This window comes from Xenopus tropicalis, chromosome 8 (genome assembly GCF_000004195.4).
Source record: "Xenopus tropicalis strain Nigerian chromosome 8, UCB_Xtro_10.0, whole genome shotgun sequence".
Lineage (NCBI taxonomy): Eukaryota > Metazoa > Chordata > Amphibia > Anura > Pipidae > Xenopus > Xenopus tropicalis.
This window is the reverse complement of record NC_030684.2, coordinates 127357899-127502077: the sequence shown is the minus strand read 5'-3', so window position 1 is coordinate 127502077 and position 144179 is coordinate 127357899. Positions and strand designations below refer to the sequence as shown.

The 144179-nt window shown below is 41.9% G+C and overlaps 1 protein-coding gene across 1 annotated transcript; it reads left to right on the top strand.

The window, feature by feature from the left end:
- The first annotated feature begins 26024 nt into the window (after positions 1-26024).
- adamtsl4 (ADAMTS like 4) lies at positions 26025-137883 on the top strand. The gene is made up of 17 exons (XM_002935457.5): positions 26025-26414; positions 54098-54164; positions 71755-72509; positions 74510-75857; positions 78025-78127; positions 113222-113358; positions 124402-124606; positions 125315-125487; positions 131206-131314; positions 132394-132633; positions 132885-133014; positions 133716-133920; positions 134110-134283; positions 135235-135408; positions 136119-136298; positions 136972-137116; positions 137240-137883. The coding sequence occupies exons 2-17, from the start codon at positions 54099-54101 to the stop codon at positions 137377-137379; spliced, it is 4284 nt and encodes a 1427-aa protein (XP_002935503.2). The 5' UTR covers positions 26025-26414; position 54098; the 3' UTR covers positions 137380-137883.
- The last annotated feature ends 6296 nt before the right edge of the window (positions 137884-144179 follow it).

The window sequence follows — 144179 nt, the reverse complement described above, 5'->3', positions numbered from 1 at the left end:
TATTGATACAAGAAACTTCCCAAATGGTTCGGTATCCATTCTCTTCTTCTTTATGCTTTTGGGGTTGTGGTCAGGTCGGGTCCTTTCTACATATCTGGTGGCAGTGCCTGACTAGATTGTGTTGTGATTACTAGTGTCACAGACAGGGCCGCCATCAGGGGGGCACAGGGGGTACAATTGTCCCGGGCCCGGATGATTTTAACTTTAAAAGGGGGCCCGGCCGTGCTAAAGTTTTCTTAGTCGTTCGGGCCCCCTTTAATCAATTCCGGGCCCTGTCATTGGTGGCCAGCGGGTAATCCTATTGGCTGCGCCCCGTGCGTACATGTACGTCAGTACGCACGGGGCGCAACCTTATAAAAGGGCCTGTCTTCTGTCGGCTCTCAGAAGCGCTGCGGTGTCATCCAGGAAGGACCTTGCCGGAAGGAGTCAGAAGCCATCGCGAAGGAGCCGCTGCCGCATAAGACGCCGGAGGTGCTGAACAAGACGCTGGCTACCAATGTACTGGGGGAAGGGGGGCACAGCTGGCTAAAAATGTACTGGGGGAAGGGGGGCACTGTTGGCTACCAATGTACTAGTGGGGCACTGCTGGCTACCAATGTACTAGGGGGGCCCTGCTGGCTACCAATGTATTAGGGGGGCCTGCTGGCTACCAATGTATTAGGGGGGGCCTGCTGGCTACCAATGTCTGATGTCTGTGAGTCCTTTGTACTGGTGGGAGGGGGGCCCAGAAATTTTATGGTGAGGCGCCCCGTGATTTCTGATGGCGGCCCTGGTCACAGACATTATACTGCATCATAGAGTGAAGGTTCACAATTATATGTTCAATTGAGGAAATCCCAATTAAAGTTTCTTAGCCCAAATGTTTGCACAACATACCCCCCTTGTTCCACGGAAGTCAATTTTTGTTATTGTTTTAGCTAACTTTTCCCTTTTATCTGCATTTTGCCGGATGTTGATGTGTAATGCTTGAACTAAGGTTAACTTCTCTGTCAGATGCTTTGTTTAATCCTTTTCTTTTGTAATTATTGCAAAACAAAAAAAAAAAAAGGAAAAGAGAGGGAGAATAGGGGTAAACAGGGCAGATAGAGGGGACGATCAGGGTTGGGGGTGGGCTGGGCCAATCATGGTTGGAGGCAGGCTGGGTTTATCAGAGATGGGGGTGGGCTGGGCTAATCATGGTTGGAGGCAGGCTGGGTTTATCAGAGATGGGGGTGGGCTGGGCCAATCATGGTTGGGGGCAGGCTGGGTTTATCAGAGATGGGGGTGGGCTGGGCCAATCATGGTTGGGGGCAGGCTGGGTTTATCAGAGATGGGGGTGGGCTGGGCCAATCATGGTTGGAGGCAGGCTGGGTTTATCAGAGTTGGGGGTGGGCTGGGCCAATCATGGTTGGAGGCAGGCTGGGTTTATCAGAGTTGGGGGTGGGCTGGGCCAATCATGGTTGGAGGCAGGCTGGGTTTATCAGAGTTGGGGGTGGGCTGGGCCACTGGGGTTGGGGGCAGGTTGGGTCACTCAGAGTTGGGGGTGGGCTGGGCCAATCATGGTTGGAGGCAGGCTGGGTTTATCAGAGTTGGGGGTGGGCCAATCATGGTTGGAGGCAGGCTGGGTTTATCAGAGTTGGGGGTGGGCTGGGCCAATCATGGTTGGAGGCAGGCTGGGTTTATCAGAGTTGGGGGTGGGCCAATCATGGTTGGAGGCAGGCTGGGTTTATCAGAGTTGGGGTTGGGCTGGGCCAATCATGGTTGGAGGCAGGCTGGGTTTATCAGAGTTGGGGGTGGGCCAATCATAGTTGGAGGCAGGCTGGGTTTATCAGAGTTGGGGGTGGGCTGGGCCACTGGGGTTGGGGGCAGGTTGGGTCACTCAGAGTTGGGGCGGCGGTCAGCATTTTTGTGTTGGGGGAATGTTTATACACACTGACCCTTTGCAGGGCTCCAATGGCCCAATAGGTTTAATCGACCTAAAGCTGGCAATACACGTACCAATAAAATCGTACAAAACTTTTCAGACCGTGTGTGAGCTTTGAATTATCGTCCTGATAATTTTCCTACCATGACCATCGGTCATTCGTTTAGTCGATCGGATAAGCTAGAAAATTTCAGTCGGCTAACAAAAAACATACGAAAACACAGTGGATCGCTGTATTCAATAAATAACCCCTAGAGTTTCCTATAATTTGCTATGAGAAGAGGTAACAGGTGAATTGGGGCACTTTGACCTCCACTGTTCTTCATAAGACCATAGTGACCCTACACCATTCCCCCCACGTGCCATAATGTAGCTTAATGATTTGTTGACCCAAGAAATGTAGAAGAGATAAACGGGCAGACAAAGCATATAATTATAGTGTACAATTACCATTCCTTATCTCCCCAGAGCTTAGGTGCTTTAGATAAGGACCCACTCACCCACGATGCCTGTACAGCAAGAAACCTATGATTGGAGGAGGTAGCGAAAAATATATTTAGTTATGAAAGTTGAAAATAAGAATCTATGGGGGTTATGCAATAAAAAACACTTAGTTTGTCAAGGACCAGTAACTGGTCACCTGTTTAAATGCAAACATCTTATTGGTTGCTATGGGTTACTGTTTCTAGGCAAAGTAGTGCCTTTTATTACATATCATTAATATATCTTGTATTAATATAAATCAGGGTGTCAACAACAATCTCAATAACTAAATACCTGGCATCATTTTCTGTAGGAAGGCAGTGAATCCAGGATCTAAAGAAGTGTAAAAGTGTGGGAGAAATATTGAGAACACTAGCTTGGACGACATGGGGAAAGAACACTTTGGTCTATGGGCACGAAAACTGCAGTTAGAGCCAGACCAAAGAGCTTTGACACCCAAGGCAGGAGTGCAAATCTGTGGCCCACACAACCCACTGGGTCCCACAGCGCTATTATCCAGTGACGGAAGACAGAGGCGTAAGTACTGGGAAGGAAGGATTTGACTGCTCCATGGGGCCCTTCTGTAGGTCATCAGCACAGCGCAGAGATACGCCATGGTAAGTGGCAGGTAAAAGGGTCTCGGGGGACAAGCTTTGGCACCAAGGCAAGTATGGAGAGCTGTGCTCTCCCAGGGTCCCACCATGCCATAAACCTAATATCTAATAAAAGTAGTGTAAGTACTGTAGAGGCAAGTGGTGTTGATACACCAGGGCCCACTCCCAATGGGGGCTGACGTGCCAAGTTAAGGTGGACAAGAGGAAGGGCAGTACTGGAGAAAGAAACACATGATTTCTTGTGTACACATGTTCTTCGGTATCAGACTCTCTCCTTTAGGGCTCCTTCAGGTTTGGGGCATGAGTCTGTGCAGATCTCTTCTCTCTCTCCCCCTCCCTTTTTTTGCTCCCCCTTCCATAAGAATTCATAAGAATTCACTCCCCCTTCCCATCAGAATGTGTGATCTGAGCTACCAACGGCTAGAGCTGCAGCAGGAAGCTAGGGAGATGGAGCTAAAATGGCAGCTACTATCTTAAACAAACAGAGGAAGCTTCCAGGGCTTATTACTCAGGTATGGTAAAGCTTTCTGCAGAATAAATATAGCGTTCTAGGTGGCACTAATGTGGCCTTTCCTTCTCCTTTAAAGTGCTTCTTCCAAGGGGATTGTACTGCATTATTGACCTTCAACATAATGTCTGACTGCAGAATCTGTCCTACAAAGGTTCTTAGTTTTTGTCACAGCTACAAAATTGCAAATGAAGAATCTGTGAAGTAAATAAGCCTTCAGGATTTTGTCAACAGCGCCAGAAATAATCTGAAACACATGCTCCATGGCCCAAGCAGTGGAGTCCCAGGAGAATGAGCCAAACACATTTGATCCCTGACTATTTTATGAATGGGTAAGAATAACTGCAGTGGTAGTAACATGGGATCATGTGATAAGGCCGCTTAACATGACACGTTCCAGGGCCTTTTATTTTTGCTTGTTTGCAATATGCCCCACTGCTTGCCGTAGTAGTGTATGCGGCTCTTCATGCCAATGTATCTGGATGAACTTAGGGACATAAATAGGCTGACCTTTCTGCTTTTGGATGACCCAGCGGCACTCCTTAAACAACATATTTTCCAATTGTTATTTACACAGTGTGAAGGGGCATCCTATAAAAGGCACGGAGGAAAGAATAGCAATGTCAAGGGACTCAAGACCAATATAACTGACTTGTCTACCTGGCAGAGGCGCCAAGATGTTGCCCTGGTATTGTCCTGGTTGCCCTAAAAAGAGACCCCATCTATCATCTTTACCACCAATAATGGTCCCCATACAGGTACAGAAGATCATTAAATAAGTTGCTAAACAGAGGTAATACAGGTATGGGACTTGTTATCCAGAGTGTTTTGGATCTGGGTTTTTCCGGATAAGGGGTCTTTCTGTCTAAAGTCTATTTAAAAGTCATTTAAACAATAATTAAACCCAATAGGCTTGTTTTGCCTCCAATAAGGATTAATTATATCTTAGTTGGGATCAAGTACAGGTACTGTTTTATTATTACAGAGAAAAGGGAATCATTTAACCATTAAATAAACCCAATAGAGCTGTTCTGCCCCCAATAAGGGGTAATTATATCTTAGTTGGGATCAAGTACAGGTACTGTTTTATTATTACAGAGAAAAGGGAATCATTTAACCATTAAATAAACCCAATAGGACTGTTCTGCCCCCAATAAGGGGTAATTATATCTTAGTTGGGATCAAGTACAGGTACTGTTTTATTATTACAGAGAAAAGGGAATCATTTAACCATTAAATAAACCCAATAGGGCTGTTCTTCCCCAATAAGGGGTAATTATATCTTAGTTGGGATCAAGTACAGGTACTGTTTTATTATTACAGTGAAAAGGGAATCATTTAACCATGAAATAAACCCAATAGGGCTGTTCTGCCCCCAATAAGGGGTAATTATATCTTAGTTGGGATCAAGTACAGGTACTGTTTTATTATTACAGTGAAAAGGGAATCATTTTACCATGAAATAAACCCAATAGGGCTGTTCTGCCCCAATAAGGGGTGATTATATCTTAGTTGGGATCAAGGTTCTGTTTTATTATTAGAGAAAAGGAAATCGTTTTTAAAAATTAGAATTATTTGCTTATAATGGAGTCTATGGTAGATGGCCTTTCCGTAATTTGGAGCTTTCTGGATAACAGGTTTCCAAATAACGGATCCCATACCTGTAATACCAATGGCAATAATAGTCGAGCTAGACCAAGCAGAACAGACAGTACTCCACTAGTAACTTGAGAAGGAAGTTGATAGTATAATAAAGGCTGCCCATGATTATCACAGGGTTGTAGCCAATCACACAGGAGTTGATGAGCCGTCTTTTTAGAACGTTTGGCCACACACATGGATGGTATGTTGAAATATCCCCTTCTTCTGAGCACTTGAAGATGTCACTTATGTCACATGAATCAACCTAGACGTGTTCCATTGTTGGAATGCATACATGCTAGTGTAAAACAATCTTGAGTTACAAGGATCACCTTGTAAATGGGCTTTGATCTAATGTTCTAAACTGAAATGTGTGTTATAAAAACAAATGTGCCATGGCCTGCTGCCTTTCACATTTATATGGTCACAAAACTCTTAAGTGACTTTTAATATCCGTATAATTTACAGCAGGGGGTACATTATCCCTTATAATACACGAGGGATACTCAGACTTCACACTACAACTCAGCCTTGTGCCTTTATATGGTCACAGAACCCCTCAGTGACTTCTAATATCCTTATCATTTACAGTAGGGGGTACATTATCCCTTATAATACACGAGGGATACTCAGACTTCACACTACAACTCAGCCTTGTGCCTTGTGCCTTTATATGGTCACAGAACCCCTCAGTGACTTCTAATATCCTTATCATTTACAGTAGGGGGTACATTATCCCTTATAATACATGAGTGATACTCAGAGTTCCCTGTATAACTCAGCCTGCAGCCTTGTGCCTTTATATGGGCACAGAACCCCTCAGTGACTTCTAATATCCTTATCATTTACAGTAGGGGGTACATAAGTTCTACTTCTATGTACCATATATAAATTCCATTACTTTTACAACTTATGAAAACAACACATTGCATTGCATTTAGGGGGCCCTTATATTATGGATTAATTCCAGGGGGAAGATTTGGGCTAAAACAAGCGCTGATCAATCACACAGAATCCTGTTACTGACAGGGACCGACAGGAGTTAATATTTCAAAGGCAGAGAGGGTCAAGCCATTTCTTTCTCTCAGCAGACAGATATTTATATATGTGCTGAGTTAGGGAGTATTAATACGCTCACCCATAGACCACCTTGCGCCACTGTCAGGTCCCTAAATATAATTAATGATTTACGGGAAAATCTACTTTTTAAATGGGGGAAATTAGCTGTAATACTGTATGAACTGTAATGTCAACCCTAGCAAACTGCACTTTATAATTAACTCTATCACACCTGCAACTGGGATGTTACAAGGCTGTAATATAGACTTGGGTAGACCAAACCAGTGTTGGAGGAATTGAGGGGGGGGGGCAGATGGGAATGGGTGCTGGGAGTAGTACTGGGTGTAGTGGGTGGGCGCCACTGATATAAAGCATTCCAGATGCCATTGCCATTTTACCTTCTTGTATTTGCTATTCTACATTCTTTAATACCGTACACGTGGGTCTTTTGTAACCTCAACCTGCCTCCCAGGAGTGAAATGGTTAATTTGTATTAAACCTTGGGTTGCCCCTAATACTCCCCCCTTTCCCATGATCTGTAAGAGGGGGCTGGCTGGTTATTTGTTTAACCCCTCATGCTCCCGGAGAGGATTGGGGGAATAATAACGGGCAGTAATTGCTTGCAGACAGCTCTGGGGAAGCGTGTATCAGAGTGCAGCTCTGTCTGGGCGGAAACATGAGCAAGTGTTAAGCCCCCCACTGGGTCTACATTATATTAAGGATATTTAAACAATCAGAGCCAAAGCCCAGCTGTTTCATATGATGCTTGAGTAACCCCGCCAGACATCTCATTGGCTTAAAGAGTTGTTCACCTTTAATATGTTATAGAATGGCTAATTCTAAGCAACTTTTCAGTTGGTCTTTATTTTTATAGATTATGAATTATTTGCCTCCTTATTCTGCCACTTTCCAGCGTTCAAATGGGGGTAACTGACCCCGGCAGCTAAAAAACGATTGCTCTGTGAGCCTATAATTTTATTGTTACTGTTGCTTCTATTGCTTACCTTTCTATTCAGTCCCTCGCCTGTTCATATTCCAGTCTCTCATTTAAATCAATGCCTGGTTGCTAGGGTAATTTTTACCTTACAACAGACAATAGCAACCAGATAGCTACTGTAATTCCAACCTGGAGAGCTGCTACATAAAAAGCTAAATAATTAAAAAAAACACAAATAATAAAAAATGAAGACTACTTACAAATTGTCTCAGAATATCACTGTCTACATACTAAAAGTTAATTTGAAGGGAAACAACCCCTTTAGTACCCTGCAAATATGCAATCAGGCAACACAATACATGCAGTTCCTTAATACAAAACTAGGGGTGCCGCCTCTCTCAACTATTTTTTGCTGCTCAGTGATCTCATGGGGGCGGGAAATGGGCAGGTCTATGATATTAGGGGTGTGGAAATGGGCGGACTAGGAAAATGAAAGCCTTTGGAGCCTTTTATAGGTGGGGGAAGATAGGCAATTACCAGTGATGAGTGAATTTTGGCAGATATGGATTTTTCCGCATTTCGCCATTGCCGAATTGTTTCACGAAACTTCTGCAAAAATTTTTTTGTGAAAATTTGCAAAAAAAGGCACGGTTGTGTCAAAATAGATGCGGCCGTGTTAAAAAAAAGGTGCTGTTGCATCAAAAAAGTTGCACGCTAGTGACCCATGAGTCGGGCGGGTTGGGCCAACCTTGGCACATCACTTGTGGGTCATGGGCGGGTTCAGGTTGAGCTCTTCCGCTCGCCCCCTCCCTGTCCACAAACTGCAGGCTGTCTCTTCTGTATGTCTAGGCACGTACCCGCTTCACCCGCCCCTTTTGTGACTTCATTGTGGGGCGAGCGCGGGTCTATAAATACAGGGGAGAAGACAGGCCAGTTGGATTTGGGTTGGGAGCAGGCAGGTTAGGGCAGGGTGCGGGTCATTGCAGGTTCGGATCACTACTGCGCATGTCAAAAAAGACAAATGTTTTTTCGCCAAAGTGACACGGGACAGGCTCAGTCATTAGTATCAATGACATATTTACTGTAAATGTGTGAATCTGACCCCGGTGGCAACCCTATACCAAATGCTTGGAAACAGGGCACTCCCTTTTCCCACAGTGACTTATTTAAACAAACAGCACTGTCCCTAATGATAACTAAGCTGCATAAATCCCCGCCGATGGCAAATCCCATGTTTCAGTAGCTGTTTGGCCCGGTGCGACACATTACAGACAGATCCCTAATCCGGAAACCTCCAGATCCCAAGCATTCCAGCCAATAGATCCCATACTTGTACTCAGAAATACAAATTAAAGTTACACGGTCACATATTATATTTTTAAGGCTTTTATCCTGCTTTAGGGTTTGTTTGTTTTTTTTAACCCAAAAAGAGGATTCAGGGATATTCTATTTCATCTCCGGATTTCCGAAGCAAATATAATTTCCTGCAGTTGTGATTGATTTATGGTCTGGGCTTGGAGTCCTGAGCCAGCGTGAGATTTACATAGTCTTTATGTGAATGGATATTGCACTGGCCAATGTAATGAATAGTGAGGTGCAGAATGCAGAGATGCCCGGTGCCACAAGTGCTGAGAGAATGAGCACTAGGGGGAGTGATGTTGTGCCCCCCAGTGCTCCCGCGCTTGTCACAGGGGTGTAAGTAAGTGACCAGGCACCTCCTGGATACTTTATTATATTACAGTATAAATTGCACCGAAATCTGTCAACCCAAAACCATAACATACTTTGCATTCTTTGCTCATAGATTAGAATTAGATTGTAAGCTCTAAGGGGCAAGGACCTCCTTCCTACTGTGTCTTATAGCACAAGGCACTTTATCTTATTTATACTTATTTATTACTATGCTTGTTACTTATTTACTGTATATAAATATATATCCATAGCATGTGCAGAGAGATACTATAAAAGTATGCCGGCATAGGTATTTCCCTGTACTAAGCCCAATTCAGTTGGAAAAGTCCCTACTTTTTCTTAGAATCTGTTTAGAGATACCATGAAACTGCTAGACTAGGTATTTCCCTGTACTAAGCAATATGTGAAGGACACAGACCCCAAAGTTTGCTCATTTCCTTTACAGAGAGATACCATACACTATGGCAGCATAGGGATTCCCCTGTACTAAGCACAATTCAGCAGGAACAGCCCCCTAAGTTTGCTCATAGCCTGTACAGAGAGATACCATAAAACTATGGCAGCATAGGGATTCCCCTGTACTAAGCACAATTCAGCAGGAACACCCCTTATGTTTGCTCATAGCCTATACAGAGGGAAAACAAAAACTATTCCTTTATTGGTATTGTTCAGTATTGAGCAAAATTTAGACGTAACAACATTTTAAAATAGTTTTTAGCCTGTAGAGACAGATACCCTAACACTACATCAGTATAAGTATTCTCCTGTACTAAGCACAGTTCAGCAAAAACTACCCTATGTCAGCACAGATATTCCAAGTACTACTCACAATTCTGCAGAATTTAATGAAGTATAATAACAGTTAAGTAGTATTTGAATCCCATTCTACATTACTTGGCTCTTTTTGAATACAGGGAACAAAATGACACAATTGGTCCTTATGGTACAAACTAATCATTTCTGTCCTTATATTTTCGCACATATAGCTTGTGAATTCCACAGCCACGCAACTGTATCTCTGATCCCAATATCAAATTCAGTCCTGGTGTAACCAGAGATGCCCTGAGAATCCTGCCACCTAGGGAGAATAAAGAGATGCTGAGAGAATTGCCTTCTCCACCCCAGGCCAAGTAGACATGCCCTAAGCAGATTGACTAGGGCAGGCACGGGCGAGAAACTCCTTGTTTTCAGCTAGTAATGTCAACATTCAGCTCAATTTCCTTTCAGCTTGTGTTTATGCTGCGGCCAAACCATCAGACTTGTCACCTTAGATTTGGCTGATCCATGCACATTTATTTGGGTTTTTGTGGGTATGAACTATCTGAAGAGCCAAGACATTACTCTGGCCACTGGGTGCTTTCTCCCATCTGTACACATGCTCTGAACTAGCTGGCAAGGTCAACTGACATTGTATTCAAGCTATTTCTTGTAACATCACAGAAATGAACCATAATACAACTGTGGTACCGGCTGCTTCAAAGAGAAAATAAAGCATAGACCAAGTTCATCAAAGTCATAGAGCCATCATAGCCACATTGGGAACAGTGTCATAGAAAAGATCTCCTAGGGCTCACACAGAACCTGGAACCCTGGGCTCAGATATACATAGTGCCAATGGTATAGATTTTTATATAAGACAATAATATAGGCTGATGGTTATTGGCCCTCTAGGAGATCCTCTGGGCCAAACCCACTCTATAGACCTCAGCAAGTTGTAAGCCAACAGACCAGCAAGATTTATTTATTAATGGATTAATTTATGATTTTAATAAATTAACCAGCGTGTAGGACATGAAAAAAAATCATAAATGGATTTAATTCTCATAACTGTATAATTGTAATTATACATATTTTTACTTCTACTTATTTACTAATGAGGTGTTCTGGGCAAAGCATAAAAATACAGTGCAATTTTCCATGCTTTTTAACCATAATGCAATACTTTTTATCCAGAGTTCTTGCGTAATTTGGGATACAAATGGGGCTGAATGCAAAATTTACACCTGCTTGGGCTTATCAGAGCATCCACCAACAATAACAGTGCTTGTGTGAAATTTAATTGGCACCTAATACATAAAGGAATTACCCCTGTATAAGGCAGGTGTAAAGTACAGGGGTTCCCTTGCACCACAGTGAGCGGCACCTTGCACAAAGCAGGTATAACAGGCATATCAGTGGATATTACATTACATTACATTAACATTTATTTATAAAGCGCCAACATATTCCGCAGCGCTGTACAATAAGTGGGTTACATACATTGGACATACAGAGTAACATATAAAGCAATCAATAACCGATACAAGAGGGGAAGAGGGCCCTGCCCAAATAGTGTAAGTACTACATAGCAATAGAACAAGAGCAATCCATTTTCAGTTGCTTGACACCTTAATATCATCTTCAAGTGGTATCCCCATTGTCATCTCTTTAGTCTAACTTCTGGGCATTCTTTAGATCTTTCTAAAAGGTCAATTTATTTTGGATTTTAAAAGCAATGCAAGTTTTCTATGGTATTTCCTTATGAGTAAGGCAAAGGTGCTGCCATATTTAAAAGATGCTTGATTTAGAAGTTATTGCCCGGTAAACCCCAGCAACTATTCCACCATTATTCACAATTTGTCCACAGGGGGCAATATTACATTAAAATAGCAGTGATATATATATACATAGACTATAGTAGTATGCTTCTACTGAACATTTATAGAATTAGGGAAAAGAATAAAGTTCAAGTAATACAGTAACTATATTTTACAGGATAATCCTGACTCTTCTCTCCCCCCACCAGGACCTATTCTATGTCTGCAGCAGGACTATTCCTCCTCCCTGTTTGAGAAAGGATAAAGAGTATAAATAGAGGGAAAGAAAGGGAAAGACAGAGTGGGAGAGAAGAGAATGGGAAGAACAATGGTAAGAAGACATAGGGGATTAGTAGGTCTTTCCAATGGGAATCCATTTAGATTAGAAGAAAGAAGGTTCCATCTTAATTTTCGGAAAGGGTTTGTTACAGTGAGAGCTGTGAAGTTGTGGGATTCCCTCCCTGAACCAGTTGTGCTGGCTGATACATTATATAGCTTTAAGAAGGGGCTGGATGGATTCTTAGCAAGTGGGGGAATACAGGGGTAGGGGGAATAGTTCTCAGTACAAGTGAGGGAATACAGGGTTATGGGAGATAGCTCTCAGTACAAGTGAGGGAATACAGGGGTAGGGGAGATAGCTCTCAGTACAAGTGAGGGAATACAGGGGTAGGGGGGATAGCTCTCAGTACAAGTGAGGGAATACAGGGGTAGGGGGGATAGCTCTCAGTACAAGTGAAGGAATACAGGGGTAGGGGGGATAGCTCTCAGTACAAGTGAGGGAATACAGGGGTAGGGGGGATAGCTCTCAGTACAAGTGAGGGAATACAGGGGTAGGGGAGATAGCTCTCAGTACAAGTGAGGGAATACAGGGGTAGGGGAGATAGCTCTCAGTACAAGTGAGGGAATACAGGGTTATGGGGGATAGCTCTCAGTACAAGTGAGGGAATACAGGGTTATGGGGGATAGCTCTCAGTACAAGTGAGGGAATACAGGGGTAGGGGAGATAGCTCTCAGTACAAGTGAGGGAATACAGGGGTAGAGGGGATAGCTCTCAGTACAAGTGAGGGAATACAGGGGTAGGGGAGATAGCTCTCAGTACAAGTGAGGGAATACAGGGTTATGGGGGATAGCTCTCAGTACAAGTGAGGGAATACAGGGTTATGGGAGATAGCTCTCAGTACAAGTGAGGGAATACAGGGGTAGGGGCGACAGCTCTTAGTACAAGTTGATCCAGGGACTGGGCCGATTGCCATCTTGAAGTCAGGAAGAAACTATTTCCCCTCTGAAGCAAATTAGAGAGGCTTCAGATGGGGTTTTTGCTTTCCCCTGGATCAACTAGCAGTTAGGCAGGTTGTAGATAGACATAAAAGGTTGAACTTGATGGATGTGTGCCTTTGTTCAGCTTAACTTACTATGTTACTATGATTTGAGAAGCCAATTACAGAAAAGATCAAGAGAACAAGACAAGAAGGGATGTAATAACACAGTCTTTTGGAGAGGAAAGATGATGACTGAAGGAAGAGTGGTGTGAAATATTTTGCAGATTGCCCCACTGGCAGAGTTTGACAAACTCAAGAGGGCAGGACAGGAATCCCTAACTTTTTTTAACCTGTGAGCCACATTAAAAGGTAAAAAGGGTTGGGGAGCAATATAAGTATAAAAAAAGTTCCTGGGGTGCCAAATAAGGGCTGTGATTGGCAGATTTGGTAGCCCCTATATTGACTGGCAGCCTACAGGAGGCTCTGTTTGGCAGTACACCTGGTTTTTATGCAACCAAAACTTGCCTCCAAGCCAGGAATTTAGAAATAAGCACCTGCATTGAGGCCACTGGGAGCAACATCCAAGGGGTTGGTGAGCAACATGTTCCTCCTGAGCCACTGGTTGGGGATCACTGCCCTAGAGTTTCCATGGAAGCAAAAAGGCACCACTAACCAGAGTAACTAAAGGGGCCCAAGCTCGTGCCCAGGCCCCACTACCCACATTCTTTTTCCCAAGCTCCCACTCCCTTTCCAGTGCATACTGCAAGTGACCCATGACGAAAAAAATTGCAGGACACCTGCAACAGTTGCATCATGTGTCCCCCTCTGGCCTCCCTATAGAAGAAGCCGGCCCTGTTTCTCTGTAGTAAATGGTAAAAACAATGGAAATTTAGCTTTTCTAGTGTAGTAAGTGCAATTTGTATTCTCTGCACCAGTGATGTATCCCCAGATAATGCACAGAAAAGGTTAGGGATTTGGGAAGGCTGCCTTTGGGCATCAAACTCACTCCTGGTTATAAACTTACAGGGATTTGACCACATGGTCGACTTTATAATGCAATAAAGAACATACACAGAAAACTGCCCCAGAAAACTGTGGGATGCCTGTAGGGATGTAAGTATAGCCTAATCATAACAGTGCGGTGTGTTCCGTCATCAGCTATTTCCTTTCTTCTTCATCTTAAAATTAAATTTTTTTGAAGATTAGTGTCAGCAGAGCAGTGCGTGGGACTTCTCATTTGTCATTATCCGAGATACCATCAGCACCGGCTCTCACAGTAGGTGATTCATGTCTGGGGAGACTGTGTGGCACCCTGCTGCGCTGATAAGGGGACAGATGCACCAGCGGCATTATTGGGCATGAACCTGCTGTGTAATACTTATGTACTCCATAATGCATATATACTCTGTCATGTTATACTGCTGTCTACTCTACTATCTAACACTTTTGTGTACTATATAATTTAACAATGCTGTGTGCTCTATTGTGTAATACTATTGTATTCTTTATAGAGTAAATCTTGTGAATTCTATCATGTAATATGCTTGAGAATTCTATCACGGTGCTACTAGTCCATTCATACTATTTTTTGAACCTACACATCCTTCTGTAGGATTTCGAAATAAAAGTAAGGAAATGCTGTAGCCATATGCCAAAAGCTTTTGTGGTTAGATGGAAGTAGTATTGAATGTTCTGGCATCAGTGCAAAGCTTATATTTGGAACAAACCCAACCATAGCACAGGAACTACAGAAACCCGATGGCAGTGAGAAGCATGGTGGCATCACGTTTTATATTAGCACAATGTTTTTTGTTGGCAGGGCATTGGGCATTAAATAGAGTGTTAAATAAAGACAAATGGGCATGCCAATGATATTCTGACTATACTGGGCACTGTATGCATATATAAAAGGACTTTTTTGGTCACGGAGGCTTTTAGGGCTTATGCATTTGGCCCCGGACCTATAAGGAAAGGATAAAATACTTCAATACTATAAAATGAATATATTGCTTGAGGTTTTCAGTATAGATACTACGGAATGTTCAAGCTGCAGCCCTTCCTGCTGTTATACAACTCCCATTATCCAGAGAAAGAAGAAAAGCAGCACCCTTTTCCAGTGATGGACACAAAGGGGCACATTTACTAATCCACGTACGTATGAAAAGAGTCCGAATGCGTTTTTTCGTAATGATCGGTATTTTGCAATTTTTTCATAAATTTTTCGTAGCGTTACGACTTGCGCGAATTGTTGCGACTTTTTCGTAGCCGTCGCGCCGAGTACGAAAGTTTCTAATTCATTCAAGCTTCAGTATCGTGAATTTCCTTGTGCCAGGTTGGAGCTGCAGAGTGCCATTGAGCCCTATGGGAGACTTTCCTTGGGCCGGGTTGGAGCTGCAGAGTGCCATTGAGCCCTATGGGAGGCTTTCCTTGGGCCGGGTTGGAGCTGCAGAGTGCCATTGAGCCCTATGGGAGGCTTTCCTTGGGCCGGGTTGGAGCTGCAGAGTGCCATTGAGCCCTATGGGAGACTTTCCTTGGGCCGGGTTGGAGCTGCAGAGTGCCATTGAGCCCTATGGGAGACTTTCCTTGGGCCGGGTTGGAGCTGCAGAGTGCCATTGAGCCCTATGGGAGACTTTCCTTGGGCCGGGTTGGAGCTGCAGAGTGCCATTGAGCCCTATGGGAGACTTTCCTTGGGCCGGGTTGGAGCTGCAGAGTGCCATTGAGCCCTATGGGAGACTTTCCTTGGGCCGGGTTGGAGCTGCAGAGTGCCATTGAGCCCTATGGGAGACTTTCCTTGGGCCGGGTTGGAGCTGCAGAGTGCCATTGAGCCCTATGGGAGACTTTCCTTGGGCCGGGTTGGAGCTGCAGAGTGCCATTGAGCCCTATGGGAGACTTTCCTTGGGTCGGGTTGGAGCTGCAGAGTGCCATTGAGTCCTATGGGAGGCTTCCAAAATCATGCAAAGTCTGAAAGTTTTGCCCGCCGTTTACGAGCGCTCAATACGAAAAAGTTGCGACAATATACAAGCAAATTGTAACGGCTACGAAAAAGTCGCAACAATTCGTGCAAGTCGTAACGGCTACGAAAAAGTCGCGACAATTTACGAAAAAGTCATAACGGGGACGAAAAAAATCGCAAAATATACGAAAAAGTCGCTAAATGTTTGTTTCCAATCCGAATTTTTCCCATTTGGATTCGTGGATTAGTATATGTGCCCCAAAATGTTAACACTACAGTACTATGTGTATTTATGGGTCATTAGAGATGTAAATAATTGGAGGCTTTTACTGTTGGTGGGGGGGTTGCTAAAAAATATACAGGGCCAACGCAAATTCTTAATATATATTTATGGAGTAGGGTTACCTAGCAGTAGTGATGTGCAAGCGGGTCAGAAGCCCACAGGTTGACCCTCAGGTCAGTGGGTTCAGTCCAGTAGTGATGCCTTAGCACGCCTACATCGGGAGGGAGCTCCCACCTCACAAACTTATGTCACACTCTTTATGCCCCAACAAGGCCACCAACACCAGATTACGGGCTATATTAAGCACTAGTAGTCTCTCTACTTGCAGGATTTGTGCTAAAGTCACTTATTTTGTTTGTGCTGGAATCAGTTATTTGAGTGAGCTCTAATACACCTGCTAGGAAAGGGACCCCCCATCATTTAAAAGATAGATTAGACTTACCTGTCGATCAAAATCAGGTTGCTGAGATAGAGAGAGAGAAAGAGCAAGGACTAACTTGATCGTTTCAGAAATGGTACTGCTTTAATATTAAATGAGGCAAACACTGCTTGTCTTAGCTGATACATTCTTTATAACCTTCAACAGATAAATACCATGCAGTGCTTACCAAATGCGGTCTTCGTTGTGTACCAGAAATGCTTTTGAAAAGGCAAAGGAGTCAGATTTTGACTGGGTCAAAAAACTGTTTTTTTTCTCCTTTTGCTGCGATAATGTATTTGAGCCAATGGTCTTTCAATATAACTGACTCCGACACAAAGCTTCACGTAGAGAGACGGATTGGGATAGTGAAGAATAATTTGATTATTTCAAAAATAGTTTAGCATTTTTAATGAATTATATTTACAAAGTTTCTGATTTCCATGAGGTGAAACCTATATTAAATCTTAATTTCAAAATGTAGCCTTTTAAATAATATTTTATTATCAAAAAGCTATCTTCTACCTAGATTAAAAAAAAGGACATTTTTTTTGTTGCTTCGCTGTTGCACAAGGTATCCAGCCTAGTATGACCAAGCCAAAAAAAAATGTAATATTTAGAAAACTATTTTCCATTTATAAATAGCGGGGAGTTTTTATAGCTCATTCTTGTTAGATTTGGACATGCACTTGAGACTATAATTGTTTATAGAGCCGAGATACACTATACCCTCGGTTATAATTAGAAGTGGCTCTTCTGCTATTTTGCCTTAAAAAGTCATAGTAACAAAACACATTCACATTACCCTTGCTAAAGCTAAAGCCCAACATAGTCTAAAAGTAAAATAATTAAAGCTGTGACCTTCTAGATAAGTGGTCTTTGGACGTAGTTGGTTCAGGACCCCTCTTTGAGCCCCAACATTGTGCTAGGGCACCGCTTAGCTCATATCAAGGTTACAGACATGAAGTTTTGCTTTATCAGTCATTTAGCCATAGATCCAAAAATCTCTTGGACCTCAAATAGGTGTTCACCCAAAATCTAAATTACCTTCACGATTGGCCACCAGGTGTATCTGTGCTAGAAATTAGGAATTCTACCATAATATAACCCTAAGTGGCTTTAAGACTGGATGCAGCCCCTACTCTGAGTCCCCCTTGGGGAAGGGGCAGTCCCATAGTTTGGGAAACACTGTCCTAGGTAAATTAGAGTTAATTAGATTGATTGCCATCCAAATAACTGAACTTTGCTTGTGATTTAGGTCTGGGACTTTAATAACATGGTAACTTATAAAGAACTAACCTGGGGAGTCCATTTGGTGACAGCAAGTAGTTGTCTAAGAGGGTTATGTAATAAAAGGCATTCATTTTGCCCAGGAACAGTAACCAGTAGCAACCAATCAGCAGGTAGAATTTACTGGTCACCAGGTTGAAAGCAAATAATTTATTGGTTGCTATAGGTTACCGCTTTAGGGCAAACTTAGTGCCATTTATTAATTATGGGTGTTAAAATGTTGTCTTATTGCTATTGTGCCAGCATTCAGTTATTTGTTTGTTCTTTTACTAATAAGGTTGTTAAGAGACAGCTATATTTGGAGGTGGAAATAGGCCAAAAAGCTTGAAGATCAATGGCGGCCTTCAACATTTCTCTGATTCAAGGTGGACCCCATGAGTTCTAAAGGTTTTTTTTAACTTTTCTACATTGGAATGGTTCTGTTTACTTGTTTCATAAAGTACCATGTGATGGGTTATGGCCAACATTGAACATGCACAAAATTGGGGAACGTGTACAGACAAGAGAAGTTTGTCATTGGAAATGGAGGCCAAGAATCAGTGCTCTGAGGGTAAGAATTTGGATAAAGACAGTCCCACTGTGTTATAAATTAAATATGAATGATCTGCTTGGTTAATCCATGCTATCAATTTGGCTTCATATTGGAATAACCACCATGCCTGCACATTAATGGTATTTGGGCCAGCCTGAAGCCTGAGGGGCACGTAGGAATGGACCAACTCCTGTAGTGGGATGTGGGTTGGTGGTAGGCCTAACTCTAAGAGCCTTCTCCACTGGCGCTGTCACCGCCACTGTCAAGGTGACATCACTCCTGCCCTGTCCCAACAACCCTGGTGGCATTTTTGGAATGCTCCACCCATCCTTAAACACTTGGTCATTTGTAGGTTTAAAAATAATGGAAAAAAGTCTGACCAGTTTTGGGCTGGATTGAGAGGGGACATGGTAAGGAAGGGTTGGGCAGGTTTGGTCAATATGCCAATCTAAGCATCACTATTGCACATAATATTGTTTGGTACGGCCAATCCCTTTTACAGCTGCTCTTAGATCTGATGGACAGATCTAATGAATTCTAATCATAGAGAGGTCAACCAACATTAGAACGAGCATAAAGAGCTATGAATGGAAACGTTTCCATAATGCAGTGGGAAAATCTATGCGTTTCAGCGCTGTCTGTTAAAAAAAGAGAGGGTCTCCGGATTGAATTGAACTTTGTTTCAGAGGCTGTCATAGATGAAAGTAACTTGTTTTGATTTGTATGATTAAAAAAAATCCACAAAAAACTCCAAAAAGGAATTATACATTGGTCATACACTTTTGGGGACACTGTCTTATTGCTGGGGTAGGGAAATTAGATTGTCAGCTAGAGTAGATAAAATGCCTGTCTGCAAAGAGACAAAATAGGAAGGGGGATAATGCAAAAACCACAAAAATTCAGTTGTTATAGTTCTTCATAAATGTAAAAAACAAATGTTTAGATGAAATTCTCTTTTCTCTGTGGATACAGAGGGGTAGGCCCTGGTTCCTTTCTGACACTGACGGGGCCAAACGTGGGTACTTCTGCCTGTGTTTGTGGTGCGGTCGGAGCTAATGGATCGAGTTCCAGTTTCAGCCACTTCAGAAGTTCCCAATTTCCTCAGTGAAGGTGTAAGGGCCTCACTCACAAAAACCTCATTCACATCTAGAAGGAGCAGGAGGGGGGGTTGCTGAGGGCTGGAGAGTGAAGGGGGGGATTCCGCAGACTTCGTAATGAAAGCAAAAGGGTCAGCAGCAGGGATCCAAATGAAAAACATTTTGTTTTGCTTGTTTGTTGCTCTTTTATTGTTTGTCCCTGTAGGAGAGAGGCAGCCAGGGGCCCAATTCAGCCAGGGGTGGCTGCAGTCCAATAATTTCAGTTGGCAGCGATGACAGAAGATGTGGCAGTTGCGTGGAATGAGCCAAGGCAAATTGCATTGTTGGCTTACTTTATCGTCAACTGAAATTTTTATGTATTACCTTAGGCATTCCAGAGTCTTCATTCTGCGAGACAGGAAAGCATTGTGCCAAATCTGCGCACTGCAACGCAGAACTTCTACATATTGTATGTATTACAGATTCAAGGGAAAACCCTCTACAGTTATGTAAAATAAGGCACTATAGTACTGCAGTGGTCTTTAGCTTGGGTCTCTCTAGCTTTTGCTGAACTACGAATGCCAAAATAGAAGCCATCAGGCTAATGTTGAGCTCACAATGGGGATAGTGCTCTCTGCAGAAGATGGATATGTTGTATTTATTCCAGCCCATACCTTATATTCACTACACATTAAGACACTGGTCATCAGCTTGTGTCATTCTACCTGTTCGTGCGAAGACACATGAGACAATTAGTCGCTGTAACTTTAAAAAACTCGGTTGCAGTGACCGCTGCCATAGGTTAATATACAAATTGCCGCAACCAACTGCGTCCCGCTTGCTGAGTGCCGATAAGTTGCCTTGAGTCGAGTCGCTCGAGTCGCAGTGTCTAATCGCCCCCTGTGTCTTTGCCCTTACTGATCCCAATGGTGATACTGTATATGCAGAATGTATTATACAAACTGCATACTTGAGAATATACTAAGGGGCCCATTTACCAAAGTATGGGTATAATTACAAAATTTTTTTATTTTTTCTAAGTTTTTGAACTGTGTGTATTTTCTTCGATATTTTTGTTAATTTGCGCCACAATTAGTTTGACAAAATCGTATTTGTTGCAACGAGTACGAAAGATTCAGAAATTCATTCAAGCTTTGGTATCGTGACTTTCTTTTGGCCAGGTTGGAGCTGCAGAGTGCCATTGTGCATTTCAGAGTGCATTTCAGATCATGCATTGAAGTGTCAAAGTCAGAAAGGGTTTTGCGACGTTTATGATCGTTAGGATACGAACATTTTGTGACTATCTGATCGCCATTTGCAAACGATCGTTTCAATACGAAAATTTCGGAACTTTCGGATTGTAAGTATGAAATTGTCGTATTCAAACTAAAAGAATTTTCGTGACATTTGTGATCATCAGAAATGATTGGATTTCGTGATTTGGATTCGTACATTAGTGAATCGGCCCCTTGATCTGTTAATGGACTAGAACTCTCAGCAACCAAATAGAAACCAATGACAGCCATAAAGCCAGTTGGCTTACCTATTAAAAAAGATTTTCCACTTCTAAATTAACTTTTGGCATGATGTGGAGCAATGATCCCCAACCAATGGCTCGGGAGCAATATGTAGCTTATTTTTGAATTTCTGCCTTGGAGGCAAGTGTTGGCTGCATAAAACCCAGTGTAATTGGCAAACAGAGCCTTCCATTGGCTGCCAGTCCACATAGGGGCTACCAAATAGCCAATTACAGCCCTTATTTGCACCCCAAAGAACTTTTTTCATGCTTGTGTTGCTCCCCAACACTTTTTCCATTTGAATGTGGCTCACAGGTATAACAGGTTGGGGATCCCTGATGTAGAGAGTGCTACTCTGAGAAAATTTGCAGTTGGTCTTAATTTTTTATTATTTGCAGTTTTTGAATTATTTTGCTTTTTGTTCAGCAGCTCTCTAATTTGGGTCAGAAGATATCTGGTTAGTAGGTTCCAATATCATCTAGCAATCACACAGTTATCTGGCAAATAATTCAAAAACTGCAAATAATAAATAATGAAAATCAATTTAAAAACTGCTAATAATTGACAATTCTATATAATACCAAAAGTCAAACTAAAGGAGAACCACCCCTTTAATGGACACTTGCAGCAGTATCCTGGCCCTTAGGATTGGGCATTGCCCAAGAACTAATGCTGAAGAGGACGAGGGCAGCACCACTGGATTTAAATAGAGTTTGTAACCTAAATACCATCACTATGACTTCTTTTTTAGGTTTCCTATCCTAGTCATTGTGGACTTGCCTGGCCACTGCAGCTGGGAAGCTGTTCCATGAATCCACCACGCTTTATCCACTGCTTTTTATTATTGCACTGACTTTCCCATCACCTCCCTGCATCAGATCACAGAGCTGTGTTCTGGTTTTCATCTTCTTCTGGTTTCAGGCTGCTTGAAACCTGAAACTTTAATTATAGTTGGATGTATTTATGTATCATTTTGATTGGTGAAATGCTTTACGTGCTTCTGTGGTTAGGATCCCCCTACCATCCCGTGCATGGCTGAGCTGCATTACGGCCCAAATCAGCGCATAAATGAAATTGGATGTATTGAGTATATACATAACATAAGATGTAGGCTATGCCAAATCCATGCCTGTAGCATATACGAGTTTATGCAGGAACGCATCCAGGATTAGCTTGATGGCCTAGTGTTGACAGAATAAACCATGGGGTTGCTGCAATAGGGCAAGCCTTCCTCTCGTTTCAGCAGAACCCTGTGTTTGGAACCAAGACCATATTTAGTGGTGAACAGTGCACTTTCAGCCAGGCAGCAAGGTGAGAATTTGTTTTAGACCGCACTTAACCAGCGGCCAGTAATTTAACTTGCATGTCCAGATGCAGTACCTGTTTCATTTATAGTACATAAATATGTGGCCAACTTCATAAATAACACCCTTGAACATACTGTAAAATAAATACAGTGCCAGCTCCATGTATAATACCCCAGAACATATTGTAGGATAAATACAGTGCCAGCTCCATGTATAATACCCCAGAACTTATTGTAGGATAAATACAGTGCCAGCTCCATGTATAATACCCCAGAACATATTGTAGGATAAATACAGTGCCAGCTCCATGTATAATACCCCAGAACTTATTGTAGGATAAATACAGTGCCAGCTCCATGTATAATACCCCAGAACATATTGTAGGATAAATACAGTGCCAGCTCCATGTATAATACCCCAGAACATATTGTAGGATAAATACAGTGCCAGCTCCATGTATAATACCCCATAACTTATTGTAGAATAAATACAGTGCCAGCTCCATGTATAATACCCCAGAACTTATTGTAGAATAAATACAGTGCCAGCTCCATGTATAATACCCCAGAACATATTGTAGGATAAATACAGTGCCAGCTCCATGTATAATACCCCATAACTTATTGTAGAATAAATACAGTGCCAGCTCCATGTATAATACCCCAGAACTTATTGTAGAATAAATACAGTGCCAGTTCCATGTATAATACCCCAGAACTTATTGTAAGATAGATACAGTGCCAGCTCCATGTATAATACCCCAGAACTTATTGTAGAATAAATACAGTGCCAGCTCCATGTATAATACCCCAGAACTTATTGTAGGATAAATACAGTGCCAGCTCCATGTATAATACCCCAGAACTTATTGTAGGATAAATACAGTGCCAGCTCCATGTATAATACCCCAGAACTTATTGTAGGATAAATACTGTGCCAGCTCCATGTATAATACCCCAGAACTTATTGTAGGATAAATACAGTGCCAGCTCCATGTATAATACCCCAGAACTTATTGTAGGATAAATACAGTGCCAGCTCCATGTATAATACCCCAGAACTTATTGTAGAATAAATACAGTGCCAGCTCCATGTATAATACCCCAGAACTTATTGTAGGATAAATACAGTGCCAGCTCCATGTATAATACCCCAGAACTTATTGTAGGATAAATACAGTGCCAGCTCCATGTATAATACCCCAGAACTTATTGTAGGATAAATACAGTGCCAGTTCCATGTATAATACCCCAGAACTTATTGTAGGATAAATACAGTGCCAGTTCCATGTATAATACCCCAGAACTTATTGTAGGATAAATACAGTGCCAGTTCCATGTATAATATCCCCAGAACTTATTGTAGGATAAATACAGTGCCAGCTCCATGTATAATACCCCAGAACTTATTGTAGGATAAATACAGTGCCAGTTCCATGTATAATACCCCAGAACTTATTGTAGGATAAATACAGTGCCAGTTCCATGTATAATACCCCAGAACTTATTGTAGAATAAATACAGTGCCAGCTCCATGTATAATACCCCAGAACTTATTGTAGGATAAAACAGTGCCAGTTCCATGTATAATATCCCCAGAACTTATTGTAGAATAAATACAGTGCCAGCTCCATGTATAATACCCCAGAACTTATTGTAGGATAGATACAGTGCCAGTTCCATGTATAATACCCCAGAACTTATTGTAGGATAAATACAGTGCCAGTTCCATGTATAATATCCCCAGAACTTATTGTAGGATAAATACAGTGCCAGTTCCATGTATAATACCCCAGAACTTATTGCAGGATAAATACAGTTCCAGTTCCATGTATAATACCCCAGAACTTATTGTAGGATAAATACAGTGCCAGCTCCATGTATAATACCCCAGAACTTATTGTAGGATAAATACAGTGCCAGCTCCATGTATAATACCCCAGAACTTATTGTAGGATAAATACAGTGCCAGTTCCATGTATAATACCCAATAACTTATTGTAGGATAAATACAGTGCCAGTTCCATGTATAATATCCCCAGAACTTATTGTAGGATAAATACAGTGCCAGTTCCATGTATAATACCCCAGAACTTATTGTAGAATAAATACAGTGCCAGTTCCATGTATAATACCCCAGAACTTATTGTAGGATAAATACAGTGCCAGTTCCATGTATAATACCCCAGAACTTATTGTAGAATAAATACAGTGCCAGCTCCATGTATAATACCCCAGAACTTATTGTAGGATAAATACTGCGCCGGCTCCATGTATAATACCCCAGAACTTATTGCAGGATAAATACAGTTCCAGTTCCATGTATAATATCCCCAGAACTTATTGTAGAATAAATACAGTGCCAGCTCCATGTATAATACCCCAGAACTTATTGTAGGATAAATACAGTGCCAGCTCCATGTATAATACCCCAGAACTTATTGTAGGATAAAACAGTGCCAGTTCCATGTATAATACCCCAGAACTTATTGTAGGATAAATACAGTGCCAGCTCCATGTATAATACCCCAGAACTTATTGTAGAATAAATACAGTGCCAGTTCCATGTATAATACCCCAGAACTTATTGTAGGATAAAACAGTGCCAGCTCCATGTATAATACCCCAGAACTTATTGTAGGATAAATACAGTGCCAGCTCCATGTATAATACCCCAGAACTTATTGTAGAATAAATACAGTGCCAGTTCCATGTATAATACCCCAGAACTTATTGTAGGATAAATACAGTGCCAGCTCCATGTATAATACCCCAGAACTTATTGTAGGATAAATATAGTGCCAGTTCCATGTATAATACCCAAGAAGTTATTGTAGGATAAATACAGTGCCAGTTCCATGTATAATATCCCCAGAACTTATTGTAGGATAAATACAGTGCCAGTTCCATGTATAATACCCCAGAACTTATTGTAGGATAAATACAGTGCCAGTTCTATGTATAATACACCAGAACTTATTGTAGGATAAATACAGTTCCAGTTCCATGTATAATACCCCAGAACTTATTGTAGGATAAATACAGTGCCAGTTCCATGTATAATACGCCAGAACATATTGTAGGATAAATACAGTGCCAGCTCCATGTATAATACCCCAGAACTTATTGTAGAATAAATACAGTGCCAGCTCCATGTATAATACCCCAGAACTTATTGTAGGATAAATACAGTGCCAGCTCCATGTATAATACCCCAGAACTTATTGTAGGATAAATACAGTGCCAGTTCCATGTATAATATCCCCAGAACTTATTGTAGAATAAATACAGTGCCAGTTCCATGTATAATACCCCAGAACTTATTGTAGGATAAATACAGTGCCAGCTCCATGTATAATACCCCAGAACTTATTGTAGGATAAATACAGTGCCAGTTCCATGTATAATACCCCAGAACACATGGCAGAATAAATACAGTACCAGCTCCATTAATAATAGCCCCCAAAAATGCAGTGGTGATTTCATGTTTAATACCCATGAATACCTTAGGATAAATGCATTGTCAGTTATATTTATAATATTTGCCAGGACGCATGGCAGGATAAAAAGTGGCATTCCATAAATAATATTCTGTCCTGTGTATGTAAGAAATTAATTGGTATTGGTTTAGGAAGGCCTTCATTAAAACCCTCCTTTGGCAATATTTGCCCCAAAGAGCTTACAATCTAATTACAGATATAACTAAACAAGGAAGAGAACATTCTTTCTCTAGTGATAATCTGTTTATGAGTCAGAGCAGCTACAGAACCATGCAGAACTAATCAGAGTTAACCCTTTCCCTGCCAGAATGGGGATGAGAGATCAGAACCTTTTGTAGCAGCCTACAGAGAGCTCAGTATGTGCCTGGGCTGTCATAGTAAAGTTTTACAAGAGGGGGTGTGTGTGTGTGAAGGCTGAGGGGGTGGGGGCAGCCCTGGGAAGTGTAGCCCTATGAAGTGCCTGAGTTAGGGGGAAGGAGGCGGATTCCTGGGACCTTAAGCACAAGAGCCCACCATGCAGCAGGCAGAGAGAGCAAGGCGAGCAGGGCAGCTCCTACATTCCCCAGTGGAGCCAATGTGATCGGGAGAGCAGGAGGCGCTGGGCTGACTCACTGCATTGCCATAAAGCTCTGCTGGATCTGTAAGGGACTTCCTTGGAACTGATAGGGGATTTACTATCTGTGCGCAGCCAGTGCCCCTACCGGAGCATTAACCTTGTGTCATCTCCAGCATGAGTTACCCCGGGGGCACAAACTGGATGTCTCAGGTTTAGCCTATCCTTGCGTGTAACCAACTCTGCTGGGAGGCTGTTCCCTGTTCGTTCTCAGGCTGGGAAGGGAGTCAGCGGAGCTCCCCATTTTAATGAAGGTGAGCTGAGGGCTTATGTGCGCTTAGCGCTGCGCTGTATGTGGATGTTGGAATGTAATGATACCTACTGACGCTAAACTTTATTTAGGTCAGGGATCAGGAGTGTATAAGAGCAGCTAAGTGCAAAAAGTGATGCCTGTTGTTACTGCAATACAAGGTCACAGAACTGATGTCACAATTTCCCTTGTAATAAAAAAGTTCTTGTACAGGTATGGGACCTGTTGCCCAGAATGCTCCGGACCTGGGGTTTTCCAGATAAGGGATCTTTCCATAATTTGGATCTCCATAACTTAAGTCTGCTAAAAATAAGCTAAACATTAAATAAACCCAATAGGGCTGTTCTGCCCCCAATAAGGGGTAATTATATCTTAGTTGGGATCAAGTACAGGTACTGTTTTATTATTACAGAGAAAAGGGAATCATTTAACCATTAAATAAACCCAATAGGGCTGTTCTGCCCCCAATAAGGGGTAATTATATCTTAGTTGGGATCAAGTATAAGTTACTGTTTTATTATAACAGAGAAAAAGGAAATCATTTTTAAAAATTAGAATTATTTGCTTATAACGGAGTCTATGGGAGATGGCCTTTCCGTAATTCAGAACTTTCTGGATAAGGGGTTTCTGGATAAGGGATCCCATACCTGTACCTGCAAAAAAGGGCTGGCTCCTTAGTATACTAAGATCTTGGCACAAGAGATATATATACATATAATATAATAATAATAATGAATACTATTATATGTATATATAATAATATACTTCAATTGATGATGATGATGATGGATAGCAATTATTATGATTATTATTTATAATTAGGAATTCCTAGACAAAATGATCTCCAGTTCATAAACTGACCAGGTTTAATATCAATTTTGTAAAACTGTCTTCTGCCTCATGGGTAATGAGTCCAAATTGTGATAGTAGGATAACTGTGTATCTGGAATGCTTGGGAGCTTGTCCAGATAAAGGGTCTTTCTGTTATCTGGAGCACCATGAATAAACACTAAAAGGAACCCAATTCAATCAATTCAGAAAGAGAGGCAAGCAATCCCTTATCCACTGTGCATTCTGCCTTCAATTTATATGTTAAAGTTGCCTGGTTAAGCATTTCCTCGTTTTCATTCATTGAGATAATCACCATTGAAGTATTTAGTCGCACTAGGAGTAACTGGAGCCGGCGTCACAGATAATTAAGCAGCTATTAGTACCATTAAAGTGTAGTGAAAGTACATATCATGAATGAATAATGCACTTACTTTTAATACATGGTTTAATTAATACAAGGTAATATAAACTCTTTGTAGATAGATTGCATGTGTTTATTGGTCATTTTGCAGTTAGCTAACCGTTGGCTCTTATTGAAACACAGCCTCCCTTTCTTACATTAATGTCGGTTGTGGGGTGGCAGCCTTCCTTTGCTTTCACATGATAAGTTACCCTTTTTTGTAGAAAGATTAGAGAGTTTGCCTCCTTTTTTGTTGAAGGGCGGCCTCCCTTTTTTGTCGTAGAGCTGCCTCCCTTATTTGTTGAAGGGCAGCCTCCCTTGCTTTCTAGCCTCTTGCAGTTGTGGAAATAAGCATCTTTTCTGACTGATATTGTTTCACATTTGTGGAAGGAAAATCACCTTGTTTCTAGGCAGCCTTTTTTCTTTTTGGTAGACAGCTTCCTTCACCTGCTGAAGGCAGCACATCCTTCCTTGTTGCTTTGTAATTGTAATGAAACCTCACTCAACTGTGCCTCACTCAATTAGAATCTGTTGCACTCAAGTAGACAGCCTCCCTCAGTTTTAGAAAGCCTCCTTTGATAACTGACATTATTTTGAATGTTCTAAAGCAGGGATCCCCAACCTTTTATACCGGTGAGCCACATTTAAATGGAAAAAGTGTGGGGGAGCAACACAAGCATAAAAATGGTTCCTGATGGTGCCCATAAGAGCAATAATTGTCTATTTAATTGCCCCTATGTGGACTGTCAGTCTACAGGTGGCTCTGTTTGGCAATATATTGGGTTTTTATGCAACCAAAACTTGCCTCCAAGCCAGGAATTAAAAAATAAGCACCTGCTTTGAGGCCACTGGGAGCAACATCCAAGGGGTGGGGAGCAACATGTTGCTCACGAGCCACTGGTTGGGGATCACTGTTCTAAAGCATCCTTAACAAGTGGAAAAAGCACTAAAAGAAAGACAAAAGGTCTAATGGAGTTAAGAGCCTTTGACTTTTGTTGAAAAGGTGGTGAGCTTCAATTCTTAAATAATGCAGCCTCCTTTTATTTCTGGTACATAGCCTTATTGAAATGGGGAAAGACAGACTTTATGTAGATAGTCTTCTTCAGCCGTGGGATGGCAGCTTCCCTTAGTCTGCAGTAGAATACTTTGCTGAATTGTGGAAGTGCAGCCTCCCTTGATTTCTTATAAATAGACTCATTTGTTAATAGACAACGTTCTTTGTTTTCATGCAGATGGTCTCATTATTAGAAAGGCCACTGTCACTGCTTACTGGGAGAAAGCCTCATATGTGTTTGAATGATTTCCATTAGAGCCCAAAATGTAACTTATTCATGGAAACTGGAATGGTATGGCTTGCTTCCAGTAGATAAAATCATTTCACTCATATGTGGAGAAACAACCTACTTTACCTCAGTTCATGTAACTAAGATGTCTCTATTTTTACAGTACATATCCAAACTTGTGGAGAGATGCTTTTTGGGATGGGCCTACCACAGTTGTTGAGGGGTTCCTAGATAGCCTTGTTCAAATTGGAGAGTTGATCTCCCTTGGTTTCTCCTAAATAGTCTTGCTCAGATGTAAAGAGGTGACCTCACTTGCTTTCTGCTAGAAAACCTCATTCATATGTGGGAGAGATGGCCTCTCTTGCTTTAGCATCAATATTCTTATACAGATGTGGAGAGGTGACCTCCCTTGCGTTCTCCTAGATTGACTTATTTAGGTGCAGAGAGGTGACCTCTCCTGTTTTCTCCTAGATTAATTAGTTATACTATATATATATAGCATCATTCACATGTGGAGACATGACCTCCTTTACTTTTTCCTAGATTGCCTCATTTGGATGTGGAAAGGTGATATTCCCTTGCTTTATTGTACATAGCCTCATTCAGATGTAGAGAGGTGATCTCTCTTGCTTTCTCTTAGATTACCTCATTGGGATGTGGAAAAGTTAACTCCCTTGCTTTATCCTACATAGCCTCATGCATATTGTGGAGAGGCGACCTCCCTTGCCTTTTTCTAGATAGCCTCATTTAGAGGTGGTGAGTTGACCTCCCTTGCTTTGAGGTGGTAGCCTCAATTATATATTGAAAGGCAGACTTTCATTATTATAGGGGAAGCCAAGCTAAGTTAAAGATTTGCAACTTTTTTTGAAAAAAATGCTTTTTTGCCATGAATGACTGATTCTATCACAATATGGAGCAGTAGCAACCTCACTTTCTTAATAAACAGCAGCCTCCTACCCAGCAAATGGCATACTCCTCTGTTTGGAGGGATGACCCTCCAGCTGAAACACAACCTCTGTCAGTAGGTGAAATGCAACCTCTTGATCTTTCTGGGAAAATATCTTTCTTTTTTGGCCACCCTGTATTTCAGCAATTACTGTAGTTTTGGTTGCTCTGCTAATTACCACCCCCACCCCATACAATCAGGAGTAATTTTCCTTGGCTGCTATAACTCACGCTAGGATTTGGCCTTAGTTTGGAAGCAAAAACATTGTTTCTGCATAAGGTGCAAGAGTACAGCTGTAGCACTTGTGCATCTGTTGGAATTCCTCAGCAGATCCCAGAACACCAAACAAGCACTAGCTGTCACCTTTCATTTGCCCAGAACTGTTTTTGGGTTCCACAATCGCTAGAAATCACACAAAAGTATTCAGTGGTACTGAGGCTTTGTGGTGTATCCACCATTGAAACCACATAAATAATTGCGGCTGGCACGGGATATGTGGTTATGAGGAGAATGACTCATTAACTGGGTATTCATAGCATTGGCACTGTGTATTGCATGGTAACAGTTTGTGTGTGGTTACATTGTATTAGTAGTCATCTCTAGGACAAACAGCTTATTTTTGGTTGTGCAATGATGACTGTGGAATATGTCGGAGCTATATAAAGGATAGTAATAATAATAATGATTATAAATCGGGGCAGGCGTGTCAAAGCCACAGCTCTCTATACTTATAATCTGCAATTATCAGCACTCTCCACCTTACTCCATTCATATGGGGATTCTGGGAGTTGTAGATTGCAGTATCTCTGCAACCACGAGGGCGACACCTGTATTATGTGATTTGTGGTGTATGGGTGAAAATGGAAAATGACTGGTAATGTTGTCAGATTGTGATGGAAAATGAAGGTATGTACACAACTCTCCGTACACTGATGTGACCTGTGCTCTCTATCACGTATGTGCAGAATGATATCTGTGCTGTTTTTAGCAAGCTGGGAGTGTTATTTCCCTTCCCGGCCCTGCAGTCCTCCCAAAACTGGAGGAAAGTTTAATCTGGAGTCGTAACCCACAGTGACCATTAAAAATGTATAAAATTAAACATGGCTATGCATGCCTAAATTTGCTCATTTGGTTAGGCCAAAGTGAAAACATCATCCACAAATGGATCTTTGTGTGTAGATGGGGTATCAGCAAATGGAGAAATAGGAGCAGTCATTGATATAAGTAGCTCTTGTGTATTATACTCACTTTGTGAACTTGCATATTACATTTATGTTGAAACTTCCCATGTGCTAATTACACCTATGGGTGTTTTTCCGATTTGTGTAGGATAATGAGCTGTAGCCTCCAGGCAGTATCGATGGCATGTCAGTAATCTGTGCGAGGGGCTTGCAGTGAGTTATTTATTTCCTGAAGCCTCAGGTATCAGCAAGAATCTCTCAGAGGCAAGAGTAGTGTCTGCTGAATTCCTGACATCTCTGAAGTAAGGGCTGTGTGGATTCTCCATGTTGGCTTCAGGCAATTCTTGCTTTGGTGCAGGAGAGGCCGCTAACAACTTTGAATATTGTTTGTTCAAACTGCATTGGTGCGAGTGCTAGCGGAATGAGGTGTGCAAGCCGCGTAGGCATGTATGTGAAAAATTGCCACAAAGGCTCTATATTTGGGGAGCACATATCTAGGGTGCTGGTAACATCTTTATAAAGTAAACTCTTTTGATATATGTGCTTTAAGCTGTTGTTGGAGTGCAACTCACTGCTGTCATTTGTGTCCAGTGGCGTAACAATATAGGATCATGGACCTCTATTGTTGCATGGCCCCCTTCCTTCCACCTGCTCTTTCGTGTCCCCAAGCCTGCTTGCATATAAATCCATGCAGCCTGCCCACTCTTATATAGGAGAATGGGCAGGAGCAGGCTGGGGGATGAAAGAAAGCAAATGGAGGGAAGGGGGCCAGGGGCTGGTAGAATTTGCTACTCTGTGATGGGCCCCTCCAAAGATTTTTTTGCAGGGAGGCCAGGCCCAGAGTAGTTACACCACTGCCTGTGTCTGCTGTCTCAGTCTTGCTCTGCTACCTACTATCTATGCTTGGGGCTGTGAGAAACTGCGCCCCAGGTCCTGGCCTTTCAACTGCATAGAGGCCCAAACAAACCCCCATTAACTCAGTAAACAGTGACTGTCTGTGGCTTCTTACAGCAGCCCCTCTGGCATTTGCCAGAACCCACAGGTTGCCAGTCTAGGCCTGTTGCCCCCTTCCTTGCTTCTTTAAAGATAGCTCTGCGTCACTGAGCACACTTGGTGGGAGTGGCTTTGCATTACCACATATATTGAGACATAAAAGGAAAAGCCATCCTGTCACTGCAACCACTTCCCTGGTTATCACAACAGCCCATCTGTATGTAAGCGTCCTAACGTTTAAAACACCTTGGCATGTGCCTTGTGGGTGGTCTGCAACTCACTAGCAGGTGTATTGGTGCAAATAGTGAGTGCTCTATACTGTCATAAGCTACAGAATGCTTTTCATTCATAACATATTCATCTGTGGTGAATATGTACTAAAGTACCCCGGAATCTCTCTTGTGCTCCCATTACATGGCCTTCAGCTTGAAAATGGTTAAATGTAGAGGCCTGTGTAGTGTAGTGGAGAACTAACATGGATTTTTCTCACATTGGCTAAAGATGATGGTGTTATTGACATGCTAATCACCAAAGGGACTACCCAGTGCCTCAGTCACACAGGGGTGATGAAGTAAACACCAGGGAGGTCTGGTCACAGTGAGCATATGTAGAGCACACTTCATTACCCCACATGTCACGGGCAACAGAATATAAACTTGACATGCTTAGGTGAACACCGTATGTGCAGCGCTTATCTGGAGGTCACTCTTTCAACATATATTATTTGGCTCCCCACGGCTACCCCCCAAGGCTCTGCTTTGATGTACAGTGAGGGGAAGCAGAGGATTATCCTGCCATTAGAACAATGGCCGGCGACTTACCTCCCCAAAATGCCTATCTACCCGCAATTCTTCTCTGTTTATAACATTGACATTAGGCTTCATTTTTACAGGCCAAGCTGGTACATTACTGGCTAGGTGGCAACCCTACTTATCATGGGACCCTCATGCATCCAAGATCAGACATCATGTTAATTTGTGACCTCCAGCAGTCACTGATTTCAACTCCCTGCAACCCTGAACAGCACAGGTTGGATATGCCTTTATTGAAAATGTTGAGCTCCACACTGGTCTGGGGGAAATGTACATATTGTGCCCCCATGCAGGAAGTAGCTTGTCCTTGTTTTAATGGGGCCGAGGGGAATTTACCCTTTCCTGGCTTCCTAATTAAGATATGGAAGTGAGCCGCAAGGATGAAATTGCGTTTCACACTCTCCTGACAGACAGCCCTTATTATTAACACGTTCAACTTGCATCAAACTGTGTAAATGTTTGCCTTGTGCCAATAAATGTCACCACATAACACTTACATGCGAAAGCCACTGCACGGCTGTGGATGTTGGAGTTTAGAGGCAGTATCACTTGAATCCATTTTTCAACATAAATTTCACTTAGAACAGGAAGTTGTACCTGACCTGCAATTGTAAGGCTATAGTGCCAACAGTCTATTTTGAGTGGGGTTTTTGGTACAAGGGCATTATTGGGGCTTTGGTTGCCTGTTAAATTGAATTTGCCAACATTTCCTAAACCAGTGTAACAGGTTTGATAAATGTTTAAAATGGTGTCAAATTGTTAAATCTGCCCGGCCGTCTGAAGTTTATTCAGCATGCAGAGTGATAGGTAGAATCACAGATGACTAGGTGGCCTGCTATTGTTGTGTGAAGGTTTTACATTTCCCTATTATGTTACATATCCCTGTCTCCTATATACTCTAGCTTATCCTGTATCAACACCATTTCTGCATGCCCTGACTGCCAGAAAATTCCGGTGCTCCCTGGTGACCCGCTAACCTTTCTTCCTGGCAAGGTGACAGATGATTCATGAAGTAGCTGCTTTGAATTCTTTCCTGGCCTTTATAAACTAAAGCTTTGTTTTATTCAGTCTGTCAGTTAATAGAGGTACCACAAGTGGCCTTTTTATAGTGATGACCCTGTTTTTTAATCTGATTAACTTGATTCAGATGTTATTTACCTAACAAAGCATGTGTTTCTTTCAGTTCACATGGAAACATCTTGAAAAATGTTATTGTTTTGCTTTACTTCTATATATGTCTCCTCCTTTGTTTACGTCATCTTTATTAGTATTTTATTATTAACATTCATTTATAAAGTGCCAACATATTCTGCAGCGCTGTACAATAAGTGGGTTTCATACATTGGGCATACAGAGTAACATATAAAGCAATCAATAACCGATACAAGAGGTGAAGAGAGCCCTGCCCAAAAGAGCTTACAATCTACAAGGAGAAAGGGTTGAGACACAAGGTGTGGGAATGGACAAGACCAGAGGTTTAAGAGGTGGGGCACAGGTTATTGCAGCACACTGATGTTATGTTAAACTAGATTAGGGTAAGCTTCTCAAAATAAATGTGTTTTTAGAGATCTCTTGAAGGCTGAGAGATTGGGAGAAAGTCTGACAGATTGTGGGAGCGAATTCCAGAGAAGGGGGGCAGCCAAAGCAAAGTCTTGAATGCGAGCGTGTAAGGAGGGAATGAGAGAGGAGTTGAGGAGCAGGTCAATAAAGGAGTCATCTGTGGTGTTTCTAAGATGGCTGCCAGAACTGTCCAACTGTGTCATCACCTTGACAACACTCATTCTCACATTCAGGCTGCGTTTCTTATGGTATATGATGACTACTTTAGAATTTATACTGATAAAAAAATGATTATATTTGATAAAGGGGGTGGGTTGCAATGTAAAAGGGTGGATCTCGATGTTAAGATGGCGGGGCCATGATGTAAATGGACAGGTCATTGACAAAATAGTGCAGAGCAATGACACAGGAAAGCACTGAGGGCTTATTACAAAAAAAGGTAAAATTGGGAAGAATGGGCTGGCCTTGGGCTCAGTTGCTTACAGATTTACCAGCAACTACTGGTAAACTTCTAAAAAATGGTAATGTCGTCCCCGGCCATGGCAGGCTTTTTATCAGTTGGGCCGGTAAAGTTTGGTCCGGGTGTCAACCCTAAAATGTGATGCATACATGCTCGGTTACATCAGTTTCTTCTACTTCTACTCACGATATGGCTAGAACATATATTGTTTCCTGTCAGGTGATCAGTGAGTGACACACAGGACATCACAAAATGGCTGCTCAAAGTAAAAGGTGTAAAAGTTCAATATTTACTGATAGGTATATGCCAGTTTAATAAGATTTTGTTACATAAGCATTCACTGCTTACTGTTCTTTGCAGTTAGTCAGCTTGTGAGAAGTCTCTTAACTAAGCTGGTTTGTTTATCTCTTTGTAATATGTGGCTGTTTAGTGATCATGAGGCCATCAGTTACTTCAAAGGGAAAGATCAATAAAGCATTCTCTTTGATTGTACAGCACTTAGCAGCAATTGTGTTTTACATCTACTAAGTGATTTATTACTCTGCTGGTGCAAACGCCCCCCATAATAAAGGTCACATTTCCAAACAATGCTACCTTTTTATAAAGAAATTAAGGGCACCTTTAAAAATGACCAAACAAAAAGTCCAAAACATTGATATTCTCATTAATGTGCATTATAGAATTGCTACTAATTACATGTTTCGGTAACCCATTTCACGTAGTAAAGAAGAATGATGTTCATGTGATGCTTTTATTGGCTAACTCAGATAGACACATGTTTTAGTGCGTTTTGCCAAAGGCACCTAGTACCTGTTATGATCAGTCATTCTAAATACCTGCCTGTATGTTGCAAATCTTGTATGCGTTTGACATATTATATACTGTTGAGGCACCTCTAGTCAGTTTGTATGTTTCTGTGAATCTTTAAGTGAACATAAGTTGACATGAAATTCTTTTTTATATTAAAGGGGAACTCCACCCAAACACCCAAACTTCAGCTTTTTTGAAAAGTAAACATAAGTAAACATTTCAAACAACTTTGTAATATACATCAATAAAAAATATGCAGCCTTTTCATGATTTTTAATGTAATAATATGGTTTGGAACAGTTCCCTAAGCCCCACCCCCTGTTCCCCTGCTGATCTGGCTGGCTACTTTGAGACTCAAATAAAATGTAACACTAGTCGCCTGTCCTCAGCCTGCTTTCAGCGTGCATCCTCCCAATCCCACAATTCCCTGCACTTTTGATGTTAATAAGGAAAAGAACATCACAGTGCAATGCATTGTGGGTTATGTGGTTCCTGCATGCTGTCGGTAAGCTGTGTAACACCATTGTTTTAGTCCCTCCTCCCCTACCACAATTTCAAATGATGCAGAAAGGGAAGAACCATTTGCAGCTGGATTTCAGCATATAAAAAGGGTATTTATTCATACTTAGATTACAGTGATAGGTATATTAGGGGTTTCTATGTGTTGTGGTGCTCTTTAACAAGGTTTGATTGAGAAGCCAAAGTGCCACTTTAGTTTAGCATTAGGTTTTCATTCAGTGAAAGCTGAGGGTTAAAGGTATAATGGACTCCTTAGGACTTGGTTGGTTGGTTGGTTGGAAAAATAACAAAGTTGACAAGCTGTTTGGGTAGTCTAAACACTGGGCATTATTTTTACTGGCCAGGCTGGTAAAAAACAAGCCTGGTGGCAACCTTTTTTTGTGGACATCTATTTTCCACAGCTTCTGACTGCAGACTGAAGTTGAGATATGGTGGAAATACCCCTAGTGCCCAGTGTTTTTATTTTTTAGTACATTATTTTCTAAATGACCAGTTATCTCCAAGTTGACTGCAGAATTAGCTTATGTAATGCTAAAAGGTTGGAGTCCAATGCAAATAATTCAGTTTGCTGACTCATTGGTTAACTGGATTTATTTACCAAAGCCTTACATAAACAATTAAATATATTGAAAGATGTATAGCCATTAAAGCCTTGTTCTAACAAATCGGATGAAAGATGGTCTACAACTGTTTACCAATAGAGCAGTGTCCATTCCCAAAGGTACAAAGTTGGATGCTGTTCCTCCTTGTATCAGTGCCAAGCATTTCTACTCTTTGGAAATAGTTATGTGAAAGGTCATGGGAAGTCCCAATACAACATTAGCAATGAGTAAGCTACTCACATTTTGGGCAGGGATGTATTCATTTCACCAAGGGCGTAGGGCTGGAGTGAACAAATACAGCTGTACTGTAGAACAATTTGCTGAGTAGCTTTAACAGGGTAGGGTAGAATAAGGGTTTTCATCTATGGCCGACTACATAACAAGTTAGAAAGAGCGTTTATCCTGGGCCCCTTCACCTTAGATGGGTCTCCTTGTCCTGAAAAGCTTTTTAGTAAAAGTACATAGAACTTGTGTAATAATTTCTAGCTTTTCTTTTCATGAAAATAGGAATTGTTAACCTCCAAGCCTTCAGCCCAGTGGTTTCTCCTAAAGATCTCCAAATTCAAGACTTCATACTTGATACTCATTTCCCACATTCTATTACTTTGTTAAATTTGGATATTAATTAGTTTGGTAAAAGGATATATAAACCCTACATTTTGTTACCATGTATATAAGTTGGACACATCTTCTCCACCCAGACTACACCATTTGTACTGCATACTGTATATCTCCTTTGTTCGCCAGCACCATCACATTTTCCTAAAACAAATAGCATTATCATTTGGCAGCAAATTTCACACATCTTCAGTGACATTTACATCTTGTATGCAGTAAATGTATGCAGTAATGAGTGCAGGCTTACACGGCAGAACTTACCTTGATTGAGCACTGTAGTGATTAAGCTGAGCTCAGGAGAGGAGGTTAGGAGAAAAAAACATGTTTCTTCACCACAGCTAGAGCAGTCTTTCTATGGAAACCAGCAGTGCTATCTCTTCATTGGCTACTAGACTGGAGGGTGTGTTTGGTAACCTGACTTGAGAAGAACTGTGCATGCCCAGTTAGCCAAGAGCCAAAGGCAATTCCTAAGGGAGGTGGCTTCTTTCAAAAACATGCTAGCCTGGAGGGCTGATTTTTGAATATGTTAGTAACATCTTCTGGTCATCAAAACATCCCCCATTAGGCTCGAGAAAGCATGTTTTTAGAGATTTCAGTACTGCACACACACTGTTGTAGAATTGGCCCAGGGGACATTTGGGAGATGTACTTCTAATTAATTATCAGCTACCCCAGACTGGTGCTCCTCTTCTTCAAAAAGTGCACTAGGTTACTGTTTACGGAGTGCCATGCCACTATTTTCTTTCACAAAAAGATGGCACTCAGCAGCCAGAACCCTGGGTTGGTGGATTTTTTTTTTAAAGAAGAAGACCAACCTGGGGTCGCAATAAGAGACTAGAATCACTAGAACTTGGTACTTCCCAATAATGTTACCTTTCATTTACCTTTAAAAGGGAAAAACAAACACAAACACAATAACAGAATGATTATTATTACATTATAATACATTATTATGTGATATAAGCTTTGTGGGGGTCATGCTTTCCTGCACCTTTATAGTTTTGGGGATTTTTTTAGTTTTCTTTTAAAGCCTTACAAATAAACACAGTGCTGTATGGTTGCTATAATGTAGCATAAAAGGATTATGATTGGATATTGTTATAATTGTGAAGTTCCATTGAGGGAGAGGAGAGAGAGTTCACTGTTTCTACTTGTTTGCACTTGTGTACTCTTTTTAGGAAACCTCATTTCTTTTGCTTTTATGGGATGGTTTTCCATTTATGGACAAAGATTAAAAGGGAAAAAGAAGTTATGAGTCTAGCATACTCCTCTAGCTATCTTAGGATTGTTACTCTTGGCGTGGAACCTTAGAAAGGTTAAAAATGTGACTGTTTAAAGGCCCTTGCAGCTCACAGAATGAGGTAATAAATAAAGGCCAAATGTATAGAAAGGCCACAGAAGGTTCTAGGCTCATGCCAAAATTGTGGACAGAGGGAAATATTGCAGAATACTTATATTTTATTAACATGAGGGGAGGAAGGATGATCGAGGAGTCCCTAATGGCTATGTAATTTTGTTTTTTTTCTAGCTGAACGCTAATGAGTTGCGCTTGGGACCCAGGGGCCAGGGGCAGCCTTCTGCAAACTCAGTAGTTACCCCCCTGCATTAGTGCTATAATAAGGCATAGCAATGTCTTCATTTGTACAGTTATTCTAAGCTCACATTAAAACACTATATGGAAAACACTGAAGGGACACAGGGCTTTCTAGCTGTAGGTGTGTCAAGCCTAATAGCCCATAGCCCCCTTATTGTGTTATAGTCTCCTTTTTTAAGAAGTTAGCTGGTGGTGGCACCCAAATGTGGCCATACATATAGTAGGGACAACTCAGCCTGCATCTCCAGTGAGGGAAACACTGTTTTGGTGATAGGGTTATTTAAAACACTGAGTACTGGTTACCAGTTTGCTGCCAGTTTTCTCTTTCGCAAAATTGTGATCACCCTCTTCTGCCAGCTCAGCACTGTTTGCTAACATCTCACACTTGCCATTTTATTTGGCATTTTTTCATTTGTAACATCTAGACAAACAGCTGGAGTGGGAAGTATGTGACAGGTTGGGTGAAGCCCAAAAATTGTTGAAGATGTGTGGGCACATTGCCTAGAATGACTGCGCTAACACCCAGAAATGGCCATAAAATCGCTAGGATTCTGAGAAGGCTGTCCCCACTTGACTCCAGATGCTCTGCTGACCTTACCTGCCCCAGAAGATGCATGGACTGCCAGGGTGCAGGTTGTGGTTTCTTTAGAGTAATAGGCTGAGTGAGTCACAGGAGGGGAGACGCTTGGATGTAGCCCCTGTGATTTAAGATAACAGATTTATTTAGGTAATGGGATACCACAATACATTAATAGTATTAAAAATGCAGTTGTTACCCATAAGGCATTTTGGATTTGACGCCACTGGATTGTATACCTTGATAGAAGTAATATTTATGCTGCATTTATTCCCCTGGTAGTAGAGATATATTATTTTTAACACCAAGCATTCTTGACTGCATCTGTGCCTACACGGAAGCTGCCATGTGGCTTGCATTTAGTATGACAGTTAGGAATGCTATTGTCGTTATATTGGGTTGGGTTGATCTGATCATTTGGGCCTTGGGCCAGAAATCAGATCACAGTGACGGGGATGAGGATTGTATCAACAAGACAATGTGGTCCTCACCCTGATTGGAATTTTAAACCTGTCCGATAAACATCTGGTCAGATATCAGTCAGATATGCCCATAGGAGGGTCCCATACATGAGCTGATAAGCTGCTGACTCAGTTAAATGACTAATTAAACGTGTGTATAATATAGTGGATAGTACCCCTATTGTAATTTATAAAGATATTAGAAGTCACCTTAGTGTTATGTGACCTGTGAATGGTAAGGAAGAGGCTTGTAAAATACTCAAAGCCCATAATTTATTAACAATCCAATATTAATAACAAGGGTTTATCTCAAAATCAGCTACGAGGGGTTCTCATGTTTTCTTTTCAGGCCTAACTGAACTTCTTTCCCTGTCTCTAGGCCACCCCCACCTTCCTGTCTGACTTATCCCCTTCCACAACTTTATTATCAATTCTTGGGGTTGGGGACAGAAGGAAAAATGGAGATTAGTGTGCAATGTCTCTTTAAGTAGTAAAAGGACCTGTTCTGGCATCATGACAAACTGTTTATAAGGATATCATTTACAGTTTGCGGTTTATTACTTGACTCTGTGGCCTGGCTCTGAGATGCAGTTATTAGCATTGCTGTGTAGCCAACACTGGGGCCCTGGGTTTGAACTGTATATTATTCTTTTCTCTGTATGGTTTCCTATCTATACATTGATTTTTTCCTCTCCAAAAACATAGAGGCGGGTATATTGGCTCCTGATTAAACTGACCATAGTGAGTATACATGGTAAGGATTGTATCTTCCAATGGGGGTGATTAGTTAGTTTCCACCCTAAACTTTATTCACACTCATCTAGGAGGCTTTCATGTCAAAATAGACTAAGATTAGACTATGAAATTTCTCTTGAAATGTATTTTAGAAATGCACTCTTACTGCAGTGAACTATTTGGGAAGTCCAACCACACATGGATCAGTTACCGCATCCATGCTTAGACCATTACAAATAAGATTAGAATGGCTTGAATGTAGCAACTCTAATCAACGTGAATTCCATGTCCTGCGGTGCATATGAGCTTGACTAATCCTGGTCGCTCATACCCAGGAATTCGGCAGATTGGCAGGAAATGCTGAGTATCATTTGGAAGCAAATCAGGCGAAACGTTTGTGAATCGCCACCTGGATGCTGTGTGGGGGATTTTCATTTAAAGGCCTTCCGAGATACAGGCCTCCTATGCAAAATGGCGTGTCCGCTTGTCGTTATCCATGCCGTTACTACTTAAAGGGATTCTGTCATGATTTTTATGGAGTACTTTTTATTTCTAAATTACACTGTTACATAGCAAATAATTCACTCTGCCATTTAAAATGTTATTCTTGAACCAAAAAATGTGCCATGTCAGTGCATTGTGCCTGAGTCTGAGCTTTCAGAAGGAGCCAGCGCTACACATTAGAACTGCTTTCAGCTAACCTATTGTTTCTCCTACTCCCATGTAACTGGAGGAGTCCCAAGCCGGACTTGGATTTCTTACTATTGAGTGCTATTCTGATACCTACTGGGAGCTGCTATCTTGCTCCCTTCCCATTGTTCTGCTGATCGGCTGCTGGGAGGGGGGGATATCACTCCAACTTGCAGCGCAGCAATAAAGTTTCACTGAAGTTTATCAGAGCAGAGGTCACATGGCTGTGGCACCCTGGGAAATGAAGAATATGGCTAGCCCCATGTGAAATTTCAAAATTAAATATAAAAAAAGTCTGTTTGCGTTTTTGAAAAACAGATTACAATGCAGGATTCTCATGGAGAAGCTCTATTAACTGATGGGGTTTGAAAAAAAAAAAAACATGACAGTATTCTTTAAAATGGCAATTTTCTATTTACTACTAAAAAAGTATACTTTTTTAAACATCGTATATTTAGATTTATGCAATATATTTTTTATTAGAGATCTACATAGTTCAGGGGTAAAGTTTTCCTTTAAAGTGCATCTCAGCTGGAAAACATGCAGACCTCCCTTTTATAAAGAGACTTGTGAAGTCATTTGGGGATTAGATTAATAAAAGTTTATATATTAACGACGTGATGGCATTTATCCTAGTGAAGCTGTGTTGGCCGTGCCAGGCATTCATTAATAGAAAGGCATGTGAATGCCGGCTTACTGTGATGCCATGGTGTCACCCCCTCGCCGCCTCTATCACTTTTATCCTGGGGAAATAGCAGAAAGCTAAGCAGCACACAGGGGCTATTCTCCCGGACACTGGCAGGCTGTTAGGCTATTGTTTGCGCAGATTGGTATTAGGTATACAGCAGGCGTGCCAAACACTGGAGAAAAATAATACGGCATTGGCATGGCCTTTCTTAATAAAATGCCTGAAACACATTTGCGCATACCTCCGCCTGCTCCCCAAAGGACTCAGTGAAACCCAAGATCGTCATTTGTTGCTTCCACTTAAGAGGACATGGAATCCATTAAGCACAAATTGCTATGACATGGAGCAGTTTGTTTAAATACGGATAGTGGTAGGATATTTTATGTGCTTGGGCTCAACCTATGTACGATTGCAGGGCTGTCTTGTAGCTTATGGACAATTCACGACTGGAGGGAGGCTGGCAGATCAGATCCCTGAATGCCATGTGAAACTGAAATAAAAAAGCAAGACTTCTGTCTCAAAGAAAACTCAATTTTAAAAACATTACAGTTGAGATTTAGTTCAGTGTTCGGCCAAAACTGTTAAAGAAAATAATAGTTTCACCTTAAAAAAATAACACAGGCAGAAAAAAAAATCTACGATGGATATGATTTCCAGCCGGGTTCCTATTTATTTATATAACATAGCGGCCACAAAGCCACAAGCCTACCCATTTATAAAATACAGCTTGTTGTGGGTTTGCAGGCTTCAAGTTTCCAGCCAAATTTTATTCTTACAGCATTAGCTGCTTTCTAAGAAACAGGGTATAGCATGGAAACAGTTAGGGATATTATAGTTGGCTAAGGATGCTGGGAAATTTGGTTTCCAGCCATGTGGAATGCAAAGAATTTGAGTTTTGTTGGGATATAATTGATTGTGATATAATCTAATCGACCAGGGCTAGACTTTCACATAAAACTGTTTAATTCTCTTTAGAGCAGTGGTGAGGCCCAATTCCACAATACTGTTATAATGTGTTACTATTGTTGTCTTGCCACAGTCCCTTCCCAGAGGCTATTATCCCCCCACTGCTACTATAGGCACCATCTCTCCCTACTATACCTGCTATCCCACAGCCCCAGTCCCTTCCCAGAGGCTATTATCCTCCCACTGCTACTATAGGCACCATCTCTCCCTACTATACCTGCTATCCCCCAGCCCCAGTCCCTTCCCAGAGGCTATTATCCCCCCACTGCTACTATAGGCACCATCTCTCCCTACTATCCCACAGCCCCAGTCCCTTCCCAGAGGCTATTATCCCCCACTGCTACTATAGGCACCATCTCTCCCTACTATACCTGCTATCCCACAGCCCCAGTCCCTTCCCAGAGGCTATTATCCTCCCACTGCTACTATAGGCACCATCTCTCCCTACTATACCTGCTATCCCCCAGCCCCAGTCCCTTCCCAGAGGCTATTATCCCCCCACTGCTACTATAGGCACCATCTCTCCCTACTATCCCACAGCCCCAGTCCCTTCCCAGAGGCTATTATCCCCCACTGCTACTATAGGCACCATCTCTCCCTACTATACCTGCTATCCCACAGCCCCAGTCCCTTCCCAGAGGCTATTATCCCCCCACTGCTACTATAGGCACCATCTCTCCCTACTATACCTGCTATCCCACAGCCACAGTCCCTTCCCAGAGGCTATTATCCCCCCACTGCTACTATAGGCACCATCTCTCCCTACTATACCTGCTATCCCACAGCCCCAGTCCCTTCCCAGAGGCTATTATCCCACTGCTACTACAGGCACCATCTCTCCCTACTATACCTGCTATCCCACAGCCCCATTCCCTTCCCAGAGGCTATTATCCCCCACTGCTTCTATAGGCACCATCTCTCCCTACTATACCTGCTATCCCACAGCCCCAGTCCCTTCCCAGAGGCTATTATCCCCCACTGCTACTATAGGCACCATCTCTCCCTACTATACCTGCTATCCCACAGCCACAGTCCCTTCCCAGAGGCTATTATCCCCCCACTGCTACTATAGGCACCATATCTCCCTACTATACCTGCTATCCCACAGCCACAGTCCCTTCCCAGAGGCTATTATCCCACTGCTACTATAGGCACCATCTCTCCCTACTATACCTGCTATGCCACAGCCCCAGTCCCTTCCCAGAGGCTATTATCCCCACGGCTACTATAGGCACCATCTCTCCCTACTATACCTGCTATCCCACAGCCCCAGTCCCTTCCCAGAGGCTATTATCCCACTGCTACTATAGGCACCATCTCTCCCTACTATACCTGCTATCCCACAGCCCCAATCCCTTCCCAGAGGCTATTATCCCCCCACTGCTACTATAGGCACCATCTCTCCCTACTATACCTGCTATCCCACAGCCCCAGTCCCTTCCCAGAGGCTATTATCCCCCCACTGCTACTATAGGCACCATCTCAGAAAACAATCCCACTGACATAGTCCCTACCCATAGATAGCTATTGCAGCTATACAGTAGATGTAGCTTCATTGCCTGCACAGTCAAGAGGCAAATATGTTGAGTGTTACTGAGATTTTCCTGTAAATACTGCACTGCTGGGTCTCATTATGTGCGTGAACTTATTTGGGTTCCTTGGCAAACTAAATGTGTCTGTGTTCATTTGATATGTTCTCTAGCATTTTTCCTGTATACATGATTAGATTTGGTGGGATGTGGCATATGTGGTTTAAGACTCCAGTTTCCTATAGATTTTGCCTGTCGCCTCTTGGAACAGTTGATTTAATTTGACATGAACGTTCAGCCCCAACGCTGCCAGAGCTCGGTTTAAGGGACCGATCAGTGTAGATGTATACACGGCATGGAATTATTGCCACACAGACACCTTTGTCTCAGCCTAAGAAGATAATTTCCCAAGCAAGAAGCATTTCAGCGAAGAAGCAGTTCCCTGCAGCTGCGGAGGGATAAATAAGCAAGATGGGCTGCTTTTATGCTTTGTAGAATTTTATGTACTTATGTAACAACTGGTAGTAATTAAAATCTCAGGTTCTCTTCCTATTTACTTTAAAAGCACCGAAAGACCCAGCTACTACTAAAACTGGCTAATTAACTGACTGATGTATTCAGCTTTTTATTGAACCCTATTTATAAGCTGGGATTATGATCCATTTATTTAATATTAATGGGGTACTAAACCATTCTCTGATTTTTGGTTTGGGTTCTTACAGAGGGATAGTAATTATATGCACTATAGCTCCCATCATCGCAACTTTCGGAATGGCTACGAAAAACTTGCGTTTTTCCGCAAAAATCGTATTGGTAATGAAAAAGTCGCGATAATTTTCCGAAAAAATCGCAACATACCGATCATTACGAAAAAATGCAATCGGACGCATTCGGCCCATTCGTGAGTAAGTAAATGGGCCCCTTAGTATTAAGTACAATTCTTTAGAAAGGTAAAGTGCCCCTTTAAATTATCTGGAAACAATTTCATTCCGGCATTGGTTTATGTTTAGCTTCACCGGGTGCCATCAAGTATAATCGTTCCAATTTACTCTGTAAAATAAGACACAGTTGCATCTGTAACAGAAAGCAAAATTTGTGTTAATTGGAATAGCCCGCTTTATTCCATAGCATGTCATACGATACTTGAAAAGAGTCACCTATAGCTTTACATTGATATATCTACTCTTCTAAGGGACTTTTGTTTTACAAAAACAAGTGGAATAAATTAATTTTGAGATTTACTGTTCCTTTCCAGGATAGAAAACAGAGAAGAAGAAGAATAGCACGGGGGGCTAAGCTATTGCTATTACAGACAAGCTAACTGTGCCATGGTAGCTGTCTATTTCTTGTCATTCAGGCTACAGGAGACTGTAGGGTGATGCTATCATAGGGTGACATTTTTGTTTGGGGAGACTACCAATATATTTCTTTCCTATTGGAGAACTATATCCTTATATATGGCAGCTGGTCTCTTTAGAGTGGGATTTTGGGGTGACTAAGTCTTCATAAACCGTTATTATTATTTACCTAAGTGGTTAAAACACACCTTTACTTCCTCCATGCCTCAGACTCTTCTCCATTCGCTGACTAAGGAAGCATGTCCCATGACATCACATTAGTTGCCATCCTTTGTGACCACCCTCTTCCGCAGTTAAAGTCCATTTGTGTAGGATCTCAGGAAATACGAACTGCCCTTAGGCCAATGGCCCATTGGGCTGCATCTCAGCTTCTGTCTGCCTGCATTTTTTTCGCAGGCATAGAAAAGCCGACGCACTCCCCTCTGCTGCTCTGTATCTCTTCACTTACAGGCATTGTGTTGACAATGCATTTTTGTGCCAATATCCGAGCCATTTGAAGGTGGAAACTGCATGTTGGACTGCTTTACTATAAAAACTTATTTACTGCTATACACATTATCCCACAGTTACAGTCTCTTCTCTGACACCATCTTGTCTTACAATACACATTATCCCAAAGTTACAGCCACTTCTCTGACACCATCTTGTCTTAATATTTCTACAGTCCCACAGTTACAGCCTCTTCTCTGACACCATCTTGTCTTATTATACACACTGTCCCACAGTTACAGCCTCTTCTCTGATACCATCTTGTCTTATTATACACACTGTCCCACAGTTACAGCCTCTTCTCTTACACCATCTTGTCTTATTATACACACTGTCCCACAGTTACAGCCTCTTCTCTTACACCATCTTGTCTTATTATACACACTGTCCCACAGTTACAGCCTCTTCTCTTACACCATCTTGTCTTATTATACACACTGTCCCACAGTTACAGCTTCTTCTCTTACACCATCTTGTCTTATTATACACACTGTCCCACAGTTACAGCCTCTTCTCTTACACCATCTTGTCTTATTATACACACTGTCCCACAGTTACAGCCTCTTCTCTTACACCATCTTGTCTTATTATACACCCTGTCCCACAGTTACAGCCTCTTCTCTGACACCATCTTGTCTTATTATACACGCTGTCCCACAGTTACAGCCTCTTCTCTGACACCATCTTGTCTTATTATACACGCTGTCCCACAGTTACAGCCTCTTCTCTGACACCATCTTGTCTTATTATACACACTGTCCCACAGTTACAGCCTCTTCTCTTACACCATCTTGTCTTATTATACACCCTGTCCCACAGTTACAGCCTCTTCTCTGACACCATCTTGTCTTATTATACACCCTGTCCCACAGTTACAGCCTCTTCTCTGACACCATCTTGTCTTATTATACACCCTGTCCCACAGTTACAGCCTCTTCTCTGACACCATCTTGTCTTATTATACACACTGTCCCACAGTTACAGCCTCTTCTCTTACACCATCTTGTCTTATTATACACACTGTCCCACAGTTACAGCCTCTTCTCTTACACCATCTTGTCTTATTATACACCCTGTCCCACAGTTACAGCCTCTTCTCTTACACCATCTTGTCTTATTATACACACTGTCCCACAGTTACAGCTTCTTCTCTTACACCATCTTGTCTTATTATACACACTGTCCCACAGTTACAGCCTCTTCTCTTACACCATCTTGTCTTATTATACACACTGTCCCACAGTTACAGCCTCTTCTCTTACACCATCTTGTCTTATTATACACCCTGTCCCACAGTTACAGCCTCTTCTCTGACACCATCTTGTCTTATTATACACGCTGTCCCACAGTTACAGCCTCTTCTCTGACACCATCTTGTCTTATTATACACGCTGTCCCACAGTTACAGCCTCTTCTCTGACACCATCTTGTCTTACAATACACAATACACACTGTCCCACAGTTACAGCCTCTTCTCTGACACCATCTTGTTTTATTATACACCCTGTCCCACAGTTACAGCCTCTTCTCTGACACCATCTTGTCTTATTATACACCCTTTCCCACAGTTACAGCCTCTTGTCTGACACCATCTTGTCTTATTATACACCCTGTCTCACAGTTACAGCCTCTTGTCTGACACCATCTTGTCTTATTATACACCCTGTCCCACAGTTACAGCCTCTTCTCTGACACCATCTTGTCTTATTATATACACTGTCCCACAGTTACAGCCTCTTCTCTGACACCATCTTGTCTTATTATACACACTGTCCCACAGTTACAGCCTCTTCTCTGACACAATCTTGTCTTACAGTACACAATACACACTGTCCCACAGTTACAGCCTCTTCTCTGACACCATCTTGTCTTATTATACACCCTGTCCCAGGGTGTATAATGTACGGCTGAGGTTATACACCCTGTCCCACAGTTACAGCCTCTTCTCTGACACCATCTTGTCTTATTATACACCCTGTCCCAGGGTGTATAATGTACGGCTGAGGTTATACACCCTGTCCCACAGTTACAGCCTCTTCCCAGAAACTAGAAAAACTGTGGGGCACCATCACTTTGGCACCAAACACCACCTCTACTCACCCCTAAAGACAGCTGCAAAAAGCCATGGAGAGAAAAGCTACCAGGCCTAAAGAAACATCACTTCAACCAAGAAACAATCCATAAACAAATAAAAGCATGTTTTCTTCATGACATTTTCTCTTTAACTTGGCCCTTACCGGACACTGATAGGCTTATTTCCTAAGGGCTGTGGATCCGATGACAGATCATGTCATTGTGCATTGTTGCATAGTTTACCCACCCTTCTGGACACAAACTAAGTGAAAAGTTCCTAAATTCCTCCCCAATGCTTGCGCGCCCTCAATGTACCACTCCAGGTGGTTTCTCTGATAAAAATACTGTTCCGCTGCAAAATATGTCATTACAGACTTTGATGTGTGTCACTGGAACAATACAAGTGCAATTTATTCCTTCCTTTCATTTATGAAAATAAAATGTCCTGCCCAAGGCTGTAGGGGGTGGGGGGGTCACACTTGGCCTTTAATTGTGATGTTTTCAAAGAATTTTTCACAACAAAATTCCTCCTGGGCTTTTAACTTCCTCGCCCACTTTAAATTACTAGTTTGATAGCTGTTGTCTTCCTGACATGTCCCTGCTCATTCCCTGCTCATTTCCCGTACATTCCCACAATTACGTTTCAATGTATTGGTCAGCGTGTAGAAACTCATTTGCCCATCGCAGTACAACCTCCTACACCAGGATTCCTTATCTTGATTGGTGAGGTATATTTATCTCAGTGTGAAAATAGAATTTTTCCAGAGGGAAACTTCCCGAATATATGTTCTCTTGAATAGGATTTTTAGGGAGGTATTTACCAACTATTTGTCCTTTATCCGAATAACTTGAGAGCTGGGAGTTTCCCGCTAGAGAAATGTGGTGAACTCTATTTTCACTCGCTTACAAATATGTCCCTGAATGTTAATTCTAAACATACCTATTTTGGGCAGCTTACTAGACTCTATAATTACACTGTCATTGCTAAAGCTGTCATTTCGGCTTATCGCTCTGATACTACGGACCACTGGGACTGGTTTAGGGGGGATTGGAAATTTAATGTGAGGGGCAGGCAGCAGGTGTGACCATTATGTTGTATGAGGCGGTAGGATTTCTGCTCCCAGTCCTGCTGTATCCTCCTTGAACTTTTATATCTATATTCTTCGTATCTTTGCTGAGTGACTGCACCCTTTAGCACTAACAGACAAGATGCAGCCTTCCAAATACTCAGCACTGAATATGCTGTTCCAGACCAACTGAAGAACCCACAGTTCTGAACTGGGTCAGCAGAGAGTACAGTTGTTTGCTTTATACAGCTAGCTTTGATAAGAATCCACCAAAGGTCTGGAAAGATCTGGAAACTGACTGGTCATATACCAATCCCTACAAAACCCTTATTTGGTGGTATGAAAGTCCCTACAAAACCCTTGATTTGTGGTATGGCAATCACTACAAAACCCTTGACTGGTGGTATGGCAATCCCTATAAAACCCTTGACTGGTGGTATGGCAATCACTACAAAACCCTTGACTGGTGGTATGGCAATCACTACAAAACCCTTGACTGGTGGTATGGCAATCACTACAAAACCCTTGACTGGTGGTATGGCAATCCCTACAAAACCCTTGACTGGTTGTATGGCAATCCCTACAAAACCCTTGACTGGTGGTATGTCAATCCCTATAAAACCCTTGACTGGTGGTATGGCAATCACTATAAAACCCTTGATTGGTGGTATAGCAATCCCTATAAAACCCTTCATTGGTGGTATGGCAATCCCTATAAAGCCTTGACTGGTGGTATGGCAATCCCTATAAAACCCTTGACTGGTGGTATGGCAATCCCTACAAAACCCTTGATTGGTGGTATGGCAATCCCTATAAAACCCTTGATTGGTGGTATGGCAATCCCTATAAAACCCTTGATTGGTGGTATGGCAATCCCTATAAAGCCTTGACTGGCGGTATGGAAATCCCTACAAAACCCTTGACTGGTGGTATGGCAATCCCTATAAAACCCTTGATTGGTGGTATGGCAATCCCTACAAAACCCTTGACTGGTGTTATGGCAATCCCTACAAAACCCTTGACTGGTGGTATGGCAATCCCTATAAAACCCTTGACTGGTTGTATGGCAATCCCTACAAAACCCTTGACTGGTGGTATGGCAATCCCTATAAAACCCTTGACTGGTGGTATGGCAATCACTATAAAACCCTTGATTGGTGGTATAGCAATCCCTATAAAACCCTTCATTGGTGGTATGGCAATCCCTATAAAGCCTTGACTGGTGGTATGGCAATCCCTACAAAACCCTTGATTGGTGGTATGGCAATCTCTATAAAACCCTTGATTGCTGGTATGGCAATCCCTATAAAACCCTTGATTGGTGGTATGGCAATCCCTACAAAACCCTTGACTGGTTGTATGGCAATCCCTACAAAACCCTTGACTGGCGGTATGGCAATCCCTACAAAACCCTTGACTTGCGGTATGGCAATCCCTACAAAACCCTTGACTGGTGGTATGGCAATCCCTACAAAACCCTTGGCTGGTGGTATGGCAATCCCCACAAAACCCTTGACTGGTGTTATGGCAATCCCTATAAAACCCTTGACTGGTGGTATAGCAATCCCTACAAAACCCTTGACTGGTGGTATGGCAATCCCTACAAAACCCTTGACTGGTGGTATGGCAATCCCTACAAAACCCTTGACTGGTGGTATGGCAATCCCTACAAAACCCTTGACTGGTGGTATGGCAATCCCTACAAAACCCTTGACTGGTGGTATGGCAATCCCTACAAAACCCTTGGCTGGTTGTATGGCAATCCCTATAAAACCCTTGATTGGTGGTATGGCAATCCCTACAAAACCCTTGATTGGTGGTATGGCAATCCCTACAAAACCCTTGGCTGGTGGCTTTGGACATCTAGGTTCACAATGCCTGCAGTTTTTAGAACAGTCCATTTATTGTGTTTTTACTTCTAACACAACATATAAGTGTATTTAAGGATTGCTTTTATTCCCCAACAGGGTGTGCCTTTGCTTTTGATGTGCACAAAGAATCACAGAATCCATTGCTAATGGCCTGAATCAAACAAACTCTAGTGAAATGAAGGACATATTGTATGTGGGGTAGGGAGCCCCAGATCTAAATAGAGCACCCATTGTAGTTGGTTCATTTTAAATGAGTCTTCAAGGCAGGAAATGGATTGACGTGCAATATTTGCAGGCCATCAGTAAGTACTCAGAGCTCTGGGCACTGACCATGCTAACAAAGATGGCTCTATTACTAATAGCCAGATCCTTTACTTTTACAGTATTTGCTCAGTTGCGGAGAGTTTACTCAGCAAGTGCAGCAACTGGGAGAAAAATGATACACTGTCCCCCATCCAATATATACCTCCTGCTCCCTGCCCTGACTCCAACCTGGGCACGGAGCTTCGTTATGCTTGGATTTCATACCTCCGTGGCTCAAATGCCTTTTTGGAACCAGGTAAGTAATCTGGAGTGGCCAATGTGTGCACTGTTTACAGCAGTAACTAGGTAAAGGGGAACTCTACCCAAACACAACTTAAGCTTTTGGAAAAGTAAACATAATTTCAAGCAACTTTGCAATATACATCAATTAAAAAATATGCTGCCTTTTCATGATTTTTAATGTAATAATATGGTTTAGAACAGTTCCCTAAGCCCCGCCCCCTGTTCCCCTGCTGATCTGGCTGGCTACTTTGAGACTCAACTAAAATGGAACAGTAGTCGACTGTCTTCAGCCTGCCTTCAGCCTGCATCCTCCCAATCCCACAATTCCCTGCACACGTGATGCCAATAAGGTTATGTAGTTCCTGTATGCAGTCTGTAAACTGTGGAGAAGTTGTTACAATTTGTAACATCAATGTTTTAGTCCCCCCTTCCCTGTCAGGATTTCAAATGATACAGAAAGAGAAGAAATGTTTTGCAGCTGAATTTCAGTACAGACAAATGGTATTTTGATAGGTATATTAAAGCTTTCTATGTTGTGTGGGGCTCTTTAACAAATTTTCATTCAGAAGCCGAAGTTCCCCTTTAAAGAAAAGGTGTCACTCCAGTTAACAAGATTTCAGTGACAGTCTAAAACACATAGTTTATAGCATATTTTTCACATTCCATTAATTATAGAATTTCTTTTTTGTACAGTGTACTATTTGGGGATTTCTGTTGGTATAAGAGGTCTTTGTGTGAGAGGTTTTCATTTAAAAATAGTTTTTTTTAGTCTTTCCCTTTAGTTGTAACGTGACCTCGAGGGTTATTGTAGCAGTTTCCAGGGAGTTATGAGTAAGGTTGTGTATTACGCAGATCGTGACTGACTAATGCTGCTGATTATTCACTTTTTTGTTTTTTTCACAGACTTCTTTCCAAAAAAAAGCCATATTTAGTGACCCCTGTATGTTGACATTTCCTGAGCAAGTTCCACTTTTCTTGAAATTTTGCACGCAAACTGGGGAAATTTGCACGGAAAGGGGAGGCAAGGTGGCCGCCCGGGTTGCCTAGGGCCTCTGGCCAGCTTGGCCCAGCTCTGCTTCTGACCCAGGAAAAATCATTCTCTGCAATATTCTGATACTCATAGGATACTTATAAATAGGCAATGAAATTAAAATTAGCTATAGATGGCCTGTCATTGGCTACTGACTTTGGTCAAATAGTGACAGTAGCCAAATGGCCTGTGTATGGGGTCAATACATAGGGCAATCTTGTCCTTTCCTAACCCTGTTGTGATCCAATCATTGGCCGGGGGGGCAAGTGATCTGATCAGCCGAACTTAGCCCATCATCTGTATAGGTGGGTGACTCACTAAGGATCTTTCTGTGTATGGCTATTTTATTATCCTTACTTTCTGAGAGTGTATTTATTTTGAGGAGCTGCTCAAAGGAATTGAAAGGGTCACCAAACCAATGTGGATATATGCTGATTATTATATATTTATTTCAAGTGGTATCCAGGTTCAAGAACTATAGGCCCCTATATAGCTTCTGTTTCAACAAGTCTGTCTTGACATCATTAAACAATACTCAGACCCCTTGAACTCAAGAGTGGGCTCCGGATATTATATTGAGGATGGTGTATAAAGCGCTGAGCAAAAGTGGTCCTTATACATGCAATAATGGTTTAATGAACAACCAGACATAACAAAGCAGTCCAACAGCTATTTGATCAAATATTTAAATATCCAGTGTTAATAGCAATTCCGACACTGCCTCTCTATTATACATGGGCTTCTCTGTTGGGATGTATTGTAACTACTCTCTTACCAGAACCTGGAGGCTCTAGATTTCCATTCCATTCTCGCCCCAATGTGCTTTATATTGTGCGGCTGTAGCAGTCAAAATGCTGTTTAGACTTTAGACTATTAGTTGGTAAAGCATCTTTACAAGATGTAGGTCATGTGATGATCCTCAGACTGATTGGTTAATTTAACTGCTTTGCTGCTCATCAGTATCTTAACCATTCCTTATGTTTCTGTTGTTTTCCTAGGATGTACAGCTTTGGATACATCTTCCTCAGCCTGATGATTGTTCACCTCTGTCACACCAGGGAGAAGGTAAGCCCTCTCAACCCTTTATGGTCATTGGCTAAATCAGAATTTGTTGAGTCCCTATTTATATCAAATAAGAACAGGAAACATATACTATAGCTGTAAGTGCAACCCACAAAGCCTCTGTTAGTCTTTTCTTCAAGAACAACAAAGGGGTGCCAGTCCCTTCTCACAGGTATTATCAGTGTTGCTACTATAGGCACCATCTCTCCCTACTATACCTGCTATCCCACAGCCCCAGTCCCTTCCCAGAGGCTATTATCCCACTGCTACTATAGGCACCATCTCTCCCTACTATACCTGCTATCCCACAGCCCCAGTCCCTTCCCAGAGGCTATTATCCCCCCACTGCTACTATAGGCACCATCTCTCCCTACTATACCTGCTATCCCACAGCCACAGTCCCTTCCCAGAGGCTATTATCCCCCACTGCTACTATAGGCACCATCTCTCCCTACTATACCTGCTATCCCACAGCCCCAGTCCCTTCCCAGAGGCTATTATCCCCCCACTGCTACTATAGGCACAATCTCTCCCTACTATACCTGCTATCCCACAGCCACAGTCCCTTCCCAGAGACTATTATCCCCCCACTGCCACTATAGGCACCATCTCTCCCTACTATACCTGCTATCCCACAGCCCCAGTCCCTTCCCAGAGGCTATTATCCCCCCACTGCTACTATAGGCACCATCTCTCCCTACTATACCTGCTATCCCACAGCCCCAGTCCCTTCCCAGAGGCTATTATCCCCCCACTGCTACTATAGGCACCATCTCTCCCTACTATACCTGTTATCCCACAGCCCCAGTCCCTTCCCAGAGGCTATTATCCCACTGCTACTATAGGCACCATCTCTCCCTACTATACCTGCTATCCCACAGCCCCAGTCCCTTCCCAGAGGCTATTATCCCCCCACTGCTACTATAGGCACCATCTCTCCCTACTATACCTGCTATCCCACAGCCACAGTCCCTTCACAGAGGCTATTAGCCCCCCACTGCTACTATAGGTACCATCTCTCCCTACTATACCTGCTATCCCACAGCCCCAGTCCCTTCCCAGAGGCTATTATCCCACTGCTACTATAGGCACCATCTCTCCCTACTATACCTGCTATCCCACAGCCCCAGTCCCTTCCCAGAGGCTATTATCCCCCCACTGCTACTATAGGCACCATCTCTCCCTACTATACCTGCTATCCCACAGCCCCATTCCCTTCCCAGAGGCTATTATCCCCCCCACTGCTACTATAGGCACCATCTCTCCCTACTATACCTGCTATCCCACAGCCCCAGTCCCTTCCCAGAGGCTATTATCCCCCCACTGCTACTATAGGCACCATCTCTCCCTACTATACCTGCTATCCCACAGCCCCAGTCCCTTCCCAGAGGGTATTATCCCCCCACTGCTACTATAGGCACCATCTCTCCCTACTATACCTGCTATCCCACAGCCCCAGTCCCTTCCCAGAGGCTATTATCCCACTGCTACTATAGGCACCATCTCTCCCTACTATACCTGCTATCCCACAGCCCCAGTCCCTTCCCAGAGCCTATTATCCCCCACTGCTATTATAGGCACCATCTCTCCATACTATACCTGCTATCCCACAGCCCCAGTCCCTTCCCAGAGGCTATTATCCCACTGCTACTATAGGCACCATCTCTCCCTACTATACCTGCTATCCCACAGCCCCAGTCCCTTCCCAGAGGCTATTATCCCCCCACTGCTACTATAGGCACCATCTCTCCCTACTATACCTGCTATCCCACAGCCACAGCCCCTTCCCAGAGGCTATTATCCCCCCCACTGCTATTATAGGCACCATCTCTCCCTACTATATTTGCTATCACACAAGCACAGTTAGTGTCCATAATAATTCTATATGGGTTGCTTTGCTTCCAACGCAGTTAAGCAATGAATTTGTGGTAGCAATCATGCTTTTAGTTGGCAGTTTATTTGGTGGAATAAGATTTTTGAAGAGATATGCTAAGTGGAATGGATAAGAACCTCATACAGAGGGAGAGAGAGGGAGCTCTGTGCTAGTAGGCCTCTCTGTCAGACAGATTGTGAGTACAGGAAGAAAAGCATTACAGCATGTCTGAACAGCTAGCAAGAACTGCGCTGCACATCACTTACTCTAGGCTCCAGGGAGAAAGGTCCTGACTGTAACGAGCAAAGTACGTGAACCATGTCTTTTATGGAGGTGCAACACTACCCCCTGCCTAATGTACCAACATCTTGCAAACTATCCTTACAGTACAAAATTAGACAAACTTATTTTGATGAAACAGTCTTGCAGGGGACCCTCATTTCTCTATGCTTATTTAGGGCCACAGCTTCTTTGCTTGGGGCAGTATTCCTGTTACCAAACCTGACCTAGAAGGGGGCACAATTGCCCCACCATGTAACTGCCCTGCTCAGGAAGGACATCTGTGCTATAAAGTTATATATCCCTATCCCAGGATACACAGCATGAGAAAGCTCGGATCATATTGCCGATGTTGATATTATGGGCCACAGTATCATCACAAAGTGCAATATAAATGAACTGACAACTGTATTCTTGTTAAATCAGGAATGCTAATGGGGTATTTGGGACTGACATACGAAAGAGTTCTCTTTTATTCCTAAACGCACATGTTTCCTTTGCATCTGTATCCAATCCCTCAAGGTTCCTCGCTGCAGAGAAGCCTTTCCATGAACCCTTAAAGGGCCAGTATCATGTTTATGTTCATCAGCCTAAAAAATTGCATTTGTATTTAATACTGCTATGGCTATAGTGTTGCTAAAGAAAAAAAAATATAGGTTTTATTTTTAGTTAAATGCTCGTGAATGTGTCATCTCTTGGCTCTGCACAGCAGTTGTCTTCAGTCTTGACTACCAAGTGAACTGTAGTTTAGCAATAGCTGCACAGCCATATGTTACAGAGTCACTGTGGGAGGCAAGGGTGATTATTTATTAATCTTTGGGTTTACCCCCTGTGTATAATTACCCCTTCTCTATTTTTATGCTGAAGCACCAGCATCATTGAATTTACTATACAAGTAACGGGCTGCCTCCTGGTGGACCGGCCTCCTGCCCCAGTGGGTATCTTTTTAACCAAAAGGTTGCAACTCTACCTGTCAGAAAAGTTTCTGTAACTGTTCACTGTTAAATAAGTATGTACATTACAATAATAATGAATTTTATGCAAACATCATAGAGCAAATTTTCTAAATAACCTCAGATTTTTGGGTTCATTTTCAATATTGTGCTGCATTGACAATCTTCATCTTTATCCTTATATTTATACCCATACTGACTATACTAAAGTTACTGGTATATAACCCTCACACTATCAGTGCTATTATTATTTTCATTACTGCCACAAACCCACATCATCAATATCCCCTAGATCAGTGCTGTCCAACTGATTACATGTAGTGGGCCAATTATATCTCATACAGCATGTTGGAGGGCCAGCTTAAATTAAAATAATGCCACCCAGTGAAACCTATGGAGCTTTTGAGCAGACTGGGGGCTATAAAGATCCACAGCTGGCCCTTGGGCCTCCTGCTGGAAATCCTTCCCCAGATTATTGACTTTTTGGTCCAGTTTCCTTTTCACCTTTTCTTTTACACCAGTTACTACAAACAAGATATTGTCTTGTTAATAGAATACATGAAACATTTTCCTTTACTTGAATGAGGAAACCACCCTGTGTGGCCATTGTCTAACGGTAACTCTTTTTAGGGATAAAGGGCAAGTATTGCAAAGACAATTAGTGGAGCTTTAGTTTTTATATGTTGATTGCGGAGTGAATAAAAGATGAGCTGCACATTAGGATAGTCATTAGGGTAATTCAGCTTGGATTTACATACACAGGGGGGATCTCATTGTTTTATTATCTGCAATTTACAATAAAAGGAATTCATGGTGTCCAAAGGGAAAGTCAATGACTCAATGACCCTTACGTTTTTCTCTTTATATTGCTTCCTGATGGACTAGTTACTCTTCCCTATTGTTTTATGACTTATAATAGAATGTGTGACCTTGTGACACCGGCTCGCACAAAGTCATCATTCTGTTTCAATGAGGCTGAGCTGTGTGCCACTTTAGAGATGCACCTACTAAAGTAACACGAGCAACTCCGAGGTGCGTCTTTCACTGTAATTATTACCAGATAGATCTTTATGGCACAGCCTATCAAGCAGGCGTAAGGGCTCTGGCACAAGGGGAGATTAGTCACCCGCGAGTTGCCATCAGTTGCCACCCCACCGGCGAACATGTAAGTCGCCGGTGGGATGGCACACGCGGCAATTTGCCGAAATCGCCTGCGCAGCGTGTACCATCCCACCGGCGACTTACATGTTCGCCGGTGGGATGGTACTTCAGGGAGATTAGTCGCCCGTGACAAGGGAGATTTGTTGCGGGCGACTAATCTCCCCGTGTGCCAGAGCCCTAACACAAAGCACCAATCACAGTGCTGATAAGCAAATACGTTAGCAATGAGGTTGTTTGCGTTTGCACTTTCGTGACATCATACTTGGTTTTTATGAACATTTGTTAAAGTATAAAAATATTTTTTTTCTCCAGTTTTGGCAAAAATGAACTTTTTCAAGCTCCTTCAAGGATTAAAAAATAATAGATTAATACTAATAATAATAGATTATACAGGTATTGGACCACTTATCTGGAAACCCATTATCCAGAAAGGTCTGAATTACAGAAAGGCCATCTCCCATAGACTCCATTATAAACAAATAATTCTAATTATCTAATAAAACTATCCCAACTAAGATATAATTACCCTTATTGGGGGCAGAACAGCCCTATTGGGTTTATTTAATGGTTAAATGATTCCCTTTTCTCTGTAATAATAAAACAGTACCTGTACTTGATCCCAACTAAGATATAATTACCCCTTATTGGGGGCAGAACAGCCCTATTGGGTTTATTTCATGGTTAAATGATTCCCTTTTCTCTGTAATAATAAAACAGTACCTGTACTTGATCCCAACTAAGATATAATTACCCCTTATTGGGGGCAGAACAGCCCTATTGGGTTTATTTCATGGTTAAATGATTCCCTTTTCTCTGTAATAATAAAACAGTACCTGTACTTGATCCCAACTAAGATATAATTACCCCTTATTGGGGGCAGAACAGCCCTATTGGGTTTATTTCATGGTTAAATGATTCCCTTTTCTCTGTAATAATAAAACAGTACCTGTACTTGATCCCAACTAAGATATAATTACCCCTTATTGGGGCAGAACAGCCCTATTGGGTTTATTTCATGGTTAAATGATTCCCTTTTCTCTATAATAATAAAACAGTACCTGTACTTGATCCCAACTAAGATATAATTACCCCTTATTGGGGCAGAACAGCCCTATTGGGTTTATTTAATGGTTAAATGATTCCCTTTTCTCTGTAATAATAAAACAGTACCTGTACTTGATCCCAACTAAGATATAATTACCCCTTATTGGGGGCAGAACAGCCCTATTGGGTTTATTTAATGGTTAAATGATTCCCTTTTCTCTGTAATAATAAAACAGTACCTGTACTTAATGGGAACTAATCTGTAGAAATCCATATTGGTGGCAAAACAGTGTTAACGTTTAAATAATATTTAGTAGACTTAGGGGACCATTTACTAATGGTCGTTTTTTTTTTGTTTGTTATGATTTTAATTTTTAATACTAAAAGCAGAAACAATGTTGTGACTTTTCCGACATTTACTATGTACCAAAACTGTGACAATTTCGAATCCAAAATTACTCCATCTAAAACTTCTCGAGATTATATAGAAGTCAATGGCAGATGTCCCTTCCCTGAAAGATCTTTCTTTGCTTCGAATCTTTAGTTGTCTTTGGATTTTGGATGCTGGCTTTTGTGCCACAATACTAAAAAGTTACGGTTATTTTGCGGCAAGTTGAAAAAAGTTGCAGTTTTTGCGACTTTTTCCTGCTTGTGCTGTTTCAGATTTTTTGATAAATGTAATTTGTGGAAAAAAGCATTCTGGGTAATAGATCCCATACCCGTACTTTAAAAGTCTCAGAATTTTTTATAAAGGTATGGAAGCCATTATCTGGAAACCCGTTATCCAGAATGCTCCACATTACAGGCAGGCCACCTCCCATAGACTTCATTTTAATTAGTAGATTGTAAGCTCTTTTGGGCAGGGCCCTCTTCACCTCTTGTATCGGTTATTGGTTGCTTTATATGTTACTCTGTATGTCCAATGTATGAAACCCACTTATTGTACAGCGCTGCGGGATATGTTGGCACTTTATAAATAAATGTTAATAATAATAATAATAATAATAACAATTCAAATTTTTAGAAATTGTTTCCTTTTTCACTTTTCTAGCACTTCTAACTACACAGATTGTAACAAACCAATAATTGTGGGCTCTGTTCAAATAGAAATAAAACATTTCTAATCATTAGAAATCGGTGAAGCTACAAGCAGACAGTTTTCCAATTGCTTATTATAGCCGCATTAGTAGTGTTCTTTGTTCCAGACTGTATTGTAGGAAGAAATTCTGCTTTTTTAGCACGGTGCAAACCCGCACTTGCTGTATAATCCAGCCTAAGCTCCTGCAAGGTAATGCAGCTGTATCAGGGAAATATATGGCCATATTACAATCGGCCCTTTCAAATAAGAGCAGCTTGTGGCCAAGCATTAGCCGTAATTTAAATCCTGGCAGGAATTTCCTAGAAGCTCGCACACACCACATGACAAATGTTGACATAAACAGAGAGAAGTGAGGGAGGGAGGGGTAGGCGCAGTCCTGTGCAAACTTCCTTTCCGTGACATTTCCCCCCATATATGTTCTGCCTATTCAGGCGCTGCCTCTGAACTTCCCATTGATCTATTTATTTAACGTTATTGGTCATCGCCCGACTTTCCCATTTGGGTGCCAGTGAGGTTTGCCCCCCCCTTGGCTTTTATCATTGCAAAGACTGATGGGCTCACACAGTCACCTTATCTGGCCAGTAAACTTCACACGACAGGTGTTTGCTCTTCGTGAGTTCATCAAGGTGCGTTTTGTTTAACTCCGCTTACGTGATTAACCACAGGTCTGTTTCGGCAAAGCAACCTGCCGCCCTTTCATTTGAAAACAAAGACCTAGGATCTGTTTACAGAGGGAATGGGGTCTGACCTTTACATGGGTATTGGGTGTGCGATAAACATGGACATAATGTAGTGACAATTTGGATAAATTATCTAGAGACGCACGGAATCCTCCACAAAAGATTTAGCCGAATATTGAACTGAATTCGAACTCAAATTCGAATTCAGATTTGAGATGAATCAGATGTCTATATCATCTGTGAACACAAATTACCGCTTTTGTTCATGTGACTTTGTTTAGCCAGAGCCAAATCCAAACCCTAAGGATTTGTCTGAATCCGAATACTGCAAAAAATGCTGGGATTCATTATTTCTCTAATATTATCATGTGTTCTTAATCTGAAAATGGTAAATGTGATTTATATAGGGTCAGGCGGGGCTGGCAGGACACGGGAGAAAAACCCAGTGGGCCCCGCTGACCCAGTCCTGATCTTCAGCGGGAAATTTATGTGCTTCACCCCTCTACCCCTCATCAGGGGCGCAAGGTGGTAAAAAGGGGGGGGGGGTGAGGTCATGGGCAGTGGTTAGGTTCACACCTGAGGTGGTAGACCTGGTGGGCCCCATACACCCCAATCTGACATAGAGCTTGTGCTGAATGTACTTTTTGCCTATTGCCTATTCACCTGTGGTGTTTGTTATTCTTGAACTAAACAGGGCAAACAGGAAAACTGCAACTACTCCATGTTTGGTCCTTTTGAGGTAGTTAATTAGATCACCAGTATAAAACCCCTTACCTTCACCCTTCATTGTGACTGTTTTATCAGCAGGTAGGGTTGCCCAGTTTTTGAAGGGGCTCTCCGGATTAAAACCTCCCAGAGAGTTTTTGCAGATTAAAAAAACCTGCAAAATATTCCCATCGGTGCCATCATACCTCCACCCCCAATGTCACAGCCTGCACATAAATGTCACTGGACCTTTACCTGTTCTTTCCGGGGTCGCTAACCCGCCCACTGACGTCAGAGGCCTGCCCCCGGACCTTTCCCGGGTCGCTAACCCGCCCACTGACGTCTGAGGCCTGCCCCCGGACCTTTCCCGGGTCTCTAACCCGCCCACTGACCTCAGAGGCCTGCCCCCGGACCTTTCCCGGGTCTCTAACCCGCCCACTGACCTCAGAGGCCTGCCCCCGGACCTTTCCCGGGTCTCTAACCCGCCCACTGACCTCAGAGGCCTGCCCCCGGACCTTTCCCGGGTCACTAACCCGCCTGCTGACGTCAGAGTCCTGCCCCCAGACATTTCCCGGGTCACTAACCCGCCCGCTGAAGTCAGAGTCCTGCCCCCGGACCTTTCCCGGTCACTAACCCGCCCACTGATGTCAGAGTCCTGCCCCCGGAATTTGATTAGGACAAAGGTGGCAACCCTATTAGCAGGAGTCCATCATACAGAGGAATTATCTGTGCACGGGGAATCTAGTTATCTACCTTGCCAGGACCAAACATGGAGTAACTTCAGTTTCCGTGTTTATAGCTCAAGAAATAACAAAAAACATGAGTTTTTACGCTATTAAAACAAAAGGCAAAATACATTTTTTAGCACAAGCCCTATTCATTGAACTCATCTTATACAATAATTCTTTATACATACAGTCTAGTTTATCATTATGCCCACACCAGCTAGAGATATTCTTGGATATTGGATATTCTTGATCAATCAGAATATCCAAGGCTATTGTGATACTAATATCTACAGTTAGTACTAGTGGTTGTATTTATAGTTTATGTATGTGAGTGTATAGATTGGTAGGTGTGGGTTGTGTGTGCTGGGTTTACTTGGATGGGTTGAACTTGATGGACACTGGTCTTTTTTCAACCCTATGTAACTATGTAACCGTTGGGCCCTCTTTTACAGTGATAGATAACTCTGCATGAAGTGATTTTTCTCAGGCTGCCATCTTAGGGACAGCTGCATGGTGCCATGGTGAATTATTGCCTCCTCACAAGTAAGGAATGCAGCAAGGCTGCTTCCCGTTGGCTGGTAAAGAAACACATTCATTTTAGGATGTCAAAGTAGCTACCAGGTGTGGGATACATGTCAGCTCTCACAGAGCTATGGGCCAACATAGTAGATAGGCAGATGAGTGAGGAACAAAACACAAAGAAGCCAATGATATTCAATCTACCAGACAGGAATCCCATGCCAGACTTCAGCCTCAGTTTATAGCTGTGGTTATAGGTGCAGTTCATTGTTTTTTTGGAGGACGATGTAGGTAGTCTAGGTCCTACTGTTATGGGCAGCACAGAGACTAAAGGTGGCCATACACGTAACGATTTTCATCCTCCACAGACGTTCAGGGCTGAAACGGCAGATAAGGAGGTAGAAACAATAGGATTTCTACCTCCTTCTGCCGATTCAGCCCTGAACACAGATTTTGCTCGGGCGCCTTCAATGGTGCCCGATCAAAATCTTTTAACCTGGCCGATTTTGGTCGCCTTGCCGAGCCAAATATCGTACGAAACGAGGTTTCATACGATATCATCGGTGCGTGTATGGCCAGCTTAAGTGATTACCTTTGCTATCTTGCAGTGCTAGTGTCCCTAAGCTCGATTCCAGCCAGGTGTATTCAAGAACTTTATATGTTCTCCCTGTGTCTGTGCAGCACTATCATCTCCTCCCATGCTCCTGAAACTTACAGGTAGGTTATATAGCTCATGATAAAATGGACCATACTGTGTATGGATGAGATGGACATTAGGTTTTAGCTCCACTGGAGCAGGGGCTGATGTACAATTATTATTATTAACATTTATTTATAAAGTGCCAGAATATTCCGCAGCGCTGTACAATAAGTGGGTTTCATACATTGGACATACAGAGTAACATATAAAGCAATCAATAACCAATACAAGAGGGGAAGAGATCCCTGCCCAAAAGAGCTTACAATCTACATTATTATTATTATTAACATTTATTTATAAAGCGCCAACATATTCCGCAGCGCTGTACAATAAGTGGGTTTCATACATTGGACATACAGAGTAACATATAAAGCAATCAATAACCAATACAAGAGGGGAAGAGATCCCTGCCCAAAAGAGCTTACAATCTACATTATTATTATTATTATTAACATTTATTTATAAAGCGCCAACATATCCTGCAGTGCTGTACAATAAGTGGGTTACATACATTGGACATACAGAGTAACATATAAAGCAATCAATAACCAATACAAGAGGTGAAGAGATCCCTGTCCCAAAGAGCTTACAATCTACAAGGACAAGGGGTGAGACACAATAAGTAATGGCTAATGGACAATTTCCTTAAAGCTCTAGATAAATGCATTGGTCCTAAAGGATAACTGTCATGCAATCCTGTTCTGTTGTTCCAAACAGGACATCCTGATGGCAGAGGAGGTCATTGGATGACAGGGGGCTCACTTCCCTCCTGCTTCCTCTGCCTTTGATTGGTCATCTGCCCATGCTCATATTAAACCAAAAATGCTTGTGGTCAGCTAACTCATCCTCATGACCGAACTGGATCCCGCAGGGACAGTGTTGATATACTTTTTTAAATTGAAAACATCAAGCATTGTTGCAGTGAAAAGCTATATGAGCTAGAGTTGTCTTTCAATGGAACGTGGCAGCCGCCAGATTTCTTGGCTAGGTACTCACAATTGTCCTAAATCAAATAGGAGTCTGTGCTTTCAGCAGCTTCTGAGGTTTTATAGCAGTAAAACATGCAGACAGTTTAGAAAAAGTGTTTTTTATTTATATTTTCTCAAATTCTGTCAGTTTTGGCCGTGGAATGTTGGTTCTGAAACAGCTCTGTTGACACGTTTGGATGAAGGTCCAAGACACATATGAGAATGGGAGGTTTCACTTCATATCATTTTTTAATTCTTTATTGACATCAAAGAACTTGGGTTTCGGCTGAACTATTGTTCCCTTTCGTCTACCTACCGGTATCAGGTTATCGTCTGGATCATTGTTTCAATCGGATACGGGCACGAGATAAAATAAAATAGTTGGACGACCATCTAAGGAGACTTTTAAGGAATCCTATATGATATGGCACGGCATTCTGTACTGTTCTAGGCTGCCAGTTGGAGATTGATGAGCAGCCTCGGAATGTTCCCTGAAACGGAACAAAGATGAAAAAAATCTTTAAATGGAAAAAAAAAATCTCTTTTGTGGTGATCATTGTGTGAGTCCTTCCAGCAGCTTTGTAGTGCGGTTTTACTGAATACTACAGTAATCCCACAAGAAACCACTGCTCTGTATAGTCTGACGGATTCCAGGCCACATGGGCTGTGCTTTCTGATAAACTTGTAAATTTTCCCACCTTCCAAACCCTGTTTGTTTTCCACGGTCAGTCGCTGGAAGGAGCCTGCGAGGCTTCTGTTACAAGTGCTACTGATTAGCGCCATACTGTATGCAGCTGTTACAGAGCCGTGAATTGATGTTGCGAAAACTCAAATTATTTAGAAAAAAAAATCGTCGTATATTGGCCCTTTGAACTGTGAAGAACCGAATCATATTACACCACTGTAAATATGTTTCCCATTATCATTAAACCTTTTTTCCCATACAGAAGCTATTTTACAATATTGCGAGATGGTAAAGTACTCTACAGCCCTACCCGATCAAAGGAAAACGTTCACTGTTAGATTAATACCACTGCCTTAAAGAAACCAAGGTCATTCCGGCTTATACAGACCTTGCTCAGTTCTTCCAGACATGTGCTAAATAATATTATAGCTCAATTTTAGACGGTTCCTACATAAATGAGCTATTTGTAACATATACAAAGGGATCTCTGGGAGTCTCGAATTATATGTGATATTTGTTAGCCAGATGCAAGTAAGGTCTTCTAGGTGTCTCCTTCAGTTTTCTCAAATATCACAAGAGTGTTTCTGCCATGGCTTGCAGAGGAACTTCCTGAGCAGTCTGGTCTACATGGCGGGTGCAAGTTGTGCAGGAGCAAGTGGCATTATGGGTAACAAACATGGAGCTTGGCTTCTGTGTTTTGCACTTTGCACCTTGTCTACCTAGATCAGTGATCCCCAACCAGTGGCTCAGGAGCAACATGTTGCTCACCAACCCCTTGGAAGTTGATCTTAGTGGCCTCAAAACAGGTTATGTTTTGAATTCTTGGCTTGGAGGCAAGTTTTAGTTGCATAAAAACCAGGTATAATGCCAAACACAACCTTCTGCAGGCTGCCAGTCCACTTAGAAGCTACCAAATAGTCATTTACAGTCCATATTTGGCACCCCCAGAAACATTTTTATGCTTGTGTTGCTCCCCGACTCTTTTTACATTTGAATGTGACTCATGGGTAAAAAAGATTAGGGACCCCTGACCTAGATAAATAAGTCCTAAAAAGTCTAATATGGTTATTTACTATGACCCTAGACAGAGGTTCAAGAGCACTAAGGGGGGGACAATAGCATGCATACTTCTGTCTCGGGTCTGTTTGTGCGCTGTACCTTATGCCGAATAAAAAATCTGTCATACAGTGCATAATGCAGTGTTGGCAGATGCAAAGCAGCCCTGTGCTTACCACCTCTCCTATACCCAAAGCCCCAAAACTTTTTTACCCGTGAGCAACATTTTAATAAAACAAAAAGTTTGGGAGCAACACAAGCATTACAAAGGTTTCTAGGGACCAATAGGGCTGTGATTGGTTATTTGGTAGCCCCATGTGGAATGGAACTACAGGAGCAACATCCAAGGGTTGGGTAAGCAGCATGTTGCTTGAAAGCCACTGATTGGCGATCACTCCCTAAGTATATTGCCCTGTTATGGCCACTGTCCACCTAAGTGCTTTTTCCCTCAAATGCCCCTAATGAATACAGTGCTTCCAAGCGCAGGCAGTGCTGTATTCATGGAATGCACAGCAATTTTCCAGTGAGCAGGGTATAGGGTGGATTGCACCATTTTTGCACCCTGTTTTCCAACAATTTAGGAAATACTTTGTCAAATAAAAGATAAATATCAAATGTTCCCTAGCATTGGTTTGAGAAAAGAACATCAAGAAAAAATTAAATTTTCTTTTATTACGCAAAATAAATTGCTGGGGGTGTTCCACTGTCATTAATGCAGTTTATATGATTTAAACTGTACTGGAAACAACAAAATCTGGTTACAATACATATAAAGTAGTCATCAGTTAAGCTTAATGCTTCTCCATTGATGGTGGTTGAGTACATTATCCCTCTTGTTTAACTCCACTAAACCTTTTTCTATTAGGTCCTTAATCAGTCACACCGGTCAGTAAATAAATGTCTATTTATAAAGAGCTGATTGTCTTGTGGTCTTCTTGACGTGTGATTTATAGAATAGGCAGATTTGCTAAAATTTGGCAGGTTTCTTTATTTGGGGGTCTAGTAACAGCCCTTGCCATTGTTACAGGGGAGAATATAAAACTATTTTTGGCCTGGCAAAGCTGCCTCCTCTTCCGCTGATGGGCTATGCAAGGCAGCCTCTGCACAAAGGAGACAGATCCCAGGCCAGATAGGGCGGTGACATGAAAGAACATCTCACAGAACAATACTGTTGTACTGTGTCACTTAACTGCACTGCAGAAATGTTCTGCACTCTGGTTCTCTCCTAAACAGGGAACAACATCTGTTCTATATTTTACAATCAATGCATAGAACATGTTTAGTTTGAAAACACACAATACTGTAGATGTAAGTGTAACGCTTTTCTGACCCAATTTGGAATAAACCCAGGCTAGTAGTGAATAGAGAGCATGGGTTACATTTGCGACACTTAATACAAAGGGGTGAGCCTCCGCTATATGGGAGAATCAGGATGGAGCGAGGGTGTAGTGGAACTACAACTAGCTGAGGTGTGGTGTGCAAGTGGTAAAAGATGGACGCCAGAGGATTCTTGCTGATCAACTATAGTACAAGTTTATTCAAGGCACAACCAAATAGTGCAGCAGGGTTATACTCACAGACACAGCAGTGTATGATGTCACAGATAATACAGCAGATGTGACACTTTAGGCACAGGATAACCCCTTTGGAGAATGCACAGAGGATTAGCTGACTTCAGGAATGGATGCCCTTTATCTGGAATGGATCCCTCCGGCCGACTATTGATCAGGGTGAGAAACTGCCTGAATACTATGTCTTAACCGCGGTCCTGCAGAAATGGCACACAAAGCCTGGGTAGACTAAACCCTTTTGTTACAACTCCTGGTTGGGGCTATTTACTGCCCTTACTAAATAGACTGACTACGATCACCACTCCTAGAGGGTGCTATTAACAAAACTGACTGTGCTGGCTTTACCTCGTTCACGGGGCCCTGTCCCCGACTTATCACTAGGGTAGGTGGTCCCCTAGGGTACAAATGGCTTCTGGGCCTATGTTCTGGTCCAGGCTCAGTTGGGATCTGTCCAGAACACAGCATGCAGCCAAAAGAGGAAGACACTTCCTTGTGCAAGACACTATATAGTCTGCCAAGGGGAGTGGTCAACCTGGGCTAAACCTATAGAGGGCAGCCTAATAACAGTAACCTGATATCAGAGGGCTCTGCCCTATAACAATACAGATTAGATAAGGATAAGGGATAACACCATAGGGAGCTTAACCCTATGGGTCCCTACATAAGCATTTGGAGGGGCAAGTGAGGAAGCCCTTTTAAGTCATTTCAAAGATATGCCACAGAGATGGATACTTTCAGTTCAGCGAGATGTGGAACCACTAGAGAGAAGGAACCCTTATTATCTATTGTGTTTGTAGAATGGCAAAATCCAGTTTTGGAGTCACACTCCAAAACAGTTTTGGACACAGCAATGGTAAACATGGAACCTTTCTCTGATACCATCAGACATGATTCTATGCAGTTTAGTGCCAACTGCTAGCCTCTCAGGAAGATGTAAGCTTAGATTTTATTAAAACACAAGTTAAAAGGTGTTTTCCTCAAGGGATGCATAGAATGCCCTTTTCCATAAGAGAGAAGTCTCTGAAAACCTAGTGATCTCCAGTGGCTCCATGAAGGGGGTCAGATTGTTAAACAAGTGAGTTTTCTATGTAAGCTCTCTGGGAAAGGTATTTATTACTAATGGACACTGATTAAACCTTAGTTTAGGAAGAGGTGGGTCAAGAAAACAAAGGAGGGTTGTAATTTGGATCTACCTCTTTCCATTGCCAACACAATAGGGGGCATGTATAATGCCCCACACATTCAGCCATTTTTTTGCACTTTGCCCGCTTCATGGGGCATTTTGCCGATATCTGCAAGCCACAGTCGCACCCTTTCAGCCTCTTCTAGGGTTGGTGGTAAGGACAAGGCGAAAGACTACCTTCTGACACTGCTTTTTGTAGGGTGTGCTGGGTTTTTGATCTGACACTCCCAGCAAAATAAGCACACCCCTGGGTGCAAGTGTTCTTCAAATGAACACTAAAGGGCTAATTTTTAAAGCCCCTGGGTGCAAGTGCAAGAGCACCAAGGGGCAAGAGTGCAGAGGAGGCACTCCCCTGCAGGCAGCACTAGATTAAACTTCATTCCATAGGTCACAGTGCCCTAAGTTTTTGCTCTTTGTACACTGCATACAGCATTGTGCATAGTCCCTTATGGAGCGCACTCTTGCACCCCTTAGTGCTCTTGCACTTGCACCCAGTAGCATTAAAAATGAGGCCTTGATTCTTTATAAATCAAGTTATACATACATACAATACTGTAGAAGCAAGCTATATTGCAGTAGCAGTAATGGCCCCCTTAGTTGTGATGAGAACTTGGGGAGCTTTGTATATGACCTGGCTTTTCAGGGATTAAGAGTTTATTGAAATATACATTCCTTCCTGTTAAGAATGAGTTAAATAAAATGATTCATGATGTAATTATATCTGGCCTTTGAAAAGGAATCCGGTCTGTTTACAGGATAATACCACTGAAGTGCGCAGAAGTATCTGTTGTACTAAGGAAGTAACTCATTGTCCCAGAAGAACAGAATTGTTGATGTCTGGAAGGATCCAACGTATCTAATTCTCTTTTCTAAGCACCGAGGAGAGCAATATTGTCGAAGTTTAGGGAAACCTAATGTTGGTAGGGAAGGGATTTATTTCTGTCTAGAGGATATTGCCAAGGTTTATATGGCATTTCACAGTTCAGCTATACCTGCAAAGCTTTTAAAAACATTATATACATCTCTAAATCCTTTGCTTGATGGAGGTTGGGAAATAACAGCCTGTTTTTCATTAAAAATCTCAAACATATGTTTCCTAGCAGGGCTGTCCCTACAGATGGGGGGCAGTTGGTTCAGATTTGAACAACACGGAGAGAGAAAATAAAAGTAAAGGGTCGGTTTACCTTAAAATATCATTTTAGCATGATATTCTAAGACAATTTGCAATTGATCTTATCTGCAGCACCGTTATATTGAATTTAACTACTTTGTTATTAGGTTTTCATACACCCTAGCAACCAAAGCAGGGGTGTGAGCAACAGAGAGGAAGGTGATAAGGCTGAATATAAAGATACGTAATACAGATAATTCTTACCTTGGTAAACACAGCGCTATAGGCCAGGCCATAGATCTGCACTGTAGAGAGAGGGGACAGATTTACATTAAATGGCAAATTATTTAAAAAACTACAGAAAAATAGTAACAGACTGTTCATGTACAGCTGGGGTCCCCAACCTTTCTCACTCATGAGTCACAGTCAAATGTAAAAAGACTTGGAGAGCAACACAAGCACCATAAAAGTTAATGGAGGAGCCAAATAAGGGCTGTGATTGGCTATTAGGGGCCTTTATGCACACTATCAGCTTACAGGGGCTTTATTTGGTAGGAAATCTTGTTTTTATTCAACCAAAACTTGCCCCCAAGTCAGGAATTCAAAAATAACTCCCTGGTTTGGGGGCACTGAGAGCAACATCCAAGGGGTTGGGGAGCAACATGTTGCCCCTGAGCCACTGGTTGGGGATCACTGATATACAGGAATGTCCATTCCATACTTGCCAACTGTCCCACATTTGACAGGAAAGTGCTCAAATTGGGTAGGGCTTACCCAATATGTGCACCACATGGACTTGGAGAAGGATGGCTGCATCAGAGGAACAGCAAATAGGAGAATGTTGCATCACATTTGTGCTCAACCAGCTAAGGTTTTGATTGGCCACTCATCCCATTGGTTTCATGATTATCCTTGTGACCTTTGCAGTGCTACCACTAACTACACTGGCTTTAGTATAACCTATGGTTTGGGACCTAAAAATAGGGCCCCAAAATCTCCTTTCATACATTACAAAATGGTAATAAAAGGTGAATTATAAACTGAATCTTGGTTCTCCATGCTACCGCCTACACCAAATTTGAGTCCCAGGCAAAAAATGGTTAAGAAACCATGTAATATAAGATCTCTATATAAGCCACATTAGGCCAAGCTGGAGGTGTGGACTGTTGTTTTAAAGTAAGCTTCACTCTTTAGCTTAAAAGAAATATCACCACATACTAAATTGTTTTGGCTTTGTTAGCATAGTTAATTCAGTGTGCTTTATATATTTCTTTGTAGGTCTCCAGCAGGACACCTCGACAGACGTTGGAGGATGAAGGAGCTGGGAATAAAATTTCTGGACTCTGGGGTACCTGGGGACCTTGGTCTAGCTGTTCTCAGACTTGCGGACTGGGAGTTATAGAAAGAAGTAGGAGCTGTTTGTCTCCATATAAGCAGGTACCTTGGGTACCAGGTGCAGAACCAGCCCCACACATCATGCAGTCCATCCCTCAACCTTCACCGAATGATGAAAGATCAAATGTATATCCATTTGGAGCAGCAAGGCCAGCATACCCACTGCATACAGATGGGGAGATTGCAGCACCTTTTGTAGACCTTGGGGCTCAAAGACACTCTCCAGCCCTTCGATACAATCCATTCAACCGCCACACTCGACAAGGCATACATTCCAGTGGATCACAGCCTCCAGTCCAAAACCATGACAGCTCCCCATACCATAGGTCAACATCCAGTCGAGGGCGGGCAGCAGCAAGGCATCCCCAAACAGGGTGGCATCCAGCACCTTTGGAGACTCCTTACCTACAGGAAGAACTTCTTGCTCCCGAAACCTTCTCCATGCACAGGAATGATCATCAAAGCATCCCATCATCCTATAACCGGAGAAACATTACCAGACAGGTTGAAGATCCTGCACCATGGCCATTCTTTCCAGATTCCATTCCTCTCCTAAAACCTGAAAGTTCTGAAGACCACAATCCAGGGCGGTCTTTTCCACCACTGACACCAACCAAAGAGTCTCGTTTCTCTAGAAGGTATGAACCCACTTAAATAGTAGGTTTCTAATGCTCTGGAAATTCTTAGTTACATATACATTATTTCATTTATATCCATTTAGAGCAGTCTTATTGTAATGTTTTCTAGAACAGTATAAGGATAATTTTGGGTGGAGTTCCACTTTAAACAGGGACTGACATCCTTTAGCCCTCCAGATGTTTAATAATTGTAGTTCTCAGCATTCTCCACACCAGCTGCATTACTGGAAGAACTGCAACTCTGCAACACCTGGAGAGCTAAAGTTTCCATTTTCCTAATTTATAATATCTTCATGTTATCTAATACCCTATAGAATAAGTGACACATTGGTGAAGGTTAAACTCATTGTCTAAAAAAGGAGAAAATATGCTTTTCTAGTTTGGTAAAGCCTCATCTCTGCACATCTCATCGCTTTCCCTTTGTCTCCACCATTTTTTATGCCCTGTTCTCTGTTCTATAGACCCTCTCTCATCTCACCATTTCCATTTTTTTCTTTATTTCCTTCATTCTCTTATTATATCCATATATCATCTTTTCTTAGAAATAAAAAATGGCCAAAGAACAGGCAGGACAAATGAACATATGGGCTATTAATGTGTTTTATAGTTGACCTATAATCATGCCTGTGGCTGATGCACATAAAGAGTACAGAAAAAAATACTCAAGTGCTTTGGCATGGGGGTTCACATGTCACTACTCTGTGTGGATCACGCTTGCTATTAAAAAACATTAGGACCATTAGCAGGCTAAAAATAGCCTATGCTGCTTAATGTTGGATATCTGTTACTACTGTGGGAAAATGCAATACTGTCCATTGCCCAGGCCAGGGACTTTCCATTATTAAAGGTGGAAGTTGTGGGCTGGGTTAATAGGCAGTGGGCAGCTTTGGATACCAGTACAGTCCTGAGCTTTATTAGCCTTAAACCAGGGGGCCCCAACCTTTCCTACTCGTGAGCCACATTCAAATGTAAAAAGACTTGGAGAGCAACACAAACATCATAAAAGTTCACAGAGGTGCCAAATAAGGGCTAAGATTGGCTATTAGGGGCCTCTATGCACACTTTTAGCTTACAGGGGGCTTTATTTGGTAGGAAATCTTGTTTTTATTCAACCAAAACTTGCCCCCAAGTCAGGAATTCAAAAATAACTCCCTGGTTTGGGGGCACTGAGAGCAACATCCAAGGGGTTGGTGAGCAACTTGCTGCCCCCGAGCCACTGGTTGGGGATGACTGCCTTAAACCCATGATATAGAGCTCTCTTTGTGATGGAAACGTACAGTAAGAAGTCATTTACTAAGTGCAGGGTGCAAAAAACAATGCAATCTACATTGCAAAGGAGGCAGTGGGGGCGAGGTGGCCGACTTGGTGACCGCCCTTGCCCTTTGTGCTCTAGTACTTGTGTCTGGGGTCAAAATAAATGACTCCTTTACTGTTATATAACTCGACTGGAACACACATATAGGTTGCTAATTTTCGGGAAGATCCAACTGTATAATTTGGCCGATTTCACAGTAAAGCTTCAGTCTCCGCAACTTGATTTTTTTCTAATCTTCTTATACAGCAGATGTGTTTTTACTGGGAAGCCAAAGCAATCAAGCTTTTGGATAAAGATCTTGTTTGTTTAAAGTGAAGGAAAGTGCTGGAAATGTATACTCCATCTCCAACCAACAGTTTCTTCTTTTTATAATTCCCCACACAGAGAAAAGTCAGTTTAAACTAATTAAGTGTTTAAATGCCCTAGCCTTTTACTTAATTCCTTGTATGGGCAGCTGCTTCAAGGAATCTGCTACATTTGCTTTTCTGAAGCCTTTGCCAGGATTCATGGACATGAAGGAAGGGGATTTTTTTTCCTTTGGCCAGCTCATAACTTCACAATCTGTATATCTTGCTTGTGTAGGGGAATTATATCTTAAAACAAAAAAAAATATTATTATTAATGGGTAACACAGAAGATCTCATTGGAACCTTTCTTTATTATAAATGTATGTGCTTTCTTTTAGATCCCGTGTTAGAAATTCGATCAAACCAGGAAAGTATGGATATGGGAAAGTGCCCTTTGCTTTGCCACTCCATAAAGACAAAGAAGAATCACAGCGGTTTAAGAGGCATCATAAATCTCTTGACGGTGGAGCTACAGAAGAAGAGGAGCACCTGGAGCCAACTCAAATACCATCAATAAATGACCGAGAAGTTTATGACACACATAATGCAGACAGTTCTGTGATTCATAGCCCAGAGCCTTCAAAACAAAAGAGTTCTTTATCTCATAAAGGAGACTTACCGCACCACCATCTACCTGATAGAAAACAAAAGACAGTACATGAGCATTCTTCATGGCCGGAAACATTAGTCAACATTTCCTTATTAATGGGACTTAGTGGGTTTCAGCAGAAAGCTCTTAAAGGTGATGAGTCAAGACACGAATCTATGGAAACAGATGTAGCTCCAGTAGAACCTGTCCAGGAAGAGGGGCTCAGTCACAGAAGGAGTCAATCCAATCAGAATGACCAACTTTTATCTGAGATCCGTTATTGGGGCTCTGAGAAAGATAGTGAAAGGCATGGTGATCAAAACATTGGTTCTGAAAAGCAAGTAGAAGAGGCTCATTTGAGCAGGATAGCTAAGACTAGAAAGGTTCGCTCCCCTAATACCAGGGTATTATTGGCAGATGAAAAACAGGCAGCTGTGGAACAAAAGTCATCTTCTCTCCTTTCATCAGCTACAGCTGAGGAAATTGCAGCGGCAGACAATTCCAAGACACAGTCTGACGTTTATAACAGGAATGGAGACCAACCCTTTATGGAAAACAGAAAAGACATCAGAAGAATATCTAGAGCCAAGATGTTTGGTACAGTAAAGCCAATGCAAAGGTTGGATGCAACCAAGAAAGGTCAGAATGAGAGGAGCCCATTGGAAGGATCGGTTTTATTAAATGAACGTGCATCCCATTTAAACAGCCATGTGAAAAAAATAACAAAACATTCTGATGGCTCTGATAGCGAAATAACAGCAGATGAAGCAGATCAGCACCACCATCAGGTGGCATCTGATTCAGTACTCTTGCCTCGATCCCGTAGCCAGCGTCAGAGCCAGAACAGGCACGGTGTGGACAACAGCAGGGTCTTCCAGAATCTGTTTAGAGAGCATCCTTCTGTACACAGGCCTGCTCAGTCAGATCCTTGGCCAGCCTTTGGAAGAAGTCCAACCGTGGCTCATGAAAGAGAACAAGATGTAGGATCAAGCCTTCATCAGAACTCAGAACTTCCTCAATGGAACCTGTACAATCCAGCATCGGAGGAGTTTCATTGCGAGGGGGAGCAGAAGCAATACAAATCATGTAACCAAGAGGTATGTCACTTTCCAAATTTGCCACTCTTTTTAGTGTGGTTGGCACACCTAAAGATATAAAAGGAAATGTTCACTATGTACATGGAGAGTTTGTACCGTATGGCAGGAAAGTGCTGCTATGGTTCTTTTTTAATAATTGAATTATGGAATAGAACCATGATCTACATGCCTTTTCAGTTGTTTTTTCCTAAATGCAAAGTAAAACCCCAAATTTATGTAATAGTGGAGTTTGAAAGGAGAATGCAAGTCAAAATGTAAAAAGCATTCTGCCCAATAGTCCTCCTATTGTTTAGTAAAAACGCCACACTTTTGGCTCACCTAATCAAATATTTACTCAGTCACACTTACTGCACATTTTCTAGAACAGGCAGCCATCTCTAAAAAGGTATTCTCCCTTCCTTTCCCTCCTTGCTTCATACTGCCCATGTGTTTCATTCCCTCCCCACCTCCCCTCTGCCAGATCCGCTTCTGATTGGCTGGTGGGCATGTGTAGCTCAGAACAGCAGACAGGATCAAGTTACACACATGCTCAGAGAATAGGAAGGCTGCCGCTGGCACCTACAGGAAGGGGAGAGAGATTTCAGTGATGTCACTGTAGGCTTCACACTGCTGTAGGCTGCCAGCACCATATCTCAGAGAAGCAAACAGGGATCTGGGAATTTAGATATGCAGTAAGTACTTAAAAAGAATGCCTTTAGACTTAATTTTAATTTATATTAACCTTTCCTTGTCCTTTAAAAGAGGCAGTTGCTTTGTTCAACTAATTCCTAGTTCTAAGGTCCAGTGACAAAAGAGTTTACCATTGATTCCTCATTATAAATATGGACCAATTATTTTTCAAGGGAAATGCCATATTTTAGCTTTGACCGATTTGGCCCACTACCCCTTTAATTCTGTCTTGAAAGTTCCAAGATGGATGCATCAGAGCCATTTCTTTCCAATTAGCAGGCCTGTAAGCCTAGTTGTTCCGACTTATTATTCTGATACATAACATTCCGGATATTAGTAGACAAGAGGGAGGGGCCCTGTTAGGCTAAACAAAAACACCCTCCAAACTGTTGACATCAGAATATAATTACCCTAGCTGTAAAGATAATCTTTTGTTCTAAGTGCTCCGACTCTTCATTTGACAAGCATTAAAATGTTCAATAGGGTAACTGTCAGCTTAGCTTGCCGCATTGTTCCAACAGGTCCTAATTAGAATCAGCGTTTGGCGTGTTTGTATTTGCTTGCCTGCCTTTCATATGGTGCCACAGTTTAATGGGGAGGGTGGCTGCCTCCTATTGTGGTTTACAAAAGCTTTGGCTGATTCAGGATCCCAGTCCAGCTGTAAAAAAAAAAATTCAGTTAGTGCTTTTTGCAGAAGTCCCACTTTCTTTATTAAATTTGCATTGTTACAGGGGAAACAAATTCGCCTTCGTTTTTGGACAATCTTTTCTTTCCCCTCTCCAATCTCATGTCTCCCACAGTCCCTCCATACATCCTCCAAGACTTGAGAGCAATGCAGCAGTGTTGGTTGCCCCAACGTTTGGGCACATGGTTTCATTGTAGTGATTGGAAACCAGAATCATGAACTCCCTGCTAGTTGCCACCAGGAAACCAAAGTGACACCGCATACGGGGGAGCAGTTAACTTAGTGGCAGTGGGGAATGTGCAGTGGAGCTAACAATTAAATATATATGGAAAGATTTAGCTTTGCTTTAGATCTATTCTCATCATAGCATTTATAGTCTTGCCTTATTCCAAAGCATTATTCTCAGCTTTATTATATAGTACATGAGCTAAATTCTAAGGTTTGGACCCCAGGCCAAGGATTGGATCATAATGGGGGTCTACAGAGATTATCTGACAGGATTTTCAAACCAGTTGATATCTGGTTGATTTTTCATCATATATTGATTAGGCAGCTAATAAGCTGCTGACTCCATGTGTATGGCCAGCTATAGTCTCAATTTATACAGAGGAGTTCATTATATAGGAAGAAAGAGTGGGACTACTTCGATCACCCATCCTCCCCTCCCTGTCACACCATGTCCATCAAGGCAAGACTTGTTTTTTGGGCTTAGGTGGTCCATTTTCTATTTATGACAGAAGATGAAATTGATAAGGATCTGCAGTTGGTGATGAAGGCAATTTTTTTTGTTTCTTTCTCTGTCCACATCTGCAGGCATGTCCAAGTGGGCAACCTGATGCAAGAGCCAAGCATTGTGCCACATTTAATAGCCAAGAGTTTATGGGTCGCCTGTACCAGTGGGAAGCCTTCACTGAAGGTAAGAATATCTAAGAGCTCCACCATAATTAAGTGTACTGGTAGCTCTGTGCCCAACCCTTCTCTACGCACCAGCATCATTGCATGCTACTTAACGTTCCTGATTTAGACTTGGGGTAACATGGGGGCAACAGATAGTCAGAAGAATAAAACAAAGACAGCACTGGGTTTTTATAGACTTGTGACATGGTAGCATATGAAATAATTACGTATGGGTATGGGTGTTACCAATTTGAACAAAGAACTGTTCTGATGCCGCAACAGGTGGCACAGCCCTCAAGGCCGAACCAAGGCTAGCTTGGGAACAGCATCCATCCAAGCCATTCTGCCTACACAGAATTTATTTTTTATCACTGGGATGGGCTAAATTGTCCTAGTTTATAATATTCAAATGTTGGGAGGTTTATTTATCCCCTTCCCTGTTTTCAGAGTTAAATAAATAAATAAATACTTGATAACAAATGGAAGAGGGGGAACACATGCCATGCGTAAAGGCTGGCTGACCCAATTTAGACTTGAAAAAGTCAGCGACAGTTGAGGGGCCATAGTTTAGGGCATTCATGTTGTAAAGAATATAAAAAATATCAAACAATTACAATGCAATTATGCTTATTATGTAATTAAAAATTATGTGATGGTATTTATGCCAAGAGAAAGCTTTAAGACGAGGGTCAATGTTGTTGCTACCCTAAAATGCCTATTTTTTTATTATATCCAATATAATGTATTATAAAATGTGCTAGATGTAAACCAGTTGTTTTTCAGGAAAGGTCTAACACCATGGCAAGGTAGGTCGTCCAGCCATCATGTGCATGTGAGAGAGAGTGACATGATTGTGTCTCACTGGGCATTAAGGGCGGTGGAGCATGTGAAAGTGACAGGATTCGTCTCCAGGAAGGACTCCCTGGGTAGAGAAATGAAACAGTGCTGGGCGAATCTATTCACTGCCTCCCTGTCTGGGCCTACCCTAGATTTCCATTTCCTTCCAATGGCTCATCCCTGTGGCTCTTGTATAGCCTGCATTGTACCCTTTGATATAATGAGCCCAGCAGGAAACTGATGGGAAATGCACATGTTTTCTGATATGATTCACAATGCCATTTTTGGAGGCAATCCATAACCCTAGTATTCTTTTATATGTGTAAATTCCAGCCCCACCACAATAATTGGTACCAAGCACTCATTTAGTTTGGACTGCGGCAGAGCCAAAGGGCTCATTGCTGCTTCCATCATCACCATACAGGATTATGAAGGTTTACCGAGATTTAAAGGTATCTCATCTCCTGCTTCAGACTAATTGAATGAGCTGTAATGTCCTATACAGGTCTACAACAAGTCCAACTTATGGCTAACGTTCCCTCTGATAACGTTTTGTTCATTTATGTGAACTATTTTTTTTAGAGAGGTAGGTACAAATAAGTACTAAAGTATGTGGTCAACGTGGTGGCACAATGGTTAGCCTTGCAGTCCTGGGGTCCTTGGTTCAATTCCAGCCAGGGCACCATTGGCAAGGAGATTGTATGTTCTCCCTATGTCTGTATGGGTTTCCTCCCTCACTACAAAAACATACATGCAAGTTAATTGGCTCCTGATTAAATTGGTGCTATTGTGTATGAATATAATGCAAACCTTGGATCTCTGTAAAGAGCTTTAGAATATGTCAATGCTATATACATAAATGATAACGTTAATTCACTCAATATTCTCAGTGTGTACCAAAATTTGTTGTGTATACATGCATTAGTACCTTGCTAAGAGTGGCTCTTCATCTGTACAACAGCTAGTGGTCCAAAGGCAGAGCAATACTGGTTTAAGGGTGAGCTCCACCAAGGAAGGGACTGATATGAACAATGAACAGTCTCTGTAAAGCACTATGTAAACATGTCAGTTCTATATAAATTGGTCCTGCTAAAGTCATTGCACCCTACTATATCTGTCGCCCCTCAGATCACTGCCCAGATGTTCTAATTACTGTTGTTACTACATATGCCGCTGTGATGCATTTTTTCTCTAAAAAAAATGACACCCCTATCCAGAATTGTCAGCCCTGTTTTGTCCTAAGCTTGCCTCTGGCATAGTGAGTTTATGTTTTCTGTGTCAGGTCACAATGGCCTTACTGAGACGTCACACCTGATATTCCCAGAATGAGCTAGTCCTTTCTTACACGCCAGTAACTAGCTACCTACAGGCTATGACTGATTGTGTGCAACCTCAGTTCATTGGGTGGCCTGTCATTGATTAATGTCTCCTAACAGCAATTGCCTAACACATTTTCTCAGTATGAAAAATTATTATATACAACTAACCTATATATACAGCCGTATACATCTACTGAAAAGTTTATACATTGTGACATTTCAAATAGTTTGAAGTTTTAAAGGGATATTATACTGGGAGAAGTTGCATGTTTTTAATTAAACATGTAGCCCTGTCCTATTATACTTTGTTTCTTGCTAAAAAGCTAGAGCTATACTATTTTTCACAAAGGCAATATTGTGTTGAGGCCTATGCATTATATTATTATAGAGAAAATAGTGTGGCAGTTCCACAAAAATTAAGAAATACAATAATAAGGCTCTTTGGAATACACTCTATTTGTTTTACAGAATATTTATAGGAAAATTAAATAAAATGAAACCTCACATAATTGTAGAAGTTGTACCACTTTGCCAGGATTAGCTTCAAAGGAAAGCTAATATTAAGGTCAGAGTTTCAAAGCAGGAACTGAGGTCCAAAAGATCAGCATTTTCTTCTTCAAAGCTGAAAATGAGGCCTTGAAGATAAGTTTTTTCCTCTCCAAAGTTGAAAGTGAGGCCGACAAGATCATTTTTTCAACTTTAAAGATGGAAATAAGGCCCAGAAGATCAGTTTTTTTCCTTTAGCTTTCTGCTCTCCATAGAAGGCAGTCAGTCCTACAAGACTAACTAGCTCCTGGTTCTGCAGAGCAGGACGTACACGGGCCGATTCTAGCTGCCGATATTGGTCCCTTAGACTGATTCGTCTGCTTATCGGCCCGTGTATGGGCACCAACGACGGGTCTGCCCAACCAACATCTGGCCTGAAATTGGCAGATATCGATTGGCAGGTTAAAAAATGTAATCGGATCGGGGACCGCATTGACTCGGTGATGCAGTCCCCGAACCGACTGCACCCATTACCATCATTCTAATTCAGTTGTTTCGCCAAATGACCGAATTAGCCTAAATTCGCCGATATCGCCCACCCGCAGATGGGGATATTGGAAGAAGATCCACTGGCTTGGCGATCTCGCCAAGCGAGCGGATCTTAATGTGTATGCCCACCTTAAGACCTACAGAAGAAATTTGCTGGTCGATTTCTCCCAATACATTATCCACAGTCATATTATTATGTCAATCTTAAAAAAATATTTCATATAGTCGTTGGCTATAGTTAGATCTGTGGTTTCCCTTTAAAACTGAGTTAGCCGAATGGCATTGGTAGCTGCTGTATCTCTACCCCAGGACTGGATTCCCTTGTCTGTTAAACAAATATGGCCCACACTTTATTCTTTAACACTGTTACACTTGTTTCCCTGCTGAGAATTGGCAGCGTGAGGCATCGATGCCCGGCAGCCCTTCTAGTTTTGCCGAGTTAGGCATATGTTGCCTTTTGTTGTAATCCACTTTCTCATGGCCGGTGGTCTGTGCCTAATGGCCCCATGATATCATTGTCACGGTCCATGCGTTAATTGTGTCAATGTTATTATTGCCTTTGTTAGTGTCTCCAGCTTTCTGGGCCAGGGATGCACTGTGAGAAGAGTAATGGGGTGTCCCTTCCACCAGCCCAATGCACACATAGACTTTTCTTGTCTTTCTCTCCTTCATTCTCTCTCTTTTTTTTTTTGCCACTGTGGTGCTGTTTACTTGCCCTTTCCTCAGGGCTGGTGCTAGCACGAGCTTGGCGTTAGTTTATATTCCTTCACTAAGCGCCTGGCTGGGAATTTCAAACAATCAGCCTGCTTTATCCCTGGTGTTTGTGTGAAGACACAAGTTTGACGGTCACGTCAGATAGATTGCCTTCCCTTGTTTGTCTCCTCTGCTCTAAACACTTGATTCTTGCCAGAGCCCACACGTTCTCTTTCATGTGGTTTAATGGGGAAAATATACGCTTACAGAGAAATTATACCGACCAATTATAAGTATAAACGCTGCACTTGGCTTTTTCAGTGCCCCTGGCTCTGACGCCTATACTGCTCTCTACATTTATCAGCATCAAGTGTGTTGAAAAGCAGACTGAGGCATTTTGTCTGCCGCCATTTTCTGCTGGCCAACAGTGCTACTCAAAGTGTTTTTGTGCTTTTAACCCTAACATTATTGTAAATGTAAGTGCTGTTAAATGGAGTGTCTGTCTGTCCCTATTCTATTCCTTTTCCCTAATGTCTTGCATGTTCCATGATGAAACAGATTTGTGAAGAAAAATGCTGGAACTAGAGGTAGGCAGCAGAGGTATGTGTATAGGGCACAGCAGCGCTAGGACCCTAGGCACATAAAGTATCATAAAGTAGGAGAGCAAGCAGAGTTTGGTGGCGGCAACAAGGTGGCGGGGGGTGGCCAGTTGGAGGCCAGGTGGCACATAAATTCTTACCCTGGATGCCCAGAGCTCTAGGCCCAGTTCTGGTGAAGAATCATGCAAAGCATTATGGCAGTTGGAATCTTGGTTGCACAAAAGACAGTCAGGACAAGAGAAAGAAAAGGCCAAGCAAATGCTGCTTTCAATAGGAACAAGATTTACCATCAACTTCATTCACTCGATAAAATAATTAAAAAATGTTTTACTTAATGTAAATGGAACGTTGCCTAGAATTACATTTTCTTTCCTTCTGCAAAAGTTACATTTAAAAACTTAAAAAATAAAGTCTTAAGGCAATATTTAACTTGTATTATTGAACAGAGCTGCAAAAGCCCTTGTGGGAGGGCCAGTCGGTGCTTACATCTGACCAGCTTAAACGTGTGGGGGTCAAGGGGAAGGGGGGGGTAAATAATTAAAAATCTGTACCCTTCTGCCAAAGTAAAAAAGCTCTGCAGCAGCACAAAGCATTTATGTCAACCAAATAGGTAGTTAAGGGCTTTGGTTTCCCTTGAAATCTTCTGGAGGCTGGAACCAAACCAAAAGCAGGCTCATAGTATCTGGGTTTCGACATCTTCACTCTGCCTCTTGAAACATTAATAGCATTTTATTTACTCATTCCTTACGCTCGGAAGAGAAGCTGTATGTAACTGTAAACTATTTGAGAAAAGTGGGCCAAAAAGCATATTTATGTTAGATGTTTATTGCAGTGAAAAGCATGCCCAATGGCAATCCCCGGCCTGCCAAATCTTGCACTAAATCACTCTGTGCACTGCTCATTTACTGTTTAGCCATCTGTAATAATTACTCTTGAGCCCTTTCAGCTATCTTCCCTGACATTCCTGTGCTATTCGATATATATATTCCATCTGGCAGGGCTGTCCCTCGCTCGGCTTTTAATACATATGGGCAAGGGAGCTCACACTGAGCTGAATTAGACCTAACGTATCTCATGTCACAGCCGCTGGCAGGGAGTGGGGATACACAGTTGGTCACATTGGCATTCTATTGGCTCTGGGTCACATACTTCTCTATTATCACTGGGCAGCAATCACTTTCAGAATCCAATATTTCATTCTGAGTCTTTGCCCAACAAGCCTTGTGTATCAATTAAAGGAAAACAATACCCCCAAATAATGTAGGTCTCTATAAAAATATATTGCATAAACAGCTCATAAATAAAACCCTGCTTCATCTAAATAAACCATTTTCATAAAAATACACTGTTTTAGTAGTATGTGCCATTGGGTAACTTTAAATAGCAAATTTCTGTACTAAGGAGCATCCCCTGGGATATAAATACAAAATCATTTATAAAATGATCAACATTTTAACAATAACCATCCATGTTATGCCCACTGGAATGCTTGCCCACTCCAAGCCACCAACCATGGCTGCCTGCCATGCCGGCCACATCCGCAGCAGCTTCAGGTGGGCAAGTGAGAGCAGGCAACCAGAATCCACTACCCTCCTGGGAGCCTTGTCCGAGGAGGTTACCATCCACCTTTTGACATCCATGTGCCAAAACCAGGGCTTAGCCCCAACCTTCCAGCAAGCATTCCTACCGCAACCTATAACAGCATAAACGAACCCCTGCCCAACCCGGTCCACCTTGCTTGTATTCAAGGGTGGGTTACCCCATACATAGAGGGCATTGGCCAGCCAGGATTTTCATTACAATGTTCTGCTGCAGTCCCACCTGATTGGCTCTAGTTACTTTCTATGCATTGCTCAGAGAATTCATTGTCTAGCAGCTTTGTCACCAGTGGCCCCAGTTGGACAAACTGGTTCGATGGTAGGAGTTTCCCTATAACTTGCATTTGGTATAGTATAATTATTCTTGCAGAGCTGCAGCCCTTTGGAAATTCACCTGTCAGTTATCTCTCCCAGATATCAGCATTCTTTATATAGTGCCAGCGGTCGGCTCATTCCTCTCTCAGCCTGTCATTTCAGCGGTTACATTTTCCCCTGTAGCCTCTTTGTCAGTACATTGAAAGCTCTGTAACACTTTTAATACATTAAGTTTATTTGTATTGCTGAGCCCTTGGGGCGGCTGTGTCTCACACTGATAAAGATAAATTCTTTCCTGGGCGGAAACAATGGCCACCTTGAGTCAGCATCTCTCTTTGTTTAGCTTGTTAGGCCCACGAGGGCTTAGCCATAAGAGCTGTGTCACATGTAGGGGAAAGATATATTTACTTTTATTTACATCATTTTCATTATGCGCCCTGCTGAACGTGTCAGTATAAAATAACTGTTTGGTCGATCTAGTTCTGTTCCTGTTCCAGTGCATGGCCACCTTTAGTTTTCACCAGATCTGCTGAGAGATTATTGAACAAATTTGTTAACCTTCCCTAGGTTAAGGGTGAAGACACACGGAGCTACTAGTAGCAGCTACTTGTCACAGCGATTAAAACAGACTGATCATTTACTGATAATTGTCCCTACGTGTGTTTTAGCAGGGGCAATTCTCAGTATTGTCTATGGCAGGGGATTTTCTTGAGTTAAGTAGCAATGACAAGTAGATGTTGTGGCCCTTGGATCTACATCTACAACTACTGAGGAAAAAGGTTTCTGTTCTGCTCTCTGTTCATTTTGTTTTTAACTCATAACTCACATACAAAAGCATCCCAAACAGGGTAGGTCTCTATAAAAAATATATTGCATAAAACAGCTCATATATAAAATCCTGCTTCATCTAAATAAACCATTTTCATAAAAATACACACTTAGGGGCACATTTACTAATCCACGAACGTCCGAAAAGCGTCCGAATGCTTTTTTTCGTAATGATCGGTATTTTGCGACTTTTTCGAGTACTCAATACAAAAAGTACAAAAAAACAATTTGCGAAAGTCGTAATGGCTATGAAAAAGTCGCAACAATTCACGAAAGTCATAATGGCTATGAAAAAGTCGCGACAATTCGCGCAAGTCGTAACGGCTACGAAAAAGTCGCAAAAAAATACGAAAAAATCGCAAAATGTTCGTTTCCAATCCGAATTTTTCCCATTCGGATTCGTGGATTAGTAAATCAGCCCCTTAGTATTATATATAACTCACATAAACTATTGGTTATTGGTTATTTGGACCCCAGCAACCAGATGATTGCTGATATTCAAAACTGGAGAGCTGCTGAACAAAAAGGTAAATAATCCAAAACCACAAGTAAAAAATGAAGACCAGTTGCAAATTGTCTCAGAATATCACTCTCTACATCATACTAAGTTAATTCAAAGATTAACAACCCATTTAATATGTTTTAGTATGCAGTCAGAACTTATAAAACCTAAAGCAAGATGCCAGTTTCCCGAAGTTAGAATCAGTGCATTAGAATGCCGGGTAGATGGAGAAAACAGTCAGAGCTTCAGAAAATTTACAGAGTTACAGAGATCCCAACCTCCCAGAGTATATTTCCAAGAGGTTGTTGGCCATACCTAGTCCTTCCTTCTCTTTTCTTTTCTTTTTCTGACATTGCGCTGCAGACCATGACCTTAATCAAGGTAACATTATACATTAATTTCTTCCATATGCAGACTGTTTCAGTTCCTCTTTAGAGAAAGAATGAAGAGATCAGCCCCCAGACCATTCATATGTAGTATTTCTTGTATGTGTATATATATATATATGTTTATACAGCTCCTGCCAAGCTTGAGAATTCATGGATAACCAATCCTTCCTATAGAAACCTGTTTTGCTTTTCATTGCAAAATAGGTTTCTTTGTTTTTAAGAATTTAGGACTGCAAGTAGTGACACCCAAACCAGGACAATGACTAAGATTTTCCAGAGTATCCCCCCCCCCTTGCAGGATACTTTTCATCTCATTGCTTTCATCTGGCATCGGATGGCCCTTACCTGCTAGGGCTGACGACTGATATATCTCAGTTTACCTGAGGAATGCCAAGAGACTAGGGCAGCTAGGAGGCCTTTGGTGGATTAGTCATGGAGGTTTAGCCAGTGTCGCTGAAGAACCCGCCAAATATTTTTGGAGCTTTTTGTCCTTTATTGTCATTCAGCATACTTGTTCACAGGCCTGATTTTAGAGTAGGATATCGATGGCCCCAAGTATTACACGATCTAGAGTTGCTATAATATTAGTTTAAAAATATACCCCCTACTCTAAATATAGTCTGTGGGAATGACATGTTTTTATAGCATTGTTTTTCCTTTGGCCTAATCCGTGTGCTAATCCTCTGGGTGACGTAGTGCCGGAAATATTTCTTGTGTTGTTTTTGCCCTATGGGTTGATATTTTGTTTATGTGAGCTCACCTCTGTCAGCGTGTACTAACTAGGTATGTGAGGGTGGAGCAGAGTGAGTTAAATAAAGCATGACACACTTTATAGCCTTGAGCCAAGCGCATAAATGTAATTGGGAACCCAACAGTGATGTGACTACCATGGAAACAGCCCTTGTGCCCACCCCCAGGTAGGAGTTGGGTAGAGTAGAGTAGACTCTGATACTACTTTTGCACCAGGGCTTGTATGCCTGTAGGTAAGCCACTGCCACCAAATGTGTTATGGCTAATGTGGCCCCAGACTGAAGAAAAGAATATGTTTTCCTCTTTCGTTTAACTGGCCCAGTTCTCCATGGGCAGACAGATGGACGCTAAAGGATGGTGCAGTACCTGATATGGTTTAGCTGCACCTCCTACTATGTTACATAGCCTAGTAGGCCAGAAGGTAAGGTATATCCTCATTTAATGGAATTCTACATAGAAGGAACAATCCCTGGGTTGATTTGTACCTTCCACGGAGACATATTCTGCTCAATTCTGCTGGTATTTGAGGGATTGATTTTCCTTTAAACAGGAGCTAAAGTAGGATTTGGGGGTTTTAAAGTGGTAGTTCACATTCAATTATCTTTTAGTATGATTGGTATTCTGAGACAATTTTCAACCGGTCTTCATTTTTTATTATTAGTGGTTTTACAGTTATTCAGCTTTTTGTTTAGAAGCTTTTCAGCTTGGCCTCTCAGCAGCTAACTGGTTACTATGGTCTTATTTACCTTAGAAACCAGGCAGCTGAAGGTAAATTGAAGTGACAATAACAATAAAATTGTACTCTTAAAGAATAATTGTCTATGGCTGCTGGGGTCAGTTACCCCCATTTGAAAGCTAGAAGAAAAGGCAGAAGAGAAATGCAAATAATTAATAAACTATATAAACTATAAAAAAAAAATAATGAAGACCATTTGCAGAGTTGCTAGAATAGGGCATTGTATAATATACTAAAAGTGCACTTTAAGTGCAGACTGGGATTATAGGGAAACCATGCTCCTTATAAATAGGAAAATATGCTCTCTGTTAGGGATAGGGAACCTTGGGATGGTTATTCATTCTATGGCCCGCCAACTACTAACTGAGAGGGGATGCTGGGTTGTGGTTTAGCAAAGTTGTAGCTTCACGGGTTGCAAATCCCTGCTGTAGGCTTTAGACTGACAACTTACTATGTGTCCTGCTATATGGTATTTTAAGAAAATAATCCCATAATCCTTCCATTGACATGGTGCTGACATGTTTTATTTTGTTTACATACCAAGGTACTGTTTTGCTTAAAGAAAATATGCTCTTATATAATATAGGCTACTATAAATAATCTTGGTATGTGTGGCACTGGCACCTTGGGAACGGGCAGTTTGACTGGGCAGAGACTGGCATAGGCAGGCTGCAGAGGAGGTGACCCACAGAACAACAAGTAAGCTCCACCTTGGAGGAATAGTGGGGTTAGTACCCCAGTGGGTAGTTGAATATCAGAGATATAATGCCCTAAACTTTATTGGAAAAATAAGACTTTCTGTCTGTTTAATGCTGACAACCAGAGGGATGTTTCCCAATATTGCCCAATGTAGGTTATTTTTGATGCCAGACCTCATTCAAACAGCTTATGTGTAGTTCTAAGTACAGGTATAGGACCCTTTATCCAGAATGCTCGGGACCAAGGGTATTCCGGATAAGGGGTCTTTCTGTAATTTGGATCTCCATACCTTAAGTCTACTAAAAATCAATAAAAGATTAATTAAACCCAATAGGATTGTTTTGCATCCAATAAGGATTATTTATATCTAAGTTGGGATCAATTACAGGTACTGTTTTATTATTACAGAGAAAAGGGAATCATTTAACCATGAAATAAACCCAATAGGGCTGTTCTGCCCCCAATAAGGGGTAATTATATCTTAGTTGGGATCAAGTACAGGTACTGTTTTATTATTACAGAGAAAAGGGAATCATTTAACCATTAAATAAACCCAATAGGGCTGTTCTGCCCCCAATAAGGGGTAATTATATCTTAGTTGGGATCAATTACAAGGTACTGTTTTATTACTACAGAAAAAAAGGAAATCAATTTTAAAATTCTGAATTATTTGATTAAAATGGAGTCTATGGGAGACAGGCTTTCCGTAATTCGGAGCTTTCTGGATAACAGGTTTCCAGATAAGGGATCCCATGCCTGTACAGGGCTTAGTGCAGCTGAAGCAATGCAAAAAGAACCTCCATACCTCACTTACCTGTTGACCATAATGACAGAGATGAAACTAGGGCCAGATTTACAAACAAGTAAAATTATTGTACCGACACAGCCCTTGTGGCAGTCACAACGTTTTGCCTTGGGCACAATGAATTCTGGGAAAAACATTGTACAGAAAAACAAGGCTAATTGTGCCAATTGGTGCAATTTTCTAGTTGCCTGATGCTATAAACTGAGGCCTGTGCTCTGTCAGGTACTTGGCCGATCGCATATAAAAGGTTGGATAGCACTGCTTTACTGTAACTGGCTTATTTCATTTTGTGTAGCAGAAATAATGGGGCTGGGGGGGCGGAGCTGGCAAACTCATTCTAACTATTTATTACTTGTTTGCATTTCAATCATATGAAGAAAAACATAAACTGATCTGGATCATTTAATGACAAATGAGCTGCAAATGTTTACAGAAAAAACAGCAATCGATTTGGCAAATATTTTGTCTTTAATCAAAGCCCAGTTTATTACTCAGTATTACAAAACAACATCGCTGCGGTTGTTCAGATCAGATAATCTTCAGTGCTGGGCTGTATCCCAAGCAATGGATTCTTTATCTCTGGGACTTTGATGTCAGATACAGTAAGATCAGAATTGGACCAATTACATTGTGGTGCTTTGCATAGAGTCTGGCATTTATGAAGTTTATACCACATTCCACAATGACAGAAACTGTTACTGTTGGGCTTGTTGCTCAAAGATAAAAAAGAAAAATGAGCCCAAGCACAGCACCTAATTACTTTATTGCATCAGCTTGATTGCATTGTATTTATGGTGGCCACCCACTCCCTAAATGGATTTGTAGGAAATTGTATTACAGGTATGGGACCTGTTATCCAGAATGCTCAGGACCTAGGGTTTTCCATATAAGGGGCCTTTCTGTAATTTGGGTGTCCATACCTTAAGTCAATTAAAAAAATCATATAAACATTAAATAAACCCAAAGGGAATTTAGTTGCCTCCAAAAAAAGGATTAATTATATCTTAGTTGGGATCTAGTACAGGTAGTGTTTTATTATTACAGAGAAAAGGGAATCATTTAACCATTAAATAAACCCAATAGGGCTGTTCTGCCCCCAATAAGGGGTAATTATATCTTAGTTGGGATCAAGTACAGGTACTGTTTTATTATTACAGAGAAAAGGGAATCATTTAACCATTAAATAAACCCAATAGGACTGTTCTGCCCCCAATAAGGGGTAATTATATCTTAGTTGGGATCAAGTACAGGTACTGTTTTATTATTACAGAGAAAAGGGAATCATTTAACAATGAAATAAACCCAATAGGGCTGTTCTGCCCCCAATAAGGGGTAATTATATCTTAGTTGGGATCAAGTACAGGTACTGTTTTATTATTACAGAGAAAAGGGAATCATTTAACCATGAAATAAACCCAATAGGGCTGTTCTGCCCCCAATAAGGGGTAATTATATCTTAGTTGGGATCAAGTACAGGTACTGTTTTATTATTACAGAGAAAAGGGAATCATTTAACCATTAAATAAACCCAATAGGGCTGTTCTGCCCCCAATAAGGGGTAATTATATCTTAGTTGGGATCAAGTACAGGTACTGTTTTATTATTACAGAGAAAAGGGAATCATTTAACCATTAAATAAACCCAATAGGACTGTTCTGCCCCCAATAAGGGGTAATTATATCTTAGTTGGGATCAAGTACAGGTACTCTTTTATTATTACAGAGAAAAGGGAATCATTTAACAATGAAATAAACCCAATAGGGCTGTTCTGCCCCCAATAAGGGGTAATTATATCTTAGTTGGGATCAAGTACAGGTACTGTTTTATTATTACAGAGAAAAGGGAATCATTTAACCATGAAATAAACCCAATAGGGCTGTTCTGCCCCAATAAGGGGTAATTATATCTTAGTTGGGATCTAGTTCAAGGTACTGTTTATTATTACAGAAGAAAAGTGAATAATTGTAAAAATTGTGAATTATTTGATTAAAATGGAGTCTATGGGATATGGCCTTTGGGTAATTCTGACCTTTCTAGATAAAGAGTTTCTGCATAACAAATCCTATACCTGTAGTAGAGGGAAGATATCGCCCATAGCAACCAATTAGCAGTTTGTATTTCCTGTCCTAGTCGGAATATTAAAAGCAATGATATGATTGGTTGCTATGGGTTCCACCCATATAGAAGAAGTACTAATGATTATTTAGAAGAAGTACTGGCCAGAAACTTCTTTCCAACTTCTGTGTGAAAATACAATGAAACCTTGCTTTTATATACTCTTCTATTAATTTTACCCTCATTTTACACTGTTTTTCTACACCCTTAGGCCCTAAAAGCAATATACTGATTATAGGTCAAATAATTTGGCTCTAGAAGGCTAAAGAGGTTACATGTTTGCTAGTTTATCAGCCAAAGAATAGACAGAGCTGTGTCTTTTACTCTCACACTTCTTTTTGTTACAGTGCATTGTTTCCTGTCAGGTGATCAAAGAGGGACATAGAACATCACAAAATGGTGGCTCACATTGCTTCCTAGAGACGTAGGCCATCTCTGCATGAATCACAAGGGGACTTTGCAATTGGACTTTTAAAAGCCATTCTGAATCTAGGTGCCCATTGTTTTTGTTATTGTATTTCCTAGGAGCCATGAAAATCCTGTAAAATATATCTTTATAAATGCTGCAGGGCCCTCTTTACCACCTGTAATGGTCAGTATTTGTACGTTTAGTGCGAATGTTCAGCGCTTCAGAGTATGTTGGATGCTTTATAATAATAAATATTAGAGGAGTTATAAGACTTCTGCATGCAGGGGGCTGTTATATGCTGTGAAGCGATACTGTATCTAATGTAGGACAACAGCTGGCTGTTTGCTCATGTTTGAAGCTTTTGTACTGCTGAATGCTTTGATTACAGTGCAAGCCAAGTATACATGAAAGAAGCCTCTTAGCCCAATGTAAATAGCCCATTTTGCACAGTTTATACTGGCACAAAGACTAAAGAGACATCACACTGGAACACATGTAAACAGTAGAGGGTCCTATATCCTGAGATGCTACTAAAGTGCCACCCCCAGAAACCTATTGCTACTGAGAACCATTTTGCCCTCTGTGCATAGCCCACAGGAGGGGAGAAGCTTCCAGAACTTACCAGAACCTAGAATCTGGCTTAACAGCTGTGGTCCATCAATGCCTGCTGGCACAGTAAGGTCGGCCTGCGGGGGCATGGGAGCTTTAGCCGGGGACTTGTTTTGAAGCAAAGGTATGTGAAGGGATTAAAGATTTCTGTGAAAAAGGAATGCTAGCCTTCCATTTGTTTCACACATCTCTCTTCCATATTTCATCACAGCTATTATTGCATGTGGCAGTGTTTTTCCACCCGAATGTAATCTTTGTCTTAAAAGTATGAACATGTTTATAAAGAGTTTAAGTCAGCCTTTATTCCTGCCAATCTCAGCAAACCCGAATAAAGTAGTTCATATGATGCATTTATTTCGAACTACACGTGAGCTGCCATACTGAGTGCAGCACCCCTAGTAGGATTGCTCATAAGCTGATTTGGCAGTTGCTTATTTTAGGGGAAACATTTTTCAGCTTTCACTTGCATATAATTACAAATATGCAGTGAATAAGCGTTTTGAGTATACAATATCCTACATCTTAATTTCTATTTAGTGGTAAGTAGTCAGAAGAAACCCCTCCTTGTATTTAGGGAATATCTGTTCTTTAGGAATGTCCTTATGGACCATAATCTTATGGGCAGAGATAATCTTGAGGGCGGAGGCTGAAATCATCTCATGCCGAAAATCTGATCTCCTCGAGTATCATTGTGTGTTGGCTATTGATATATAATGGTCCAGTCTGTAAAGCTGCTTGTATAAAAAATATTTCAAACTGAACATAGGCACTGTTATAAGAAATAATTCCAAATCCTTTTCTATCATATTAGTTGAGCAAAATAAACTTTACTTGTGCTATATAAATAATTTTTTTTGCCTTCAGTCTTAGAATTCACAATCTCAGCAAGCAGGCAGGCACCATTTTGTGATTACAGTTATTAAGTTATGTATCTCCCCAAAATCTTGTGAATAGGGGATCTTATGCCAATGCCCATACACAGGCTACACAATTATAGGCATTGAGGAGCGAGAAGGAAGGCGAGGAGGGCAGTGTCATCGAGGAAGTGTTAAATGGAAACTCACATATTTTGCATTTACAGTATGTGAGTTTTAAGGGCTCATCCACATCCACAAGTGCAGTGTGCAACGTGCGCTCTTCCCCACAGTCTATTGTGAGTAAAACCACTTTCATTAAAGCTACTTGTGTCAAATGTGTTTCTTGCACTTTGTGCCACTCAGTCCTCCCTGCTTGTGTTCCAAATGAAGTTCTGCTGCGCCTATTGACACAAGGGAACCCATGAGGTACCGCCACCTCTAGACCAGTCAGAAGCTCCAGCATTCCCTCAGCTCACTGTGTCAATAGGCGCAGCGCACTTGCTCTGAAAGAATAGGGCGCACTCATTACTTATTGTACATGCCAAACACCAGAAATAATGTTAGAGAACACCAGACAGACTTCTCAAATTGGTGCAATTGTGCACAAGCCCAGATGCATCCAGTGTGGTGAATTGGACGCAATTGTGTTAGTTGCACCACAATTGAATCAATAGAAATGCCTGTTTGGGTTTGCAATGATGCCTGAACTCTGGAAAAAAACACTGCATTGTGGGAAAAAAAATTATTTGCACTTATTATTATGCACTTGAAACTGCACTTTGCTAACTGTGCTTGCTGATATAAATGAGCTCTTTAGTTGTCTAAGCAGTGGCCGGGCACCCTACGCAGTCTCGCTGGCCACCTCACCTATCTTGCCCCCTTCTGGTGCGGGCACGTGCGCATTGATGTCACGGATGGAGGGGGGGGTCAAGGGGAAAGCTACTGTAAGGGTTAGTAAACCCAGACTAGGGTTAGGCAGAAGCACCCCCCCCCCCCAACGTTGCACCCTAGGCAGGCACCTTTTCTGCCCACCTTTAGTTCTGGCCCTGTGTCTAGAGCTCTACTATTCACTGCCGATCTACTGCAGTGTCATGTAGCACTGGTTCCTGTGTAGCATATACTGGGGATAAGAGTTCTGTTAGCACAATTGCTGGTTTTGGTCTCCAACCATAAATCTCCCTAAGCTACTGCTGTCTCCCTAATGCAGCACTTACTGTAAGGCAGAGACTACCAATCAAAACAGACTTAATCGTAAAGCTTCAATAAAGCTTTATAAAGCTTACTTTATTTCTTTGCATAGTACATTCAGGGTAACAGTATATATATCTCAGTACTTTCTAGTGCCCTATCAAACATAAGAAACCTGCATTTTACCTGTAGCCTATATGTGTTTCTGCTATTTTCTACTTATTTTTATGGCAGCAGAAATTGTAATAATTTGCTTATTTGGCAAACTGACATTTGTTATATTGTTTACAATTGGGAATGCATTACTGCTGCCTTCATTTTTCTCCTCTGATGCAATGTTTTTGGATAGCTGGAATTTTGGTAAAGGGAACTGAAATCATAATTTGCTTTTCTAATGATTCTTACAGGGAACTGCCAAATTGAACTGAGTTTTTCCCTTCTGGGAGTCTATAAATCCAATAATTAGGTCATCTTAAAGCAAAATCTTGATATAGAGCAGAAGGGCTAATGGCTGTCCTGGCTCGGTGCGGCTCCAGGCTTTTCGGATATTAAGCTTTGCAAACCCAAAGTGGAAGCTTCCCCGTTTTTATAGCAACCCCATTTTTGCAGTGTCTGTACATGAGTACATGTAGAATTAGAGGGATTTGTTTTTTTAATGGAAATTAAATTAATCGCATTATTAAAGCATGAGGTCCTAGGAGCCAAGAATTATGCGCTTATCTCTACAGTGCCCATTGCTATAATGTGAACTCTGTGCAGGATATCAGGGAGATTAGGCCAGAAGCGCCAGTTTATTCTAGAGCAGATATTATTATTCTAGCAGATACACAGTGTCTGCCCTGCTCCTAGGCAAGTGGATGTTTATAGAGCTAAGCTGGAGGGATTATTCAGCTCCATTTTTCAGGCAATGTTTTACTTTAGTTATCCGTATATCTGTGTGTGCTGGGGAGACAAGCAACAAATTGTACTTTTATCAGAATGTCAACAGCTTTTCTAGAAATATGTCAGGTGCATTTGTAATTAAGGCTTCAATATCGCTCAGCTATTTCATATATCTCTTTGGTACAAGGTGCCAGCTGTAATATAACGTCTAGGAAAAATAGCTTGTTAACTGTAGCAAGCGATAGAGTGGATAGATGGTCATTATAGTGTATTGGTAAACCAATCACAAAGCTTCAACTCATCTTAACCCAACCGCAACTCAAATGTCAATTGGTTTACAGAGAAGGCCAATGTCTCCTTGCACAGGGCACTTCCAAGTGTCTCTGAATTTGTCTCTAAATGCCAGTTTTGTAGCTTTCGCATCAACAATAGGGAGAATGAAATTATTTGTGACAGTAAGAAATATACTATAAGTACTCCATGTAAATGGAAATAATTACAATTAAGGCATTTGATTAGTTTATATAGAACTGTGGATTAAGATCTATGTGGGCTTATCCCATTTTTTTATATATTTTGTTAATTGAGTGCTGGCGGGAGCATTGATTTTGGGTTCAGGTTTTTATTTCTTCCAGTTCCAGTATGGATACCAAGATCAATGGTGGGTAATTTTACTTTTGTTCAACTACCGAACTCCAGCGACACTGAAAGCAAAGCAGATGGGGAGATGGACAACGCCTGTTGATGGGAAGATAGGTGTTAGCTGTTGACATTTACATTTTGGGATAGTACATGTGGGAGCTACAACCACAATCCTGGAAAACCAGATTACAGATCCAAAGAGATCTCACTCAGGGACTATAATGGTATTTGATTCAATGATTAACTCCAGGCCACAAGATGGGCCAATCTAATATAACCAGGATTGGTGAGGCGCTAGCTGTACTGATTGCGCTAAGCTAAGAACATACCAGGACATTTCTGGGTTCTGCATTGTCTTGGAGAGCTACACTGTGTTTCTTCCTACCAAAATCATTTATCTATCTATACTTTGTGTACATGTGAGCACAACATATAATATTTGTGCTTATAAACATGAATAGGTGCACCATGGATATTTCCAGCTAGAGGTGCTGTTGTGATTGAAGTTTTCTTCTTGCCTCTGATGGAAGCAATATAGTACCATGAATAAAATAGATATAAAGTGCCATTAATATCCTGCAAATTATATCCTTATAAACAATGCTTATTGATTTCATCAGTTATAATCAGTGCTTAGTAATGTCATTTTTGTCACATGATTAACTGAAACTTGTGTATTATAATATATAAAGTACCCCCTGTTGAAAAATATGAAGATATTATAAGTAACCTTTGAGTTCCATGACCTGTATAAAACCAGCCTTGTGCTTTTATATAGTCATTGGACTCTTTAAGTGACTTATAATATCCTTATATTACTATGTATATTATATTTGCACTAGGAGGCTGGCTGAAACATGTGTTTCAGTTCTGTAAAATATCACCCAAGCAACAGTTGAACAGTTGGAACCATTTAGTAAAAAAAATGGCATTTGACACTTGACTTCTTGGTAGCTAAATTTTTGTTGCATATATCTGATAATCCTGCTAATGGTGTTTCCCAGCTGTCGTTCACTTCTGAAGAAGGGCCCTATTGTTTGACTAACATGCACTTTTGAGGGTTGTGTGTGATATATATTTTCTATCTTTAATCAAGAGCCTGTAACATGTTACGGAACAAGTTTAGTATATTTTAGAGTTTAGATTATTTTCCAGTGTTGCTTGACTTAAGTTGAAGAATATTTCCTGCATAATAACTGTGACCCTTGTTTACTGTAAATGAGCAAACATCCATTGACTTAACCTCTGGCGAGGAAGTCCAAGGGCAGCTGTTGTAGCTCAGTTAACAAGAAGAACAGCTCTTGAATGAAACCTCACAAGCAGGCTTGTAAATAGGTTTCTGCAGGCAGGATCATAATGAAAATTGTATTTTATTTCATTTAAAGGTCCCCAAAGGCTAAGCTCTGGAGCCCTGTCAAAAAATAAATAAATAATATCAGTGTTCAAAATCATAATTCTCCATAATCAACAAAAATTGGAAACATAAAATAGAAATTGGAGGAGAAGAGCGACAGGTGGGTCAGCTAATAAGCCAGATTTGGTTTGACGAGAAACCTTTATTTCATGGTTTATCATGAGAAAACTCCTTTGAAGTTTACGGGAAAATCTGGAATTGAATTAGAAGATGGCTTTCTCATCAAATGGAATCTGACTCAATATCTGCAGAGAAATGAAAGGGTAAGGAGACAACATATAAATAAAAATAAAAGGAAACGTAGGCTTATACTGGTGGCATCTTGGCCAAACATTACCCAAAAATTGGTTAGGACTATACTGATGCTGACCATAAAGGTGATTACATTGACCTATGTATGAAGTCATGGGATTATGGAATAAAAGGCTTCGTTTTCCCAGGTCTGCCAGTATATACTGGAATCACATATATATACTGAAACTGCTTTTTACTCAGGGCCTCACAGCAGTACTAACTTATATACAGTAGCATTGCCATATCTCAAAAAACAGCAACTGTAATATGTTGTAAAAAAACAGAGCCTTATGGTCTGGAGTGATTAGAACGAGGTACGGTTAAGTCCATTTAGGGTTTGGTTTCAGAATCACTTACTTCCAATTTGTATCAAAATAATTCTGTAGTTATTTATATGTTATCTGTTATTTATAATGCCAGCACATTCATGTTGCGTTTCAGTTGCATCGTTCACATCAGTCCCAGTCCCAGTAGTAGTATTGTCTCCTTTGTCAGACATATTGTACTAGCCTTGAACCTCTTAAGCACAGTGTATGCGTCAGGTCACAGCAATGTCTCAATCTCAATGACAAGCAGGTACAAATGTTAACTTAGAGTGGAATGAGCTGGTGAAGTGTCTATATTGGTTCTTAACAAATAAATGACACACTTATCTCCATCCCTCTTTATAATATTCACCTCCTTTATGTCTTTGTTTTTGTGCCTTGGAAGTAGGCAGTATTTGCCCCTTCTTGGAGATCGATCTATCATTACTGTACAGACTGTTGATCTTGAGGGATAAGGGCACTTGATTCCATTGAGTGCATTATGAAATGACAGTTTCCTGAAAAGGTCCATCATTATCCACTAGCAGGCATTCCATCTCCTTGGCCATGTGTTCTTCTCACACACATCGCTCTTTGTTCTCTACGGGTATTTGCAAAATTACATGAGCAAACATTGTGTGTGTGTGGGAGAGGAAAACTGGGGCCTCTCAACAAACACAACCTATGGAAAGTACAAGCCATCGGAGAAAAGCCATTTAAAAACAATTAAAATGGATCAAATATTAACTTCTTTTATGCACTTCAGAAAAAAAGTTGTTATGTTTAAGCTGTGAAAAATGTATTTCCCCTGCCCAGCCCTAGAGTTAGAATTGTACAGAAGTACTGGCATAAAAACATCATTGAGGCCTTCTTGTCAACTTCAGTGGTAACCAACCTCTGTCATGGAAAACCAAATAAAACCAGCATTCTTTCTTTGTAATCAACACTGATTGTTGATATATTTACATATTGATATTTTACTTGTAACTGGATAAAGAACTAGCTGAAGGATATACAGTATTACAAAGGAATGGAACATTTTCTATTTTCTAATTGGACCACAGTTGTTGGTGGCAAACCTGACGAGTCTGTCTATGGCCCTTTGCTTTGTAATTTGTTTATTAATGGAGGTTAGCATTGTCTCTATTTTTGCTAATGCTACTAAATTGTACAAAACTATAAGTTCCTTGCAGGATGCTGCCACTTTGCAGGGCGGCAAAACCGGGCAGCAAACTAGTAAATGTGGTCCAGTGTTGATAAGAAAGTTATGGACTTTGATAGAAATAACATAAATGCAAGTTATACATTAAACGGAAGTGTGTTTGGGGCTTCCTGAATTAAGGAGGATTTGGGATTTTTGTGGATAACAAGTTGTGTAACTCTAGGTAGTCTCAGTCAGTGGCTACTAAAGCAAATAAAGTGCTGTCTTGTATAAAAAGGGCATTGACTCAAGGGATGAAAACATAACTTTGTCTCTTTAAAGATCACTGGTTTGAGCATGTGGTGCAGTTTGAGCCCCAGTCCCTAAGATACTATTGAGCTGAAAATAAAGTAGATGTGCAACTAAAGGAATGGAGCAAGTACATTCTGAAAAACGTCTGTCAAGTGTCGGGCCATTGTTCAGCTACAACTGCAAGCCAATCAACTTCAACTCCAACTTCAAACCAATCTTTGAAATACCCAGGTCATTCTGTTTGAGGCCAATACTGGTTATGACTGAAGCACAGGAATGTCTGAGTTACTCAGGTGTTATTGAATTCCAGATCCTAGAATGGACCAACAATCTTCACTTGAGTTAAATTTAAACACCACTAGTGTTCTGCAGGTTAGACATCTGCCATGTAGCGGTACACTATGTAGAATTACATTCCAGATCCATCCAAGACTAAATATTTAAACATGCTTAGTATAACTCACACAATTTTGTATTCTGTACTCGTATGTAGTCAACGTGTGCAGTTGCATTTGAGCCTAGAACTTGATTGTCAGAAACAACAGAAACCACAAAATATTCCAAAATGACTAAAACTAATTTCCTCTCGATAGTCATAGATGGTTTGTGGGTTTCCCTGAGCAGATGGTAACTTTACCATCATAGAAAAGAGTTGGTCCATAAAGGTCTCTGATTCTGGGCAGTAATACTGGTGTAATGATGTAAGAAGGGTCTCAGTTGTCTTTTGATAATTGGTTTGCATTTGATGAATATTCTTATCGACAAGGCTTTATATATAAATCCAGTTCAGTATAGTATACCCTGTAGCCAAACTAAAATTTATAATACAGCAGCAGCAGCAGGAATGCTATAGATAGTCTACTCCCATGGGCGTCCACAGAAGGGGGCAAGAGGGGGCACTTGCCCCCCCCTGGAAAAGTAGCAAAAAAAACCTTACTTTCTGCACTGTCTCCTCAAGCCCGTTTTTGCTGTGCTCCGATTGGATCTTTCTTCTTGTGGATTCTCCAATCAGAGCACAGCTTCCTTGACAGACAGTAAAATTGACCAATCAGAGCACAGATGCACACAGGGATCGGGAGATTTTGCAAACTGGAAACAAATGAAGACTGAAAAGAAGAATCTGCAGCTGTAACTTTACCTGAGAACCAACTCTCAACTTTTGCTGCAGATTTCATCCCACAGGCACTATACACAGGTACTATACACAGGCACTATACACAGGTACTATACACAGGCACTATACCCAGGTACTATACCCAGGCACTATACCCAGGTACTATACCCAGGCACTATACCCAGGCACTATACACAGGTACTATACACAGGTACTATACACAGGCACTATACACAGGTACTATACACAGGCACTATACACAGGTACTATACCCAGGTACTATACCCAGGCACTATACCCAGGCACTATACCCAGGCACTATACACAGGTACTATACACAGGTACTATACACAGGCACTATACCCAGGTACTATACCCAGGCACTATACCCAGGTACTATACCCAGGCACTATACCCAGGCACTATACACAGGTACTATACACAGGTACTATACACAGGCACTATACACAGGTACTATACACAGGCACTATACCCAGGTACTATACCCAGGTACTATACCCAGGCACTATACCCAGGCACTATACCCAGGCACTATACCCAGGCACTATACCCAGGTACTATACCCAGGTACTATACCCAGGCACTATACCCAGGCACTATACGCAGGCACTATACCCAGGCACTATACCCAGGCACTATACCCAGGCACTATACGCAGGCACTATACGCAGGCACTATACCCAGGCACTATACGCAGGCACTATACGCAGGTACTATACGCAGGTACTATACCCAGGCACTATACACAGGCACTATACACAGGTACTATACACAGGTACTATACCCAGGTACTATACCCAGGCACTATACCCAGGCACTATACGCAGGCACTATAAACAGGTACTATACCCAGGTACTATACACAGGCACTATACACAGGTACTATACCCAGGTACTATACCCAGGTACTATACACAGGCACTATACACAGGTACTATACCCAGGTACTATACACAGGCCCCTGTTCTGCCTCTATACAGATTTCAAATGGGGGCCAAAAATATTGCTCTGTGAGGCTACAATTTTATTATTATTATAATTTTGTATTACTTATTTTTCCAAGTAGGCCCCTTAACTATTCATATTCCCATCTCTTGTTTAAACCACTACCTGGTTGCTAGGGTAAATAAGACCCTAGCAACCAGATAGCTGCTGAAATACCAAATGGAGAGCTGCTGAACAAAATGCTAAATAACTGAAAAACCATTAAAAATAAAAGTGAATTTGAATGCGAACTAGCCCTGATCACAAACACAAATGTTTGCAGATCCCCTCACAGAAATGCGCGTATGAATACTTTAACATACTAAACATTTTAGGGTAAAAACAAAAAAGCCCCCCCCGCACTTTTGTACAGTATCCCTGGGAGTCAGTGGGAACGGCAAGAGGTAGTTGGGAGGTTAACTTTTTACGCCAGCAGCGAATCCACTAAGTGTCACATTAGCTGTAGGTCAGTCTGTGTATGGGCCATCTTTAGCCTCCCCTAGTATCATCCTGCAAAAAAAAAATATATATTTATATATATATATATATATATATATATATATATATATATTTGTCTGTTGCAGGATGATACTAGCTTACTTGCCCCCCCTTGGAAAATTTTCTGCGGACGCCCATGTCTACTCCCTGTTCTAATGGCAATGTATGTGAAACAGCAGATGCTTAGGAGAAAACCAGAAATTGCACGCTTGAAACTCTGCCACTTTCCAGAGCTTCATTTCCCCAACAGGGTGAAAAATGGGTCGGACAGAAAGCGAGGAAGCTTGGGAGAGAAAGGGCTGTTGTTACCAACACACTGCTCCATGGTTTGTGTGTGATGCAAGTGTTCCACTAGTACGAGTGCAAACAAACATATGAGAAAGAAAAGCATAAGGGATTAAGCAAACCGGGAAAGACCCCTTTGTGTACAAGGGTTGGGTCAACTTCTGTCTGGTCGCGCTGGGACAAGAGCCGGCTGTTCTCCCTGCTCCGGATCCCAGAGAACTTCCCTTGGAGGCGTCTGAATGGTTTAGTTACTTCATGTTAAACAAGCAGATTTGCATATAAAAATAAAGAGGATTATTACACAGAGGGGATCTTGGCATGCTCATTATTGGCTACAATTGCTTAGTTTGGCAGGGGAGCTGGAATATAAATTCAGTCTGGAAAAAGTAATGCTTGGTTACCCATATCTGCCATGGCACCTAGGGATGGGATGCAGGTTCTTGGTGTGGAAGAAAGTGTGACCAGGTCATGGACTTTCTTTGGCAGAACCATGGCAATATAGAATCCCAATGACAGCAGCAGTAAGCCTATAGTGCCATTCTTCAGTTTTGAGAGGAATGCTTAATGGGGAACTCCACCCAAACACAATTTAGGCTTTTTGAAAAGTAAGCAAAATTTAAAGCAACTTTGCAATATATATCAATTAAAATATGCAGCCTTTTCATGATTTTAAATGTCATAATATGGTTTGGAACAGTTCCCTAAGCCCTGCCCCCTGTTCCCCTGCTTATCTGGCTGGCTACTTTGAGATTAGTCGACAGTAGTCGACTATCCTCAGCCTGCCTTCAGCTTTCATCCTCCAAACCCCACAATTCCCTGCACAGGTGATGTCAATAAGGCAAGTAACAATGCAATGCATTGTGGGTTAAGTAGTTCCTGCATGCTGTCTTTAAGCTGTGGAGAAGTTGTTGCAATTTGTAACAACGTTTTAGCCTCTCCTCCCCTGCCAGAAGAACTGTTTTGGAGCTGGATTTTGGAATATAAAAGATATTTATTCATACTTTTTGAAGGAAGAGATTACAGTGATAGGTATGTTATGGGTTTCTGTGTTGTGTGGGGCTTTCTAATGAATTTTTGGTTAATAAGATTACGTGGATCATTTTACTTGTATTCACTGGTATCCTGGTTCCCTTCTATTGCAGAAGCATTTTTAGTAAGGAATAGTGGGAAAGTACCAAGTTCCAGGCTAGTGGATTCAGGGCCGTGCTCAAACATATGACCTCAATGAATACCTGAGTTGAACCGTCACTCGTGTGAGTCACTATTGCTATAAAATTGTCTGGAAAGGCTTATAGTGTGAATCATATGCAAGAATTTGAACATGAAATGAGAAATAAACAGAACCCATCAGCTATCTGGGCTAGTACTTTCCATAACACAGTATAGTATGGCACTGGCCATTATTTTAGTATAATTCTGCATTTTTTATTAATTTGACAGTTTTGTATAAATAAAGTTTCCTGTGCATGAGTGTTAAGTCAGTGTTTTAGTGTTTCTTATTCTCTGTCAAGAGTTACTCTGTGTAATGGTTAACCCAAATACCCTTCAACCATATGCTTGTGAGTTCAAATACTAGTGAGTTCATATTACACTCCCAAGGGAGGCCGACTGTTCATTTCTTCCACTAACAGTGTGACTGGTATTTACTAGCAGTGTTCTTGATGAACCCTCAGGAAAGTTGTGTGTAGCTAACTGTTCATGGCATATGGCATGTTTGTACTGCTGTTAACCAGTCAGGGAGAAATGTGGGGTCAAACCACCCTTGTCATGTTCTATTTCTTTGAATGGATGTTATGCTGTGCCATTTCTATGCCATGTTCTAGATCCACACAACCTGGTAGTACCAACATCTATCTTGTGTAGTACATCACATATTCAGGGGAATGTGGTTACAAGTAGGTAAGCACAATTTCCCCCCTCGCAGTCCCCTCTGAAATTTGCTGGAACAGTTGTTGTGTACCCCCAAAAATGATCTGTGTGACTAGTCATGGTTGGGTGAACTGGGGATGTTTCTAAAACTGGTCCAGTTTTTCATTTTAAAATATTACCTCCTGAAACCAAAATTGGTTGGTATAGGTTACCAGGTGTGGAGCATCCCCATAGCGAGAATCAGAGCATTTCCTTTTTTCTTTGTAGCTCAAGCTCCACATCTACCTATACCTCAAGCTCCACATCTACCTATACCTCAAGCTTCACATCTACCTATACCTCAAGCTCCACATCTACCTATACCTCAAGCTCCACATCTACCTATACCTCAAGCTCCACATCTACCTATACCTCAAGCTCCACATCTACCTATAGCTCAAGCTCCACATATACCTATACCTCAGGCACTTGACTTGTAAGCTCCTTGGTGGCATGAAACTACTGGTGGACCCAGTGAGATGGGTTATTTTAGGGAGCACACTGGGACAGCTATGCCTTCACGATACCACACAAGTGTGAATTGCTGCCTGGCAGCCTCTTATTGGACAGGGATTGTCTGGTCCCTCCCTCTAGGAAGTGACACTAATGCAGGACTGTTTCAGCCCTGCAGGAACCTGTTGTGAAATACATACTTTTTTCAAGGAGCAAGTTGTCGTTCAACAAAATTTGGATGACTTCCATGTACCCAGTCCTGCCTTAAGCTTCCCATACATGTCCAGGTTTGGTTGGGCAGTTTGGCCCAGTTTGTCTGTACTACCTGAACATCTGGGGTTGTATGGTCAGTCAGAGCTATCTGACCAATAAGCATGCAATCTGGTGGACCGAGGATTATAAATCCTAAAGGAAAATTTCAGTTCTGCCAAAAGGAAGTAAAGATGAGCCGCAGCTCTGTGGGACTGTATGAGCCAGACCAAGAATGGCCTCTTTTAGAGTGAATGCGATTGTTATTTTTATATGATTATAATGAACTTTCACAGCATGCACTATAACTCTAAAACTGATTGTGTTTATTATTTTGGAAGCACTGATTAACGTAATTAACTGACAGTATCCTTTGCTATTTCCGTTGGGGCTGAGAGGCTCCACGTGCCTTGTAATAACTGTGTTTGTTCTCCAAAATCTTTCTGCTTGTTTTAAAAGTGCATTAAAGGGGGGAAACAGTTCAAACACAGCTTGGGATATAGATCCCGAACAGTTCAAATGATGAATGGGAGATCTTGGGAAAGATATTTGTAACAAAAGGGGGAAACCTCTGCTGGGGGTCTGTCTCTGTTATTGGAGCCAAATGGGTAAGGGTATTCCTTGCCACTGGTCCCTATTGCTTGTTTGTAACATGATCTCAGGCAGAACTCAACCATTTTGTCCACTGGGAGCTATAAATGAGGAGCAGATGGACATCAAGGTAGAGTCCTATGATGATGTATCTGAAGTCACTGAATAAAGAAGCCTATGAGTGATATTTCCAAGTTTTATGGAAATAAACTGTAACCCTTTGAAGTAAACAAAGTAGCAGGTTTAGACTTTTCTGCAGTGGTAGAAGGTGACGCTAGTTCTTCCACAAATTTGCCCAGGAGTAGTAACCCATAGCAACCAATAAGCACTTACATAGTTACATAGTTACATAGTTACATAGGGTTGAAAAAAGACCAGTGTCCATCAAGTTCAACCCATCCAAGTAAACCCAGCACACCTAACCCACACCTACCAATCTATACACTCACATACATAAACTATATATACAACCACTAGTACTAACTGTAGATATTAGTATCACAATAGCCTTGGATATTCTGATTGATCAAGAACTCATCCAGGCCCCTCTTAAAGGCATTAACAGAATCTGCCATTACCACATCACTAGGAAGGGCATTCCATAACCTCACTGCCCTCACCGTGAAAAACCACCTACGCTGCTTCAAATGGAAGCTCCTTTCCTCTAATCTAAAGGGGTGACCTCTGGTGCGCTGATTGTTTTTATGGGAAAAAAGAACATCCCCCAACTGCCTATAATCCCCTCTAATGTACTTGTACAGAGTAATCATGTCCCCTCACAAGCGCCTCTTTTCCAGAGAAAACAACCCCAACCTTGACAGTCTCACCTCATAGTTAAAATCTTCCATCCCCTTAACCAGTTTAGTTGCAGTCTCTGCACTCTCTCCAGCTCATTAATATCCTTCTTAAGGACTGGAGCCCAAAACTGCCCCCCATACTCAAGGTGAGGCCTTACCAGGGACCTATAAAGGGGCAAAATTATGTTCTCATCCCTTGAGTCAATGCCCTTTTTTATACAAGACAGCACTTTATTTGCTTTAGTAGCCACAGAATGACACTGCCTGGCATTAGACAACTTGTTATCAACAAAAACCCCTAGATCCTTCTCCATTAAGGAAACCCCCAACACCTTACCATTCAGTAGATAGTTTGCGTTTTAAACAGGTGACCATAAATGCTACCTGCTGATTGAGTGATAGAGATGTGTAGCAAGCTTTGCTCCTGATATTACATAACCCACTACATATCTCATTAATATCACTCCTACAAATCTTGTATATGCATGCAGTGAGATCCTGCCCCTTAGAGCTTACACTCTAAGTTCGGTACCTTAAGCACAAGGAGATTTAGTCATTTACATAAGACCACCAGTCTCATCCTTGGGAATCAGCCCCAGGGCTCAGTTGCTCTATTTTGCAATCTGAATCCTCTTACTGGTGCCAAACTCTAAAATGCCAGTGAAGTGACCAGCAAATAATTCTTTCCATTGGAAGAAAGCAAATTGTGCTCTGGCTGTTTGCCAGCCTTCCTATTAAGCCTCGGCACTCCTACGGGCATGCTTTACACCCTTACAAATAGCCACTGCAGGGACCTAAGTGCAGGGTAAAGGGGCAAACTAATCTCTTAGTGGAACTGTGCCAAATGTTCTCCTCCCCTCTCAAATTCCAAGGCCTCTCTTCCTCTTTACACTTTAGAGGCCTCTCAGGCTGGCTGGGTAATGAATAGCATGAGCTAGATTTATAGTCCTGAAAGGGAATCCTTTCTCTGCTTCCTGGCATAGTCCCCATCCCAATATATATTCAGTAAGCCTATTTTTCTAGCAGTCAGTGTACAAAAACAGTACATTACCTATTGATCTAGATCTGAAGTGTGACTCTACACATAACCCCCAAGGCAGCCATGACTGATCTAACAAATTGTAACTAATAAATACTAAACCAACAAATAGTTTATATCATATTAAGGGCCTATTTAAAGAATCTCGCCAAACTGGAATATATATATATCAGTAAATATTGCCCTTTTAATGCAGCTCTAACTGTAACAGGAAGTAGTGTGGGAGCAAAAGGCAGAACTCTGCCCATTCATTGGCTGATGGGGCCTAGCATATATGTGTGCCTTGGCTTGTTTGTGTGCACTGTGAATCATATGATCCCAGGGGGTGGCCCTTATAGAAATGGCAGTTTTCTATTTAGGATTACCCAATGGCACATACTACTAAACAAATACATTTTATGAAAATGGTTTATTTATATGAAGCAGAGTTTTACTTATGTGCAAAATATTTTTATAGAGACCTACATTGTATGTGGGGGACTTTAGTGAATTTTGAAGGAATAAAAATGACTCTCATACATAATAAGTAAGAAAGTTCCCGGCAAGTCTTCTATTGTTTTCTAAATACATAATCTTTTATTTTAATGTCCCTTTTAACTCTATTAATATTTCAGTGCCTATTATTCAGAGAAGGGAATGAAACTCTATGCCTCCCTGGCAGAGCTTGCTCGCTCATACTTCTAGAACACAGAACCTGGAATATGACTTAGACTAACAATCAGAGCCGCTGCTTTCCAAGAATGTGGGACTGACACCTGACAGTCCAATGGAGTTGGAAGGAAAGAGAAATATTACATTTGTGTGTTGCCAAGACTCTTTCTGTGAGTGAGCAGCATGGAGAAGAGCTTAAAGCTAAACTGCACGACTATTAGACTATTTATTTTTTAAATAAGTAGGGGATGTAGGTTTAAGGGGTGAGGACCAATAAAAGTAATACCCTGCCCTTGTAAAACTTTCTAATTAAATCTAAATATTTTATCCACTTTCCTACAAATTTCTTAATGGCTGGTGGGAGCATTCATGTTTTTTCTACATCTCTTTTTCTGAAATCATAAAGGCTAAAAGCTCTATTTCAGGAGCTTAGCATGGGGCGTGGCCTGGGGTGTCATGTGACATCATTAAGGGTTTGACTTGGCAAAGAAGGGGGCTAATTATTTTTCTCATATATGGCTGGATCCTTGCCATAAAATGTAAGCACGCATTTGTTGTACTGGTATGCTGATATACAAGCTCACACCCTAGAGGGAACAATGTAGCACAAGTATTCCCCTGTACTAAACACAGGACTAAACTACAGGAGCAGTCCCATAGAAATGTAGTGACATACATTTTCCCCCATAAAAAGCACAGTTCAGCAGGAATAGCCCCCCCTTTACTTATAGTCTGTATAGAGATATAACGTAAAATTAAGTGAGCATACATTTATCAATTTAATAAGCACAATTCAAAAGTGTGTGACCTTACATTAATCCATTTAATAAGCACAATTCAGCACGAACAGTCCCCTTTACTTTGCTTATAGCCTATACAGAGACATACTGTACCATAAAAATGTGTGACCTTACATTTATGCATTTAATAAGCACAGTTCAGCAGGAACAGCCCCCCTTTACTTTGCTTATAGCCTATACAGAGACATACTGTACCATAAAAATGTGTAACCTTACATTTATCCATTTAATAAGCACAGTTCAGCAGGAACAGCCCCCCTTTACTTTGCTTATAACCTATACAGAGACATACTGTACCATAAAAATGTGTAACCTTACATTTATCCATTTAATAAGCATAATTCAGCAGGAACAGCCCCCCTTTACTTTGCTTATAGCCTATACAGAGACATACTGTACCATAAAAATGTGTGACCTTACATTTATCCATTTAATAAGCACAGTTCAGCAGGAACAGCCCCCCTTTACTTTGCTTAAATCCTATACAGAGATATACTGTACCATTAAAGTTTGTGACCTTACATTTATCTATTTAATAAGCATAATTCAGCAGGAACAGCCCCCCTTTACTTTGCCCATAGTGTGTACAGATATATCCCATAAATCTATACCAGCATTAATATTCTCCTGTGCTAAGCACAACTCCTCAGGAATTTAGCAATATAATAGCCCTTGAAGGAATTGCTAAAATGCTGTAAAGCTGCCTTGCTGTCCCGTGACCGGGGCTACTTCTTATTGACTGGCAAAGGCCGAACCAATAAAGTCGTTAGTGTTATTATAATAATAGTATTACAGATGCTGGCAGAAACACTTCCCTTAATAAAATGTACAACAGAGACGCCTTTGTTAGTTCTTTTCTTCACATAGAGCGGCGGAGATGCCATTTGGATGGAGGCTCCATATCTCCACCAGCCCTCGGTGACCATGAAATCTGCACCCAGGCACAACTTAGGGGTTTTTGTGTTTCAGATCAGCTGTTGCCTCTCCTCACGCTGAAGTCAGTCTTTTTGTCAGGCCAGATAAAATATACTGTAAAACACAGAGTGACCTTGTTGGGATAGAATCTGGCCCACGTTGGGAAGCATTGCAGCCAGATGTCTTGCAGCTGTACGCCCTCTTCAGCTCTCCAGGCAGCCAATGGCTTCGCCCCTGGACAGAAGGGGCCCCTCGTGGAACCTGTCCACAGAAGGCAGGGAGGTCTCGCTTTCGCAGCATACTCTTACTCATCTTTAGGGCAGATATCCGAAATCTTTATTAATGCGATGATCCTTCCAGAAAGCCGAGTGGCCAGTTTCACATAAATCTGCTATTAAAATGAAATTTTGGCAATTTATGTAATTATTCTCAGCTGTTCCTTTATTTCATAGGGACAGACTGTATTAGATTTTCAACTGTACTTTTTGGTGTGTGCTCAGCGATTTTATTTGAAGGCTTCACCATCAAGTTGTCAGGGCAAGGGGCCACATTATTTAAAATCCAACCTAGAGTAGAGTACAACTCCCAGCACCACATACTACCCATGCTGGGAGTCTTAGTTTTACATTAGCTGGAAGCTGCAGGTTGGACAGCCCTGATTTACTGACTCTCTTTCCTATATCTACTATCCCACCATTCTAGCCCCTTGCCCCTTTCATTGAATACAGTGCACCCTACAGTCACCTTGCGCAGCTTGCACATACTTCAGACACAAGCTAGGGGGCACAATGGGCAGATGGGAACCCTATACTATGCAAGTCAAAATGGCAAACAGGGCACAGGAAACAACAGGGGTTAAACACTTACCAAGTAGAACAATTGGTCCAGGTGCACCAGCCCAAGACCCTTAGCTCGGGGAGCAAAAACATGGGGGCATCTGGGCACTGCTAAGAATTCGGAAAGGGTCACAAAATTAAATTTTGATTAAAAATACATTAAAAAGTTCAACATCTCTGATGGCCCTACGCGTTTTGTGCCTCACAGGGCACTTAGTTATGGGACCATGACTAAAGGTGGCTATACGCCTTACAATTACGATCCATTGGTCACAGGAAAGATCGGTCCCACCCTCCACTGACAGTCGTCAGATATGGAGGAAGAAACAATAGGGATTCTAACGATTCAGCCCTAAATGCAGATTTTGCTTGGGTGCCTTCAACGACGCCTGATCAGAATCTTTTGTCGAGATGACCAATATCCAAAGCTTTTGCAATATCGGTTGCAGGGCCGGAACTAGGGGTAGGCAGAAGAGGCAGCTGCCAAGGGCGCAACGATTGGGGGGCACCAGGCAGCTTCTCCTGCCTACCCCTAGTCCGCTCTCTTTAGTCATTGCCCCCACCGCTTGTCCTTACGCGGTGGGGGCAATGATCCATCGAATCGCCCCCCCCCCCCCCCCCCCGGTCGGCTTGGCCCGCCCCTGATCGGTTGTCTCGTAGATGTATGTATGTATGTATAACTTTATTTATAAAGCGCCACAAGGGAACGCAGCGCTGTACAGTCTTACAGAATACAAAATTACACACAGGGAGGATGAGTGATATAATAAATAAATACAATAAATACATATATATATAAGTGCCATGTGGTAAGAGACACAGTAGGAAGGAGGTCCCTGCCCCGTAGAGCTTACAATCTGAGTGGTTGGGTAACATACAGGCACAAACTGGATCCACCATACACACACCAAATCCTTGTTTCATATGTTAATATCCGTTTGTGTATGGCCAGCTTAAGTGCTCTTTGAAGTACGAAACACGTGGGGCCATCAGAGATGTTGGGAATCTTCACCTTGCACTGGATTCCCACCATCCCAAAGTTCCCTGGTACCATATTGCTTTACTATATCCCCCATATTAACAGGCTGAGATTATTGAAAAATCAATGGGGCCAGTAGAAATGCTTTTCTCTTTTGCACCCTACATACAGCTGCTACTTTGCTACAGGACATGGGGCTCAAGGGCAACTAATTCTGCTTACAGAGCCTGAAAGTTTAGCATTCTGTATTAGAAATGCAGACTTTACTAGATCATTTATGGAGAGTATATATAAATATACATCAGTATTACATTTTTTTTCCAATTAGAAAAACCGTTGCAGATGTTTTGGACTGTTTTTTTCATCAGCTCTTCAACCGATTATACATTCAACTAAAAGAATAATAACTCTTATTTTAACATTTCCATTAAATAACATTGATACGTCCAGTAAATAAATTTCCCATTTAAGCTGCCTACATGTCGATCCAGCATGCATCTGCAGTAATCTGGAAACCCCTCCTAATGGAGATAGGGGTCATGAAATGTAATCCCTACCCAGCAGATGTGTTCAAGAGAAGGTTTTTTTCCTTTTCAGCATGAGGAAATCTTAGTTTGGAGTTCGAATTAAGAAGAAGAAATGCTACTTTATGGTTATAGCGGAAGGAGACTGTCAGTGGTCACCTGACATGAGGAGTAGCGCAGTTTCATGTAGAAAATCAGTAGAAAATCAAGGGCACACAGTTGCTTCATAGAAGATAGATGCACATGAAGGTCCATCAGAACCTTCCTTAAGACCCCCATTATTATATCTCTTGAACATTCAAGATGGCGATAAATCCAACCTGCTATAAGTCACACTCACTGTTTTCAATAAAATGTTCAGTAGGTGCATTTAACTGATTTGTCAGGTTGGGATTATTTTGGTGAAGAAAGAAGCCAAGGAAATGTTTTGTTGGCACATTATATCACCAACATCTGTCAGCTGCATCTGGGTCTGTAAATATGAAATAAAAGCTATCTAAACAATAGAAGATGTTGATCGTTACCATGGCAACTTAAAGTGTTCTGGGCAGTATCCCAACGTTTCTCCTAGAAAGATAGGGTTTTGACTTTTGAAGAATGTACCCAAGTCTGAAAGGCTACGTTTGCCTTTTTAAAGGACATGTAACCCCCCCCCCCAAACACACACACAAAAATACAAATATGTAGATGTGTTGCCTTCTCTGCTTCAGCTCTAACACATGGTGCATTCAAGAACCAGTCTGTAAGTGAGCAGAGTATGGAATGGACAGTTGATGTCTAATTGTAATGGAGGTTCGGACCTTTATAGCAGGACACAAGTAAAAATACAGGCATATAATGCTAAAGCAGTAAACCATTGGTTCCCAAGATGTGGGGCCTGGAGCAGTAACAGGAGAGCTTGACCCGAAGGCAATTTATGGTGCGATTTGGGGATAGTACCTTTTTTGTTCTGTTTCAATACCCCTGAAAACCCAGGGTGCCTGAACCAAAACTACATTGCAGTAATCAGACTGCCCATTTTAGACTTAAATTCCAGTGGCTTTTATTGAAACTCATTTTACTTTTTCCGTGATAAATTAAGACCTTTACACTGAGAGCTATCAAAACATGTATCTAATAGTCTTCCATTAGAAATACCCCAGGATGCCACACAGACCATTATTAATGGCATGTCCTTTATTTTTTTTTATTTTCAGTTAGTGGCAACCAAAGATGTGCACTTAACTGCCGCCCCATTGGCTATCGTTTCTACGTGCGCCACACAGAGAAGGTCCAAGATGGAACCCCATGTGAAGCTGGCTCGCTCGATGTTTGTGTTGATGGCCAGTGCTTGGTGAGTCAATGGAAAACATTTTTAAATTGTTGGTCAAAATTAGTCACAGCATCAGCCTATGGATAATGCTGGGAAATGTTATGTAATTATTAAACACTCATAAAGGTAACTACACAATCCATATTAAGTATTTTACTAATGTCCATGGATTTGTTCCATTTCTGTTTTTATCTAATAATAATAAGGTTTAGGCTAGCTCTAAAATGACCAACATGATTGAGCTTACATATAGATATACATATAGGACTATCTTTACCAACTGAGAGTTAACACAATTAACCGTACATATAGGACTAACTATACCAACTAAGAGGTAAAGCTCTATGGAGAAGATCCATACTTACAAAGTTGTCCCCGTACATACTCTGTACATGCTTTAGAAAGCCAAAGCTGGTTAGAGCAACATATATTCCATGATGTATAAAACTATTGGAGGACACCCTCAGAGGCTTGGATCAGGCTGGAACAGCAGCACAACATAAGGCCCAGCTATGCTTGTATGGAGTTATTCTGAAAATACTACTTTTATTCTGAAAATATGAACTATGTGCATGACCATTTCAGGGTGTGGCAGCACCTTCACCCTACTGAAAGATGACAGAAGGTGGCATCTGATATCAGGCTAAAAGGGAGTAGTTAAGATGGCTCCCAATATGGTATAATGATTCATAATGTATGATGGTACTTCAGGGATTGAATAAGTAAATTCTTTAGAGAGTACCCCAATGCCATCTTTTGGATCTGGTAGGGTGTTACTTTTTATTATAGCCACAAACCGATAAGCACTGGTCAAACAATTTCCAAAATAGGCATAATGGAAGAGTGCAGCCATTATCAATCAGGCCTCACCCCCAAACTCAACATTGCACAATTGACTGTGGAGTCACATGACTTGATATGACTTGAGTTACAATCAGGGTACCACAGACAGGAGGTCAGGGCACAGCCAGTACCATATGGTACCCATTTGTCCAGAGGAGAACACAATTATAGTGTACAGTTCACCCCTGTTCCACATTGCACACCACCAATACACCAAAGAACACAAAGCCAGCACTCCCTTGGGAGACCCCGGCTCCCTGTGTTCTGCCTTTCAGCACTCTACCTAATCTGTTTTTGATTTCCAAATTTATAGATATTTATGGATCAGGGCAGGCGTACACTCTGAACACAGAGAGGGCCTATGATGGACCATATGGAAAGTGCCATAATACTTATAATAATAACAATATAATAATGAATAAAATCCTTGTAGAAATCCCAAAAGTGAGTAATCACTGCTGGGCTGTGTATATAACATCCAAAGGCAATATGGCTTCTATCATAGATCTGTTACACAAACTTGTCATATCACCCTCCAGCTGTTCGGAACTACAATTTCCAGCATCCTTTGCCAGGCAGCAGCTACTCAGCTTGACCTCCAGTTAAATAGTTTACCTGGCAGGGAAGCAGGGGAGGGCAGTAACGTGATCAGATCATTGCAATATGTTCAGGGTTCACAAGGGAGAAACCATTATCTCACACTATTAAAATGAGCGGAATACCATGATCTCAGCAGCCTCATCTGTTTATCTTTTCACATCAGTACTTTGTTTGACGTTATAGCATGGACATTTGGTAGGGTTTCGGTTAAAGGGAAAATATACCATAAAAGAAATGTATAGTATAATCCTATACAGCTTGTAGTTCTTTTCTGGTACCTTCCTGTCAGCAACCTGACTGTTCTTGCAAAACTGAACAGTTTCAAGTCCCAATCCCCCTCCCACCCCAATCCCCTAGATTACGTAAATGAGACAAATAGCATCAGATTGTTTTTCAACATTTATGTAATGGAAATTGGTAGAAAGGCGTAATATCAGAATTTGTATCTGTATTTCCCATAACTCTGCGAGGCCTCAATCACACTGGAGGCAGATGGTCTCAGTTAGCTGATGACACGTGGCAGGCATCTCCCATTTGTGTTTTTACTAGCAGTTAGACTGAAGGGCACAGGGTACTAGCAGCAATATGTTAGTCATCCCAAACATATTATCCTCACAGGAATAGCACTTTATGGCCTTAAGTTTCCACTAAATCAATCAGCCTTAGAACATGTTCATATTCTTCTGTCTCATGAAGACAGGACTGAGCTAAAACTTTGCCACTTGCCTGCAGCCTTGTGCCCTTAGATAGTAACAGAGCCCCTAAGTGACTTCTAATATCCTTATAATTTACAGTAGGGGGTACATTATTCCTTATAATACATGAGTGATACTCAGAGTTCCCTGTATAACTCAGCCTGCAGCCTTGTGCCTTTATATGGTCACAGAACCCCTCAGTGACTGCTAATATCCTTATCATTTACAGTAGGGGGTACATTATCCCTTATAATACATGAGTGATACTCAGAGTTCCCTGTATAACTCAGCCTTTATATGGTCCCAGAGCCCCTTATTGACTTCTAATATAACATTTCCATTAGGGGTATATTATGTATTAATACTACCAAATACATGGAAGGGAAATGTAAATGCAGGGTATAGTTTCCCTTTACACAACAAAGAACATGTTTTATGGTGAAAGCAGAAGATTTAGAGAGACAGAGGTATGGGAAGTCATTTAATACTTTCTTTTCTATTGGGTACAAGTTAAGGAAGGATTGCAGTGTTATTATGTACAGGTGAATTTATAGCCCGTGGTACAATGTGCTGTTGTTCTACTTGTTTTGCCCGACCACCAGGCACCCCCATTGATGTCTTCGCTATTATCTTCATACAATAATGTGAGATGTTACTCACAGTTTGATATGGCCATTTGTATTCACTGAACGGAAGAGGGAAGCCCATGTGTCTTCAACCCCTATTCACAATATTCAATAGGGACCTTTGTGTCTAAATGATGCAGAAAAGTTGCCGGGGAACATGATAGAGAGAGGGAAGTTTGTTGAGAAAGGCCCCACACTGTGTAAAAGTTATAGCAAGAGACAACATGGCTTCCCAAGGAGACCATGTGTGACATGGGTGCCTATTAAGGCAAGGCAGTAAATACAGTTTTTCAGTTAGGAGGCTGCACATTTACTGCCACTATAGGTGCTTTGGTGAATTATTTTGTCAGTAAATCTTATTACAGGTAACAGACTTCCATTCGGAATAAAATAGTGTTATAAAATAGTATATACTTCTAGCAATCGTAGTCTATGCGGCCAGCAATCCTGGTATGCTCTATAAAACTTAGAGTAGTATTTCTGGAAAATTCATGTGGGGTTATAAAGGAGCAAAATCTATTGTGGAAAAATGTGCTGGAAAATTAAATATTCTCTGGCAGTGTAAATGTTTCCATTTCCTGACAGAAATTAAACCTAAAGGCACATTATACCTCTCAACATTGCAGGTCTCAACAAAAATATATTATATAAAATTGCCCGTGGTTAATGTTAAACACTGTATCTTATAAATAAAGGCTTATTATTCTAGTAGTTTATGCCACTGGATAATCCTATATTGAAATACTGCTCTAAAGTCTGTCCCTCTGCCTCATATGTGGCACTCGGCTCACACACAAACCAAGGGCAAAGCTGATACTGACACACTTCTTCCTGTTACAGAGAGAGCCGCATTACTTCCTGTCAGGTAATCAGTAAATGATGCACAGACCATCACAAAATGGTGCCTCATAGAAATACATGATAAAGGGCAAAATTGACTTAAGGTGCCCATACATCTTAAGATGCGCTCGCTTGACCTACGGGTGGGCGATATCGGGGGAATTTAGGCTAATTCGATCATTTGGCCCTGGGGTCAAACGATCGAATTATAATGATGGGCATAGGCAAAGTCGGTCCGGGGAAAGCATCAACGAGCCAATGCGGTCCCCGATCCGACTATATTTTCTAACCTGCCCAATCGAGATCTGGCCGATTTCAGGCCAGATATCGGTCGGGCAGGCCCGTCGGTAGTCCCCATACACGGGCCGATTACCTGCCGAATCGGTCTAAAGGTCCCCATACACGGGCCAATAGAAGCTGCTGATATCGGTCCCTTGGACCGACTCGGCAGCTTCTCTGCCCGTGTATGGGCAGAAACGAGCGGGCTGGCCGACCGATATCTGGCCTGAAATTGGGCAGATATCGATCGGCCAGGTTAAAAGATTCAGTCGGATCAGGGGCTGCATCGGCTCGTTGATGCGGTCCCCGAACCGACTGCCCCATTGCCGCCTACATAATCCTGTCGTTTGGCCCCAGGGCCAAACGATTTGATTATTTTTTTTTTTAACTTCAAGCTCCCCGATATCGCCCACCCATAGGTGGGGATATCGGAGGAAGATCCGCTCGCATGGTGATCTCGCCAAGCGGGCGGATCTTACCATGTATGGGGACCTTAAGGGACCCATATCGGCAGCTAAAATCAGCCCGTGTATGGGGACCTTTATATGTAAATGTCAATTTGATAAGATTTGACTTATTAGGCTATAAACTGGTTGTTTTCTTCTGCAGATATTCCTAACGTGCATGCCATTCAGATGTGGGTTTGGGGCAGGAGAGGGGATATATATTTCCCTCTCTCATCTGCCCCTTATAAACACATTGCTGCCAAATGTTGGTAGGAGAATATTTATTGGGGGGCAAGTCCAGCATCCCGGTTGCAAAGTTCAGGGCAGGGGGAGGAAGTGCAAAGAACATACACTTTTTTTGCACTTTACTCCCTGCCCTACACTTTGTAAATTACAACTCTTATCTTCACATACTGCGCTGTATAACCAGGAAGTACGAGGTGCAAGTTGCAGACAGGGGTAATGCACAGGGCCTCATTGCATCTATGGGATGGGTGGTGGGCCTTATCCTTTTTAGCAAATGGCGCAAGTATTGATAAGTGCAAGTACAAACTGGTACTTGGCATTTTTACTGGTACAACTTGACACAGATATTTGTGTTGTACAATTAGCCCTCTTTCATGTGTTAATAACATGGGTTTTCTCTATCAGTCAGCTGCATGTAGCATTCATATCCCTTTAAATAAAATATATGATGCACCCCCTGCACTCATTCTTAATAACAACTCTAAATTCTCAGCAAAGAATTACCTGCAGCTTCTAAAGCAGCAAGTTCCCAGCTAGTAAATCTGCCTCCTTGTCTCTTTATAATCATACGTATGGACCCCCGTGATCAAAGGCATTACCTCCAGTGAAGAATTTCAACATTATCAGGACTTGGGGGACTTTTAAACTAAAATCTTGGCCAATGGCCTCATCATTAGTGCAATTTTTGTTTTGCAGGCTTTGCTTTACAAGCCATTAAAAGTGCATGGCAGAGAGATCTATGCGAAAAAAAAAGGGTCGGGATCCCGTTAGGGACTGTTCTTAATCCCCCATTCTGCCTTTTGCAGGCCCTGCCTCGTAACCAAGCATTGTATCCACAACAGGAACGCAGCAGCATCTGGAGTGGAAGGAGTGCTGGAGTCTTGCTTTGCACGTTCCCTACATACATTTTTATGGATCTCATAAAACACGTCCCCTCAGGGCTGCAATCACTGCACCGTCCTAGAAGAAAGTCACCTTTTAGTGCTCAGGGGCAGGGAGGTATGGCTGAGATATGCAGTCTGTAACACTCACTTTCTGTCAAAACACAACTACCTAGGTAGCTTGTTAGGATAACTTAACTCTTGCAGCGCAGAATGTTGAACAGTGAAAGTGTTTGGTAATTATAGTGTGTGTATGTGGGTAAGGCTATCAGAACAAAGAGAAGCTTTACTGCGGAGCTTTACAGGGGATCCCTAATTATGGGAAATGATCCCCTGGGAGACCAAGAGTAGCACACTTGATGCTCAGCCTATAGCAGAGTGACTTACAGCAATTTTCTGTATCTGTAACCTGCTACAATTCCAGGGGTGCCCACTCCAAATCTCCCAGCCTGAAGGCCAGTTAAGGGGAGATTTGGGATGAGTGCTTATTTGTGCCCTGGCTACCCCTGGAACTATAGCAGGGTGACTGTTACCCCAGTGTTTCTATATATCTGTAACCTTGTTATGGGCTAAGGGGGCCCAGCCTGAAGGCCAGTTAGGGGGGGATTTGGGGTGAGTGCTTATTTGTGCCCTGGCTACCCCTGGAACTATAGCAGGGTGACTGTTACCCCAGTGTTTCTATATATCTGTAACCTTGTTATGGGCTAAGGGGGCCCAGCCTGAAGGCCAGTTAGGGGGGGATTTGGGATGAGTGCTTATTTGTGCCCTGGCTACCCCTGGGACTATAGCAGGGTGACTGTTACCCCAGTGTTTCTATATATCTGTAACCTTGTTATGGGCTAAGGGGGCCCAGCCTGAAGGCCAGTTAGGGGGAGATTTGGGGTGAGTGCTTATTTGTGCCCTGGGTACCCCTGGAACTATAGCAGGGTGACTGTTACCCCAATGTTTCTATATATCTGTAACCTTGTTATGGGCTAAGGGGGCCCAGCCTGAAGGCCTGTTATGGGGGGGATTTGGGGTGAGTGCTTATTTGTGCCCTGGGTACCCCTGGAAGTATAGCAGGGTGACTGTTACCCCAATGTTTCTATATATCTGTAACCTTGTTATGGGCTAAGGGGGCCCAGCCTGAAGGCCAGTTAGGGGGGGGATTTGGGGTGAGTGCTTATTTGTGCCCTGGGTACCCCTGGAACTATAGCAGGGTGACTGTTACCCCAATGTTTCTATATATCTGTAACCTTGTTATGGGCTAATGGGGCCCAGCCTGAAGGCCAGTTAGGGGGAGATTTGGGGTGAGTGCTTATTTGTGCCCTGGGTACCCCTGGAACTATAGCAGGGTGACTGTTTCTATATATCTGGAACCTTGTTATGAGCTAAGGGGGCCTCAATTTTTTATGAATTAAGAGGGCCCAGCCTAGGGTGAGATATGCCAGGTGATGCTGTCTTATTATTATAAGAGTGGATTGGATGACTTCGTGAAAAAACATAATTAGGCTATTGTGATCTCATCATCTAGTATAGATATTGGTATATAGTTTTATATGTGTGAATGTATAGATAGGCTTTATAGGTATGTGTATATATGTGCACTGGGGGTCATTTGGAAGGGTGAACTTGAGGGAGTTTTTACTTTTTTCAACCCAAATTAACTATGTACAGATAAAGTTGCTCAGTGTAAAGTCCTTTAAGGACAAATCACCGAAACATCTATATATCATTATTGAGATACAGTCCAACAACATCTGGTTATCTATGTCGGCTGTAAGCATTCAGGGCAATAAGAGAGCAAATGCCTTTATAAACTGTCCAAACCACATGCAGGAATGCAGGCAGGGGAGCTGCTCCTGTCTCAGAAGCCAGATTATATACAATAGAGTTGGATGTACGAGTTGGGTTAAAGAATGAAGGTTAAACATTATGCCAAAGAGGATTGGGCTCAAGCTGCAGAACAGAAAATAGCTGTCTGTGCAGGCAGGGAGATCAGTGTGACTGCATTGGCTCCCTGAGTATATTCCCTCTCAGTGAAACATAAAATGAAGGCTCTAAACAAAAATATATGCTCAATAAGCCTTCCTTAACATCCACATTTCTTCTGTACTATAGAGTCCATCCAATTGGTGTCCATTATGTTTTATTACGAAAAAAATATATAAAGGTCAAGTTTATATTCTTATGAAAATCAAATATAAAGCTATAAGGCTAAAGCTCAGGCTCTTGCCTAGCGCAGCAAAGGTCAAGTTTATATTTTTATCAAAATCAAATATAAATTACCAATTTAGTTTATTTAACTAATATTTATTTTGTGTATTTTTGCATAGAAATATATTTCTTACTGCTTTTATTTATTGACAAATAATAATTTAGAGTAAGACAGGCAAAGTTTGACCAGCTAGCTAAAAGAGAGAGAGGGAGAGAGAGATTATATATATATATATATATATATGTGCCCATATATATGGTTTTTAAATGATTTAGCTTTTTGTTTAGCAGCTGTCCAGCAGCTATCCAGCAGCTGTCTGGTTGCTAGGCTTTAGTTTACCCTAGTAACCAGGCAGGGGTTTGAAACAAATACCGAAAGATGCATAGGAAAGGGCCTGAATAGAAAGAGAAGTAATAAAAAGTAACAATAACAAAATTGTAATCTGAAAGAGCAACTGTTTTTTGGCTACCGAGGTCAGCGACCCCCACCTGACAACTGGAAAGAGGCAGAAGAAAAATATATATAATTTAAAAACTAAAAAAAATTAAGACTAATTAAAAAGTTGCATAGAATAAACCATTCTATAAAATACTAAAAGTTAACTTAAATGTGAACTTCCCCTTTCATATATTAACCATCATGTATCCCTAGTACAGTGATTCCAGGTAGAACTTGAGAAGGTTTTTGGGATCAGTAAGCTGGCAGTTGTGCCTAACTGCCTATGACTATAGGCATAATGGTATGTAGCAAGCAAGCAATGTAGCAAGTATAAGTAAATATAAGTGAAATGTATAAAAATAATGAATAGGGATCAGGAGGGAAGCAGCATGGTACAAATTGTAAGACACTTAAACCAAAGTCAGGAGGTTGAGGTATGATTCTAGCTTTGCTATCATTGCTGTGCTGATGTTCTGCTATTTAGTTTGAGGCCTATTCTGCAACTTATGGGCCTGGTTGTGATCACAAGGCCCTTCTGGCTCACACCTTCCTTCTCCTGCCATGATATATATATATATATATATGGGACGCTGCCCTATGCCAGGAGCCAGTAAGTCTGCTTTCCCCCTAATGAGGTCCTTTTCTATAGTCATTCCAGGGGATTGGTCTGGCAGGGAAAATTTCCTTGTAACATATATCCAAGGGCAGGGATCCACTCACAGCCAAGCTCGCATCTCATTCCCAACTTGGTCTTTGGACCCTGAAGAAGAGAATAAGATTAATTCAGTTGAGATGCAGAGACTACAGGACTGGAGGGGTTTTTGGAATAATTAAACTCAGAGAAACGAAATGCAGGTGGTATCTGAGGATAGATTTTTGCTTTACTCGTATGTACAGGGAATTCAGACACAGAAGCATATTTCGAGCACAGTTCATAACACCAATATACCTTTTTTAAGCACCCGAGGCACAAACAGACAGGGCAGAATTATGTTCCTTAGAACAGGAGTAAAAAGTGCATTATGGCTCCCACCAGTCACTGCACTGTCCCACAGATGAGTTCTCAGGGGCTGCCGGAGGGTCCTGCGGCTTGTAGTTTACAACCACCCATCATCATTTTCAAGTGCCTCTTTAAGATGAAAGCAACAAAAAATGATAAAACATAACCTGCTGCCAAGTCCTAAATCACAGAGCTGCATGGAAAATGAAGTTATGGATTGACAGGGCTAAGGCTGGGTTACTTTCCATCACTGAATTCAGTAATGCTTTATCCATCCTTAGGAAATACATTGGAACAATATGTTGGAATAATATATTGGCAAAAAGTACTTGTACGTAGAAGTGCATGAGATCTGGACTACAGAGTGGCTAGGAGTATTACGGTAATTGTTTGAGGTACTTTGGTCCTGTGTAATGTAATTAGGGAGTGGGATTGTACTACAGGGTTGTAGTGTATTTAATGTGGTGGCAATGTAATGCCACTATGGAGTCACTTTCTATTGTGCAGTTTGTTATGGAGGAACTGGAGCTGTGCAACATACTGTTTGGATACAAACAGTTATTACTTGCATTATACTCCTGGGGTCAGGCCCAGACTGGCAATCTGTGGGTTCTGGCAAATGCCAGAGGGGCTGCTGTAAGATGCCATGGACAGTCACTATGGGGATTGTTTGGGCCTCTGTGTAAATGCCAGGGCCTATTTTGAGTCCCAGTCCAGACCATTCTGGGGTGTTAGGGTACCCAATACACTGGATATACTGCACAGTATAGTGTAAATATTCTCTGACTACAAAGTACTTTAGGGGCATCAGGGCCCTTGGTACATATATTAGGGGCTGTGGAGTGGGTTGTGTAAAGTACTTTAGGCAGGGACACAGGGCAGCTATGTGGAGCACCCTACAGGGACACTGTGAACTATGTGAAATACTGCAGTGTACTGCAGGGGTACTGAGGTTTGTCACTATACAGCTAAGGTTCATTATGGTAGTCTGTGTGGCTTTTTTTAGGTCGTCTCTGAGTTATAGCTCCAAGCACATAAAAATAACTTCTAACTCCAGTCTGCACATGTTGAATATAGCGATTTTAAAACCCTAGGCTTATGCTAGGGCAGCAGTTACCCAAGGTAGTAACCCAGAACCTACACTGCCCCGGATATATAAGTTGGCCACTGTGTATTACAAATGTTACCTCTGTAAAGATCTAGAAAGATTAATATTATTGTAAACACACACCAAGGCAGCCAGTAATTAAGGCAGGAAAGTGGCAATGAATTCCCAAAATACAAAAAAATCCCTAAATCCTTTTTGTGTGCATGTACAGACTGTTCCAATGCTGCAGACATTAAAAGGAACAAATTCTTTAAATTATGGCAATGTCTGATTGTAGATTGTGATATCATTGGAAAACTTGGATGTCACTGTAACCTAAAGCTTAGATGGAATCCATGTCTTTTTTTCCTGGCTGGGAAGCCGTTGTTTGGTCAGCTTCCCAATGCAGGTGTCTCTCCATACTGCTCGTGTAGGAAAATCAGCTCAGTGGCTTAGGGAGGACTTAATATCAATGTCTTTCCATTATATATAACACACCCTTCAGGGAGCCATATTTCTTAAATATAATTATTTTTCCCTTCATCCTTAGTTTAACGTATGCTAACGTGGCAACAAGCTATAAGGATAAAGCTCAGGCTCTTGCCTAGAGCAGCAAACAGCAATACAAATTCTAATTTGCAAGGGCAGCTTTGCATCAATACTTTGGGTTTTGTACAAGAACTCATTACTGCAGGTTATTGGGGAACTTTTTCCTAGATATCCATGTGGATGGGCCACTCCAGTAAAAGTATTGTGACCAATGTCAATATTGAAGAATATCCCATATGAAAATGTTTCTGTGTTTTGGGGAAAAAGCCAAATATTTGCCCTATCATCACTTTTTAACCATAAGACCATATTATGAACATGTTTCTTTCCTATGCAGTCTCCTGGCTGTGATGGCATCCTGGGGTCTAACAGCACTCTAGACACCTGTGGAGTTTGTGGTGGAGATGGATCTACTTGCAAATTCATCACTGGGACCTTCAAGGAAACCAACGTTCCCATTGGCTACCACAAAATCTTGGAGATTCCCAAAGGTGCTACCCAAATCAAAGTGAGAGAACTTACATGGAGTCCAAACTATCTAGGTGAGTCAACTCATGGCAGATACCTGCATTCAACACTACAGTAGATTCATACATAATATTTATCCAAAACGTCATCCCATCTGTAAAAATAAAGTTCAGAAATATTTTGCTAACATACTGTAGCACAACTACCCATTCCAATACCATTTTCACTCATTATTCTGATGCTTGCTGCCCACGGCAAATGGTCACTCTCCCTACTCTTAAGATGGCCATATAGAGGCTGATTGTAGCTGTGCCAATATGGGTCCCTTGGCCCGAGTAGGAGCACAAAGACGGGCCTGCCCAACCGATATTTGGCCTGAAATTGGCCAGATATCGATCGGGCAGGTTAAAAAATTTAGTCGGATCGGGGACCGCATCGGCTCTTTGATGCGGTCCCCGAACCGACTGCGCCTATTACCGGCGTCCTAATGCGAATTAGCCTAAATTCACTCGATATCACCCACCCGTAGGTGGGGATATCGGGAAAAGATCGCCAACTTAATCTTTGTGACTTTCCATATATCTGGACCTGTAACAAGGTAAAGCTGAACATATATGAGAAGATCTGCCCCATTTGGCCATGCAAGTGGTGGGACATATTGGGCTACTTAATCTTTTGGCCAATGGGTCCTCAATTGTAAAATTAAGGGTTTACTACAGATATAAGGGCCCCTATGCTTTAATTAAGATGCAGGAATAAAATTCAACTGTACTAATTTTTAGCTTTAAGGAGCCGGACGGGAAAATCCTTTATCAATGGTAACTGGGCAGTAGACCCCGCTGGGAGATATGAAGCTGGAGGAACTGTGTTTATCTACACTCAGCCAGGACGGGAAGAGCAAGAGGGGGAAACCTTCACTGCAGCTGGTCCTACATCCGAAGCTCTGGATGTGTATGTGAGTACAGTTTAGTTAGCACTTATCCAGGTCATATCTAGGGCAAATATAAGAAGAATGGAATATGTCTAAACTCCATATTGCCTTGTTATACATACAGATGCTGCTCTGTGTGGCCTCTTTTTGTACACCCTTAATCCAACTCTGTTTAAACCACTCATAGGCACAAAAATGGCCTTTCACTGGCATAAAGTCTCTTCTTATTTAATGAGAAATAAAGTGGAGGACTAAGTATATAGCAACCACTAGGGCCGTTCCCAGTGCCAATATCTAGTAAATGATCTATTTGCCGAAAGCCCCATGAGCAGGCTGTGTCAGGCCGTTACATTATAAATGATTTAAGGTGCTATCAGGACAGCATCAGTATTTCAGAGGTTTCCGATTTTGTTTTCACATAATAGGCTATCATGGCGGCTGTCCAAGTTTGTGAGAAATTGATGATCTGTTTACAGCAAAGCTCCCAACTACGGGGAAGCAGCAGAATCATATCTGTTACACTGTGGTGACAAAACTTAAGCTGAAGAAAGGAAAAAACATTTCATGGGTATAAATCTCAGGCAAAAATGTCCATAAGCCATAGAAAAGCTGCAGCTGTGTTTACAGTAGCTTTGTGCGCAGACCTAGTCCAAGGATAGGATACACCCCCTGCTCATCAGGAAGGGTCTCGGTGGGCCAACATCACTTTATCATACTTCAGGATTCTCCTTTAGCACAAAAGCATTATTAAAAAAAAATCAACTTTTCCTTTGTGATATGGAGGATGATGTACAACATTCCCTCTGATATCTATGGTGGTTGGGTCAAAGCAAGGACAGGATTGTGTGTAACTTACACAGTTGTTGATGTATACTTTCTAACTATTTGGTGGGACAGTCCTATGTCATGGATCAGAACGGGGGAGTGGCTTAGCAAGAACTGAAATGAATGGGTTAGGAACAACTGGGGATGAGCCCGGGTTTCTAATGGATAATGTTGGGTTGTATGGGTGTGTGTTGGTGTTATTACTTGTTACATAGTTACACAGGGTTGAAAAAAGACCAGAGTCCATCAAGTTCTACTCTTCCAAGTAAACCCAGCACACACAATCCTATACTGACCTGTCTCTCACATATATAAACACACACACACAAGTGCACCACTACTACAGGGGAACATTGCAGTAGTCCAATGTTTTTCCCAAACAATTCAAATTAGTTAGTGATCCTTGTGGTCATATGTACCTATCACTATGTGATGTCCTGTGCCTAGAATGCCTGTGAATATGCAGTACTAAGGCTCAGGGTTCAACCATAAATAAACCACTGTGCTCATACATACCAGCTGTCCCAGATTAGACAGGACAGTACCTGAAGTTCAGCTGAAACAGAGAGTAGCCTATACTGGAGATGGGGTGTGGCATATATAGATAGATATATAGATAGATAGATTTTTTTTTAAATTTTGTAGGTATGTTTTGTTGATTCAGAATGTAGTACATTGTTGTACAATGAAGAAGATTGTTTGGTGGGTCAGACAAAGCCCTACTTCCACCCAAACACAACTTAAGCTTTTTGAAAATTTTCATATAGTTTCAAGCAAATTTGCAATATACATCAATTAAAAAATATGCAGCCTTTTCATGATTTGTAATGTAATAATGGTTTGGAACAGTTCCCTAAGCCTGGCCCCAGAACTTAAGAGATCATTTAAGACTGCGAGCCCAAACAACCAAAACAATAGCATTTGGCCATCCAGTATGTCCATCTGCAATATATCTTAGATAACTTGAATGGTCGGCATTTGCTTTCACTATGTCATCTTCTGGCAAAAGGTGCCCCTAAATGTTTTTTCAAGGAAATGACATTGTCAAGAGACCCTGTCTAACCTGGGTGGGTGCTTTATTTACCAGGGAACACATCACCCCTATGCTGGGTTGGCACCCACCAGATTATCTGTCCTTCCTTTGCTCCGATGCTAGAGGGGTGTCAGAAAGTCCCTACAGTTACAGCAATAATTTCTCTTGTTTTTCTTCTTATGATAGGAAAAACAAGATAAGAACACCCCAATAAATGCGCTCATCCTGCTGAAAGCCAGAATGGAACATAGCTCTGCGACTCTATTTAAATAACTTGTTTGTTTTAGGAACAGTAACATGGGGCTCTAATTATATATATAGATAACACTTCCGAACTGAGTAAGTTATCTCCTGTTGCACAGAGGGCCCACTTCCCTCAGTTCCGGCCCAAAGTTTATGAAAACACCAGTATCTCTATAACTAAGAATTTTGATTAAATGTCAAAACAACACAAAAATGACACAATTAAATAATACGACTGCTAATAATAGATAGGCAGCAACCTTATTCTGGAGGCGTATTATTACTATTCTGCTTCTGTCCTGTTCATCTTCCATTCTATCTTTCAAACCACTGTTCAGTTGCTAGGGTAAAGGGGACCCTAGGAACGACACTGGACCATTTGCAAATGCCTTGGTTAATGTTAAATTGAATATCACCTTGAAGCTAACTCTCCGTTGATTAAGATTCCTCACTTGCCCCAGTGAACTCTGTCCCCGTTGGACTGATCCGACACTTTTCACTTGCACTGGAGATTATTCTGACTCATGGGCTGATCTTATGGAAAGTGTGATTTTCCACGGTGCAATTAACCTCTCCCTCCAACGCATTTGTTTAGTTTGCCATTGGCAGGAAAAGGACAGAGTGCGCACACGCCATGTTCTTATAGCAGGTGTGTAGTGTAACATATGACAGCACATATCCCTCCCTGGCCTTCAGAACCAATGCACTCGCCAACTGTATTACATATAGTTCTTCACACATCTATATAATAGAAAATGGACAGATGTGGGCGGAAAGCGCACACTCTCTGTACCCGCTAGCTCCCCAATCACTCACTCACAGTGTTCGCACCTACCTAGTTAGCTACCCCATTCCAGACATCTGGTTTGCTTTTCCTTTATAGTTTTGCTTTAGCCAGCAGCACCATTTTGTGAAGAGCAACCACTTCATTGCTAGAACTAAGCTTACATTTATATTATGGGAGGATACTGGGTCACCTACCAGACCTGAGAACCCCACTGGTTATATAATTTCCTGCCAACTAGTCATGTAATTTCCTGTTGGCAGTGTCCCATGGGACATACAGGTCCCTTTGTTCCCTTGTAGGCACAGCACCCAGTTCAGAGTAGAGGTGCCCAATATGAGGAGTTAGTACCCCCACAGCTGAGGCAACACCACAAGAACCCTAAATCATTGGATAAGTGATATGCAAGCTGGAAATATTTGATCCTAACCCTAACCTGCTCCTTTTCACACTCAATCTAATGTCCTTGGCTCGATTCAAGTGGCAGAATTACTCTGTGATATCACAGAGGGTGAGGAGGACCAGTCTGAATTTAGATCCATCACCCCTCTCCCAATCTGTCTTTTGACTGGGGGCTGCCATTCATACAGAACTTTTCCACCAAGCTGTGAGTGAACGGACTCTATGCACCCATATAGTAGTCTACTTTGGCCCCCTCCATTTTTGAAGCTTATTCTGTTACCAGAACTGTGTGTATTTTCTATTAGTACATAAGAGCTGCCATATGGTTTCCCTTAGACATTATAGGGGAATTTGTGAATAGAAAATTCCTTGTCCTGTGTGCATAGGACTCTCCATCTCTGCATATTTGCCCTTACCTCCATGCGTGGAATCTGTCTTATTACTTGTTTCTGCACATCACAACCCATAGACCAATTCCATTTTGACTACAATAAATACACAAAAACTTAAATATGCACAGACGGAATGTTCTGTACACAAAGTTGCATTCTCCTGCTGAAAGTTCTTGCCGTTGCAGAGTTTGGCACGATACAGAAATTGTTGATTGAATCGTGTCAACGGGGGGGGGGGGGGGGGGGGGGGACGGAGTTTTGCTTGCTCATTATTGTGTGTAGATCATTTTACTGAAGCTTCTAGATAAACCAATAGGGAATCTTCAACCCTTTGTGCGAGTAGCTTCTCTGATAGCTTTAACCAAACGTAAATGAGAGCATGCATAAAATAGCTTCCTGGCACGTATATGCATTGGGTTAGATCATAGGTGTCTGTATATTTGGTATTTCCTCTTGGTTCATAGCCAGTTCTCACTTGAATTCACTCTTGTCTCCATTGAATATACGCAGTAGTGATGCTCCTTTCAACTGAAGAGACAGACAGACTGCACAAACCAAAGGGATAACCCCCATTTATTATAAGGGATAAAGTATAGTGAGTTATAAAGGGAACTCTGAGTATCACTCATGTATTATAAGGGATAATGTACCCCCTACTGTAAATGATAAGGATATTAGCAGTCACTGAGGCATTCTGTGACCATATAAAGGCACAAGGCTGCAGGCTGAGTTATACAGGGAACTCTGAGTATCACTCATGTATTATAAGGGATAATGTACCCCCTACTGTAAATGATAAGGATATTAGAAGTCACTGAGGGGTTCTGTGCCCATATAAAGGCACAAGGCTGCAGGCTGAGTTATACAGGGAACTCTGAGTATCACTCATGTATTATAAGGGATAATGTACCCCCTACTGTAAATGATAAGGATATTAGCAGTCACTGAGGGGTTCTGTGCCCATATAAAGGCACAAGGCTGCAGGCTGAGTTATACAGGGAACTCTGAGTATCACTCATGTATTATAAGGGATAATGTACCCCCTACTGTAAATGATAAGGATATTAGAAGTCACTGAGGGGTTCTGTGACCATATAAAGGCACAAGGCTGCAGGCTGAGTTATACAGAGAACTCTGAGTATCACTTATGTATTATAAGGGGTAATGTACCCCCTACTGTAAATGATAAGGATATTAGAAATCACTGTAAAGGTGCATAGAGCAAGAAAGCAGAGAAGTGCAGGGATATAGTGTACATAGTGGCGCTCTAGTCATTCAGGGTGTTCGTGACTGTTACACTTAATAACCATTGACTGGACAGTGGAAGGTGAACAAACTACTAGTTGTGTAGTCTGGGGGTACTCCAAATTTAAACAGATTCCAGGTACATAGGTCTTCAAAGCAAGCCCTCATCATATTAGATGTCTACAAAGCTTGGGTTTTGGCAGTAAGAAGTGTGTACCTAATAACCCCTCTCTGGTGTTGGTGTTAGAAGACATGGACCTGACAACTGCCGCCCGGGCTAGGGTCCAGCTATGTCCTTATCCTACACCATCAAGCAAGCTATATCCTGCCCAACAGAGATCCTCTTGGAAGTAACATGCATTAGAGAGGGAAGAGGTTCCATTAGTGCTTAGATTCAGTTATCCCTAATAAACCAGAATTACATTCACCCATCTGCATGTTTCTTTCTTCATTTCCGTTTTGGAAGAGAATGATGTTTACAAAGCATTCATTTGACCTAAAAAATACAGTCAGGGATAATGGAAAGGGCGGTTGGAATGGTTTAATTGCTTCTTGCTAAATTAGCTGAAATCTTGTGTGTTTAGGGGGTTATCCGCCTTGCATCCCGGATATAACTGCATCATTATATCCTACATCTCTTTCATTTATTAATAACAAAATATTTGACTCTTCCTTGTTTACATAGAAGCCGTTTAGCCTTATTATCTAAAAGGGTTACATGGGGGAGATAAGTTCTTTAATAAACCAGGCACCTCATTCCAGTTATGAATTTCATAGACATCTCTCCTTTAACCCTATTATGTTTCTTCCTCACACAGATGATATTCCAGCAGGACAATCCTGGTATCTCCTTCCAGTTCTTTATTTCTTCTCCAACTGCTGCTGATGCCTCCGGCCATCAGTCCAACCCTTCACAGCAGGAATATGGTAAGCTCTAAATGCTTGATGTGGTTTGTAGAAACAGACTGTAAGGGACCAGGAGCACCCAGTCTACAGGGATGAATCTTAGCATAATTGGGGCTGTTTTAGGTTCAAGTCTAGACTTAGATCGGAATGGGCTTAGTGGGTTTGAAACCATGAAGATTTTGGATAGAGTTTTGTTACTAAGGCCACTGGGAGCAACATCCAAGGGGTTAGTGAGCAACGTGTTCCTCCCAAACCACTGGTTGTCATTGTTGGTTTAGATGATCTCCCAATCAGTGGTTCACGAGCAACATGTTACTCACCACCCCCTTGATGTTTCTCCCAGTGGTCTCAAAGTCGATGCCCATTATTAAATTTCTGGCTTGGAGGCAAGTTTTGGAGACATGGAGACACAGTTTTACTCCAAACAGAGCCTCCTGCAGGCCAACAGTCCACATGGGGCTACCAAATAGCCAATCACAGTCCTTATTTGGCATCCCCAAAGAACATTTTCACATTCACGTGTGTCTCACCAACACTTATATCTAAGTGTGGCTCACAAATAAAAAAGGTTGGGGATCCCTGGTTTAGATTGTTCCTGGAAGCCAAACTTACAAGTTGAGGCACATGTAGGGCTACTAAAATCTGGGCAGCCTGATATTGTGCGTACTTATTGGTTGATCTTCTCCTAGTCAAAGGTTTCTTTACCTGCTTCAAACCTGATCTGATATTGGTCTAATTCCCAGCATCCTCAGGGTGCTCTACTGCTGGAATTTCTAGTCCTGCAACAGAAAGTGCCAAAGGTCACTACATCTTACATGTAGGGCCCATAACATTAAGGTGTTCCTGTGATGTTTTAATAAAACATAGGAGCTGCATAACTTTTTTAAGATTATAAATTCTGATTTAACCACAAAGGTTTAGTTGCCGCAGCCAGAAAAAGAAAGGCACAAATGCTCCAGAAAACACAACTAAAAGATGGCAGCAAAACATGCCAAACCTCAAAGGCTTCTTCTTCTTCAGTTCAAATTTTTTTTTCCAGGAAAACAATATGGCCATCAACATTTTATTCTGCTTTCTTGTAACATGCAGTGTTTTTGTAGGAGCACTAAGATCGATGTCTGCCAGTGAGACTCTTGCAAACACAGGCTCGCGAACTCAGCCTCCTGATGACCGACCTCTAGTACCACCACCCCAGTCGAGACAGAGACCCGTTAGCACCCTGCAACGGAATATCCGTGTCCCCCCTCTCCAGTCACCTCCAGTTCACTACTGGCCAGAACAACCTCAGTTCTTCTGGAAGAGAGTGGGCAGCACTGCTTGTTCTGTTTCTTGTGGCAAAGGTAATGTGGCCTCTACCAAAGAAAAAAAAGAAAACATTTTGCTCCCTAGTAGTAACCCATAGCAAACAATCAGAACTTCCCTTTCGTTGACCGATTTGAGTTAGTTGCTGATTGGTTGTTAGTGCAGTTGTCAGAAGCAACCTATGACCAGTTTGTTTTGGCTATTGGCAACTGCAGTCGTGCAGGGTAGCACCTATGTTAGGAAAAAAAGCCCTTTTGCCTCTAATAATGGTTTCTATTCCCTTGTGCAGGATTCTGGTACCCAGTTTACCAGTGCGTCTCCAGAAACTCCCTAGAGGAGGTTAGCGAGGAGGAGTGTGACTTGTCCAATAAGCCTTTCCCCCAGGAGGAAGCGTGCAACACTCAGCCCTGCCCAGCCTTGTAAGTCCCAACACTGCACCTCTCTGGCTTCTTATTGTATATTTTAATCTTAATCTCTTAGAAACATGTCAGATCAATGTGATCGTTGTAAGTAGAATGGCAAAGGGAGGCAGTGGGAGAATGTGGGCTTACATCACCCCCTAGTGGAATTTGTTAGTACTCGCAAGTACATGTTGGTCCTGGGTCGCTTTCTCTCAAAGATAGGAGGAATCTTCTTCTTCCTTCAGTCAAAGCCTGGCCAGTATTCGAGAGATGACCATCTGGGCCTTTGCAAATTTTTATTCTCTTAACTTGCCCATGGCCTTTATAACTTATTGCAATAATGTAATCCCGTCAACATGAGGTAGAAAGGCTAATCAGCCCACTATATGGACAGCTTATATCTGGTGAGGAGAGCACAGGCATTGACCAAGCTCCACAAACCAGCTGGAGTCCTGGCAATGAAGTCTCAGTTTGCTTTTCGGTTCTACATCCCCATGGAATGTTACATCGACCTCTATTCTATGAGAAACAGGGTTTCCACTAACAACAAAGGCCCAAATGTATGTAAGGGTGTAACAGCAGGGACAGCTAACCCAGTGGCTTCTGGAAGCCTGAGGACTATAGAGAGTCCTTGATTGATGTACCTATTCAGTGCTCCAGGCAGGTATAACTTAACTGATCCAGTGATACCTATTCTTCGGTTCCTTGCTTTGCTACAGTTGGGATGTAGGCAACTGGTCAGTGTGCAGCAGGACCTGTGGAAATGGAATACAGCACCGGCAAGTACTTTGTCGCCAGATGTACGCCAACAGGACCACCATGGTGCACCCACAGAGATGCAGCCATCTGGTAAAGCCCAACGTAACGCAGACCTGTCAGCTCCGTATCTGCAGCCACTGGGAGATCCAGTCCAACTGGAGCACAGTAAGTTCATTCAAGGGATAAAAAGTGCCTTATTTATATTAGAATAAAAGTTACATTGAAGGTATAACTTTCCCTTTATTGCAAAGATATTGTCCATTTAAAGTACATCTCTCCTTTTAACATAGCAAGAGATTCAGAGTGCCGCCCTGTGCCACAACTGTGTGACACCACGTTTTTGTTTTCCCACAGTGCTCCGTTATGTGCGGGCTGGGCCAGAGGACTCGACACGTTCGCTGTGTCAGTAACCAAGGTGATGAGGTGGGCGATGGTGAATGCAGCAACCGACTGCGCCCTAGAACCAACGAGGCCTGCGATATGGGCCCGTGTGTCCGAAGCTGGTTCCACAATGAATGGAGTCCTATAGTAAGTCCTGACTAATGATGCTGGTAGGGTCTTGAACAGCTGAGTGCACTCGCTTCTCACTGGTTATGTGACAATAAATGTGCAAACCTGTTAACATCGCATATCAACCAATCAGCAATTAGCTTTAATGAAGCAAATGTTTCAATAATAAAAGCTAATTGCTGATTAGTTTCTGTGTGATACAGCACAGCAGCAGATTAGTACTTTTATACTCTATAAAGCTTTGCCTAAAGGTCCCCATACACAGGCCTATAGTAGCTACCAATATCGGTCGCTTGGACTGATCCGGCAGCTAATCGGCCCGTGTATGGGCACTTCCGACGGGCCTGCCCGACCGATATCTGGCCTGAAATCAGCCAGATCTTGATCGGGCAGGTTAGAAAATCTAGTCGGATCGGGGACCGCATTGGCTCGTTGATGCGGTCCCCGGACCGACTTTACCTATGCCCGTCATTATAATTCGATCGTTTGGCCCCAGGGCCAAACAATCGAATTACCCTGGATTCTCCCGATATCGCCCACCCGTAGGTTGGGATATCAGGAGAAGATCTGCCAGTGTATGGGGGCCTTAAGTGTCCTTCATGCTGCTCTTTTTGGGGTATCTAGATAAGCAATAGGCATTCTCCTCCCCAAATTTTACCATAACTGGCATTCAGTCTAACCACACTTGCAACTGCTCCAAGGCCCCTAGCAGGCCCAGACTGGCAATCTGTGGGTTCTGGCAAATGCCAGAGGGGCTGCTGTAAGATGCCATAGACAGTCACTATTTATTGGGCCTGTGGGGGGGCTGTGTGGGCCTCTGTGTACTTGATATGCCAGGGCCTATTTTGAATCTCAGTCCTGACCTGGCCTGTAGTAGGACAACCATGCACAGTTTGAGCACCATTTCTGCTGATCTTTACTGGTAAAGCTTAGAAGGTCCATCCTAGTAGCTATTTGTGTGCATTGCAGTGCTCCACGGAATGTGGGACCGGTATCCAGAGGCGCTCGGTATTCTGCCTGTCCAGTTCCCCCACAGACGAGTCCCAGGAGAGCTGCGGAGGCTCCAAACCATCTGACATGCGTGTGTGCAATAGTGGCCCCTGCGAGCGCACAGTAAAGTGGTACACCGGACCCTGGACACAGGTAAACGAGATACTTGAAAATCCAAACTCATCTGTGACTCAGGTGCAAAGTTTGCTTTGGGTCTAGTGACCCTCAGAAACCAATCAGATGTTTCATTTTAACCAACAAATGCTTTCTGCTTGTTAGTTGCTGTAAGTTAGTACAATGGAGCAGATGTTGATATATTTTCATTATATTACCCCCCTTGGAGCAAAAATAATTGAGAAAAAAGCGTATCAGATCCACCAATGCTACTGGGCAGCTCCGCTGAGGAAACCAACAGAGAATCAGTCGCTGTAATCAGCAACTGAGCGCTGCAAAGAATGCCTACAGCTCCCTCTAGTGGGCGCTAATGATTATATATTTAAAGGGAACATCTCCTTAAATGTTTTAGCCGCTCATAGGTTGGTCTGCTGTGTCATTTTAGTCGCATAGACATCCATTTTCAAAAAATTTACATTTGGCACAGGTCTATTCACCTATGGGAACCAATCCACAGGCAGCATTTACTAGTTAACTATTGAAAAGAAAGCAGCTTATTGGTTGTTATGGGTAACTGCACCTGGGCAAATGTAATACGTTTATTTTGCATAGATCTTCTTATCTATGGCAACCACAGAGAGTCATCAATAAATGATAATGAAGGCCCCCAAGGGGTTACAGTTTGCATGTTGCCCCTGTCCACATACTCATCAGTTCAATGCTAAACAATGGCTTTATTCTTTCCATAGTGCTCTGCGGATTGCGGTGACGGTTCCCAAAAGCGCGACGTGATCTGCGTGAGCAAGCTGGGGGCAGAGTTTAATGTCACAGATCCGTCGGAGTGCTCCCATTTAGAAAAACCCCTTCCGCTTCAGAGCTGTAATGCAGGGCCGTGTGGGCCCAGCTGGTTCACTACCCCCTGGAGTGCGGTGAGTGCCCAAGCATGGAAGCATAGACAAACACTCTAATGGTCCCCATACACAGGCCGATTGTAGCTGCCGATATCAGTCCCTTAGACCGATTCTGCAGCTTATCGGCCCTTGTAGGGCACAAACGACAGGCCTGCCCGACTGATATCTGGCCTGAAATTGGCCAGATATCGATCGGACAGGTTAAAACAAATTAGTCGGATTGGGGACCGCATCAGCTCATTGATGCGCTACCCGAATCAACTGCGCCTATTACTGGCGTTCTAATTCGATCAGCCTAAATTCACCTGATATCGCCCACCCATAGGTGGGGATATCAGGAGAAGATCCACTCACTTGGTGACCTCGCCAAGCTGGCGGATCTTAACGTGTATGGCCATCTTAACACCATCCTCATCCTTCTTCCTCTAAGATAATGGAAATCATTCTTTTCAAGAACTTCCAGTTGCTTTTTCTAGAGCCATAATCTCTCTCATTATAATAACCATCACTGACACACTCAGTGATACACATACATGCTTGTTTGCTTTAAAGGGGAATGTAACAATTTTCACTCTGTACAGCCAACTGGGACTCACCGCAGGAGTGAGTTGTTTGCAGCAGGAAGCCATGTTTAAAACCTGTCTTAAATTCCCACGGATATCTCATTAATGGTTTCCAAACCCTCCCACAGTGCTCCCAGTCCTGCCTCGGAGGGTTGCAGATGCGGGAAGTGCGGTGCTTAGCGTCAGACAAGAGCTTCAGTCAGCAGTGTGACCAGGATACCAAGCCGGAGGATAAGAGAGTGTGCAACACGCAGCCTTGCTCTGCTGCATTAGGTAAGTGCTGGCCAGATGCCTCTCAGCCCTGATGCCCATTTGTCCTGTACAGTTGGGACCCCTGGAAACCCAACCGCTGTTTATTTTGTTTCTCCATTGAATTTTTTTTCTTCTCTCCTTTAGATGAAAACTGCCGGGACCGATATCACAATTGCGCCGTGGTGGTTCAAGCACGACTGTGCGTCTATGGCTACTACAAGCAAGCATGCTGTTCTTCCTGCGCCCACGCCGTACAGCGATCTGTGACTCCAGAGAGCAGATAACAGCCACCGACAATCACACAGCCTTCCATGATCACCCCCCCATCCCCACTTCACCAGAGTTTATATTTTATATACTCAGAAGAGACAGTATTTATTAACCTGTTTGGCACTGGTGCGGCTCGCGCGGCAGGTCCTACTAGTAACAAAATGGAGAAAGACACAAAATGTATATTTGCTTTTTAAGTTTGGCCTGATAACAGGATTAAAATTCTGTTTTCCCAGGTCCCTTACGGTGCTACCCTATAGAACTTATTTTCCTGTACTGTGACAGTGACATGTATATATGCAGCAATGATATCCCAGGGCAGGGATCCCCAACCCTTTTCACCCTCGAGCCCCTCAGATGTAAAATGTTGGTGTGGCACACAAGCATGAAAAGGTTGGGAATGCCAAATAAGGACTGTGATTGGCTATTTGGTGGCCCCATGTGGACTGCTGGCCTTCAGGAGGCTTGGCTTGGAGTAAAACTGTGTCTCTGTGCTTCCAAAGCTTGCTTCCAAGCCAGAAATTAAAAAATGGGCACCTACTTTGAGGCCCCTGGAAGCAGCATCAAAGGGGGTGGTGAGCAGATAGTTGGGGATCACTGTCTTGGGGTTGGAGATCTGATCTGAATATGGTCATAAAATAACCAACATTCTGCTAACTTTGCAGCTTCATCAGGATTAAGGACCTAGATGTTTTACTTATCTTGACCTATCAGGGTTATTATCTATGCACTGCTGCCTGGTGAAGATCTGACTGGTGGCCAAAATGTTGCTTATGATATGCTCATATTCAAGTGATTTCTCTGTGGCATTAGGCATTTTGTGACATTTTCAAGGCCCTTTGTGGCAGTGAAGAACTTGCCAAGATATCAGACGCCTGCAACATGAAAGTTGCCTTCTTTTTTGTATCTGTAAATCTGTACCTAAAATACGTTAGAAGGAACTCCTCCACTTAAATATTCCTCGTATTGATCAGACAGGGTGCGTTAGGCAGGAACCTGTTGGCAGACCACAATGACAAACCTCTGCTGAAACATTAATGATGCCAAAATTTGATGTCAACTCCATTCTGTGAAGTTGTTACTGCAGCTCTGGTTTTGTCCATGTGAAGGAAAGAGAAATTCAAACACATGAGGAACCCCACCAAGAACTTTCTGGTGGAGACTCTAATTCAGTTAACTATGTTAGGTTCTACCCACTGGACAAGAGTGACCATAGTGGGGTGTGTATATATATTTTAGAGCACTTAGCAGACAAGGACCCACAGTTGGACCTCAAGACGTATGCCAAAGTCAAGTTCAGTTGGGCACTCTAGCTAATGCCGAGGCAGGAATGAGACAAGTTCATTGAAAGAGGAGATTTGGTCACATCCAAGGGAAGGTACTGGAGAAGAATGGGAGGAAAGTGGGGACAGAGATTCCAGTGAAAGCAGACACAGTTGTTTGGCCACAGGCCATGTCAGGTTGGAATGAAATGATCTTAATGGAGTCACCAGATTTAATCACTATTGGGATGAAGTGTGGACCAAGGAGAAGCTAGACAGGAGAAAAGGCTAAAAATAAATGGTGTCAAAGTTTGGACCACGGATGTAGGTACATACTGAGAAACAGGCCATAATCCATTAAGCCTTATCCAGATACTACATATTGGTCTGTAGCCTCTCATCCAGTGTTTAGCTTCCTTCTAGGCCCAGATGTCATCGCAAAATGTCAAGTGGTCCTGACAATCACCATGTAAATCCCATATCTAGACACTCTAAATTTCAGAGTGCTCCAGATCAGGTCAGCAAGGAAGCAATGTCCCCAGAGATCAACTTCCAAAACCAGGGACTAATGACCTATTCTTGCCTTCATCACGTTCTTCTATAAAATGATGGATTTTTTTAATAATGTAAATGAACTGACATATTTGTTTTTAAGCATGAATGTGTATAGAGGGGCCAGTCTCTAGATGCCAGTAGATATTCCCAGCATTCCGACGTGTGCCTTATATAGTACACGGACTTCACATGATCTCAGCAGGACAGAATGAATGTGGTTCATGAAGATCATGTTCCCTCTACTGGACAGATAGACGAACCAAAGGTTACTTCACCCCTAAAGGTCCCCAAACACGGGCAATTGTAGCTGCCGATATCGGCCCCTTGGACTGATTCACCAGCTTATCGTGCCGTGTAGGGGCAGGAACGAGGGGCATGCCCGACCAGTATCTGGCCTGAAATTGGCCAGATATCGATCGGGAAGGCTAAAAAAGATTTAGTTGGATCCGGGAGCACATTGGCTAGTTGATGCAGTCCCCGAACTGACTGCCCCATTGCTGCCATCATAATTAGCCTACATGATCCCCGATATGGCCCACCCATAGGTGGGGATATCGGGTGAAGATCCGCTCGCTTGGCGATCTCGCCAAGCGAGCGGATCTTCACGTGTATGGGCACCTTAACCCAAACTTAGGGAAAAATGAATTAGTTTAGAACAAGACTAAACTTCACATCTTATGTTTCCTATATATTCTATACAGTCTGAGTACGTAGTAAAGTCCTCTCCATGCACCTTGCTCCTTACATAGAATCTTGATAGATAATATAGAGAAAATGACTCAATGTAAGGTATATAATGAAAGCTTTATGTTACTGGGCAGAAGCCATTGTGCAGCCATGTTGTTCTCTCATTGTTTCCTAGCAGCTGTCTGTTATAGTGGATGTGAGTATAACCCCCTCTGGGGCAAAGTCTATTGTTATTTTTCAGCTTCTGGAGATTGCAATTGCCCCCTTGGTTCAAAATGGCATCTAAATATGCCCCATTTATGAGCAGACTTGATCTCCCAACCTCTGGTTCTCCTCTGGCTCGGAGATCTCAAAGGAGAATCTCAAGTTAAACAGTGATCTAATATGAACAGCAGCTTAGGAAGAAGGATGAATATATGCTACATAGGAACTTACTGTAACACTGGGGCCCCCCCTCTGCCCTAAACTAATCCATAAGCGAATGAACCGTGTTATTTTAGCCAAAGAAATTAACAGAGAAAACATTTTCACCAAAAAGGTCTCTCGTTAGAGATCCATTCCATCATCAAAGGGTTTGTTCAAGCAGGAACATTAGGGGATGATATATTTTTTTTTAATAAATCCATGTTCTCCATGTCAAGATGATAATAAATCTCTTTTATATCTCGTTGGTTTACTTGTAAATCTTAATTTATTTTTTAAGAATGAAGATTTTATGTTTTTTCTTGTTTAAGGAAAGAGATTGTACAAACTATTATTAAACATTTTTCAATAGGATTTCCACCTTCTTTTCATTTGTCATTTGTGATTGGAATGGTCCACAAGGGCTCCCGGTGGAGGGGGGGGGGGATTCAGGGCAGGGCGTGGTGTTTTTGTGTGGTGTAGGTTTACGTCTAGGGGTATATTTATCATGCTGTGCAAAAAGTGGAGTAAAGCATTACCGGTGATGTTTCCCAGGGCAACCAATCAGCAATTAGATTTCAACAGTTAGAAAAGCAAAGCATCTGATTGGCTGCTATGTTTTACTCCACTTTTTACACAGCATGATAAATATAACCCATAGTGTATATGGATGTGGGTATGGGTTATATAGTGTAAATGTGGGGTACAGCTATATGTGGGCCACTTACAGTTGGAAATCTGTAATTCCACCCTAAACCAGTAGGTGGCTCTGAGACTGAGGTTCAGGCCAAAGCATTAAACTGGGGTTGGTGCTAAGCCTGAATGCTGTTAGGCTAAAAAAAGAGGGGTTATTTACTTAGACCCTGGACAGGGTGCAAAAAACACCCCTTAGTGCTCACTCAGAGAGGCAGAGTACAGCACTGGTGGGTGCAAGACAGCTCTGTACCCCAACTTGTGCGTCAGAATAACTTGCAAGATAGGGTACAGGTAGGGGGAAGGAAGGTGAACACCCATAGGCAGCACTGTATTCATGGGGTGAATGCAGGGCAGGGTGCAAAGTGCAAGTATGGTGGATTGTGTCTTTCTTTTGCACTTTGCACAATGCCATGCACATAAATAATGGCCCCAAATGATTGTTTGTTGGAACTGGCAGGGTGACAGTTATACCCATATGTCCCTGTGTGTGAGGCTTCAAACTCCTCTGGGCGAGAATTATATTGCTGGAAAGTTAAACAAGGTGAATAATTTAGTTTTATGAAACTTACTGCCACGAGGCAACACTGACACCTCAACCAACAGTGATTCATCTCAAAAGAATTGTTGACGGTCTCTTCATGAGAATGGCCCGCCTAGGCAAAACTTGTCACTATTTAGTAAATCTGCCCCTAATGTGAGGGTCTCGGTACTACAAAGGTGGGGCGTATAAATGTAGTAATAGTAGAACAACGGCCATCAAGTTGTACCCTTTCCTCAAACCAGTCTCAGCTGCCTGCTATTGGGTTCCAAGTGGCGGAAACAGTTGCACTACACACTCTTCCGGTCCCTTAACTTTAGTAGGTGTCACTGATACCCCGCTAGTTGGACCAACTGTCTCCAATCAGATTGTATGGATTGGTTGGATGGCTGCAATGTGCATGAACCCTTAAACCACTAAAGGTCTCCATACACGGGCCGATTCTAGCTGCCGATATTGGTCCCTTAGACCGACTCAGCAGCTAATCGGGCATGGGCACTACCGACGGGCATGATCGACCGATATCTTGCCTGAAATCAGGCAGATCTTGATCAAGCAGGTTAAAAAATCTAGTCGGATCGGGGACCGCATCGGCTCGTTGATGCGGTCCCCAAACTGACTTTGCCTATACCCGTCATTATAATTTGATCGTTAGCCTGGATACTCCCAATATCGCCCACCCGTAGGCCAAGCGTGCGGATCTGAAGGTGTATGGCCACTTTAAGGGCCACTAGATGTGAAATGGCAGAGACGCTACAATGGTGGCATCCATGCAGCTTGTCTTTTACTTAGCTGTGCCTCAAGATGGCTCATTTATTATAATTGAATGCCCCTTATAGTCCTGGAAACTGCAAGGGTCACTGTATTTTATTGTCTTCCCGTAATTCCTTGGTCCAATGGATATCTTAAGCATTGAGTTTACCTCTTGCTTTCCTTCTCTGAAGGTTTCATGGACTTCACTAAAAGTTTCAGTCTTGCCCAAGCTGCCATTGTCTCATACTGGCTGGCCGCAGCCCTTCCTTACCGCACTATACAGTAAGTTCTCCTAACAAGGCACCAAAAGGAATTGATACAGACAGAGCTGGAGAAAGAGCCACTCCTTATATCTGCTCATAGAGAGAACTATGTATATGCCAGTGCAGGAATTCTTTTTTGGGATGATTTAAAGGAAAACTATACCCAGTTTGTTGAGACAAACCTCCTAACCTGTCATGGCGTAACCCTGCACACAGAGGTGCCCGTGATTGGCCTGACCTGACCTCATTGTCAGCGATTGTTGCATCAAAAACCACAGAAATGTTTCTTTTAGGGCTGTGTCTGTGCAGCAGCAGAAAAATAACAACATTCAAAGGACAAAAAGTGCAAAATACAAAGGTTTTATCACTTGTCATAATGACAAAACCCAAACAAGCAGTCGGGGGAATGGGATGAATAAGCCTTTCACACGGAGGCAAGAATCGCCCTGACACTCCCGGGACAAACACAACACAAATACCCACCGTATCTATGGGAATGTTTAGCTACATTAACCCTCGACTAGTATGAGGAATCTATCTATACCGTTTACTTCTTATGAACTAATATGCTGTACAGTTACATAATAGTTGGCAAAAAATATACCTAAAAGTTCAGGTTTTTGTTCAAATTATCCTACATAATTCCTAGCTGATCTACAGTAATGCAATCCCCTCCCCATGAAATAGTTTCCACTTAGAAGGTGAGAAAAAGCCTTCCTGACACCAAAATGGCAACGGACCCTGCGCCAACCTTGTACAAAGATTATTAATTACAGTAGCCTTATCATTTATCATGGATTAAATAGGGGCCCAATGCGTGTGTATAATCCATCAAGTCCCACCTTATTCACCTATTACATTGCTCAATTTGCTTCTATTATCATATGTCAAGCACTACCAATGTCTTTATGCTCACCCTCTGCACCACTATGATATTAGTCCTCTGGCAATCATTAGGTACATATTATATTTAAGAGTCCCTCTGTAACCAACATATTACTCTTTTTAATGGTTCTCAACTGCATTGTTTTTTAATATCCATATGTAAGTTTTAGGGTTGGGTCTTTGCATGTAAAGCAATCAGTTCCTTATTATCTATTTCATGCCGTGTTGTATTGTAGATTTTGGCCTAATTTCTTACTTTCATTAGTCAGGCTACACTTGGTAGGCCTTTATTATCAGTGAATGAGTGAAGACATGAGAAATGACTATACTTTTAAGAACAAATGGTCACTTTCACCCAGATAATGCACAAAGTGACCAGGACACAGAGGTCAATGTACACAGTGAAATATACATTTATTTCAAATGCTGCTCACTTTACCAAATGAATAATACAAATTATAACCCGGAATATTAGCAAATGTCCTTATAATTCGATTTTTGGGGAGTCCTTACTACTGGCTACATGTCACAAGGCGTTATGGAACTTTCTGCCTCTGTCTGCAAGCTAAAATGAAACATCCTCCATAAAGCTGAGCATACACTGCTATAAACATGGCCACTCTTTGGTCAATGGACTATTGAAAAATGCATTGGCAGAGTTAAAAAATATTGCAGCTGCGGCCCATATATATACTGTACATTAAAATGTGCAGAGAAGGACTCAATGTCATACTGACAGAGCAATGTCCTTATGAAGAACTGTCTATATGATG

Coding starts and splice junctions, on each gene's coding strand:
- adamtsl4 (XM_002935457.5), top strand. CDS start 54,099: ATGTACAGCTTTGGATACATCTTCCTCAGCCTGATGATTGTTCACCTC. Junction 124,607..125,314: donor ATGGAGTCCAAACTATCTAG/GTGAGTCAACTC, acceptor ACTAATTTTTAG/CTTTAAGGAGCCGGACGGGA. Junction 131,315..132,393: donor CCCTTCACAGCAGGAATATG/GTAAGCTCTAAA, acceptor GTGTTTTTGTAG/GAGCACTAAGATCGATGTCT.